Source organism: Macaca fascicularis, chromosome 2, assembly GCF_037993035.2.
Source record: "Macaca fascicularis isolate 582-1 chromosome 2, T2T-MFA8v1.1".
NCBI lineage: Eukaryota > Metazoa > Chordata > Mammalia > Primates > Cercopithecidae > Macaca > Macaca fascicularis.
Window position 1 is genome coordinate 167,868 of NC_088376.1, and position 144,179 is coordinate 312,046.

General features: G+C 48.7%; 2 long non-coding RNA genes across 4 annotated transcripts; one reads left to right on the forward strand and one right to left on the reverse strand.

Moving 5' to 3' along the window:
- Positions 1-2,718: 2,718 nt before the first annotated feature.
- On the reverse strand, positions 2,719-109,007 carry LOC135969575 (uncharacterized). 2 transcript variants are annotated; one of them, XR_012431779.1, is made up of 3 exons: positions 108,763-109,007; positions 83,259-83,376; positions 2,719-3,161 (listed from the first exon to the last, which is right to left on the reverse strand). It is a non-coding gene; the product is annotated as an uncharacterized lncRNA (long non-coding RNA). The 2 variants fall into 2 exon arrangements; XR_010584817.1 differs by having other exon boundaries at positions 108,557-109,007.
- LOC135969574 (uncharacterized) lies at positions 7,691-15,278 on the forward strand. Of its 2 annotated transcripts, XR_010584816.2 has the most exons (3): positions 7,692-9,330; positions 10,724-10,895; positions 12,163-15,278. It is a non-coding gene; the product is annotated as an uncharacterized lncRNA (long non-coding RNA). The 2 variants fall into 2 exon arrangements; XR_010584815.1 differs by lacking the exon at positions 12,163-15,278 and having other exon boundaries at positions 7,691-9,330; positions 10,724-10,953.
- Positions 109,008-144,179: the final 35,172 nt, after the last annotated feature.

The following is a 144,179-nucleotide window of genomic DNA, read 5'->3' on the forward strand; positions in this document are numbered from 1 at the left end:
ATCACGATAGAGCATCCTAAAGAAGGAAAGTAGACACCTTTGTTCTTAAAGGGTCTTCAGCCATCCCACCCTGGAGAAGGTTGCTGATTGCCTCTTCTCCTCGGGCAGTCTTGTTACTATGCATCACTTTTTTTTTTTTTTTTTTTTTTCCTGAGATGAAGTCTCTGTCACTCAGGCTGGAGTGCAGTGCCATGATCTTGTCTCACTGCAACCTCCATCTCCTGGGTTCAAGTGATTCTCCTGCCTCAGCCTTCTGAGTAGCTGGACTACAGGTATGTGCCACCACACCCAGCTAATTTTTGTATTTTTGGTAGAGACAGGGTTTCACAATATTGGTCAGACTGGTCTTGAACTCTTGACTTCGTGATCCATCCACGTTGGCTTCCCAAAGTGCTAGGATTACAGGCATGAGTCACCGCACCCGGCCTGCATCACTTTTTAATGCCTCGTCTTCATCCTTACAGCTTCTCCTTCCTAGGGGCCTCAACTCCCAACCCTGGAGTAAGGGTCACAACTGTCCATCTTCATGCAACACAGCTTAATTCCCCTTCTTCTCCTCCCCACCATGCCCTATGGGCTGCTTTTCTACAACCAGAATGGAGACCCAGGGAGATCTGCTAAACTAAGACAGTTCTCACCCCTGGGAGAAAAATCTACTTCCCAGTTCTCAGTCCTGCTAAACTATTGTTAAGATAAAGAAGGACCATGATAAATCCTATTGGCTAAGAGAAGAAGATTCTCCAGGTTGCCATAGGACAAGAGAGGAAGTGACAGAATCTGCAGCCATTTGGTCGAATATGTGATATGTGAGTCATTCTGAGGAATACGTTAAAATTCTGTAGTCAGACCTTGGAAAATGATATTGCCAGTAGAGGGAAGAATGTAACAAAAAACCCAGGCAGAAAACAAACAAGTGTGTGTGGAGAAGAACAATAATGTGATGTGAATGAAGGGTTCGGTGTCATGAGTGAGAAATGGCTGACCGAAAGTAGGGAGATGCAGAGAGGAAGATACCACGGGAAGACTGAACATCACATTAAGTGATTTAGGTGATTCTGCCTGCAGTGCAAATATTTTGGGCTCTGAAGTGAAGTCATCAAAAGGTTTACGTCTGTAATGGAGGATTGGTCTAGATAGCCTCTCAGATCCCACTCGGCTTTGAGATCCTTGATTCCGGGTCACACCTGCGGGTCTGGAGGGCAGTTCTTCAGGGTCATGAAGGAAGGATTCCAGGAGGCTGGAACATGAAGGACATTCAGGTGACCACATCAAGAGATCAAGTGGGGTAACAAGAGCCTGAACTAAAAGGAATGCAGTGTAAATATGAAGAAGAGGAAATGGGAAACTGACTAGAAACGATAAGTAGAGAAAAAGGGAAACGTGTGATTCCAAGGTTTAGAACAGTATTTGTAAGTTACAGTCCCACAACTTCTTGCATAAACAGTATCTGAGAGTCATTTTAAAAAGAATAGCAAACTTCCAAGTTCCACTGAAAGACATCAGCATCTCTGTGGAGTGAATTGGGGAAAGAGAATGAAGAAGTCTGTTCAACTTTTAGATATACAAAATGTGAATTGAATTGCATGAGTGACACCAACAATGTGAAGATATTTAACAGGAGCTCTTTTTTCTCTTTTTGGCCTGTAGTATTTAATCCTTCTATCATCAATATCGTCCTTTCTCTAATTTAATGTCTTTGAACCTTTATTCAAAAATCCACTATGTATAGGTAACATGTTTGTGAGATTATTACTAGACCCTCTAGGAGGTTTCATTAACCCAGTTTTGATAGTTCAGGTAAGTCCTCCACCATTTTTTTTCCAAGTTGTCTTAGCTCTTTTGGGTTCTTTAAATTTCCAGACACATTTTGGAATCTGCTAGTTCATTTCTACTGAAAAAAAATAAAATAAAATCATGCTGGGATTTTGATTGGAATTGCATTAAACCTCTGATCCACAAGGGCAGAACTGACATCTTAACAATATTGAGCCTGCTGACCCATGAACACAGTATATCACTTCATTTATTTAGTTCTTTAATTTATCTCAGCATCACTGCCTGCTTTACAGTGCATAGATCTTACACATCTTTTGTCAGATTTAGTCTTAATATTACTTTGTAAATTTCCATTTCCAATTATTTCTTTGCCAGTGTATAAAGAGATAAATACTGCTTATGGAAAGTTTGCAAGATACAAGCTAAACACAAACTCACTTATTAGTAAGTAATTTATTATTATTAGTTTTAGTGGCTTTTTGTGATTTCAGGAGATTTTCCACACGGGTGATCACGTCACCTGCAGATACAGATAGTTTTAAATCTTATTTTCTAATAAGGGTGCATTTTATATGTTTTAACTTGCCTTATTGCACTGACTAGACTCCAAAAAAATGCTGAAAAGCAGTGAGAAAAAAGTCATCAGGTGGGATGGTAAATACAGCCCTTGTTCTTCCATTTTGACCTGAAGCACCCAGTGTGATCCTTTTCTCATTTGATTTTTGTGAGGACTTTTTGTTTCCTTTTTTTCCTTTATTTTTTTAAAAATACACTTTATCTTTTAGGCAGTTTCACATTCACAGAAAAATTGAGGGAAAGGTGCAGAGAGACCTTCTATATGCCTTCCCTTCCCCCACGTGCACAGCCTCCCCAACTAACAACACTCCTGCCCAGAAGGAGCATTTGTAATAATTGAAGAACCTACATTGACATATTGTCACCCAGAGTCCACAGTTTACATGAGGGCTCCGTCTTGGTGCTTGTTCTATGGGTTTGAACAAATATGTCATGACATGTATCCACCATGATAGCATCGTACAGAGCAGTTGCACTAAAATCCTAAAAATCTCCGTGTTTCACCTCCTCATCTCTCCCTCTTCCCAACACCTGGGAAGCACGGACATTTTCACTCCATAGTCTGGCCTTTTTCGGGATGTCCTTTAGTTGGAAGCTTACAGTATTTAGTCTTTTCCGAGGGGCCTCTTTTGTGTAGCCGTGCATGTTTAAAGTTCCTACGTGTCTTTTCATGGCTTGACAGCTCACTTCCCTTCAGTGCTAAAGAATATTCCATTGTTTGGATATATCACAGGTTATTTATCCACTCACCTAGTGAAGAACATTTTGGTTTCTTCGTTGCCTCCAAGTTTGAGCAATTATGAATAAAGCTGGAATAAAATTAGCAATTATGATTAAAGCTTCTATAAATGTCCATGTGCAGGTTTTTCTGTGAACACAAGTTTTCAACTCCTTTGGATAAATACCTAAGAGTGCAATTGCTGGAGCACATGTTAAGAGGATATCTCGAGCCCATCAATGATACACTGGATACACAAAATGTGGCACGTATATACCACGGAATACTATGCAACCATAAAAAAGAATGGGTTCCTGTCCTTTACAGGGACATGGATGAAGCTGGAAGCCATCATTCTCAGCAAACTAAAAGAGGAACAGAAAACCAAACACCACATGCTCTCACTCATAAGTGGCAGTTGAACAATGAGATCACATGGACACGGGGAGGGGAACGACACACACGGGGGCCTGTTGGGGGGTGGGGGCAAGAGGAGGGAGAGCATTAGGACAAATACTTCATGCATGCAGGGCTTAAAACCTAGATGATGGGTTGACAGGTGCAGCAAACCCCCATGGCACATGTATACCTATGTAACACACCTGCATATGTATCTAAGAACTTAAAGTAAAATGTAAAAATAAAAAATAGGGAGTATAGTTTGGTAAGATAATGTGATAATTTTACAAACACAAAACATGTCATACCCACTTCCCCACCTCCCTCAAGTGCTTTCAACAGCATCCTGTTGCTGTTATTAAGAGAATAAAGCATCTACCATCATCTCCCAGCCCCTGCCTGCCTGCCTTCATTCTTGTGCCACTTTCTCCCGTGTTTACTTCCTTGCACGTGCCTGTTTCCTGCTGCAAGAGGCATTCTGCACGCACCCCCATCTCTGTTTAGACCGTGGTGTCCCTACACTCCACCCCCCTCAACAAGCAACCTCTACTTCTCTCCAGACTGCAAGGGGATCATACCTTCCAGAATGCATCGGTTTTCTACCTCTCATCCCAAGATACGCCAGATTCTTTTACAGCATAAATTTAGAGAACCCCGCTTCCCTTTCTTTGGTGCGCTTTCCTCAATTCTTCATCAGAAACCCATTAGACTGATTGTGATATTAGTGCCCATTCTCCCCATCAGGCCGCAAGTTCGTGTGAGCAGGGGCCACAGTCATGTTGGTGAACCACGGTATTCTCAGTGACTATCCATGTGCTTAGAAAGTATTTGCTGAATGAGTCACAATGGGTCTGCAGTTCCAACCAAAGCTAGAAGCTTGACTTTGGAAGAATGAAAGTAGATAACATCTCCAAAGCAGACCCCATAGCATGAAAAAAGAAAGGAAGAACGGAGGCAGAGCTGAAGGATGAATATTGGCACAGGAGTAGGTGAGAGTTTGATGTAGTTTGAACTACATCAAAATCTTAAGAGTAGCCATTTCAGGATGACAAGAGAACAATATGTTGTTTTTGTTCATTCTTTTCAACATTTGCAAAGTTTTTTGCCTTGAGTGTAGTCACTTTTGCAATCAGGTTACAGTGCTTGATGGAATGAGGCCATGAAGCACACACACCACCGAGTTTCTAACACAGAGCAATCTGTGAGGAAGGATGGAGACACAGGAAAGTGTTTTTTTCATAAAGGCAAAAGACATTTTTTGAAGTGTTTGCATCATACACAAGTCTGCTAAATTTGGTCAAAAAACAGAGAAAACAGTAACAGAGGAACACTTTAGCCCACAAGGAGACCAGCACACCCAGCTCGAGACCACTCCAGATGAGGAGTGGAGAGTGGTTTCCTCACAGCTGACCCACAGGATCGGGTAACACAAGCAGAAGGGAAACATGGGGACCACAGAGACATCAGACTGTGGACTTCATAGCAAGAGACAGCAACACAAACTAGCGGAGTAATTAAAAACTATGGTAAAAAGAGGTCCACATTCTATTTTAACCTGAAATCAGTGGCACGGGGACCACCACACCACCCTGCAGTTGCCTCCTCCCTCCCCCACACACAGCAGCCTCCTGGGACAACATCCTACTTCCAACTTGCAGTTGCCTCCCGTCCCACCCCCCCACAGTGGCCCCCTACGACAACATCGTACTTCCACCCTGCAGCTGCCTCCTGGGACAACCTCCTACTTGCCGGCCACAGCCTGGAGCCCCCAAAGCATGGAGGGGCTTAGCGAGCCACACAGCATTCCCCCTTCACACCTGGGAAGTCAGCCCCTCACTGAAGTGGGTCCTGTGCCCACCAGCTGTGCACGATCAGAGGTGTGAGGTTATGGACCTGGTCACCCACTGTGCAGAGAGGCGTGAGGTCATGGACCTAGTCGCCCGTTGTGCACGATCAGAGGTGTGCAAGGTTCCAGACCTGGTCACCCACTGTGCACAATCAGAGGTGTGAGGTGATGGACCCGGTCACCCGCTGGGTATGAATAGAGGTGTGGGTGGTTAGTGACCTGGTCACCAGCTCTGCACAATCAGAGCCATGCGAAGTTGCAGACCTGGTCACCAGCTGCACCCAATCAGAAGATTTTGAGGTTAGGGACCTGGTCACCTGCTGTGCACAGAAGTGTGAGGTTATGGACCTCGTCACCCGCTGTGCATGATCAGAGGTGGGCCAGGTTAGGGACCATGTGCGTGGTGATGGACCTGATCAGCAGCCAAGACACCTGACGTTTCCAGTGTCATCCCGGCTTCTTTCAAAACTGGAAAAGTCTTCAGATATTTCCCAAAAGCTTGTCCATCTTTGAAAACGATATGCGTGTGCACAGGTGATACCGATGACTGAAGATTGAAGGTTAGAGCATTCCAGCCCCATGCCCATGTCCCATCCCATCTGCGAAAACTTGAGCACAAACATCTCCCTCTCTGAAGCTCCCTGAACCCTGTGGCAGGCCTGAGACTCAGGTCCAGTGTCCTGTCAGTTACACTGAACAAAATGTAATTCAACACTGGCCATGGGCCCTGTGCTTTAAAAACCACATATAAATCTCCCAAAGAACTACAATCTATGAAAGCTTTCATGGCTAGTATTTTAGGAAGACTGATCAGTCTTGACCTAAATCAAAGCCGACACTGCCCAAATTCACTCTAACCCCAGCTTCGTGCACAGGCAGCCATCGCCTGGCCGTCAGGGTGACCAGCAGCCTGGGCACAGACAGGACCAGCGCCGGTCCCTCCCTGCACCTTAAGGGGGCTTCTGAGCTGCTGTCCATGATCAGTGATGGTGACGCCCAGAGCAGCTTTCCGGGAAAGCAGTAAACCTTTCAGGTCCTCACCTCACGAGGATGGCCATGTATAAATCAACCGCCTTTGTTACTGCCCTGCCATTCTCAAAGAGGAGATGGGTTAAACTTCTTTATCCACATGCCCAACACAAGGCACACCTGCCCCAGCACGAGGCTCATCTACTTAATCCCGGGAAACTCACACAACCCACAATCAGAGGCCGCACACAATCAGAGGCCGCGCACAATCCGAGACTGAGCACAATCAGAGACCACACACAATCAGAGGCTGCACAGAGACCACACACAATCAGAGACCACACACAGAGACCCACACAATCAGAGACCACAAAGAGGCCAGAGGCCACAATCAGAGACTATACACAATCACAGGATGTGCACAATCAGAGGCCATGCACAGTCTCTGCAACCTCATCAGAAACTGTTTCTCACCATTCACCTGAGGCCACCAAGTTTAAATGAGAGGCCCAGGTTTTAAAAGACAGCAGGAGTTCTCTGAAGGCAAACTCCGTGCATTCCACCATCAGCACCATTTGTGTCTGTCACGGTCAGGAAGAACCACAACCACGTCTCGGTGCCCTTGCAGTGCAGGGCGCTGCGTTTCTCCCCCTTTCCAAACCCGCGGCGGCTCCTGGCGACCCAGCGCCTCTGCTCAGCCACATGCCCCCAAGGCCTTCCTCCCTCACCCCACAGGGGAGCTCCCGCAGCCGGGCTATCTGGCTCATCACTCCGATTCAGTCACTTACACCCTCATTCCAGGCTGAAAATCTCTTCTGAAAATATCCAAATCTTACCCACGTCAGGCTCCATCTTTTCCCCAGAGCTCCTCATCCCCTCCAGAGCAGCAGCCCTGGTGCCCGTGCAGCCGGGGCCTGTGGGCAGATCCGTGGGCTCAGAATGCCCAGCCCCTCAGCCCCTCTGTGTGTCCCCTTACTCCCTGCTCCCTGGCGTTAATGCCCTCCGTCTTCGATTTCCTGATAGGCAAAAGGGGGTTAATTCTAAGAGTGCTAACCGAACTGGATCACTTAACACCATGTCGGGCCCAGAATACCCCTTGATCAATGACAGGTATTGCTGCGCTGTTATCATTGCGCTGGGTCCAGGTTTCCTGTGAGCCCTTTAGGCTCTTTGCCGTAAAGGCCACTCAATGGTCCTGTCCAAGCCTGTCTGTGGCAGATGGACAGGTGAGTGGCCGATGCACACGTGTGATGCTGAATGGGATCGTGCAAAGCTGGCCCCGCGTATTGTGGTCAACGTAAGAAAAAAGTCGCCCATGCTTGCTTGCTGCTGCCCTGCGGTGTCCAGAAGGAGCCGCTTAAAGGCAACTGCGCCGCACCCACCTTCTTGGAAGGAGACGGCAAGACCAGATTGGCTGGAGCTGGGAAGTTGTGCGCTACAGATCAGGGCTGCGTAACCCAGGGAAGGCATCACTCGAAACACGTGCTGGAGGGCGGCCAATCCGACCCGACCGTCCACCTCCAGGGTCAGCCATGGGGCTCCACTTGATGTGCCATCCTGATCACCCCTCACAGAGCAAATGAGCCTTTGACTTCAGCCTGTCCTAGGTACAACACCGACTCCCACCTCCCACGTCCTGAACCAGCCTGTTCCGGGGATTGCTGTGGAGGTAGAGGAGCAGGCCCAAGACATCTAGTGGCATTTCCTGGCAAGGACACTCACCCATGCTCGACCATAAAACTCGGGTCAACTGGTTTTTCAGAGGGACTGTAATTTACCTGTGGCACGCATGGATACTGATTGACCCAGGGAGGGGCACGGAGGAGGCTGAAGGAAAACCCATGGTGACTGCGCCAGGCATTCCCGCACACACCGACATCTTCAGACTGGGGCGGCGTCCTAGTCTTACAATCAAACCGAAAGCCCAGAGAAACTAGGGACCTTGTCCAAGACCAGCAACAGGTATGTGGGCAGCTGGGATTCAACTAAGTCCTTTCCTGGATCCATCCGCGCTGCTCCCTGCCCCCACTCCCACCACCCCGCCATGGCCCCCGATAGACACAGCAGGTCTGAACATCAGGCACCCCGCACGCAGAGTACGGAGCAGAGCCGGCTTCCGCAGTGGGATCTCACACACATCCCACTCCCCTTCTTGCCGAATGCCTCGGGACTCTGTGCGGTCAAGTCTGCAGATGTGGCCTCACTCTGCGCTAGGAGATCTGGGTGGCCGGCAGCGTTTTGCAGAGTGCTCCTCCAGACGGGGCTCGTCGGCTGATCCATGAGACACAGGACACCTGAGAGAAGGGCCGACAAACCCCACAAAGTCGCTCCCAACATGGAGAGGACAGGACCACAGCGGGGCTCTCGCAGTCCACGCTTTGGACAGGTCTTGCTGCAAACTGTGGTGCTCGTCAGGCGCGAGGAAGTTTCCCAGGGCAGGAGCTCTAAGTGACACAGCAAAAGCGACACAGGCGATGCAGCAGGATGTACTTCAGCTCAGGGCTCAGGAACCACGGGGTGCAGCGTGGCCTGCAGCAAACCAGACACATCAGAAGCCAATGTCCCACCTTTTACATTCAGTGACATTGAACGGAGGGAGTTATATGTAGCAATCATCTTCCTGGGGGACCCGTACAGCACGCATGACCACCGACACTGACCACGAGTCCTTCCTAGGTCCTGGGGGCTACCCCACTTTACACGCACGGTTCCATGCACAAATCTACGCGTGGCAGTTGTTAGCCCCAGCTTAGAGATGAGGAAAACGCTGCTGGAAAAGCTAAGTGAGAAAATCAGACTTCAGCACACCTGCCATCTCCAAGACCACTACTACTCTATGTGCTAGGGTCTCAAGGGTTGGGTGTGTGGCATTTTAAGTGACTAATTGTAGGTGGTTTTCTTCTCTCCTACACCTGTTTAGCCTGAACGTGCACGTACATGCTCTGCTGCAGGTGCACTGCCGTATGTAGACCAGCAATGCTCTTTCCTGCCTCGGGTTCTCGTCACTGCCTTCCGGAAAATCTCACCTGCTTTACAGCCAAGCCAGGTAGGCCTGGTCAGCCGCACAGTGAAACTCCTGCAGTGTCAGAGCTAAGTGCTGGCTGAGACTTTAACGGCGAAGACAGTGGAGTAATGGGGATAAACAGCAAAACTGTATTGTAACGCAGATGAACGTCTAGAAGCAAAAGAAACTGACACCCCTGAGAGCAGGCGACTGTCTCTTACTATGATGTTAATAGCAGCTTGCTGTTTCCAGTGTCTCCGTGTGCCAGGGTTTCCAGTCAGCGTTTGTGTTTATCTGCTCTTGGGCTACCTGATCAAACCTCCGCAGAGATCAGGGATATCTAAATTGACCCAGTATCTGCAGGCTGGCTGCTCAGAGGCCGTGGTGTGGAACGGCCAGGACATCGCTTAGTCATACGGGGCACAAGCACGTCACTTGCCACTCCTGTCTTTCTGTTTCATCAAACCCTCTTTTCTCCTGAATATTGACCATAGCAAAGTCATTAGCCTTTGAGATGCATTTGAAACATCAACTTGCTTTGTTCAAGAGGTTTAAGACACACGTAAGTCTTTCTTGCCATGCTCAACACACACAGCCGGCCGTTTCTGAAGTCAGTGTTTCTGGAACAAAAGCCTCGGCCTGCCCCAGTGAACATTCACACTGAGCACACTGTCGCGAGGCTGCTTGGCCAACCAGCAGGGGGCAGGAGAGAGCTGCAGGGGCCACGTGGGGTCCCTGCAAAGGCGCCTCACTCCCTCAAATCAAGAGCGGTGCCTCCTGCCAATCCAGCGGCTTCCTCCAAGGGGAAGAGGCCTCTTCAGCTGCTACTGCACTGATTTCAGACGGCTCAGCCAATGGGGCAACAGATTCAACAGAGTTCCATGTTGTTTAAGGAAAACTTCTGTTACCAGGCAACCTTAGTACCATATTCAACGTAAAATAACCAACAACATTGTTTCCAAAACAACATGCTACTAGTGCCTTATCCTTCAATGCTGCTTAAACACGGAAAAGTATGAGGAAAAAAGAGCATGGCACTTACTTCTTAAAAAATAACACCTCTTCCAGGTTCATTTTACCCCTATCATAAAGACTTAGAACTGTGGATTCCCTACAGGAATGTGGAGTGGGGTTGGATCCCCACACTGACCCAGACTCACCCCAGGTCAGTCATCCCCCCACCACGGGGTTCACACCTCTCCAGGCCCTGTCACCTCATCAAGGAAAGGTGGCGTCTCTGAGCTCTCTTCGCAGGAAGCACCCGAACGGGAGCTAGAGACACAGACACACCCACAACTACTTTGAAATCCTAAACATATTTAAGGACTTCATTATTAGTTTTTTAAAACTGTAAGAACAAAGTGACCCTGGTTTTAACCTCTCTGCCACAATAACACCGTGGACATCTGTCTTTTGCTATTTGTTCCTTCTCCAGCAGCTGCTGCCTGGCTGGCCGACTGCAGAAGAACAGCCTCTGGTACTCCCGGGAAGCCCTCGGTAAAAGCGTGAACACCACGATCACGTCTCAGGACGCCGCACATGTTAGGGTCGCCCACAGACCGCCATTCCCAGTGCCTAGAAGGCACTGAACGGGCCTCCTGCTCTTTGTAAATGTCAACTTTCCTAAGCTAAGTTTTCTTGAAAATTTTTAACTGCAGTCCACACGTACTTCTTTGTGTCTTGTTTTTATCCTAGAGGAATACTTTTGTGGAAAATTAAGCTTGCAAGGTTGAAGGATTTTCTGAAAGTCGACTCCTAATCCTGGAAGAAAAAAAAAAATGGGCCAAATGTGGTGCTCACGCCTGTAATCCCAGCAGTTTCGGAGGTTGAGGCCAGGAGATTGCTTGAGCCCAGGAGCTCGAGACCAGCCTGGAAAACATGGCAAAACCCTGTCTCTACTAAAAATACCAATAATAATAATAATAAAGCTGGGCATGGTGACGTGTGTCTAGTCACAGCAACTCAGGAAGCTGAGGTGGGAAGATCACCTGAGCCCAGGAGGTGAAGGCTGCAGTCAGCCCAGATTTGCATCACTGCACTCCAGCTTGGGCGACAGAGTGAGACACCGTCTCGAAAAAACAAAAAGCAAAAACAACTGTATAAATCATTATAGAAGGGAGCTGGCCAGGCGCAGTGGCTCACGCCTGTAATCCCAGCAATTTGGGAGGTCGAGGTGGGCAGATCACCTGAGGTCAGAAGTTTGAGACCAGCCTGGACACTATGGCAAAACCCCATCTCTAATAAAAATACAAAAATTAGCGGGGCATGGTGGTGGGTACCTGTAATCCCAACTACTGGGGAGGCTGAGGCAGGAGAATCACTTCAACCCTGGAGGCGGAAGTTGCAGTGGGCCGCGACTGCGTCACTGCACTCCAGCCTGGGCAACAAGAGTGAGAGTCCACTTCAAAAAATAAAAATAAAAATCAAGGGAGCTAATGTTTTTCATTTAAAGGAAGGGAGAAGAACATTCAGTATTTATACCTCTCAAGCACACATCTCCAGTGGTGTCCTAAAGTATTCAAGATACACATTCCTACAAATATAGCTCAAAACTACTCACCAAGTTACATGCTAAAAGCACATGCATTGTAAGAATGCTACATTATATTTTTTGAGCATCTGTATCCAATATTTTAGCATACTGGCAGTTTTCCCTTCAGGTGCTGTATGCCTAAATTATTACATGTTTAGTCATTCATTTTAGAATTTATGACTATTATGCTTTAGGCAATAAACATAAGCTACTAAATTAATGACTTAGGGGAAAAGTTACTAAGTTAACTTGGAAGTTAAACTTTGCAAACTGAATTTGTTGGACCTCATTCAAGCTAGATGATCAGTTTTTTAAATTGTTTCCTGTGTGTTTCCCTCCAGGATGGAAATAGCTTCACTCTCATCCACTGTGCACACTGCAGCCCACGCCTCTCGTCCACCGCGCCACACTGCAGCCTGCAATTCACCCTGTACCAGGCTTTCCACACCGTACCTGAAAGTCACTAAGTATAACCAAGAAGGAAATGAAAAGCAGATAAATGACCTCCACCCCTACATCCAGCATGCAAATGTTAAACATTCATCAAAGTAAAACCAAAATCCCACGTTAGCTCACGATTGTAACTGGTAGAGTTATGTGCATGGCAATTTAAAAAGTCTAGCTAAGTAAAAACCTAATTGAGACTCTCAAGAAAGACATCTGCAAAGATTGACAGTGAGGAGAGGACTTCACTCTGCATCCAGCCTGTTCTGGAAGCCACGGCCAAATGCCAGGTTGTATAGATCCGAAAAGCAGGAAAAAACAAGTGTTGAAAGGTGTACAGTCTCAGCAATGTACAAATTCGATGTAGGATGCTCAGAAACCTTGAATTTCCAATCAGGAAACAGCAACATGAGCAAGTTTCCCAGCAGTGCCCACTTTCTACCTACGGCACGTGTAACAGTTACGCTGGCCACCTCCGGGGGGACAGAGGCTTCCTGGTCACATTCGCTCTGGCAGCCACACAGCTGGCCCCGCCAAACACCTGTCTAATACTGAGGAACCACTCTCTCCCTGGGCTTTGCTCACTCTAGCCAGGAGAGCTATTTACAGAGTACTTTACTGAGTCCTCGTTCAATGCGTCAAGCTTGTTGAAGGCAGGGCAACCCCATTCCTGGCCCAATTAAGTGAACTGAGCAGAGCAAATGCCTCCAGTTGGACGGCACTCAGTCACAACAGCAGTGGCCACTGTTCACAGGGCGCTGGCTTCGTGCCGAGAACAGTTACAAGCGTCTTCTCTCTGTCCGAGGAATGTGCACTGCAACCCTGTGGGGCCGTTTGCAACGTCCACCAGAGTTCTGAGGCAGCCAAGTCCAGACTGTCCGTGGGCCTTGCCACGTGGCCGTCCACGTCCCCTGCAGATCAGACCTCACTGCAGGGACCACGGGTTCCAGGGCTGCCTTGAGGCACATGCTCCCTTCACCACCTCCTCCTGGCCCCTGACATCAACCCTCACCACTGCTGCCAACACTTGATTTTCTCATGGCTCCTGAGGGGCCTGTTCTGCCCTTCCCTGCTCCCTGCGTCCGGCTTGGAGGGTACCCACATCAACGCCAACGCTCACGTAATCACCAACCTTTCCACGGGGCTTGATGCCTAGGAGTCTCAATATCAGAAAGTCAGATTCCTGTGCTTGTTGGAGAATTTCTTCCCATTGTACAAGTGAAGGAGATAAAATTCTAGGTGCCTGCAATAACCTCATTTCCACAACGAAGCAACTTCAGTAGTAGCACAAAACAAACAAAAAAAGCAAGCTTTTTTTTTTAAAAACTTCTTTTATACAAGCTAAATACAAGTTAATTTTTACATCCACGTTCTCATCAGCTCCCACCTGGTGAGCAGGCAAATAGTAATTTTCAAAGAAACAAATTGTTGCATAATTTTAACACTTAGCATTATCACTATTAAGCAAGAAATATCCCAAAAATACATGATGATCTTGTTCTCACGTTCAAAAATTGATTGTCACACAGTGAAATAACACTTAATGCAAAGGAAATTTTCTTTTCAGGTATCTGTTCTGGAAAAGAAAAAAAAAAGATTTCTGGCAAAGAGATAAACATTAATTATGTAACAATCCAAAATGCCTCTGGGAAAAATGATGTCATCCAATTAGTTCTTTGAAGTGTTACAAATGCAGCTGAGTTTTAATAGTAATTTCTCCATAATTATCAAAAGAGTCTTTAAAAATCTTAGTGCTGAAATAACTATAAATGGATATAATACGCAAAGCAGAAGAGTTAACATTTGGGGTAGATTTTGGCCCATATTTTTAACATATGCATAGTTATTCACCTAGTTGAAGCTTATCCCTCTCCTCCTAGGCTCTTCAAGACTGATTTTCAAACATAGACTGGCTTTTGGTACATGAAGGCAGCTTTAAAAGATGTCAGGATCAGGCCGGGCACAGTGGCTCAAGCCTGTAATCCCAGTATTTTAGGAGGGCAAGGTGGGCCGATCATTTGAGGCAAGGAGTTCGAGACCAGCCTGACCAATATGGCAAAACCCAGCCTATATTAAATATTTTTGTAATTAGCCAAGCGTGGTGGCACACACCTATAATCCCAGCTACTTGGGAGGCTGAGGCAGGGAGAACTGCTTGAAACCAGGAGGCAGAGGTTGCAGTGAGCCAAGATCGCACCACTGCACTCCAGCTTGGGCGACAAAGAGAGACGGTCTCAAAGTAGAACTTAGCCCACAGGAAAAGCATTGAGCACCCCCCACCCAAACCAACCCAAGGAATCACATGGCAATGGTTATCATCTGATTTCGACAAATAAAGTTCTGTTCTCCCCTCTGAACACAATGGTAAACACCTGCCATCAGCCCACAGAAACTCCCAGGACCCAGTAACACTGGACTAGCAAGATCAATGGGCCACGTATGCAGGGTTCAGCAGCAGAAAGTCATGGCACCGAGAATGGTGTGTGCTCAAACCAGATTCCTTGCTTTCGGGGTGAAGGGGCTTCCCGGGAAAATCTAGTCCAGTGGGATGGTTTCCACTTTCACCATGAGGAGGAAATGGGGGGTTTCCTGAGGGCACTGACAGGACCTGGGTCTCTGCCCCTTTGTCCTCTGTCCTGTTATGGGATGAGGGTGGGCTGAAGGCAGGTTTCCCCTACATCTTCCGGGCAGGAGAGATGGAGCTGACAAGTGGACGACGCTTTTTCCAAAACATTCCCATGTTTATAACCTGTTATCAACCTGTTTTCCCTGGAGATCAGTGAAGCAGCATCATTGATTCTCTTCCATTAGGGACAACCCGGTGTTACGGGAGGCAGGAGACGACATGCGAGCTGGTCTGAGTCAGTCACTTGTGTCTGGTCCCCAGCGTGCTCGTCTATCAAATGGGCGGCCCCACAGACCAGTGACTTTGAACCAGAGTTCCATGGAGGTTGCCCAAGGACAGGGAGGGGGAAGAGGGGGAAGAGGAGGAAGAGGAGGGAGGAGGAAAGGGAGGAAGGAAGGAAGAAGGGGAGGAAGGAAGGAAGAAGGGGAGAGGAAGGAAGGAAGAAGGGAAGGGGAAGGAAGAAGGGGAGGGGGCGGAAGAGGAGTGTGGAGGGAGGAGTGTGGAGGGAGGAGTGTGGAGGGAGCACTGTGGAGGGAGCACTGTGGAGGGAGCAGTGTGGAAGGAGGAGCAGAAGGGGGGTTCTCTGAGGAGGAGGGCCAAGTTTTTGAGGTGTCTTGGAGTCAGAGGTGGCAGTGGCTTGGGCTCTAGGCCCTCTGTTGCATAGTTTTAGGCTTTAACTATTTATATTTGTGGACTCTTTAAAAGATTTAATTTGAAGGAAACCGGAGTTGGGGATACCTTGCTTCTAAAACACAATTTCTCAAGCCTGAGACTAAGTGCTAGGCATTGCTCATTCTGTTACAATCATTTCCTCCTATTTAAAATCAGCCACACACCCCCAATCTCTCTTCAGGGCAAACATCTTTTCCGAGGATCTCAAACAGCAGAGCGAGCGGCCCATGACCCCAGCCGTGGGCACGAGGAGCGAAGAGGAGACGTGTTGTGGAGAGGGCTACTGATGACATGAGAGGTAGAGGCCCGGCACCTCCCTCCAGGGGCTGTGCTCCTCCAGGCCTAAAGGACATCCTCGCCTCTGGGGTGAACAAGCAGCACAAACTATCAACACTTATTCCAAAAGAACAGGAAGAAAATTCAAACGAAGTTAATACAGTTACCCCAACACAACACTGGAGCAGCCCAGAAACAGGAGGGCCACTGAGCCTGAGGTGGGCGGTTCCAATAGCAGGACAGCGACGTTGGCATTAGAGCTTTTCGGCAAAGAAAAAAAAAAAAAAAAAAAGACACAAAAGGTAACATGGGCCACCCATTATTTCCTGCCAGTGGAAAGACACCCACAGGCCCCCAGATGCCAACGGCCCCTTGGGAACGAGCTCACGCAGCACTTCAGGTCTTCGCACGAGCAGGCACGTGGTGTCCTCAGTACCCCCGCCTGTGACACACACACCACACTTGACTCCCATACCTGAGGGTCCAGGGGAATGGCGGGAAGTTCTCGGGGGACCGGGCATCCTGTGAGGGCACTGCATGACTATGTACCTCAGAGGGGTCCCCGGGCAGGTGCTCTCTCTCCAAAGGATGAACTGGATCCTGACCACACCCAGATTGCACTGGCCTCCAAGCCGAGCGCCAACATCTCACATCCAAAGGGATGTACAGATGCCTGCTGCACGTGGAGCCCAAGCCCCTCGCAGTGCTCAGGACGAACCCAGTGTCCAGGCCTGGGGCCGTCACCAGCCAGGAGAGGTGTCCGGGGCACTTCCCAGCGATGGCCACAAGAAGAAACAACTCAGGACAAAGCCAGTGTCCAGCCCCAGGGCCGTCACCAGCCTGGAGAGGCGTCTGGGGCATTTCCCAGCGATGGCCATGGGAAGTAACAACTCAGGCCCATCAGGGGCTTCCTCACTATACGGGTGTTAGAAGTAGAGACAGAGGTTCAGGTCTAGTGGCACAAACAGCGACGGATCCCATGGAAATGTGGGCGTGGCCCCTCCATCCCAAAAGCCTGCATGGCTACTCCATTCTGCTCCCATCACACACATCCCCACACAGCCAAGCCCCTTCTCCTTTCCCCCACTGGATTCATCAAATCAAACCTCGCTGTCCTTGGAAAATGTACCATTAATTTACTTACTGCCCAGTAAAAAAAGCACACTTCCAGTTAACATGACACCCCCGCTACGATAGAACAGCCTTAATTCACACATGACGCAGAGGAACAGAGGGAGGAGGGGTCGAGGGCCGTCCTGGAATCGGCAGCTGTTTTCTGGGGAAAGTCTCCCTCCCACCCGAGCCCGACACTCGAGCCACACTATCCCCATGGTGTCTGAAAACTCCATGACGACAGGGTCACTCTGACCCCTTCACACCCACAACGCCAAAGAGGAGCAAGTGTTCAGGAAAAGTCTCCTGCTAGTGCTGAAGACAGGAATAATCCCTCGTGGTGCCCAGAATGTCAGGAGAAAACAAGGCACCATGTGGACGCCTTCCAGGTGAATTCTGGAATGACTCTGCCGAATGCCAGTCATCCTTTTACAGAACAAAACCAATACCGGAAAACATGTGTCGCCAGCAGAGAGATGGTCCTTTTGATGGCTTACAAACACACCTACGTTACGCTGAATTTATCTCAAGCCACCCTCTCTGTGCTAATGTAAAAAGTCTCCTTTATTAACCAGTAGCCTTTTTCATCTGGTGCTTTATTAACAAGCAAGACGGTCCTGTAACACTCAGGCATTGTTGAAAACGTCAAATGGAAGCCTAGAATCCTCTTCCGTGCAGCTTCACTGCAAAGTATTTTGACGTGAGCCAAATCATGCTATTCCTACATCTCCACAGGAAACTCAAGGCTTCATCAAGGAAATGCAGCATCATTTCTGCTAGGCACAGAAATTGGTGGGGTGGGCATGGGGTTGAGGGAACATTACATAGAAAGCACAACGCGATAATCACCTGTATGAGAGCCACACTGGCCGGCAAGCCCCGGTCGGCTCGGTCTCTACACAGTCACAGACGTGAGGCCTGGAGGGCAGACACCTGGCACTGCTGACTACCCCAAGGTCGTGGCCTCTGCCCCTTCTCTGCTGCTCATCAGCTCCAAGCTTCTGGCAACACCGCCTGCTGCCCCCACTGCCTCATCCACTCTTCGTGAAAAGCAAATGTTGCCAGGATAGCTTATGAGTACATTTGCCAGGAAAGCAGCTCCGATTGACGCTGAAACCCCCTTCTCACACCCCTGGCAGCTCCCTTGCCCCCGATGTGCACATGCTTGCAGCTCTGACCTTGCTCAGTGTCCACACAGGCTCTGTCCCCTGGAGAGCCAAAGGCAGACTCAATGTTGAGTCAGAAATACACAAAGAGGGTGACGGTTACAAACTGCCTGCCTGCCCCTCAAAACACAGGTTGAAATCCTCAGCCTCAATGTGATGCTGTCAGGTGGTCTTTGGGAGGTAATGAGTTCCCGAGGCTGGAGACCCTTGAATGGGATGTGTGCCTCAGAAAGGGGCCCAGCAAATCCCTCACCCTCCCATTGTGTCAGGGCCAGAGAGAAGGTGTGTGCCAACCAGGAAAGAGCCCACACCAGAATTCACCCGTGTGGCACCCTGATCCTGCCTTCCAGCCGCTAGAACTGTGAGAAACAAATTCCTGTTGTTCATAAGCCGCTCAGTCAATGGTGTTTCGTTACAGCAGCCTGAGCTGCCTGAGATGACGATGCTCACCTCCCTACAGGAACGGCTACTCCCCTCTCCCAGAAAGAGGGGTTTAATTAAAATCCCTGTCTCTCCTCGCAGCCACCACAGATCTCACTCCCCCACCCTGTAAGCCAGCAATTGTTAGGATTAAAGGAAAATGAGGATCGTTTTAGACCAGCCCCTCCATATCGGTCTGAAGCCTGTAACTTTGCCCAATTCCACGGTGGCCGTGTCACTGCATTGCCCAGGTCAGCTCTGTGTCTGCACTGGGTCCCAGGCTCTGCACAGACTCCTCTAGCTGCCCATCAGCACAGCCATTTCCCCTTCTGCTTTGCAGGTTATCCTTCAATATCCAACCCCCACCCCTCTGCAACCCAAGGCCTTCCGATCCAGGCATTCGGGGTGGGCTCAGCCATGTACTGCAGTCCTTGACTCAAGTAAACCAGGCCCAAGGCGTTGGCACCAATGATCTACTGGCTGTGGGGTCTACACAGCTACTAGCTGCCCCAGCCACACCAGGGCCCGGGAGGGGAGGCAGAGGAACCTGTGAAGTTGCCAACAGCCATATGGGAACAGGGGCCCCTGGGATGAGGAGGATGCCATGGAAGGAAATTCAGAGAAAGAAAGAGCCCCAAGGCTGGACGGGTCATGCCCAAAGCCTACACTGCTGAATTTTCCAGGTTTCTGAACTCAATCGCTGACCCACACAGCACATGTTTCCTGAGTGCTGACCCCGCGTGGCATTGGATACGGCAATAAAGTAGGACCCCCACCTCCCCCTTCCCCGACACATACACAGGGCCTCCGTCCTGGCGGGAATTCAGGCCTGGGGGCCCAGTTGGCACCACGAGCCAGGGAAGGGGGCCATTTCAGACAGATAGTGGGTGCAGCCTTGCCAAAGCCCAGCAGTCACCTGCACTGCCACAGCTAGGCTGAGTCCAGATCAGCCGCACAGAAACCTGACCCTCTCAAGGGCACGCCTGAGCTCATTAGGGACAGACACCGTCTCCTGCTTATCTCCAACACTTTCTCTGCATGTCTAGTTACATACGGACGACGCAGTCTCGGAAGCACAGCTGTGACTCTGGAGACAGATCCCAGGCCTCCCCCTGCTCCTCTCCGTGGTGCCATTGATGGGGAGGGGCCGGTATGGCCGCGAGGTCCCATACCCACAGCCACCCTGCCACGGAGACGCAGGCCTTCGACGATTATTTCTGCCAAAGAACCCTGCTGCGTCTTGGAGCACACCATGGTGGGCGGGAAGCTCCACCCGGAGAAACAGCGATGCTTCTCCCCAGAGCCAACGGAGGACACCCCCCACCCTGCATTCAGCAGATTACTTACATTCTGGAAAACATCTGGGTTAATGGGGAACAGTAAAATGAAAAGGACACACTAGAAAGGTTAGAAGGCTGTGTGAAGTCTCAGGAGGTCCAAAGGTTTCTTAACCAAGACTGCTGCGGTCAACGAGCTTACAGGGAAAGTTTCCACACGGGCCTTCAACAAGCAACGCTCAGCAGGGAGGAGCCACGTTCTGGGCAGAACCTCAGAACAAGAACATCGGACACCACAAAGTCACATCAGAGCCAACAGCAACTGAAATACAGCGCTCTCCTAAGATGTGTGCGTCACCTGCAGAAAGTCACCACACATTAAGATGGGGGAAGAAAAGGATAAGGTTAGAAACAAATTTGAAGTAATTTCTGCATACGTAAAATTTCTACATCCACTGGCTTTCTTTCTGGGAGTAACAACTTTTACATGAGATGCACATCCCCGTTGGAAGGAGTTTGGGTTTTCCGTGGGCAGAGTCAAGGGCTCTCCAAGAAATGTGAACCTTTTCTCACTCACTGAGCCGCGTGCCCTGAGGCCGTCCTGGCCTGTCTGAGCACCTCCCTGGCTCTACCTCCAGCCAGCTCCTTCCAGCACTCACCCCGCTGCTCCCAGAGACTGCACTGGCCCAGGATCTCCTCTTCTGCTGCTGTCAATCTTCCACTTTAGGGTAAATAAGTTGGAAACTAGAAAGTTATAAGACCCCTTAGCTTTTTAAAAATTTGTCTTCTCAGAAAACAAAGAATACTAATTCTACTTCCATGGTTTAATATGTTGCCCCCATCTGCATGTTCATGGATATGTGTTTTTATATATTTTTTAATCAGTACTTATAAAAGCATGCACTGTTGCTACATTCAGTTCAATTACATTTGATGTAAGAAGTTTTAATTTCAGTGAATTCAGGCACTCAAAATTTAAGCCCTCTGACATCTATTAATCAAATGGGAAAATGACAGGTAGATATTACAAAAATCAAGAGAAGAGTTTAATGTAAATCTTGCACTTTCAAATATTTCCACAAATGTAATGTATACATTAGTACATAACCTTGAGCATTTTCACAACTCTTTGCACTCAAATTCCATTCTTAACTTTTATAGATAAATCGACATCCATATGTGATTTTAAGCAGCTCCAACATCAGCTCTTAAAAACAGTCAGAAATGTTGCGGGCAAATCCCACCGAGCAGCAAATAACGGAACTGTACCCAACAACCCAGGTACCTCCCCTGAGGCATCTGGAACTTGAGCATTACAAGCAGCCTTTGGTTTCTGAGGCACCCGAGAGTGGGGACTCCCAACTCCCCAAGTCTAAGAAGGCCTCAGCGATAAGGAAAACTGGTCAAAAAGTCATCCCTGCCGGCTCCCTGTACCACGGGCTCCTCCCTGCCCGCCCTCAGCCACGTGCTTACAAGATCTCACTTCCTCTCTGTCCCGCAAAGCCTGACTCCTGATTCCAGCCCTGCCGCTTACTGGGATGTGGCCATGGACGTCAACTGCACCTGTAAGGGGAGAAGCTGGTCAGGATACAGGATCCTGGCCATCCTGGCAGTGCTCAAGCTGATACTGTAACTTTGTAGTGAGTTACTTAATGCAAAGGTTTAACTTTGAAAAATTTAGATACGTGTATTCTAAAAGGGAAATTCTGAACATAGAACACAGGCCACACCCTCACACTGATGTTGTCTGGCCAGCACTTTTTTGTTTGCCTTTTCAATAGACATTTTTAAAAGCAGTTTTCGGTTCATAGCAAAATCAAGAGGAAAGTAGAGAGAGTCCTCACATATCCTTTCCCAGCACAGGCACAGCCTCCATCATTCTCCTGCCCTCACCAGACCAGCATGTCTCTACGACCGACAGACCCGCATCAACACGGCACCACCACCCACAGTTCACAGCTCACACGAGGACTCGGCCTGCTGCTGCTCACTCTGTGGGTTTCACAGACGTGGAACGGCATGGATCCCCCATGAAAGCCCCACCAGGAGTTGCTGCCCCACACTACACACCCCCTATGCTCCTCCCATTCATCTCTCCCCTCCCCAACCCCCTGACAGCCGCTGATTGTTTTAGTTTCCACAGCTTTGCCTTTTCCAGACTGTGCTGTGGTTGGACTCAGACAGCAGGCAGCCTTTCCAGATTGGAGTCTCACTTAGCAACATGCGTTTATGATCCTTCTGTGTCTTTTCATGGCTTAGGGGTCCAGTTCTTTTTAGTGCTGAATAATATCCCAGTATCTGACATACCACAGTTTATCCATTCACCTGCTGAAGGGCATCTTGGTTGCTTTCTAGTTTTGGCAATTATAAAGCTGCTGTCAACGTCTGTGTGCACATTTCCGCATGGAAGTAAACTTTCAGCTCCTCCGAGTAAACGTCCAGGACTGTGATTGCTCCTGTGGTCGGAGAGCTTAGTTCCACAGAAAACCGCCACGCTGCCTCCCACAGGAGCTGCCCCACTTCCCCCAGTGATGAGTGAGGGTCCTGATGCCCACACACCCACCAGCACGCGGCAGTGTCGGAGTTCGGGTTTTGGCCAGGCCGATGGGTGCACAGTGACGCCTCACCCTATGACATAAGACGCGGGTCATGTTTCCACGTGTAGATTTGCCATCTGTGTATCTTCTTTGTTGGGGTATCTGTCCAGGTCTTTGGTCCATTTTTAATCAGGTTGTTCATTTCTTGTTGAGTTTTGAGAGTTCCTTGCACGGTTTGGATAACAGCCTTTCTCAGATGAGTCTTTTACAGATGCGTTCTCCCCGTCTGTGGCCTGCCCTCTCATGCTCCTGAGACACTATGTTTTATACTTTGAAAAACACTTTAGACAGAAGATGGACCTCCCAGCCCACCACGGTTCTCAGTTTGGCTGTGGTCACCACCCTCCCAGCCCTGGTTCCCACCTTTCCACGATCTGCTGGTCCTATGGGTGTCAACCCATACTAAGTCCCTAACATATCTCCAATGATGGCAACGTCAAAGCAGGCAGTTTGCAGGTAGAAAGGAGCTGATGGAGGCCGGAGCAGAGTGTGAAGGCCAGCGGATTCGTCCCTCGGGGACTGGCAGGCCTCTCAGATATCCCCCTGGGTCACCTCCCAAATGAAGTACCTGCTTTGGCCGTGGGCAGGAAGCAGGACCTGGCCCAGATCTCAGCATATTTGACCTGGCACGGCATTTACAGGTGAGCCTCCATAAGCGGAAACTCGACTCTCTGGGGAGAATGCATTTTCATTATCAAGGCTTTTAGACTTTTAATTAAGAAACCAAAGAGCAGTGACTGGAGTGAGGATGCAGGGACTCTGGGTGACCCACACGCTCGTTTCCACCTGGCACGAAGGACCCTGGAGTGAGGGTGCAGTGCCTGCTCTGAGTCACCAGCACACTCATCATTTCTACATAAACAACCCTGTGAGCCTCTCCCAGGACTTTTTAGCCTAGACCTAAAAATTCACAACTCAGGAAACCTTCATCATTTTAGGAACCTGAGGGGTGGGCCAGGGGGATCTCACAGAGTGTGGTGCTGTCTATGGGGTCAGCAAAGTACAGCTGGGGCTTCCCGCAAGCACTTCAGGGAGGCCGTGCACTGGCCCGAGGCTGGTTCCGCCTCCTATCCTCGGTTCTCATGCCCAACCGTGAGGGGAGCCCCCCGCTTCAGGAGCGGTCCCTGGCTCCAGGCCCTAACGTCCATGTCCAGGCCCCTGGTAGGGCAGCTTCTACCCCAGGGAGGCTGGGACTGGAGACAGCCTGGAGCTCTAGGCAATCCTGGCAACCACATGTTTCCCGAAGTGGCTGCAGACAAACTCCTGCTTCCAAAACCTGGCACGGGCTGTGTGAGGCCTGGAACGCGGGAGGCGCGTTTCGCAGGGTCCCTGCTCACATACAAAAGCAAGGCTAAGAGCAGATAAATTATTTAATTACCCTCTCATGGTTATCAAGTCAAGTCATAGTCTCTTAGACCTATGTGTGACTAGAAGTATACACATTATGTAAGTGTATATAAATGTGAATACAGACACGCTTATTTTCCTTTTATATACCTTACATATATGTGTATACGTGCATATGTATAAAACATGGAAGAAAAAACCATACTTAAGATTTCAAATCTCAGTCACAAAGATCTCAGAAGCAAATTATTATTCTTTAACAAAGATGTAACATTTTACATTCTTACAAACAAAACGTTCTCTATTAGCATTTTATTTTAAAAACTAAGAATGCATTGCACTCTCTGTTTCAATTTTTAACTCAGCTCACAATGGTCCCTGTACAAAGACCTCCGTGCCACGGCAAGGATGGCGGTGGTCACACCTGTGTCCATTTATCCTCTCTACATCTAGCTCCTCTCCCTGAGGCAACAGCACCTCCGAAGTCACAGCCTGGCCTCCCATCTCTCCCCCGTCCCGGGCTTTTTGGCATGTTGCTCTGCTGCACACACTTCAGCAAATACTGCTGATTAGACAGAATCGCCCAGAAATCTCTTAACCTTGATTCTGGCTGCTTTTGTAATTTGTAATATCTGTACTTCTGGTGTGATTTGAGAAACAACAAATTTTAAAATTAGACAAGATGTGGTTTTTATTCTCTCCTTTCTACTTGCAACCTTGAAAATTCAAGTAGCAGCAAGGGTTTGTTGAAAGTAACTTCCACCAAATAGAACCTATTACAAAGGTACTACAGAGTGTCAAATAACCACATAGATGTAAAATAGAGATGCAGACACAGATATAAAATCCAATGGTTAAACCAAATTGAGAAATGCTTGCCAGTTTGATAGGACTTCTAAAACTTGACATAAATGTTGGCTGAGGGATACAAGATGTTATGAGATGAGTGAGATGCTTGGCCTAGAACCACAGGCTCTCTCCTCTTTACAGCAGAATATCCATAAGGAAGTCAAATCTGAAAGAACCAGGTACCGTTGAACGGCATACTCAGCCATCCTTCCCCATTCCTGGGCCAGCTGCGGTGAGTGCAGCCAGTCGTTCACCAACATCCATCATCCATCCTCCAGGCCATGGCTACACTTTACTCCCAGGCTCCCTGTCATTATGTAGATTAGGTAAATCAGGGCCACTCTCACCTTAAGCCTCCCCCGCCAGCATGGCAATCGCCCAGTCCCAACCACAGCAAGGACAGCCATGTCCCTGGGAATGCAGAGCAGGGGTCGGGAAGAAACCTGGATCTCTGAATACCTCATGGAGAAGTCACCAGCCTGGAACATCCTCCCTGACGGCTTTGCAAGAGAGAAGAACTCCTTGGTTCCTCAAGCTACAATACTGCAGAGTCTCAGGTCACAGCATCCTTATCTACCCTCGTCAGGAACCGTTCATGCTCATCAAGACATGAGAACAAAACTGCAGTGGCACAGTCACACTCGACACAGACCACCTGCTGCTCACATTCATCGTATTAACACCAAAAGGCCACCTTGGTGGATATCCTGGATGTGGACACTGGGCGGCTTTTTGCTGGAGACGCGCTTTGTGCATTTATCGCACGACCATCTTGACCTCAGGAGGAGCTGTGCAGATGGCAGCTGTGCACGTCACAGGGAGTCTCACTTGCTGGACTCTCAGCCAGCTCCCACTATCAGTGCCCGCAGAGTCCTCTCCTCCGGGAGCACGTGCTTGGATGCCACAGTGGCCTGTGGATCCACACAACAGCACTGTGTGCCCCAGGAGCTTAGAAAGTACCACTGCATCAATGCCTCCACAGGTGAGGCCGGGGGCAGAAGCCAACCTCAAGCAGTTACGGTCCTCCGTGGGGCTGGCGTCCAGGCAGGAAGGCGGCTCAGCGGCTCTCCTCTCACTGTGAAACTTCCTAGGTCCCCAGATGAACAGAACCCTAAATAACACGCAACAAACAACAGGAACGAGAACACGACCAGCAGCTTCTGTGATGAGCAAGCTGGGCTGATCATGAGACACCTGACGGGGACGGTGCCAGAGCCCCTCCCGGTAACCTGTGAGGACAGCGCTGCCAGCATCTCCCTAAAACCAGCCCAAGTCAAGTTAGACTTGAGGCTTTCCAGGAGTGGGTAGATCCATTCAATCCCACAGTCTGAATCTTCCAGGCCGTGTCTCATGGCCCTCATCTCACATATGGGAACGCGGACGCTGCACCATAAACGCAGCCCCAAGCCCTCGTTCCTTCTTCAACACCACACACCAGTACAGTGAACACTTAGGATCTGGGCATTCACGTAAAATATTGCTTAACTAAAACTTCTGATTTAGAATATGTTTAATTCCTACTCACAGAGCTGAAAGTGTTTTGTCATAGAAGGCGGTAGCTGTAACTAAGCATGAGAGAAGAAGGGTTCAGAGTGGTGCCAGGTATTAAATATTCCTCTAAATCTATTCACCAGGTTGCCATGCTATTGTCACCTGCTTCATTTTCTGTCCTTAAAAGACACAATAGTTACTTTTCAAAATAGACAACCTGTTTTACTGATGCTTAGCTATAAAGTAGCGAGCTATGTATCCAAAAGGGAGATATGGGAAAACAGAAAATGTCCACAAGCGATCGGGTGGGGAGGGGCGCAGTTTCAGCAGCACCTGGCTCTGTTGCATTGTGAGCCAGCCACGTGGGATGGACAGCTCACTTAGCCACTGAAATTATATCATCTAAGATTTTGTTGCAGTTACTTTGACAAATTCTCCCTCCTGCTATGAAGAGTAAGGTTTGAGGGGTTTTTTTGTGTTTTTTTTTTTTTGACTTGGAGTCTCGCTATGTCACCCAGGCCGGAGTGCAGTATTACAATCATGGCTCATCGCGGCCTTGACCTTCTGCCTCAAGCAATCCTCCCGCCTCAGCCTTCCAAGCAGCTGGGACCCAAAGGCGAGTTTGATTTCTTTGCTAACGAATTCCTAATTCACCTCGCAGTGGGCCTGTCAAGGCCATATGCCCAGACATCCACCTTGCCGACCGTCCATGTGGTCTCTAAGGTGGATGCACTCCGGTTGCCTGGGCTCTGCACGCGATACTGAGTCTCCAAGTCTGCCGCTGTATAAGGGACTGACAGCCCCAAGCGTCTCGACGCGCCACCTTGAGCCGGGCTTTATTCCACAGGGCGACTCTGCTTCCCGTGATGAGATGCAGCACGTGAGCACAGATCAAAGGGTATCAGCAACTAACCCATTCCCCTGGTACTAAGCAGAGGACCAAGAGTTTAGTTCCTTACTTATTTACTACGGGCTTGATTCAAAGCAGCTTTCTGGGATCCTGGGGACAAACATCTCCAACTGGTGAGAATTCTGGCTTTAGTAACAGAAGAATCACCTAATGCCCATTTTGTAACTGCTGTTCTCATCAGAACTTGAGGCCAAAGCGAAAAATAAAAGGGGGAGGCTAAGATCGTGACACCCCAGTTTGCACAAGGCCAACCAGCCTGCTTGAGGGGGTGAAAGGAGTAGGATTTTTGAACTGCTGAGTTTTAAAAACATGGCTGTAGGCTGGGCGCACTGGCTCACGTCTATAAGCCCAGCACTTTGGGAGGCCGAGGTGGGAGGATTGCTTGAGGCCAGGAGTTCAAGACTGGCTTGAGTAACACAGCAATACCCTATATCTCTTGAAAAAGAAAAAAAAAAAAGGTATTAAAATAGTAATAAAAAGTTTAATGCAATAAATTACTATATCAACATGGCACCCCCAGCTGTCAGAGGAGGTACAATCTCTGTGGCTATGATGAGATCTGGAGAGAAATGTAACTGGCATCATAGGGAAGGTCAACCCCAAAGCGCCACGGCACTACTCCTGTACAGTGTGTTAACCAGCATGAAGTCTCCTCCACAATCAGAAGCCTGGTTTAGAGGAACGCTGTCCACGGGACCTGGGTGGACTCCAGAGGCTGGCTGACCAGACAACCCCCCCCCGGGACCCTGCCGGCAGCCCCAACTGGACAGAATGACCTCGTGAATGTCCTTTCCCGCCACAAGCTGCAGACCCTGAGCCAGTCCTGGCTGTGACCGAGGCTGCGCATAAACGTCTGCGCCCAACAGCTCACCTTTGTACATGACACGCCCAGTCCACCTCATTTCAAATGTTACGCTCCCCCCAAGGCGAACATGGATGTTACAGGTTAACTCACTGCATGTGTGCTAGACTTTCCCTGTAAGTGTTCAGACATTGCACGAACCGGATGAACAAACCCCACTTTCCCTGTAAACGTTCAGACATTCCTTGAGCCCGATGAACACACACAGCCAACAAACCCCGGAACGTGTAACGCCGCGGCCTCCTCTCCTCCTGAGGGGCGTGTGCTTACAGCTCCCCCAAGACCACATTTCCCAAAGCACAGAGTGTTACTCTGAAAATAAAACCTCCTTTTTCCTTCCTCTGTACATCTCGTGGTCGTGTTAACAACTATTGCTACAAATGCAGAGAAATGGGGTATCATCCGTGCTGGTCACCGAATTCCTAGCACCAAAGCTTCAGGGCCCCCCAGTCTGAAGGAAGCTTCTATCGCTCTAAAGCCAACTCTGGAGACGAAGGCCAAGCTGGGGAAAGGCTGTGTCACCGCAAATCCACACCACGGGGCCCTCTGCAGTTGTGTGTAACGAACTCTTGGCCTGTCCTGGGGTTTGGGGAAATCAGGATGCAAGCAGATACCGTACGCTCTGCCATGGGACCGTGAAGTCTGCGGGACCTCAGAGGAACACGGAGACAAACGGTGGCACGATTCTCACAGGCCGAGCCTCGATGGGCGCCCGTGTCAAGAACACAGACACGCTGGGAGGGACAGCCGATGCAGTCAACGCCTGCAGCCCCAGCACACGGCAGCGTCTAAGTGTGGGGGTCTCTGGCCAGGCTCCACCACAATTGCCATATTCTGTGGCAAAACTTTAAAAATAGGTTTTAACTAGTTATAACTCTAACTTGTTTTACACATAAACAGAACACAGGGTACCAACAGGCTCCAAAATACTTCACCTAGAACCAAGTCTAGAATGCAGATGGATGCTGCTCCGAGTGTGACGAGTCCCCTTGTAGTGTCATAAATCCTAGATCTAGGTGACTAAGTGCTCGTCCTAAACCAGACAGCACCCTGAGGCTCTGAGGGCACCCTCTGTCCCCAGGCCAGTCCATCAGCCCCGGCAGAAGCTTCTAGAGTAAGAGCCTGTGGATTTGTATTGGACGGATGCAAACCAGGCAAAGTCACAGGGGCTCGTTCTGGAAGCCCATCCGTTTACCCACTCATGCCATGGAGAGCCATTCCCCCAACTCCACACCCGCATGTGGTTCATGCTGAACCACAGCAACTGGCTTTTAGGCCTTCAAGCCACTCCTTCTCACCGCTGGACAGACCCTTCTCACACCGTGAGGCCCAGAGTAGCCTTAACAGGTGGTCCCAGCAGAACTGGCCACTGCATGAATTGATACTTTGTGTGTGGGGGGGTGGTTGTTCTTCTGTCACTCAGGCACAGTGCACCATAAGTACAGTGGTGCTATCATGGTTCACCGCAGCCTCAACCTGCCAGGCTTGGGTGAACCTCCAGCCTCAGCTTCCGAGTAGCTGGGCCCACAGGTATACATCACCACTCCTATTTAATTTTTTGTAGAGTCAGGGTCTTGCTATGTTCCCCAGGCTGGTCTCGAATTCCTAGGCTCAAAAGTGAACTGCCCACCTCAGCCTCCCAAGGTGCTGGGATGACAGGTGTGAGTCACTATGCCCAGCCTAGAATTGGTTTTTCTTAAACCTGAGTTTGACACATGAACCCCACTTACATAGATATCAGCGCACACTCACAGCTCGAGAGTTTTTCTGAATCTCGATTCTGTCCGTTCAAGGTCAATATCTAAGAAAGGGTCAGAACTGACCCTCCCTCCGTGAAGCCTAAGGGCAAATGCAGCAGTACCTCAGTGTATGAGGAGACAAAGTAAGAAGGTGGAAAATACGCACTGAAATTCTAGTGCTAGAATCATAATCACCAACACTTTAAGAGGCAATCTGCTTTCCAAAACATGTAGCTGCTGGATTAACTTCAAAGTCACCAGATTCCACAGGCAGTAGCTCACAGGGGCACAGCTTTCTAAGGCCGCACAGCCCGGGGCAGCGTAACAGCCTCGGGGCAAAGCAAACTAAACAAAGGCTTGGTTCTCTCAAGGAGGAATGTGCTCAAGTCCTTCCAAATAGATTCTTCTTCTAAGTAAGTTAGATACCTCCTACAATACTGTTTCGAGTGCCAGTGTGTTCAGAAACATGAAGTTGAAACTACATCTCAGGACCCCAAAATCACTACGCTAAAGCGACGTCAAGGTGAGGAAGAGCTTAGAGCAAACCTGCCTCCCATGCTCTTCCGAACAGAGACAGCTACTGGGGGGAGGGGAAAAAAAAGCCACGTACCTCCCTCACAACGGATGCACAAGGAAATTCCTCATGGACAGAGGAGAGAATTCAAAGTCCCCATCTGCACACGGAGATAAATGTGGATCTGGCTGCTTCCTCTGGAAAGGTACACCAGAAACGCATTTGTCTGATCTACCTGTGACCTGGAAACCCCTCCCCGCTTGGAGCCGAGCCTCCCTTCCTGGACCGAACCAACGTACATCTCATATATATTGATGTCTCACGTCTCCCTAAAATGTGTAAGACCGAGTTGTGTCCCAAACACCTTGGACACATGTCCAGGACGTCCTGAGGCTGTTGCAGTGTGTCCTCAACCCCGCCTGAGGCTGTGTCTTTAACCTTGGGAAAATGAACTCTCTATGGGCCGAGAACCGTCTCAGAGATCCTTCTGGTTTACAGGAAGCATTCTCTCCTGCGAGTATATCAATGAAATCATGTGGAATTACAAAATGCCACTTTAGTAAAGGCCAAAGGAATTAGGATTCGATGTGCTTAAAAAACAACACAAAAATAACGTTCTATTTGTCAATGGACCATGAAGCCCACACCCCCTTTTGCAGTGAAGATGTCAAACGGGACGAGAGGCCCCTCCTGAGGATGCTACCCTCTGACCCCACTTCCCAGAGTCCAGTTTCCTGCTGCTCAGGGAACAGCAACCCCAGCTTCACGGGGCTCAGGCCTCCAAACCCAACTCCCACCCATGCTGGAGAATCACCCCAGGGACTAGCAAACTGGCAGGTGCAACTCTCACCTCATCCCCTTAAAGGGGAAAAGGCACCTTCCCGCTCCTCTTCCTGCTGGTGGGAACAGGGGCAGGAGCTGGAGGGTCAGGAGTTGGGCGGCAGAACGGAAGCAGCCTGGGTCCCTGCTAGTCAGAGTTGGCAAATGCCAACCATCCCCGACATTCACTTTGCAAATAAATCCTTCTCTTTTGTCAGGTCCCTGGTTATAAGTTTGCACCCATAACTTAAAAAGAAAAAAAAAAAAAAACCTCAGGTAAAAAATCGGTGTTTGGCTGACGGTATTTCAATTATCTTGGGGCCTTGGGTCAAATGACGGCAAAACAGGAAACTGAACGCTGTTATTCAGAAAACTACCTTCCAGCGCCGTCTACCCTCCCAGGCTGTCACCTTATGGTTGTTTGTCTGCTAGATGATTAACAATAACTGCTCTGAAAACCTAGGTGTACAGAACAGACAAGAAGTCAGCTCGGGTTGAGGGGAAGCAGGATAAGACCCCCTTCCCCGCAGGATGGTGGAAGAGGAGGAACCTTCAGCACCTGGGTTTTCAGGATGCTGGATCTCTGAGAGCATCTCTCACAGCTCAAGTACAGCCAGACCCTCCTCTGACACAGCCTGCTCAGACGAAGGTGGCACCTGCCCTAGAGACCCACAGCCCTGTGCGGGGCTCAGCTGGAGCTGAACTTTCCTCCCTTGGTAAGAGTCAGGGCCAGGGGTGGGGAGAGGAGAGAAGCAGCAGGCCTGAGGGCCACTGTGGAAACTCCATGCCGCGCTAACTCTCATCTGATGTGCTCCGGCCAAAGCCACGCTTCTCGGAGGGAGTTTCCCTTCACACATCCGGAAATCATCAACATCTAGTCTCCCCACAGAACAGATCCTTCCCCAGGAGGCAGATGCTTGGCTGTAACACGGGGTAATGAGGGGCGCGCCTTCGTGCCCATTCTGTAGTGTTTCCTGTTACCTATTTTACCTTAAGCTACAAATGATTCCCGTTTACACGGGACACAGTGACACAGACAGCAAAACACATGAGATTCAGTGTGATCCCACACCCGTCACTGCTGACCTCAAGTGCTTTGTTCGTTTTGCTTCTAGAGTTTGTACTCTCTCCCGGGGTTCCAGGCCTGTGGATTCAACCAACCATAGATCAAGACTTTTTTTTAATGTGTTTGTACTAAGCATTCAGACTTTATTATTCATTAAACAACTACTCGCATGGCATGTGCATGGTATAGCTGTTACGAGCAACCCTGACATGACTGTCTGCAGGAGGATGTGCATATGTCATATGCAAACACGATGCCATTTTATTGCAGGGACCTGAGTGCCCACAGACCTTGGATTCCATAGGCAGTCCTGCAGCCCACCCCCATGGGCACTGTGGAATGGCTATAATAGAAAATATAGAGGTTTTAACCAGTTATATACTAAATCTAATTGTTTGTTAAGAAATTACCGTGTAGCACTTGTATTATTTGGAAGTCCTTCCTGGCCCAGAGACTTGACATGTTCTTATCTTTTTGTCCACGGATCTAGCCATTCCAGTAAGCTTATTGAACACAAATCAATTTTACAATTAAATTCTTACAGGAATCACACTCAATCTGTAAGCTGCTTTGGTTTTTAAAGTGAAATAACCAATAGTTTTGCAAACCAGCTATATCATAGAATAGGATAAAGCAGCCCCATGACATACAAAAACATGGGGTTTCAAAGCTAACCAGTATAAAACACGTTACAAACCCCTAAATATGAAAACGTTTTACACCACCACAGATATTCCAGAAAAAAACAGGATGTTCAAAAAAGCCCTTTGCAGAAAAGCACTTTCCCCTTCATTTTTCACACGGTTTCCAGAAGCTTGTGTTTGGCGATGACCATGAACCAGAAGTAGCGTCCGCTGCAACTACTGCCACCACAACACAGAATATTAAGGCATTAAAAAAAAGGACACAGCATATTTCCTATTGTTGAGAACAGGTAGAGTGTTATAAAAATGAGAGTGTTCTAAAGTCAACAATGTTCAAATTCTTGGTCTCCCGCAGACACTAGACGGTAACCGCCAAAGCTTATGTACTTGGCAACGTTCAAGGAGATCAAGTTCAGAGCTGTCACAATGCAGCACCATCCTCACGCGATTATCTCAGGCGGGTTTGAGGGCAAGTGCCCCCGTCACAGTGGGAAAGCTGCCCAGCCCAGCACTTCCTGAGATCACAGACCTTCACCTTCCCACGTCTTCAATAGTTCCTTTACACCGGGAACCAGACAGCAAAACCTAAAACACTTCCTCAAATCTCAAGAGAGTCTTTAGAGCTCGTTTCCTTGCCCCTTCTCTTACTGAAAAAGCCTATTTTGTAAGCAACCTGTAGTGCTTCCCAGAGCTGGGGCGGGAGGAGAGCTGGTGTTGGGTAGACCGAGTTTCAAGCGTGGGGAGACCAGGAAGTTCTGGAGATGGATGGCGGTGATCGTGGCACCACAGTGTGAACACACTTAATGCCTCCAAACCATACACTTAAAAATAGAGTGCTATGTAATTTTACCGCAATCAACACACTGAGAAAACTCATCTCTAATTACTGTCATTTCCAATATCTTGCACCCTGTAAGTTGCATTTGCTTTTGGAAATCCTCAGAGCAATCTTGAAAGACTAATACCCTAATCATCTCTGAAACGCAGGCAAAGTCGTTCAAGGGTTTGGTTATAGGAAAGTAGCTGGAAAGCAAAGCGCCCGTTAGACATGGCAGCCGTGGTAGCACAAACACATGGTAGGAAGATGGTGGTCATGCTACACACAGATGGGAAGCGTGTGGGGAGCCACAGCACCGGATACTCGGGAGGCACCTGGGCAGGAGCTGAGAATGTACCAAACGCGTTCGAGCATGCAACATTCACGGACCGTGAGTCCAGCCACCGCCACTGACATCCACTGTGGCCGGGGTGTCCTCTGCCACAGAGATACACACCCTGCCAAGGATAGTGTACAGATGAAACGTCAAAGCACAGACATGCTCAGGTCCCGCTGTTCACATAGAAGCAAACACAACACATTTCCCAGACCCCAGCAGCATGACTCTCCACTTGACTGCAACCCGGTCCCATTTATTCTCGAACCCATCTCTCCCGGACCCCACAGCATGACTCTCCACCTGACTGCACCCCATCCTGTGCATCCTTGCATCTGTGTCTCGGCCCTCACTCACTCCCTCACTTCCTCGTTGGGTCAGGAACCAAAAGTCCACTGTGTCCCTGGTGCACTGAGCTTTGTCAGGGGCCTCTGGGCCGCATGCTGGGACACGCAACTAGGAACTCCCAGTGCACACGTTGGTCTCCTGCAAGACGCTTGGCTCTTATGTGCGGGAGCCGGGAGCCGGCACCCACCCCTACAATTGACTGCACTCTTAGAAAAGTCACAGAAGGCCCCTCACCAACCCAGCAGCACCCTGAGGCCACATCCCTCTTGCCTGCTGGCTCCTGAGCCTCCCACCCTGTGATGACTCGCTCCTTCAGTTCCCCGCCTTGAATCCACTGGTTCCTCTCCTCATGGGCCTCTTTCCTGTCGTCTTCCTGTCATTTTCCTGTCAGCAAGCACATTTCCTGTCATTTCCCTGAAATGACATATTTCCTGTCATTTTCCTGTCAGCAAGCACATGTATCCAGCCTGACCTTGCTGATGTGCTCCAGCTGGCCCTGGACGTGAACCGCGCTGCTGCGGCTTTCCATCAGTGTGACATCTGCGAGTTACCTCCTGGGAAATGCCAGGTGATGGTAACATCAACCAAGAGGCACCGCTGAGAAGCAGAACGCATGGTGCGGTGCCCAGAACGTCACGTCCTTGAACAGACGCTCCGTGTCTTCTCCTCTTCTGCCAGAGCTTCACTGTAGGAAGGCGGCCATTCTTCCAGTGCTGCTACTTCCAACACCGGGGAAAGCAAGCTTCAGAAATGAACGGTGTCAAAGAGGCAGGACCCACCAGCGGCCGGACGACCGCAGCCCCAGCATTCCCCAGCCACCATGGCTGACAGCCCAGGCTCCAGAAATGCACAGCTTCAACCTTAGGAGAAAAAACCCTCCCAAGCCAACTATTATTTTCAACAATGGGATTGGGGAGTGGGGCGTTCTAACCCTGCCTCTCTCAACAGCACAGATCATCAGATCCCAGTTCTTATAGGATTGGGGAGTGTGGGGGGATGGTTCTAATCCTGCCCCCCTTCATAAAAAAGAACTGGGATCTGATGATCTGTGCTAGGTCAGTACTTTGCTTCCGCCACATGCAGTCATCCTCAGCACCAGGAAAAGTCAGAAGCATTGAGTGATGATACCAATACCAACACGTGCGGTTCTGACAGCTCCGGTAACTCGCTGCACAGATACAACACAACAGCAGTGAGATCCACGGACATCAGCAGTCTTCCCAACGACTGTGTTCCTGAATCTTCTGCGTTTGGAATATCGGTCTTCTTTGCCAGGGCTGAGCCATGCTTCCCTGTTGCCTGTCCTCTGCCTTCACCAGCTTCGTGCACGTTTCCGGGCAAGTGTTTGTGCAGGTGCTATCACTTATTTCCACAGCGAGAATATACACAGACACCATACAGAAATGGGCAACCCCATTAGGAGCTGTGCAGAGAGATCTAACTCATCAGATGTGCCAAATTTCTGTTGCCATAGAAATTTAACTAAACTAACGTTGCTATGACCTCATCTCTTACTGTGCCACTAAAGATCATCCGGGTAAGAGGAGTGTGCCTCTGCATAGCATTCAGCTCACGTTTACATGTCGGTTTTCCCTGAATATGGTTATGAGAGATAGAAATCAGTAAGATGGGGTGTAACATCTAGTGTAGGATCGTTGTGTCTCCTAGGCTCACACACTTCCTTTAAGATCCTCAGAATATGAAGTTTAACTCTGTCGACGTGAGTTACATAGTAACTTGTTTTGGATACTGTCTCTTTCACCATCTAAATATCAACACCAAAGAAGTTCTTGAGTTCCTTTTTAAATTGAAAGGAATTTACAAACCATAAAAGCCCCAATATTAAAGGATACAATTCAGTCTTTTTAGCACATTCTCAAAGCTGCACATCAACCACTAGTATGTAATTCTGGGACTTTTTCACCATGGGCCAAAGAAACCTTGAACCCATTAAGAGTCAGCACCTGCTCCTTCCTTCCGCCAGCACCTGGCAATCGCCAGCCGACTTCTGTTTCTCTGGATTTGCCCATTCTGGACATCTGTTGTGAGAAGAATCGTACGGTGCATGACCTTTGGCGTGACCTTCGGTGCTGACATCTTTCACGTCCAAGGTGAGTGGAATCTCACAGTGAGTGACCTGTTGACAGACACCTGGACTGTTTCTACTACTACAAATAATGCTGCTATGAAGATTCTTGCATAAGATTTTTTTTTTTGTTTGTAAAAATGTTTTCAATTTTCTTGGGCATATGCCTAGGAGTGAAATTCCTGGGTCGTATGGTGATTTCATGCATAACTTTTCTGAGGAACTGCCAGACTTTTCCAAATCAACTGTACCATTTTACTTCCCTTCCCACTAGCAATATATCAAGATTTCAGTTTTCCCAAATTCACCACCAAGTCACTGTCCAATACTGGGATTTTACCCATCCAGTGGTTGTGAAGTGGTATCCCAGTGGTTTTGATTTCCATTTCTAAGATGACGAATTCTGCTAAACATTTTTTTTTTTTTTTTTTTTTTTTTTTTTTTTTTTCCTGAGACGGAGTCTCGCGCTGTCGCCCAGCCTGGAGTGCAGTGGCCGGATCTCGGCTCACTGCAAGCTCCGCCTCCCGGGTTTACGCCATTCTCCTGCCTCAGCCTCCCGAGTAGCTGGGACTACAGACGCTCGCCACCTCGCCCGGCTATTTTTTTGTATTTTTTTACTAGAGACGGGGTTTCACTGGGTTAGCCAGGATGGTCTCGATCTCCTGACCTCGTGATCCGCCCGTCTCGGCCTCCCAAAGTGCTGGGATTACAGGCTTGAGCCACCGCGCCCGGCCCTCATGTGCTTTTTAAGGCATTTATATGTCTTTCTCTGGAGAATGTCTATTCAAATCCTTTTTCCATTTTTAAATTGGATTTTTATTAAGAGCTTTAAAATATATTCTTGATATCAGGTCCTTATCGTGATAATGTATCCTGTTCTGTGGGTTGTCTTTTTACTTTAATAGTATCCTCTGAAATGAACATTTTTAATTTTGATACCGTCTTTTTCCCTTCAGTTGCTTGTTATAGCTTTAGACGTCTCAGCCAAGGAAACATTGCCTAATCCAACCTAACAGTTTCTCGAGGATTCTCCCCTGAAGGTGTTATGGGCTGAACTGTCCCATTCCCCCCTCCCCCACCAAGATTCCCATGTTAAAGTCACAACCCCAGAAACTTAAAATGTCACTGTATTTAGATACAGGGCCTTAGCGTGGTAATTTAGGTCCCATAAGATCTTAAGAGTAGGCCCTGATCCAGAATGACTGGTGTTCTTTTAAGATAATTTAGACACAGTCCTTAGTGCTCCATGCACATAAGAGAAACCTGTGAAGACACAGAGAAGACGCCATCTACACAGCATGGGGTGAGGCCCCAGAGAATCCAACCCTGCCCGCACCTTGATCCCAGGCTTCCAGTCTCCAGGAAAAAGGAAACAAGATGCTATTGTCTAAGTCGAACGGTCTGTGGTGTCCGTTATAGTACCCAGCAGACTGACAGAATGGGTCTCAGTCAGCTCCTTACGTTGGATTCATGTTGAGCTTTGCTTGTACGGTGAGGAAGGGTCCAGTCCATCCTTTTCCATGTGGATACCCAAGTTGTCCCGGCACCACTGAGTTGTGAAAGGCAAAAAGTAAAGCAACCCTTACCGTCCTTTCTCCATCAACAGATTAGAAGATACACTGAAGAATCGTGGACAATTTTGTCAGTTTAAGCCAGTGGTTTTCAAACTTTTGGGTCTCAGGAACCCTTTGCACTTTATTAAAGAGCACAAAGAAGCTTTCTCATCAAGCCGGGAGTGGTGGCTGCTCATGCCTGTAATCCCAGCATTTTGGGAGGCAGAGGCAGGTGGATCACTTGAGGTCAGGAGTTCGAGACCGGCCTGGCCAACATGGTGAAACCCCGTCTCTACTAAAATACAAAAATTAGCCTGGCATGGTGCCGAACACCTGTAGTACCAGCTACTAGGGAGGCTGAGGCAGGAGAATCGCTTGAACTCAGGAGGCAGAGGTTGAAGTGAGCTGAGGTCACACCACCGCACTCCGGCCTGCGTGGCAGAGCAAGACTCCGTCTCAAAAAAAAAAAAAAAAAAAAAAAGTAACAATTTAGTTTATTTTACAAGGATAAAGTCATTACATCTTAACACAGTCTTAAAGAAGAAACCATTTTCCAAAATAAGCAGCAGCGTGGCAACAGTTTGTGCTGCTGTGAAAACACCTAACATCTCTGCACCTCAGACAGCAGGATTCTCATGCCTGCATCTGCGTTCACTGGGCTGCAGAACCGTGACTGAAGTTTATGAAGAAAGTCCAACCCCATACTGATATACAATTAGGAAGCGGTATTTTCACTGTGTTTTCAGATCACTTTAGTTATTCTATGCTGCCAAATGTAACAAGTGGCACTTCCGTACAGGCTGTCTGCAACACAGAGTCTGTGCTCTGGTCGACGGGCCTTTCTGCCCCAATTCCTTCAAAGTCGACTGGTCCGTCTTGCACTTGAATGGCTTTTACCAGCACACGATTTTGTAATCACACATTGGTTAGATAACACTGATTCAGAGTTATGAGCAGCTTCCACATTTCGTTATATGTAAAAAACAAAACAAAACAAAACAAAACAAAACCGCATCAATATCATTAATCACATGAGAAAGTGGTGGACACAAGATTTTTATATTTTAATATTCGCTGGAAAGCTCAAATGTCTATCATTGGGAATAATGTAAGGTACTTTCCTGGAGATGAAAGTCATTCTGTTCATTTTTCAGGCCACACCTGCAAATACCTCCATCTGAAGTGGCATCTTTTGTAAGTCATTCTTTATATAAAGGCGGCCGTTAGTGGAACAAGTGGTTCTGCAGGTTCATAGTTCAGAGGCACCAGTGCTCTCCCAAGATAACCATAAAATCCGCAGAAGACGCACCTGTGCACACTTCCTGTTTCTCACTCAGAACATTCCAGAAGGAACCCTGAATCCCAATGCCACAGCGGGACTGAAGTTTGCTCTCACCCACACAATAAACCCAGGGAGCTCCCCCAACCCGCACCCCGAGGCCCCAGCCTTGGTCCTCTGTCTGGTCTAGGAGGGCTCCTGCAGCTCCAGCCTAACAGGGAACAGAAGGCACCCACATGTCAGAAAGCCCTCCCAAGGCCTGGCGAGCACTTCTGCTTATGTGCCAGTCAAGTGCGTTTGACAATTCTACAGCCAGCTGTATGGCAGGCAGCGAGGTACCCAGCAAGTACTCAAGGCTCACGTTATGGAGGAGAAAGCCAGGCAGATAGTGAGGTACCCAGCAGGGTTCACGTTACCGAATAGGAAAGGAGGGTGGAGACAAGCGGGCTGGAACAGTCTGTCATAACCTTTAGCATTTACAAGGCTCGCTGAAGATTATCCGATTTGATCTTAACAGCTCACAAGATAGGCAGAGGCATGACTGTTTTCACTTCATAAAAAGAGATCCCGAGAACTGATGATGACCACGTGCTCTTCCCATAGGCTCCCAGAAATCATCCTCAGATCATCTCTCAGTTGTATACATGTGGTAATATCTCAGTCACGTCCCCTCTCTGCAGGGGAATTTTACTGCCGCCCTGCTGTTCCTTCGCACCCCTGCCCTCTCCTGCATTTCAGCCATGCCCACCATCCGTGGGGAGTCTGCACCACCTCACCCCCGCTGCTGCTGATGGCTTGGGTCACCCTTATCTTTCATCTCCACCTACAGGGACCTGTTCTTCCTTCAAATGCAGCTCAAACTCACTCGTTGTGTGAAGCCTTTTCCAGCCATCACAACCGTCATGTGTAAAATCAGTGTGTGGAATGCTTCCTTTAGGAGGTGCTTATGTTGCCTCACTGGCTGTGAGCAGGGCCCAATTCTGAGCAAACCCGGTGGTCCCCTCTCCCCATCTCTGCTCCAGTGCACTTAAAACAAGGATTCCTGGAAGCACCTTTTTTGTCCAATTCACGCATGAGTCTGCCCCACACCCTGCAGAAAAGCCCTGGTGGTCGGCGGTCAGGGCTCGGGACCCCGAGGTGGGTAAGGAGAGCTTAGTGCCCTCTCTGGACTTGTCGCTCAGAGACCCGCGGCTGGAAGGGAAGAAACTTGCATCCTGTGAAACATCCAGGCCCTGAGACCCACTCCGGAGTGGAAAACGGGGAAGGAGCCTTGAACAGACCCACGGGAGGGTAGACAGCAGGAGTCACAGAGGCTACCAGGGAGAGAGGGAGGCAGGCAGTGAGGCCAGAGGTGACGTGGCCGGGAGGGAGTTGATGTGACCAGAGGTGAGGTGGTGGGGGGATGACACGGCGTGGTTGGGGGAGGAGATGTGGCCAGGGGCAACGTGGCCAGGGAAGGAGACACGGCTGGAAGTGACAAGAGGGGTCTCCAGGCCTCAGACTGTGCCTCAATTATGGATGACATTTTAATTAAGATGTTGTATCTAACTTTAACGAAAAGTAGCAATTTAGAACCATTGTGTACATTTAAAGCACGGTACAAATAGAGCCCGTTTTCCAAACCAAAGAACAGTGCATTGAAGGAAAAAGTAATAGCTCACCAAAAACAAAACAAAACAAAACAAACAAACAAAAAAACTAATTAAAGAAAAAATTCATTTAAGATCAGAAATAAAGAGATCCTACAGCTCTTCTAGTCCAATCCCCACCCTAACGTGAATGGGGGGAAAAAGGAAGTAGATTATAGTCAGTCAGAATTAAAGGCAAAACCGATCCACTTTACTTTCTACTTGACAGAAAACAAGAAGCTCATCAAGGAATCCCTACAAAAAATAGCTTTAGTAGTTCCCAAAATGCAAAATTCACCTACAAATTAAACCAACTGCTAAGTGTGTATAGAGTAATTTTTTTCATTATTGCCTTCCTCATCCCCAGGGGCTTTTTTAGACCTTGTTTCCCCCTAATTGCCTCCAACACCCAGGAAATTTAAACCCCACAAGTAAACCGTGTCTCGATTCATTCACAGCGTCCTTTGGAGCAGACAGTCCCTTGCTCTAAGACGTTCTTGTCACCTAAGCACCAAGCACAGCCTGAGAACGCACAACACGCACTCACACAAACTCAGACAGACAACAGGGGAGATATGGCACGTGAGGAGGAAGACAAGATAAATGAGCTTCACCGTCGACCCAGATCCGGCAAGAAGTGACACACGCAGCCTGTTCGGGTACAGGTGATTCCTAGAAAACAGCCAAGGGCAGAATTTGGAGAAGCAGCACCGCAGGCCAGGAAGGTGTGGGGGCTTTAGAAGGGAGGGGCGCCCCGACCAGGTGCTGGGGGATTCAGAAGGGAGGGGTGCCCCGACCAGGTGCTGGGGCTTCAGAGGGGATTGGTGCCCCGATCACTTCCGGGGGGCTTCAGAGGCAAGGGGTACCCTGACCACGTGCTGGGACTTCAGATGAGAAGGCGCCCCGACCGGTTCCTGGGGATGGCAGGACAAGCCCAGGGTTCCGTCGTCACTTTTCACTCCCTACTCCCGAATCTCGCCCTGAAGTTGCAGCCAGTCCAGGTATTCATTTACCCATAAAATTAAGTATCTGTGAGTAACACAAGTCACTAATCCACACAGATCTGAGTCCACAAATACGTTGCATTGAATCCTGGGTGATCGTGGCTTGGTCTGCAATCTAAACCTAGTTGCTGGGGAGACACACTCTGTTGTAATTGACAGAGGCTGTTGGTGGCAGCTCTACCAAGACCGAGAATGGCAACTAATCTGAGATTTACTATCCATACTTTCTATTTGATGTTTAAAAGGAAAGCATCGTGAAGTTCCAGTAGCAAGGAATTTTCTATAATCTATCACACATCAAGATATAGCAGAAATGTAACTAAAATGTTCATAGGATCTATGCAGAGGAAGAGACGGGTGTATTTCAGGAAAAGTGCTTGCTGGCTTTTAAGAAACATAGTGAAATCCCTGCCAAGTAAAAGATTGTTTATACTTTTGCTTTGGAAACGGAGGGAAAGTTCTTTCTTATTATTTGAATACATTAACTGTATTTAAGTGTTCTGGTAGATTAAGTATTAAACATTCAAAAGGAAGTAATTCTGTTCAGTCTATTTCATTCTTTAAATGTAGCTTTCAAAAACCGACAAATACCTGGCCGGGTGTGGTGGCTCATGCCTGTAATCCCAGCACTTTGGCAGGCCGAGGCGGGTGGATCACAAGGTCAGGAGATTGAGACCATCCTGGCTAAAACGGTGAAGCCTCGTCTCTACTAAAAACGCAAAAACCTAGCCTGGTGTGGTGGCAGACACCTGTGGTCCCAGCTACTCGAGAGGGTGAGGCAGGAGAATGGCGTGACCTGGGAGGCGGAGCTTGCACTGAGCCGAGATCACACCACTGTACTCCAGCCTGGGCAACAGAGCAAGACTCCGTCTCGAAAAAGAAAACAAAAAGTGGCAAACACCCCATTGTCTGCCCTGGCTGCGGCCATCTCCACGGAGTGGACAGAGCTTGGGAAAAGCTCACTGTGGAGGCCCAGAAGTTCGGGCCTGGCCTTTGCTCAGCAGATGAGCAAGAGGGTCAGCCACCCTAGGGAAGAAGCCCATATTTGCTATGTTACTGATGATATCCACATAAATTTCTATTTTGCCTCCCACACAGACCTGGGATCTATGTTTGAGCAAGCAGCTCATGCCAACAGTCCCTCCATGCCATCATTTCCCTGACCTCCCCCAGAAGAGCCAGGCCAGGCAGCGTCCCCACACGGGGACTGGGTCCCAGGAAGATCCTGGTCCTGCCCCTCTTCTTTCTCATCCCTGCAGCACCCTGGCTTGCTGTGGAAGCCCAGCAGTGCTGGCTAAACCCACGTTCACCTGGGGCATTCAGGAGAAGCCTCTGTGCAGAAATCACTTGGGAAGTAGGATTGTGTGTGCTGGCAGGTCACTCCAATGGATTTGCAGAACTCAGTTTTCAACACAGGTGCCGCCACCAAGTCCCTGAAGACCTTTGTGAGCCTAGAGCCACAGAGCCATTTGAGGCACTCTCACAATCTCTAACAACCCTGCACAGAGGCCCTGTTTTTCCAAAGGACCATAAAATTTTCCATGTAAACAAAGTTTGACATAATGAATTAAAAGTGAAGTCACCACTTCTATTTTCCATTAATCCATTCATTCAAACAAGTATCTCTTGAGCGTGTTCATCAAATACTGTGGAATTAGGATTTAGTCCATGCCTTCAAGAAATATACAGCACAGAAGAAAAGGTATAGCTTGTAACTAACAGTGGTGAATAGGCAAGATACACACATCGCAGAAGGAAAAGTATAGTTATAACTGTAACAGTGGTGAACAGGCAAGAAATAAACATCATAGAAGGAAAGGTAGAGCTTATAACTAACATCATAGAAGGAAAGGTAGAGCTTGTAACTAACATCATAGAAGGAAAGGTGTAGCTTATAACTAACAGTGGCGAACAGGACAGAATCTCATAGGCTCGTCAGGAGCCACCGAGGAGGAAGCCATGATTCGCATCCACCTGCAGTAGATAAATGTTTCCCGGATAAAGTAACTTTTCTACAGTGATATCTGCTCCTTATTGTTTAATCCTCCTCGATAGGGTATTAAATTACCACTTTATGTGCTGCTTATATACAATACATCATTGTCAGGGGAGGTTATAAAATAATACTTCACACAAGCTTGGGCTGTGAATGGTGCGAGGCAATGGGACGATGTGTTCCCGTGTTCTCGAGACGCAGAACGGGCAAGACCCTGCTTCCCTTCTCCTCCCCACCGCCCTGTTCCCAGATGAGGGGCGGAGGCAAGGCCGCCGGGCAGTCCTAGAGCTGGCTCCAGGGCCACGACACCACGCCCAGACTCTCTGCACCCCATGCAAGAAACACAGACTGTGGGGCAATCACCAATTTACCTAGCAGTGGGGAGAGTCCTTCATCAAAAGCCTGTGCTTCCAGGAGCCAGGACAAAGCAGGAGGCCCTAGGAAAACTGTTCCGGGTGCTCCTGAAACCTGGGCAGAGTCACAGTCTTGCAGGAAGCACCAGTGAAGCAGGTGTGCCCAAGACTGGGAGGATGGCCAGATGCCTGGAGACCAGACCGGCCTGTAGGAGATGACCACCTCTCTCTGGTTCATTAGAGACAGACAGTCTGGGCTTCACTTTTGTATGTGGAGTCTCACAGTACAGAAGTGTCACAAAGAGATTAGACTTCGTATACCCCATTTTTTTAAATTTAAAAAACACAATTATTTCAACTAATTCTAAATCCAGCAAAGAAAAATAAGTATATAAATGCATGCCTCCAAAATGTAAACCACAATCTCTTTACCCATAGGAGACCCAAAATTTAGTGTACTTTTTCTTCAGTATGATCTCATTTTTTTTTAAGCCATTACTGAGGTGTCTCCTCACTGCCCCATGAGGAGGTTCATGGGCTCTTCAGGGCTCTTTGCTGTTTCATCATTTTTTAGATTTAAGGGCAGGATCATTTTCCCACACTTGCTTGCTTCCCTGATCACCAATTTTTCACAAGGACATCATTGTGCCTCAGAAAACCTAGTAACTGAACTTCATTAAAAGTGAAAACGATAGGGACATGTTGGCTGCTATGACAGCATCCTCAGTCACCGAATCTCCCTGGGGGACCCGACACACCCCCAATCTCCTTGGAACCCCAGCATGAAGGTATCGCTGCGGCTGACAGGACTGACACACCCTGGGGGAGGCATAAAAGCAAAGGGAAGAGAAGGCAGGTGACTCATTTAGGAAACTCAGGTGATCCTCTCGAGTCACGTTTCTCAGGGTGTCAGGGTACCAGCTACATGTAGGGAACCTCCTTGGCCTGGCAGGTGGCAGACTCCTGGGACCCTCCTCAGACATGTTAATCAGAGAATCTAAAGACGGGCAAACTCTGAAAAGAATCTGTAAAGGAAGGACTTAGCTCTGCTGTGAGCCCACTACACGTGGGGTCACGCAGGATGCCGCTCCCAGCGTCCAGTCTCCATTTCACCCTCCTGGGAGGAACACCCGTCAAGTCACAGAGCACGGTCTTCAGCGAACACCTTCCTGCGCGACCTCCACTGTCGTCCAGCCCTGCAGGAGTAGTCGCCGAGTAGGGGAGACAAGTCTTTGCTCCTGACCCGGCCACCTTGACGCTGGGCATAAGACCAACACTGCTACGTCTCTGGGGAAAGGAGCGGCCCTGGGCAGGAATGCACTTGGCAGCCCCAGGGAGGGACCAGGTGTGGAGGACCAGGCCTCTGCCCGCAGACACGTCAGCACAGCATCCTGGAGCAGAACCTCCAGCCCAGCTGAGCCTACAGATGGCTGCAGCCCTGGACAGCATCTTCACGGTGACCCGGGAGACTGGGCCAGAGCCGCTCAGCAAGGCTGCCCTGAATTTGCAACCTGAAGAAGCTGTACAGTCGTACGTGTACTTTGCCTTAAGCCCCTAGTTTTGTGGTCACTTGTCACACAGCGACAGACAGTGGATGTGCACGGACTCCCAGGCCACGATGGCCTCTGCCGGCCTCACCCGGGCTGTCTCATCTGTTCCCGTGACATCACGTTTCTCAGAGCCAAAGGCTGCCAGGATCCCCTCTTTTCTTCACGACGTCGTTACAAGGTCACGATACAAACTGAAAAAAAACAATCTGTAAAACACAACGTATGACGCAATACAAGGGGAATGCCCAGGCACACACACACGCGAAACAGGCACAAGTGTGAAACAGGCACATGCACAAACAGGTGTACATGCGTGAAACAGGTGCACGCGTGAAGGTGTACACTCGTCAAACAGGTGTACATACACACATGAAAGCACCCGACATGAAGGGCTGTCTTTGGGAGCCTAGTTTTTAGACATCTCCCTCACCCTTTTATATCTGCACGATCACAAACACAGCACACCACACTACTGAGGGGAAGCCCCAGCTTCTCATGGGGGCACATGAGGCTTTTTATTTATGCCACAGGTTGCATCACTACATTCTAGAACTGCAAGGCCCCCCACTGCCAGGACTGGGTCAGGTCCACCCTGTGCTCCAAGGACCCGGCCGCCTGCCAGCCCACACGGACCTGCCCCTCGGATGGTGCGGCTGCTTCTAAAACAGAGGCTCAGGCCCACCCAGAGACCTGCAGTACCTGTTATTAAATCAAGACTTGGCTGTGGGTAAACGTGAAGATTTTTATTAAACATGACTCTGCAACATTCAAAGGACCATAACTGAATGCTCCTTTCGCAGCCACGGCGTGTCCAGACACTCATAGAGAAGGCCAGGGCGTGGGAACCCACAGAGCCCCGACAAGGCAGACTTGGAGCTGTGTGGCGCAGTTAGCACCCTTTTTATGCTGATACTTGCCTTTCATATTCAGATTAAAATAAAAAATACGCAAAAGTAGTTCACATTCTATTTCAATTCTCTATTTTTGTAGTAACTGGGCCCCTTTCCCTCTGCTTTCCCAGCCCAGTGATAAATAGGCCCAGCTGGGATTTGTCAAAGTCTGGACCTCTGTTGTAGAGTAAGTGAGGGGGGTAGGGAGGGGAGCAGGAGTGGAAAGGAGGAGTGGGGGATAGGGAGGGACAGAGGGAAGGAGAGAGAGAAACCGCCGAAGGCTGGAGGTAGGAGGGTTGCTCCCTGGCAGCCTCAGGCTCCCCGTTCCAAGGTAACTGAGCTGGCATCACGCATGCGGTGCCATCATATGACTTGGCTGACACACGCCAGAATTACAACAAAATGCTTCAGAAGACTAAGCACCAGCACCTTCAGATTAGGGTAGAGTCCCGGTTTCACGCTTGCCTTGTGTGACATTCTATAAATTGTAAAGATAACGCATTTTCTTACCAGCCATGCTGTTCCCCAAATACTAACTATAATAAAGACCAGACAGCATCTGAGTACTGAGCGTGTGTCAAGCCCCGTGAGGAAGGCACCATTTACTTTGCTAGAGAAAGAAACAGGCTCTGAGAGAAACTTCCTGAGGCCAGGCAGCTGTCTCCAAACCCACCCCGCGCCTCCTGACCCTGAACGTGGAGGACCCAAGTCATTTACGTGAATAATTTACCTACATGCATGTCAGATTGAGATTCAGCCCCCAGATCTAATCATCTCTATGCAGGAATGTGTCAGGAAGGTATACAATTCTATGAGTTCGAGCTGGGGGAACAAAGGCAGGCACCCTCGACACACATGTGGTGCGGAGGTACGCGCCCAGCACAGGGGCGGACAGGAGCAGGTCCAGCCCTGCCCAGTCACACGCCCACCCTGCCATGCCAGTGCAGGGGCCGCCACCGCGTCTCGGGGAAAAGCAGCTTCTCCTGCACAGGAATCTACCCTTCAAAGTGTGTTGCTGAGAAGGTTTGGACCAACATCTCAGAAATCAGACACCGTGTAACACGCTTATCTATACAGGCTGCCTATGTCAGGGAATCACCAATAATTCCCATCTCGCCATCAATTATTTCTGGTAAATACTGATTATTCTAAGTTAACTGAGGCAACACAAGAACAATATAATGGAAATGTCAGAGTCAATCAGCTCCATCTGATGAAGAGCTGGGACTAATGATGAAACCTAAGGAATCCTGGAGAACGCAGCAGGACCCCAGACGCTGCGGACCACCCCAGCCTCCTTCCACAGGAGAGTTAGTCGTGGGGCAAAGGAACAGCTTTCAAGGAATCTCAGAGGTTCTCAAGGTCTTGAAAGTTGAACGGGAATTAAATATTTGCATCTGAGTCACACGAGCACATTAAAAGTAAAATTTCCTCTTTCCACTAGAATTATGAGCTTGCGGCGGCGACACTGGCTGTATCTCATGCTCGTGAGATGTTTGGGGGCAGCCGTGCGTCTCTGGTGAATCATTTATAATCATGAAAGAAGTGCTTGGGCCCTCGATCCAGGACCACAGACCCCACCAACAAGGGTCTAAACAGGACAAGCCTCGGCCTGGAAAGGCTGGTGTCCGTGGGGGCTGGGAGGAGCACCAGGAAAACTCAGGGGCAAGCCCCACGCAAGCTCGGCATGTCCTACCCCATGCAGTCGGCATCAGCCACAGGGATCTTTTGTTCTTTTTTGTTCAGGAAGGAACATATTAAAAAGCCCGGGGCTCAGGGCCTGGACTCCTCAAAGCTCTCCACAGAGCCGGGTTAATTGGCACCTTCCCTCATGTTCAAGTCAACTATATATGGCTGCTGAGGGCATCTCAGAGCAGGTGCAACACTGAGCTTTCTTGCTGTCTGGGGAAAGCAGGAATTCCAGGCCTCTGCCTTAATACCTCCCCAGAGGCTCTGGCCCAGGTGAGCTCAATTTCTCCCAGGTAAGGAGCACAGACCAGCTTCCCCCATGCCCCTCAGGTCACACAGGAGTGGTGCAGACCCTTGCAACTTGGCACGAGCCCTCGCAACCCACCCTAGAGGCAGCAGCCCAGCCCTGTGGCCCCGGCCTGGCAGGAGGCAGCTGCTGGGGCCCCTGCTCAGGGTTCAGCACAGTGAGGTCCAGCCACAGCAGGGGAGACATCCACCACCCGGCCATTCATCTTTAACCTAAAACAGACACAGGAATGCGGCAAAGGGTTCCTTCCCCTGACAAACCCATCCTTCCTATTCTCATCTCTCCCTCCTTCCCCAGTACTGCACCCAAGGCCACCCAGCACTGTGCCCAAGGCCTGACTCCCAGTTCACAGGGAATCCAAGACAATTATGATTTTGAGAACCTGGGAGCTACATAGAAAATGAGTCGGTAAAGCCATTGTCCACTGATCCTCCACTCCACACAGCGGAGAACCGTCCTCAGGATAAAACCCACGGGGCGGGGAAGACGCGATCAAGGCGGACAGGACCGCGGAGCCAAAAACCTGGTGGTTCAGGGAACAACGCCACGTGAACACAAACCTAAAGTGCTCCACAGCTGGAAGACAAAACACAGGAGACAGAAACGCTGACCGTTTAAAAGAAAAAGAAAAAGAAAAAAGCCTCACTCTTAAGAGTCCATCAAGATTTAAGTTCTCAAGTCACAATGTATCAGCACAGACTTCTCATAATGCCTGAAACTTGGCGCAGTAAACACGTGAATCAGTTCTCCCAAGTCCATCGTTTTCTTTGATGAGCCTCTTGAGTCTCAGGCTGGTTTCAAAGTAAGCCCTTCTCTGTTTGTTGATGATTTAATAATTAACATACATGAAAACACATTGACTTCCAGCTTAATCTGCTAACAAAATATTAATTACCACACTGGCTGTCATCCACAGAAAAAAACACAATCACCTTCTGGTTGTAAAAACATTAGAATTCGAAGCCACTTTGGCCATCTGAACAGCCCCGGCTTTTGACAAGGGCATTCCAAAGCTAATCTGAAAAACTAGTCCAGGCCATGATCACTGGGGGGTCGGACTTGCCTCATCACCCTACCTCCCTTCTGGAATTAGACAGAACTTAGACGTTTAGTCTGATGGGAAACATTTACAATCTATTCTCTCCGAAGCTACCTGGAGGATTTCCTCCACATGACAAAGCCTTGGTCTCCACAACCCCTTATCTGACAACTCTCTTAACCAACTGTCAATCAGGAAATTTTCAAATCTACCTATGACCTGGACACCCCTGCTTCCAGTTGTCCCACCTTTCCAGACCAAACCCATGTACATCTTACATTTATTTGATCGATTGTCTCATGTCTCCCTAAAAGCTATAAAACCAGGCTGGGCTCTGACCACCTCGGGAATACGTTCGTAGGATCTCCTGAGGGTAATATCAAGGGCCATGGTAACTCATTTGGCTCAGAATAAATCTCCAAATGCTTCACAGAGTTTGACTCTTTACTGACATGGTACCTTTCATGGGTATTCATCTGGGGGACTCACAATCAACCAGAGGCAGCAGTTGCCCACTGTGCAAAAGTCTCTGCAGGACTGAGCCTCTGGCACGGGGACTCCAACCCCTGAAGCAGCAGCTCTCCCACGTCCCACGGCCTGATAGACCTGCACCTCCCGGGCTTCTCATTTCAGAGTCTCAGCAACAAATCTACCAAACGTGATCAACATCACAGAATATTCCTCGAGGCTTTTGGCTGTTGTTTCTCCCCAAGTTTACTCTAGAACCAGAATGGCAACACTCGGAACAGGATGGTTCTCAGTCACTGACCCTCCTGGTAAATACACTGTCTCCAAGGCCCTTTCCCGCCAGTCACAGCTTCCTTCATGTCAGGCTCGAAGGCCACCTCCCCAAGAAGGAAACCTCTTCAATCCAGCAACCACAGCTCCTGTTCCCATCTAGAGCTTGTCTGCCAGGAAGGGAAGACTCCTCATTCCAGAGACAGCAGGTGCCACAAACTCAGGGTTGTAGCCACTGCGAAGGCAAACACTCATGAAATTAATAGACTTTTTCCTCCTTGGATACTGACGTTTCCTCTTCTGGAGGTCAGCCAAGGCCATCTGCACGAGTCACGAGCGTGATGGCTCCAGCCCCTCCTTTGGTGTCAGCAGTGTGGCTCCGCTCTGAGACCCCCTGCACCAGCCGGGCCATGCACCTGTTCCCACGACTGCTGTCAGCAGACTACAGTGATTCTAAAATAATCAGCAAACTGAGGTTCCGAAGGATGCATTTTAAAGAAAAATGTGTAAGTTTTACTGCATGAAATCAGCTACATCTTTTGCTACTCCAGAGGCTTTTTGTTTTGCTTTCCTCAAGGTTCTCTACAATGATCCTGACAGTCAAGGTTCCCAGTTACAGGCAGAGGGTTGGGCAGGCCGCGTCTGCTGTGTAACACATACAGAGGATCCACATCATAGGATTTTCCCTGTTCACCAACATCATCAGGACAAACTTTAAGCAATAATAAACTCCCTGTCTGGAAAACTGAGCTCACTTGAGAACTAATGCAACAAATGTGTTTGACAAAGTTGCAGGTGGACATTTTAGTGAATGAATCACTATTTCAAGGAGGATAAAGGCTCACTATTCAAAGGCATGTTTTTGTCAAGTTTTGTAATTTCAGCTTCATGCATTTAAATCATGAAGTGAGGCTTGTACCTGATACATTACAGAATCTCGACAAAATAGACAAAATTCCAATTCTGTACATTCTCTCTCATTCTTTTCCATATGCATACGGATGGTGGTAATTTAAGTTGGCATTCCAACAGGATTTCTAAATTAAACTGTCTTCTACTTTAAACACTACGTGTTAAACATTACACATTCCATTGTTCAACATTTATAGCAGGGTCTGTATGGCCCGTTTTAAAGATTTCTTCCTCACTAAAAGCAAGCGTTTAAACAATAAATGATCTACTCTAAAATATTCTAGAGACAGAGATACATTTGGAGAGTGGACACACTTAACACAGAAATCCGCAACATCAAACAGGCACAACCGGCAGTGAGGGTGGAAGGGGCGCTATGTGGGTGCCCCTAAAGACACACACAAGCCTGGCTGCTTAAAAGGAATGAATATAGCTCAACACTCCCATGTGAACATTGATGTGTCTACTGCCTTACAGAATCCTCCTAGCTGAGCTGCAGGAATCTTCTTTGGAACCTTTTCTCACCTACACTGCCTACAGGTGCCCACTGGGCTCCCTGGGCAGTATCGTGTCTTTGTTTAGAATATCACAGTATTAGGAGATCTGTTAAATCCCAAGTCAGAGCCTTATCATAACTCAGACACCATCCCTCAGGGCTTGTGGGCCAACTTCGGCTAATGCAGGCTGCTCCACAGTGCCCTGCAGATGGGCTTGGTGCATCCACACGATTTTAAGATTTGGGGCTGCCGTTTTCTGCAGTCACAGATGCGGACTTACATATTCATCATGACTGAAGGCAGCACGTATTTTTATGTTCCTTCTGTAACGGTAATAATCATGGCAACATTTCCCCGATCCTTAAAAAAGCCTCCTAACAGTAGATGCATTCCACCCCCTTCCTTAAAATTAATAGAATTTACCAAACTAGGTGAAATCAGTCTTCATGAGAAAGTGAGAAATCAGTGTTCACACAATGGCATAGTAGCTGGGCCTAGAGTATACGTCAACATCCCAAACTAAGCACCCATCACAGTTATTCCCAACTCGCAGGAAAGCTAGAAAAATTAGAAGGCTTAAAACATAATTATAAATGAAAATAACAAGAAACCAAAGTTTCTGAGGAGCATTTGTTAGCCAAACAAGGAACATTGCATTTGATTACAGCAGCCAAACACGTGTCCAGAGGAAGAGACTTTTAAACATTAGTCTTTCAGTAAGAATGGTTGCTTAACAAGTTCAGACTACTGGGCTACACCAATCATCAATTAAAAAGCGAGGCAAACGAGTGAGAGTCATTTTCCTTAATCCTTAACGTGTCAAAAACTACCACATTGGTCAAGCTGGTCTCCAACTCCTGACCTCAGGTGATCCACCCACCCCGGCCTCCCAAAGGGCTGGGATTACAGGCATGAGCCACCATGCCTGGCTGAGAACTGTTTGACAGAGGCTGAGGGGAGGCTCCTGTCCCTTCCTGGGACATCCACATCCCACCTAGTTTCCCATACCGACTGTGACACTCGAAGCATCACAGCAAGGGCAGCTGCATCCCCACAGTTCTCTGCACTAACACCACAGCTGCGCGCGCAGCCATAGCCCTGGAGCTGCCACTCAGCCTTATCGTGCTGGCACAAGCACAGCAGAAACTACCAAGCCCCCAAGAGGGAGGAGTGGGGACCCAGGGGAGTGAACCAGGAGGGAGGAAAGTGGCCCAGGGGAGTAGGGAGGAGTGGGGGCCCTGGGGAGTGAACTATGAGGGAGGAGTGGGGGCTCAGGGGAGTGAAGAAGGAGGGAGGCATGGGGGCCCAGGACAGTGAACCAACAGGGAGGCGTGGGGGCCCAGGGCAGTGAACCAGGAGAGAGGCGTGGGGACACAGGAGAGTGAACCAGGAGGGAGGAGGGTGGAGTTCGGCCCAGCGAGTGAAACAGGAGGCAGGAGTTCGGCCCAGGGAGTGAACCAGGAGGGAGGAGTGTGATCCAGGGAGTGAACCAGGAGGGAGGAGTGTGGTCCAAGGAGTGAACCAGGAGGGACGTGTGTGTTCCAGGGGAGTGAGCCAGGGAGGAGGAGGGAGGAATGTGGTCCGGGGAATGAACCAGGAGGGAGGAGTGCAGTCCATGGGAGTAGGGAAGAGTCTGGTCCAGGGGAGTCAACAAGGAGCCTTTGGGGGTAGCAAGTTCACACACCACAAATACCTCCAAATCCATCCGCGTGCAGGGAGGGGCCGGAAACCACGCAGGAGCTACAGCGCTTTCTCCTCACAGAAGAGGAGTAAGGATATCGAATCATGCATGAAATCAGAGCTAAAGTTCTACCACGGTGGGGAGACGCTTCACAGACCCAAATGTGTGCAAAACAAAACCAATCATACAAGATCAGTGGATGGAACGGGATCAGAAATTTAAGCCTGTAACAAGCTTTCAGAAAAAACTTCACTTGATCTGCAAGATGACTGCAGCTCTGCTTGATCATTTCTGCAAATGTCTAACTCGCGATGAGCCATCTCAGAGCCCTTCAAGAGGAGTAACAAAATCAAAACGCCACGGCATCCTCCGTATTTTAGATAGCCTGCAACAGTATGAAAATGAGCAGCGGTGCCAGAGCTTTCAAGTTTGTTTGAAGTAAATTCCAGCATGAGGGCAGCATCTTTCTGGCTGAAGCAATGAGGTAGGCTCCTGCTCACAGCATGGGAGACCAGCTTTCAGCTAAGCTGCTGTCAAGGGTCTGCAAACCACGATCCCCCACCGAGCCTTAGCCAGGGAACCAGAAGTGATTTTTACACTTTGACGTTTTCACAAAAGAAATATATGCAGAGACTTCTGTGGCCCTCAAAGCATAACACGTTGCCTACTCTGTCCTTTACAGGAGCTTCCAGCTTTGCTGTCAGTTACAAAGTGTTTCTATAAAATAATGTCACTGATTCTCAAGTATGCCAGCAAAAGTCACACTTCTCAACAACCTGCAATGGAGATGCACCATCCTGTGTTTCACACAGATTTTAGATTTTTAAAAGCCAAAATAAGGGAGGTAATTCAGCTAAGTATTATAGTAACACAATTTGAGATACTTAATGATGTGTGACAACAGAATACTTGGCATTCCTGTGAGGCAATAAACTAGCTCAAACACAAAATAACAAATCAAAGCAGGTTTTGGCCTCTCTAAGTGATCAGTGAAATTGGAAATAACATTCAGTTAAATGACACTTAAAAAAAAAAAAAAGCACAAACAAAACAAATACTACTACACCATCACTCCTTAAATTTATTTAACTACTGCTGCCAAATAAAATGGAGAGACTTCTTACTGCAGGGTAATAATCGGCCATTGTCATCATGAAATAGACCGCTGTGCAGGCTCAGGCCCTCCAGCCCACAAAGGCAGGGGGAGGGAGGAGAAACGATGGCCAGAAACAAAGGGACAGGGCAACCATGACCTAGTCAGCAATTGTACCCTCCCACCTTTCTTCTGGACTTACAATTTTGGAGCCATCTGGGTTTACCTTCCTATGTCCATAAGTCAGCAAGTTCTCGAAGCCAGAAATCTACAATGCTTCTGGCAGCCAAGTCCTCTCGGCCTTCCCCCCATGTTTTAGGGCCTCATCAGCTCACCCCTGGATAGTATCAATGGCCTCGGAGCTCCAGTCAACCTTGCACTCCACAAACTCAAGTATGCCAAGAGCCACTCCAGGCTGCCACTGCCATGACCAAAGGCTTTCAGAGACAGTCGCCAGCACTGCACAAATCCATGTGGCTTCACCAGGCGCAAAGCGGCTCCAGCATTCCATCCAGTCTGTCGCTACTACCATAGCTGTGAGTCTAGGATGTGTCAGGAAGGGAAGGAAGACACCATGTACCTCATCTCATTTAAGCTTCAGTGTCACAAGGTGGATTTTGTCGTGCCCGTTTTATGGATCAGGAAAGTTTTAAGGAGGGCAAGCACAGGGCCCTGCTGACACAAGAGCAAGACCCGCAGAGGCCTGGGCATGACCCCCATCCCACGCTCCCTGGGTCCTGATATCCACTCCTCCCCCGTGGGAGCCTGATCCTGGGTCTGCCTGAATTGCTACCATTCCTAAGACACGACTCACGTCTGCCCACCTCCTCCTTTATCTGTTTCCCGCAGCCCAGAGGCGTGTGTGCTCTTCCATCCAGACAGACATCACACTTCAGCACCTGCATCTGACATCACTTCAGCCAAAAGCTTCTCTCAAACCTCCCCCACACCTGCCGGTCACACAGGTCTGCACCCATCACCTTTCTCACACGAATTCTCACATATTCCTGTGTAGCACCATCCAACTGATGATAGTCTGAGAGGAGGAAGCTTTGTAGATAAGTCCACGTTCTACTTTGCTCCCAGCCCTCCGTCTTGCGTCTTGCATGAGGCAACCGATTAACAGCAAATTCATTTCAGCACAACATTTCCATTTGAAGAAACGCAGAGCATAGGGCTCTGGTCATAATTAAAAGCTTGTTTCATTTGTCATTTGAAATTCCATGTACTGCTGCAACAGCAGCACCCCCTCCTCGCCAGGCTCTGCCCTAAGGACATCTTTCTTCCAGCGCTCGATTCCCATCAGAACTCTGGCAGTGAGAGCCCCGCAGGTTTCCCAGCGCCTCGGGCTGCGGCTTCCACGCTGGGCCGGCACTGACAGGACCGGAATGGTGCCCCCAACAACTACAGGATTGGAAGCTGGTCGACTGCTCTGTAGAATGGAGACATGTTAGTAATCCCCGACATTTCCACTGACAGGCTGCTCAGGTAAACTGGGAAAAATCCACAAACTAGAAAGAATCCATGGGGAGGAGCACTTCTGTCTCCAACCTGGCAGCAAACGGTGGCTGTGCAGACGATCTCTTCAGGAAAACTATCGACTGTATCTCAGGTCAACAACAGCCCCGCTGAGGGCCACAAAATCAGCTCCCCCTGGCCCTCACTTCCTAAGGGTCAACCCTCCCAGGCCACCTCTCCTGGAAGATCAGCTCTGACGCACCCACGACGGTCAGGAACCGGCTCTGGGACACATTTCCCAGGCTCCTGCCCACCGCCCTCTCTCTTCTTCCTCCTCCATCTCCCTCTTCACTCCCATCCGCCCTCCCCCTTTCGCTTCCCTTCTCTCCTTTCCTCTCCCTCCCTCATTTCCTTTCAGCCCTCACCTTCCTCACTGCACTTCCCTATGCAACTCAGCGGACGCATTCTCAGGTCAGTAGAGTTTTCTTTCACTCTGTTTTTATTGCAATGATCATTCTTAATGAACAGAAACCTGTTTCGGACCATGTGGATGCCACCTCCTGACCAACTGCTGCCCCGCGGCTCCGTGTCCACTCAGTGACCTCACGGCGCAGGTGCCCAGCAGTATGGCTGTGACCAGGGGTAGCAACATGGGACATGAGAGAGGTATCCCAGCCAAGAGGCCCTGCAAAGCCTCCCCAGCAAACCGGAGCAAGGCCCAGGGCGGTAGGGAGAGCGCCGTGCTCACGATGTAGGCAGTTCAGCTTCCGCAAACTGTCCATCGACTGCAACTTACTTTGTTTCCATGGTTACAGAAGAACCATAAGCATTCTGAAATATGTTCTCGGTTTCATGTTTGCGAAATCTAAGCAACATTATAAGAAAAATCACTGAATTCTGCCTGAGGCTCTAGGGGTGTTTTCCTCTCTGAAAGGAGCCCCCTTCCAGGACTTGGGATTGAGTGACAGCCTTCAAAATCACGGTTATCCTGGTGGTAACAGGGAACTCCTCAGCCCGCCGGGAGCTGGGGCCCTCGACAGCCCCCACGGTTCCAGACGCCAGTGTTCTAAGGATCACACATGTGCAGATAGCAAAGCTTGCTGCACACACGCCAGGTGCTAACAAGCCCCAAACGTCTCACTCATACTTGCTAACCACATCGCTTCTCTCAGCCTCCACAGCGTTTCACACTCTGCCTTTATATAGAGATGAACCATGCGTCCTGAGCGCTACAAAGATTCAACTCCTTCCGGGCAGAGGGGTGCATCTTTCCATCACGGGGTCCTCACTCCAGCTGGCACAGGATTTGCAGAGTGGGCGAGTCTAATGTTGATGACACTTTCTCAATATTCCCTTCACACCCCTCCAAAAACAAGAGTGCTGCCAGCTTCTTACCGACGTTGTAATGAGCAAAATATTTTTCTCTTATTTGTCACTTTTTAACGTAATACTAGTGAAGAATGTGACTCTGCATGTACACTGTAAGCACCCACACCGTGAACATTCTGCTCTCCTGTGACTGTATTCACAGGTCACAAGGACAAAACTTCTCCATAGTAGCCTATATATATTTATATATATATATATATTTTTAACATGACTTCCACTCATCTGAAAGTCACAGATGTAGCTTTTCCTTCATAAAAAGATCCAAATGATACACAAACCAGGTTTAATAAACACATTGGTCCAGGTGGGAAAATGACCCCTCAGTCTCCCTCCCCTCAAAGACCAGGGCAGCCAGGAAACTGCGCTCTCCAGTAAATGACAGCCGGCAGGATTCCCTAAATAAGCAGCCGGAAGATTCCCATCTCGCAGAGCACACCTTTCAAGACTCAAGATGCCCCCGCTCCCTGAATATCCGACGAAGAACAGGGCTACCCAACGGAGGACTGAGGCAGTAAACAAACATGTATTTGGCCGGGGGCGGCGGCTTATGCTTGTAATCCCAGAACTTTGGGAGAAGGAGGCAGGCAGATCACAAGGTCAGGCGATCAAGACCATCCTGGCTAACACGATGAAACCCCCGTCTCTACCAAAAATACAAAAAATTAGCCAGGCGTGCTGGCGGGCACCTGTAGTCCCACGTACTCGGGAGGCTGAGGCAGGAGAATGGCGTGAAGCCAGGAGGCGGAGTTTGCAGAGAGCTAAGATCACACCACTGCACTCCAGCCTCGGCGACAGAGCAAGACTCCGTCTGAAAAAAATAAAATAAAATAAATAAAATTTTAAAAGTTTTCAGCAAATAGCATCATCGACCCACAAATGAGAGGTACCGTTTTCATTCTAGGAGGGAAACACTACAAAGCACGTATACTTTAGCCCTGTAAGTGAATTCTTCGGGCATTCCTGTGTCCGCTATCAAATGCAGCACATCACCTCAAAAGGCAAAGTTCTATAAGTCACATCCAAGGAAGGGAAAAATCATTCTAAGTTTTAGCCATCCAGTAAGAACCTGATCCAGAGAAGCCTGCTTGTTCCAGACTCTAAGCGGCAATATATTGCTACAATGTAATGAAAACAAAGGGATAATTAAGAAAATTTCAATGCTAATAAAAGGCAAAAACATAATTAGATTTATTCTACTCTAGACAGAGCAGCCGGGCAGTTCACCCATACGTTATGAACGTTGCTGTTTTTCAGACAGGGTCCCAACTCTGTCAAGGCTTGACAGCAGGGGCGTGATCTCCACTCACTGCAAGGTCCGCCTCCCAGGCTCAAGCGATTCTCTTCAGCCTCTGGAGTAGCCGGGACTACAGGTGTGCAGCCATCATGCCCAGCTAATTTGTGTGTTTTCCGTAGAGATGGGATTTCACCAGGTTGCCCAGGCTGGTTCCCTGGGTCTCGAGTTCCGAGGCTCAAGCAATCCGCCCGCCTCGGCCTCCCAAAGCGCTGGGATTACAGGCGTGAGCCATCACGCCTGGCCCTTTTTTTTTTTCTTTCCTTTTTAAGCGATTAATGTGCTTCAGAGTCTTGTAGGCATTTAAAAAAAAAAAAAAAAAAGAACAAGCAAATTCTGTAAGGGAAAGAAATTATTAACATGTTTTACACACCTCAAAACTCAAAACAGAAATACTAAGAATAAAATGTATTTTATTCACAGAGGCATTCTTAAAGTTCTGTAAAAGTGACACCATGGACACCACCACATCACAGACGAGTGTGGCAGGACTGCTCAGATTCAGAACACATTCTAAACAGTCCTCCTGCCACTTTCCTCAGTGGGAACACTTTATTCTGTCTTTTATTCAAATTAAGTATCTTGCAAGGGAGTTGAAGAAAACTGCAGAGCAGATTTTAAAACTTCAATGCTTTTCTCAATTTTCGTCACATTCTGATGCATTTTTACCTACTACACGGCCAATAAGTTTAAAGCTTTTTGCATCGATAAAGACAATGCTCCTTGTAGCAATAGGCTTTTTCTTTTCTATACAAAGATCTATAACTTAAGCTAGTAAACTGGGCATTTCACAAAGATTTTGCACAATTCCTAGCACAGATTTTAGCAAAATAAAACCATTATCTTTCTGCAATTAAATAACCAAACATAGGAAACTGCACAGTTAAAATAACCATTCCATTATTTTATATAAACACAAATCATAAAGGAGAGTATGCTTTGGAAAACAGTGTTTCCATAAGCTAATGATGAAGCAGAAGACAGTTCCTCAGCCTCATATGACATTTGACAACCGAAGTACTCTGGCCCAAGCCCAGCCCGGTTAAATGGAGGGGAAGTAAACATGTGACCGACCGTGGTGGGGCACTGTGATAGCCACAGTCCAGGAAAGAACAGCTGACATGTTTCTTCTTCATGGGAAAACTGAAACATACTCGAGACACCTTAATTCTTTAAAACACAGTCTGCCCCAGTACTAACCTTAAGCTCCCATTGATAAAGATTGCGATAACCAGAGGTGTTTATCCAGGCCCTCGAAAATCACGGACATGGTACATACACAACATTTTCAAACACTCAATGCTGCCAGTATGTTAAATGCGCTGTGATACCGGAGGTCTTGTGCAGGACCAGAAGCATCGCAGCCTGGTTACCTTCCTGGTGTTCAATGCTTTGTATGTGCAAAGTCTGCTGTTACAATTTACTGGGCTTAATGTCATTCAGTTTGTCACAGAAGAGAGCTATGACATTTACTTAATTCCACACACAGATTCTCAAGTTCATCTTCCACCAATGACTGCCCTGTCCACAAGACAGCGGAGGGAAGACCCAGGAAAGGCCTGGGAGATGCCAGGTGCTCACAAACTGGTATCAGTCTGCTGGTTCTGGCTTAAAGGAAAACAGACATAGAAGAAACTAAAAGGACTCACTACATCTAATATCACAATGTTCTCAACTTTACCTTAGCCAAAAATAAAAGCGGAATAGCAAAACTACTCCAGGGCATGATTCCAGGGCTAATCTGAAACATGAAATATTTAGAAGACAAAGCTTATTGTGAATGCAATTAATATACACATAAAACACTGGTTTCACAAAACCCAGTCTTTGCGATTGCTTTTATAAAAAGTAAAATTCTCATGAGGATCACATACACTAACTGATTTTCAAATGAAGGGACTGGTAAACTTCAGGGCATATGATTTCTGCCACACACGAGGGGAGCAGTGAGAGAGAAGAGCTAGGATCAAGTGTGCTGAAGCTGTCCTAGGACTGAAATTCAGTTTCTGCCAAAACAAAAACACAGGAGGCTGTCAACTTCGATAGCAAGCTCTGCTTGAGAGCGTCAAGATGTTAAAATTGCAAAGGGGCTTCTCCCTGCTATAGGCACGCGTGATCCTTGCAAAAACGTAGCTCAGCATCATCAAAAATCAGGAAAGAACACAAGCCTTCCAGACATGAAATCCAAGAGCAGAAGGGAGCAGAGTCCAAGCTTGCTCGGCAGAACTGTTCCCGGACAACAGCACAGAGGACGTCACAGGGAGGGCAGGGCAAGCAACAGCAGCTTCCGTGATGCCGCAAGCAGGGCCTGAGCCAGGAGAGCAGTCTCCTCCAACCTGACAAGGAGGCGCGAGGAGCCACAGAGAAGTCAATTCAGGGTCTTTTTCAGAAAGGGGCAACAATGAGAAAATCTGGTCTTACCCAACCACCCCCCATCCACGGTAACAGCTAAACTCGCACGTGCGTCTGTCACCTTCCCCACCCCCTCTTGCAGATGCTCTTCCTGCACCCGGGTGCCTGTCTCCGTGCTGCTCCTGAGGCCACACCTGTTGCCATCCAGTAGTGACCACGAATTCACCTTTGTCCGGGCGAAGCAAACGCAGAGTTCACACACTCTTGTACAGGTTTGCTGGCCGAGAATCTAACCGAGCTGTCCAATTCCAGATGTGCTGGTACCAAGGAGAACGCTCGATGTCCGGCATTTATAAACGGTATCAGTGGGTTCTCCTGGGACTCCCAGGCAGCCGAACGAGGGAGGGAGCTGTTGCCCTGTTGCCCCGAGCCAAAGCAGCGCTGCGAGGCAAACACCACAGGCCACATCACACTCGAGCACCGACTCTTGACAGTTGCTCGTTTGTGTGTTCAGGCTACAGGCGACAGACAGGCCTGATCTCAGCCATGGGACAGCAGTGATTGCCCACAAGTCCCGTATCTAAGCCCCGACTTGCCCATCGGCCTTCCTTCAGGAACAATGCCCACCTCACAGTGCTGCCATGAACGCTAAGTCAGCACGTATATACACAACCAGATTCATTGCAATTGTGCTTTCTACCCCAAGTTAATACAACCGGGTGCTATCATCGAGACTGAATAACCAATATTAGAACAGAAGGTCAGGCCAGCGATGGTGGCTCAGACCTGTAATCCCAGCACTTTGGGAAGCTGAGGTGGGTGGATCACTTGAGGTCAGGAGTTGCAGACCAGCTTAGCCAACATGGCAAAACCCCATCTCTACTAAAAATAATTTATCCAGACATGGTGGCACACACCCTGTAACCCCAGCTACTAGGGAGGCTGAGGCATAAGAATCGCTTGAACCTGTGACGTAGAGGTTGCAGTGAATGGAGATTGTACTCCTGGGCTCCACCCTTCCAGCCTGGGTGACAGAGCAAGATTCTAATAAAACAATAAAAGGTCAAGATGAGAACTGATTGCCAAGGTCCACAGTCCATATACTTAAAACACAAAATTCATTAGCTAGTACTTGATCAAGTTGCTGCTTTCTTCATTACAATCTTGTATATCCTTCTAACACGGCTCAAAATGTTTACATTTGAACACACCTCGAGTATAACAAAAAATAAAGTGCCTGTATTTCACAAACGAGCAATTTCCAGTAAGGCTGCATCCTGCTCTAGTTAATCCTTTGACAATGTAAAACTGAGCCATCCTGACATAGCACTGACACATGGTGCAAGAAGAATGACCTCCAATTAAATCGCTAGATTTAGAGAACACGTAAATATAGTTTATCACTAATTCACTAGCCATTAGCAAGATTTTAAAGGAAGAAAAATTATCAGGACTGTAACTAGGAATAAAGGCAAAAATAAACATGAAGAAATTAGTCACGTTTAAATCAATACCCTTTCTGTGAGGCCGTAACAAAGTATACACAGCAGGGGCACAAACTGTCATGCTAAACTGTCACCAAGCTCTCTATGAAGGTAGTAAGAGCGTCCCAAGTCGCAGAGCCTCGTCTTCCTATTTAAACCCTAAACCGCCAACACCACTCAGCATACAGTGAGAGCTCTGAAAGCTCAGAGGAATGCATGATGGGATGAAGGGCCCTAGCCCTGCCATCACCCTGCTGCTTATTAAAAATATAAAACAAACCCCTGCCTTCAAGGTGCCCAGATCTAACTAGTACAAGGTTTTGCTTTTAACAAGTTAACTACGAATGATGAAGACTCTCAACAGCTGTGAGAAATGTAAGGCAAACTCATAAGAGGAACTTGGCTGAGACTAAACCCAGAGATGGTTTTTTAACCACAGAAGAGGAAAGAACTGAAGAACCTTACAGAAAGTTGACAGCAATTTCTATTTCTCTATGGTAGAACCTGGAATTTACCTTTGAGACAGACTGCCCTTCTGTTCTGAAAAATCAGATTATTCTTGCAATCCTCCATCAGGACTGAAATTCCCAAAGGCATGGAAAACCAAGTACTAACTTTAACCCCCCCCCCCCCAAAAAAAAAAAACTACCTATGATCTTAGATGTGAGATTTAGTATTCTCAAATTCCAAATTTGGAAATATTTTGCACAAAGTCCTTATTTTCCCTGTTTACTTGAAAGCCCTCTATTCTTTTGTCCTAAACATCTTCCTTCTCATCCTTCCAAACAATATCTGAAGATGAACTTACATATCGTTTTCAATGTTACAAAGAAGATACTACATTTGTCATGAACTGTTTATATTCACAACTCTAGGAGGGATTTTGCTACATCGTGAGGAATAACACGAGGCAGTAAATACGCCACGAATAAAGAACAGTAGAAAGTGGACACATTTCCTGATGAGTGCCGATTTCTCATTGAGCTGCTGACAAAGTTATAATACAGAAAGCTAGACAGCTGCTCTGTTAGTTCTACCTCACTTAAGTGACCGAGTCATTGTTGTTTCGGTTCCCTCTCTCGTCTGGGGATGAGACACACCTCACAGAGCTGTTTATGATTTCAGGAACACACACATCAATGAAGTGACTGTTCCTAAATCGTTGCAAAGGGTAGAGTAACCTGCCAAATTTCAACTAGGTTGTAACAAACAACTGTTTTCATCCTACACGCTCCGGTGCCAGCGAGATGGTGCGTTCTTGGATCCCTGCGGGAGCCCTATTCCTGGTGCCATAGAGCGCACACACACATTTACATCCACATAATGTACGTATATGGCACACTGTAACACGTGTACCTGCATAGAGCGTACACACATCCGAATACGTGGAGTGTACATAAGTGCACTACGTGCGTACAGAGTGCACACACATCCAGATCCATGTAGGGTACATGCATAGAGTGTACACACATCCAAATATATATAGTGTACAAACAAGTTCACTACGTGTGTACAAGCATAGAGCATACACACATCCATATAGCAAATGTACATAGGTATGCTAACATGTATGTACATGCAGAGCATGTACACACGTCTATATGCATACAGTGTACACAGGTATACTATAACCTGTATGTACATGCATATGGCATACACATGCACATCCGTATGTACACAGGTATGCTATTTGCTATATGTATACACATGCATATAACATACATTCTTATCCAATGTACGTAGGTGCACTACAGCATGCATACACATGTGCAGGGTACACATATGCACATGTATACAATGTACATCAGTACACTAACGTATAAAACGTATACACATATGCAATAGTGTATGTACATATGCAGCATGTATACGTATTATTGTGTACATATCCAGAAGTTTATTCAGTGTGCATAGTGTACATGCATGCTTGTGTGCACATATGTATATATACATCTGCAGAAATAATGTGCACATACCCACATGGTGCACGTACACAGGTATGTATATGGCATTAAATACATGCATGTATGTACACATGTAGAACAGATAGGTGTCCAACTAGTGTGCATATAATCATCCCCGTAGATACACACATATACACATGTACATGCATGCCTACAGCATGCACGTGTGTAGGACACAAATGTAGTGTACATACCTATACACTGTAAATACATGCAGTGGAAATACACGTAGTATGTGTACACCACATACACACATGTACATTTATACAGTACACATACACCGAGACCCAGAACGGGTCATGAGTATTAACACGGCGCAAACGCTTCCAGTTCTACCTAAGTGAATTTTTTTCAAACTATAATAGAACTCATATAAAAAGGGTTTTAAGGAAATCAATACAGCTAGTGACAAAAACAGTGGGAAGGGCACAACCACTTTCCCTCAGAGTTCTGGGCCTGACCGTGGAAGTTCAGAGGTTTCCTAATGCAGTACACATCAGAACTGACTCACAATGAAGCACTCCTTAAAAATTAAAAATGTGTCCTCATGTTTTGGCCTTTGAGACAAAGCCTCTTAGTTAATCGAGTTCTGACTGAATTTGACTCACAGTACTCTGGCAGATTCTTCATTTTCTGGTGAGACAGACGAATGTCCCAGGGTGAGGGCAATGCCAGCCGTTTCAGGGTCAGCTTTTCGAGGAGCGATGTCTGGCAGAACACAATCCAACACCATAGTAGGATCCCCCACCCAGCCACTTAGACGCTTTCTGGTACTTACTCTGTCTGCTTGTTTCCCTTTCTTGAATTCAGCTGGGGGGAGAAAAAAAACCAAAAAAATCAAAACCAAAAACAAACAGCCCATGTGTTTGTGTGTCTGAAAAGTTAATACATCCACATCCAACTTTCTAAATGATACACGGCAGGTGTTGATGGTCACCAACCAGTGGCCACTATTGACAAAATACAAAGTCATCTGCAAACATGAACGAGTTTCTAGGAATACAAAAGTCAAGGGAATTTACTTCACATATTAAAGCTCTCAAGGGTGCTCATCAAAAATATATTTAGAGGTTTTCCTTTCAAGTTATTTTTGAAGATTTTTAAGTTGCAATACTTAAAAGCCTCTGGGAAAAGAAAGGATACAGCTATCTGGAAGATTTATACTAAATGATTTTCATGTCTTTTTGATAAAGTTAAATAAGGTCAGCCTTGAAGTAATGGGTTCCACTACTCTGAGGCTGTGGATGGAATCCACTCCACCACCAGACAATTGAATAAACAGCAAGGCTGCACACACAGGACACAGGCAGTGAGCCAGCCTGACTAGTTGTCAGCTTCTGGGTCAGTTCTACCCAGTTCTGGCCAGGCCCCACTGGAGATGAAAACCTGCCCTTTAGAAGCCTTCAAACCCCACCTTTCAAAATCTAATCCTCTTCAACTGAGGCCCAAGTCCAAAAATCTACTGACATCTTAGCCCGCGTTAGGCCAGCTGTCCCCCAGCCTTTTTGGCACCAGGGATGGGTTTCATGGAAGACAATTTTTCTGGGGGGTGGTTTTGAATTGCAACTGTTCCACCTCAGGTCAGGCAGCGGATCCTCATAAGGAGCACCTTCGAGATCTCTCACAAGCAGTTTATGATAGGGTCCCAGCGCCTAGCAGAACACACAGCTAATGATAGGGTCACAACACCTAGGAGAACATGCGGCTTATGATAGGGCTCCAGCACCTAGGAGAACAGGCGGCTTAGGAGAGGGTCCCAGCACCTAGGAGAACAGGTATTAAATGAGTTGGCAAAGCCAAAATCCACCGGATCTACCACTCCAAAGCAAACATACACCACTGCCCAATATTGATGTGAGCCAAAAACAGGGAAGCCCTGAGGGCCCACACTGACCACAGCCAGACACCACTTCTGCAAGAAGCAAGCACGCACCTAGAGATCACCAGTGATGACCCAGGAGAGCAGCTTTGAGCAGAGACAAAGGTGAAGGAGAGGCACATGGGCCAGGGTGCTGGGTGTGCCCGTCTTTGTGACCTCACTGAGATTGCTGACCTCTGGCCCTTGGTGTCCTTCCTGTGGAGGTAGCAGCCCCCAAATCCCTGCCTCCCTTCAGCACTGACTGAGGCGGCCCTGAAGTCTCCCCAGGGCTGAGACTGTTTCTAAATCCTGTTAACTGCACACCCACATGAAAAACAAAAAACAAAATATCAAGTATGCAGACAGGAAAATAAAAATACGTGAATCCTCCCTTATTCAACAGGCATTTAAAAAGTAACAGGAAAATTGTGATAGTCTTTAAACAACCACCAGCTATCACGTCCTCTTGAAATGTTTTAGCTAATCAGGAACATCTTTACCAAGCACTTGTGTGTTCAGGAAATCAGTTGACAGGTCCCAAATAACCTCGGAGCCTGCGACCTGACCCCCACTCACGCACATCACCTCTCCAGAGGAACGTGTCCTGGACACCTTTCAAATGGTGAGGAACAGGAACAAGGGTAGCTTTCCCTCAACACCACAAAACAAGCTCGACCCCGAGGAGCCCGGAGAACAGCGACGTTTGTTTAGATGCTTTCCCACTGTCCTTGTCAGAGCAAACATTCCCATCCCACACCGCCCAGTGTTTAACTCTCCCTGGGATACCAGCAGCCGTCAACCCTCAACAAGCTGGAAACAGAGGCCAAGCTGACAGGAGGCCTCTCTCCATTCCTTACTGAATTCGCTCAGGACACGGATGTTCCCAAACACATATGGCCCCGAGTATTCCACACCTGGGGAACATTCAAACAGCAGACTCTGCAAAGACGTTCCCCTCAAGAGAAACTCAGTTTCTAACTTCCCTTAGGGAAAAACAGGAGACCCAGAACTTTCCAGAAAATCAAGTGTGAGAGGAAGCCACTCACCTCTGGCACTTCCTAAACCTGCCTTCCCGCGGGTGCTCAGGGATGTCCCCGCGACAGCCCCGTCCACCCAGGACGGCAGCAGGTCTCAGGCAGCCAGCACCTGGGCAGCTGGCGAAGCAACCCCAGGGTGAAAACGCCATCCCAGGCACCACTTCCCGGAGCCCCTCAGCAAGAAAAACAGAGGTGGGACAGAACCGAGGGCTGACTCGAGGCTGGGGAGCCACAGACCCGCACAGCTCAATCATCGGACATGCTCTTCTGTGGACAGAGCCCAGGGAGAGGCCAGCACAGAGACCCTCGTGCCGGCTCCACAGGCCAGCGTCCTCCAGGGCTGCAAGTTTGTGATCACAGCTTCAGAATTTGGTTCCAGAATCTTCCGGAATCAAAGACGCACCAAACTGTAAAGCTGCCAGGACAGCAGGGCCCAGGAGCAGGCTCAGGGGAGGACCACTTGGAAACCCCACACACAGCATACACGTGTGCATGCTTACTCCACACATGCCACCGCTTCACCCAATAGTATACACGCAAACACATGTATGTACTCCATACACACCCTCAAATACACTCACCAAATATGATGCGTGTACACACTCCACACACACCCTCAAATACATACGACACACATGAACATGCTCACTCCACCCACACCTGCTAAATACACTCAACCACACATGCACAAACGTGACACACGTGCACACTCATTCCGGACGTCACACCCCTCACCAAGTACACAGGTGCACACACCTCCAAGTTCAGAACCTGTAGACTCCACAAGCTTTGGTTTCCCCCACTGTTTCTCTCATCACATGAGATCCACACACAGGTGTCATTTACTGACATCTAACACCCGGGGAGGCCCTTAGACAGAACTGCAGTCACAAGTCGGCTTCATTCAGGCATTCATCACCAGCCTCCTGAAGCCACCTCCTGTCCCCAGGGGGAGCGGGGGCCAAGACCGGAGACGTCACTGGGCTTACAGATCCCCAGGCTGGCAACCCAGCGAAATGAGGAGGGCTGGGCCACGGCCCTGGAGGGAGACGGGTACTGGCTCAAGTATGCGGAACATGAGTCCTCATTTCCAGACAGTGTCATCTACGACAGCGTCAGGTGAAAGCCAGTGGTTTGGCATTCCTGGGATAGACAGTTCTGGAAATACAAGGGAAGCTTTTTACTCCTCCCCTCTGAACACATGAGGTCCATGGTCCCCTCACATCTAACACTGGGAATCCGAATCGGTGACTCCTTGTCCACCTGAGGACCACCCAAGAGGATCCACACACCTGCTACAACAGCAGCACCGCACCTGGTCTGCAGGGGAGCAAAGCAAATCCCACCTTTATGACTAAAACTGGATTACCCTGACACTGGCAGCCTGCAGTGTGTGTATCGTCAAGCCCCCACGTCTGTGCCACCTGCAAGAGGAACACAAGCCCTTAGTCCCAGGTTCTCAGGACGGCCTGTGAGGTGGATGCTGGCACCTTCCCATCTCCCAGTGGAGAGGAGAGAAGGCCGCGGTCAGGGCTTGCATATCAGGAGGGTCGGGATTCAAACCCCATCTGCCTCACAAAGCAGCCCTTACCATTCAAGTGACTTCTATCATCAGCCTTAAAATGTACCACAGTTACCAGCAATTCTGAGTGCTGTTCCTTGGGACATCATAAGCAAACATTTTGTTAGAAAGGTTTTGCCAAATCTGCTTTCAAAATCCTATGGTATGAAATGACTAATGAAAATTTGAGCTATGAAATAAAGCACATAGTTAAATGAATTCCAAAATGACTATCGCGAAGGAAGTTTTAACTTGAAGTGAAAAATATCCTCCAAATGACATCAGCCAGAATTATCTTCAATCATTACTGATCCCATATGCTTCAGGAATTATACAGCATCATCTCAGATATGAACTTAAAACCATTAGCTGAATGCACATTTCAGCACAACCAAAGTTCTGCTATAATAAGCAGCACAGGCGTCTCTGGAGAGGATTTTAATTGGGACTACAAACGATGTGCACGATCGTGGTAAGAGGTTTCATGCTGGCTGTTCTCCAAGGTGCGACACAGAGAAACACCACTAACCTCAAAGACACCTGCTGCTTTGTAATGAGATGAGAGACGATGTGGACGGACTACTGTAAATATTCGAAAAGGAGAAACAATGCAAGGAAAGAATCGTATCAGTTACCCTTTACATTCTTAGAAAAAAACGATTTTTCTTTTGGGATGATTTTAAAAGAAAATGACATTTCTGGATTTTTTTTAACTTTTCTTTCTGAGACAGGGTCTTGGCTCTGTCGCCAAGATTGGAGTAGAGTGGAGCAATAGCAGCTCACTGTAGCCTTAAGTGATCTTCCCACCTCAGCCTCCAGAGTACCAGGGACCACAGGCACGCACCACCACACTCAGCTAACTTCTGTTATACAGATGGGGTCTTGCTATGATGTCCAGGCTGGTCTTCAACCCCTTGGCCTCAAGTGATCCTCCTGTCTTGACCTCACAAAGATTTAGCCTAAGCGACCATGTCTTATCGGAAAACAGACATTAGAGCAAATGCATTTCTGTAAGATTTTCTACCTCTTTTCACTGGAGAAAAAGGTAACTTGCCTCCAAGTGTCGGAGACAAAGACGTTACTGCAGACAAGAGCGCTGTGCATCCCGGGAACCGCTACACCACGAGGCACGGCCGTGCACACTGGACGCAGGAGTAACAAACGAGGCTAGCACAGGCCGATGCTGGCCCTCTCCAGAAGCAGGCCTATCCTTCCTCCTCTCCTCAACCCCCTCTCCCTTCAGGCCTCAGTGGCTGCTGACAGCGGAGAGGCCACAACTAGAGGAGGCTCTCAACTCCACCAGGGACAGGAGTCCCGGACGCTGGGGACTCAACTGCTGTCCTCCGCATCCACCTCCTTCTGGTCCAGCCTTCTCAGGAGCCAGGCGTGGCCACTTTGACCCTCTTTTCCCTTCTGTGGCTCCTACAAAAAACCAGGTCAGAGAGCCCAGGCTGCCTTGCACTCCAGGGATACCTGGCACAGGCCCCCTCCATGTCCTTATCCAAGCTCCTGGGGCCAGAAGGGTCTTGCAATATTTCACTTTCCAGTTGAGCATCCCCAGCCTGAAATCCAAAGTGCTCTAAAGAGCATTTCCTTCGAGTGTCATGAGGAAGCTCAGAATGTTTCAGGTTTTGGAGCATTTTGGAGTAGGGACTCTCAGCCTTAATTTGAACCTCTTCAAGGAAGCCACACACTGAAGCCCCCGATGTCCACCCTACACAATCCCAGCACACCATCTGAAGTCCTCAGCAACAGATTTTCTTTCTTCAAAAATAACCACAAGTCACAAACTCACACGCAATCACAGAAGGGGGTTGTGGACACCCACACAGATGATGAAATTTAACTGTCACATTTTTACCCAGGTAATTTAAAGTCATTCCTCAAAACACACCTGTTTTACTGAGTTGCATTTTAAGGTGAACACACACAAATCATTTCAGGGAAACAAACGCCACTTTGGGCTGCGTGTGGTTTCTTGACTCCCGTGAATAACTCAGCGTTCACCCTCACTTCTGGATAAGGGAGATGATGCAAAGAAAACTGTTAAAACAAAGACATGAAAACAAGTTTAAGAAGGGTTTGAAAGGTTCCTCCTGTCCTCCTGGAGGGGAGACGAGGATGCCTGGAAAGCTCACGGGGGACAGGAGCACAGCCTCCTCGGTGTGCCATGGACGCTGCCTCACCAAGGGGAGAGGATGATGCCTGGAAGGCTCACAGGGGTGGGAGCACAGCCTCCTCAGTGCTTTCTACACTCAGCAGCTTCAGAAATTCCTGCAGAAGCAGAACACATCATGAGAACTGAGACTGGAACACCCCAAAGAAAGGGATGAGGGGTCAAAAAAAGCATTCGATCATTACCAAGGAGCGCGGGCATGAAGCCGCTTCAAAGGCCGTGTGAGAAGTCACTCATAGGCGTTTCAGAAAATAAGGGTAGTGCGAGATTGCTCGATCAGCTCAAACAGGCTGCCGTCCCTCAGGCCATGAAGTCCCTGAGATGAGCCTGTCACTGAGCAGAAGTCACTCGTATCTCTGCCAGAGAAAGTACTACAAGCTGACACATAACCTCATGAAACCTAGGCTTCAGCCGGTCAACAGTGAGTCTGACATGGTACATCCCTCCAGATAGTTAAAGACCCCAGGGGTTCATCAGACAACCTCGAAGGGCTGTGTCTGTCCAGCTCCTTTTCCAAGTTCTGGATGATTTTTCCTAATGCACTATAAGCAGCATGTTCCAATAGAGATGTAATTAACTGGATGGGTGTCCTCTTAATTTTGAAATTAGAAACACACTTGGCCAGGCACGGTGGCTCATGCCTGTGATCTCAGTACTTTGGGTGGCTGAGACAGCTGGACTGCTTAAGTCCAGGAGTTCAAGTCCAGCCTGGGCAACATTGCAAAACTCCATCTCTACAAAAAAATACAAAACTAAGTCAGGCATGGGGACACGTGGAACATGTGCCTGTGGGTCCTGGCTACTCAGGAGACTGAGGCAGGAAGATCACTTGAGCCTGGGAGGTTGAGGCTGTAGTAAGCTGTGCTCACACCACTGCCTGGGCAACAAAAAGGTTTTTTTGCCTGTCTCAAAAAAACCAAAGAGAAAAAGAATTATATACCTGACTAGGCCAAAATAAAAGAGGCCTTCGCTGCCTACATAAAGGGCTTTCAGAATTCACTTCCATCCTTAGGAAAGGGGGCCAACACCAGGCTGTGTCCCTTAAGATGCCCTGTCTCATATGGGAAAAAAAATCAAGAGAAATCAAATAAAGGCCATAAAATACATCAGTTTCAACACTAAAATTTGATAGTATGCTTTAAATTGAAGATGAGTTAAGTCACATTTCCAAACCTCTGAAAGCACGGTTACTGGGAGGGAATGGTTTGCAACACACAAACGCAGCTCTGTAAAAGTGCCCAGGCTGGATGAAGGCTCAAACGTCAGTGCAAGGAGAAAGTCTGAACAAACTCTCTCCTGCCCTGCTGCTGTCCTCTTCCAAAACACACTGTTTATCTGTCAGTTTAGAACAAGGCCTAGGGAGGTGGGAGGCAGGCCTGGGAGGGTCACCTAGCATCCAAGCTCCTCACCCACACAACTGCACGAGGCTGAGCTGAGCAGTACACACAAACACAACTAATTCTCCCCAAAAAGAAGACGGAAGGCAGCACACGGCCATGCCAGGCACCCTGCAGATGAGAAGATTGAGGGGAGCCAGAGGTACCTTTAATCTTGCTTGCATGGTGGAGGGAGAGGAATAATGCCACTCACTTGAGTGTTGCACAATTCTTTCTAGCACTGAGTGGCAGAAAACAAAAATTATAGATGCTTCATCAGATAAACGTTTCTGAAGAACTGAACATAAATTACGTTCAGGAAATAGCATTATGAATGCCTCAAGTGCTTCTGTTTTCAATAATCCCAGAGTAATTTATAAACCCGGGAATCAGTCTCACCCAACTCCAGGATCACGACCCAGGTGACGTGGGCACACACATATCCTGAAGCTCCAATGCTCAACTAAAGTGGGGCGAGTGAAAATGATCCTGGGTATAATTTACACGGACACAGGAAGGTGGCTGAGCCCCAAACCCCTAAACCAGGAAGACCAGTGTCCTTCAGGGGCCTCACCTCTGTCCTTTCGCAGCCTCTGGGAACCACCACACTGCTCTCTACTGACACAAACGCCCCTCCCAAGGTACAACACCAGGAAGATCATCATTCAAAACTGAGGAACGTGGCAGAACAAAGCTGTCAGGAGATTTTAATCACCAACACCACTTGTTACATGACCCAAAGATGATTAAAATCCCAGGCCCTTCAAGACTGAATGCTATCTATACTTAAATGCATTTCATCACCATATTGGGGGGTTATTCCTTTGTTTTGCTGCAAATGTATCCAACTGCTGTAAAAGGAAAAGGCAATTTGTTAACGAAGCTTCTTGGAGTGTCTCAACAGGCCTCGAGGTAGGATAAAAGGCAGGACTTCCTGGCAGAAACGCTCAGCTCTGAGGTCAGGTGGAGTTCTTGAGCACCAACCAAGGCAAAATAAGGTCGAAGACCACACCACACTTTCCTCAATCACATCTTCATTCCACCTTTCCTTCTATTTCTCACGACTTCACTGGGAGAAATTGTGCTAAAAGAAAATGGAAACACAGACATACATAGGAGACCCTACAGATGCTGAGAATGGGTGCAGCCATCACAGTCCGAATGTCCTTTCAGGGCCATCTGACCTGGCTGGGATCCAAGTATCCGAGGGCAGGATTGTATGTCAGACCCGTGAAGCCAAGATTACAGCCACTGAACGGCAGTTTTCCATCCCACGGAAACCGGCCTTGGTAGGGGCTTCCTCGGGGACCACCGACCTCAAGCCACCACCCGTCAACTACTTCAACTAACCTACATCATGGCAGAGGCCTCCCTAGGCAGACCAGCCCTGCCCAAGTCCTGCTTCATGGCAAACCCTCCAGACAAACGTCCTTGGCCTCTTCCGGGAGGCTGTGCTCGGAAGGTGCCCTCATTTACTTCTGTGGCTCTGAGACATTTAACTAGAGCCCAACACATTTCTTCCTGTTCACATAGTATTGAGTTAAAAGATTTTTATGAGTAAACTTTCACTGGGAAAAATACCATTTCAGGAGCCCCAGTGACCACAATGAAAATGTTTTTACCTTCCCTTACGTGACATCGGCAACGCCAGGTCCAGGAAACGTTCTGGATCTCAGATAATGGCAAATCCACTCATAGTAAGTCTTGGTCTTGTTTCACAAGCTATCAAATGCTGCCCAGAAGCAGGAAAAACCCCACAACGTGGCAGGGAGGGGCGACCAGCGTGTGTTCTAAGGCCAGACCACCCGGGTCTGCTGACAGCGTGGTGAGGGGCAAACAGTGCAGGGTCTAAGGCCAGACCGCCCGAGTCCCGCTGACAGTGTGGCTTCAGGAGTTTCCTAAACCCTCTGCTCTCCAAGTTTCATGTCAGAAAAATGCAGTGATAACCGTGTCCACCTCGTTTAAATATGTATATATATACACACACATATATATATACTCCAAACCTACAGCCCTATAAAGGTCATTAATCCTAGTTATCCTCAAGGCATTGAGCGATCAATAATGAGCCATCCCCCTGGCTGCTGACCTGCCTCAGCCCCACCCTCCGGAAACCCCGCATCCACACCAGCCACACAGGATGAGGGCAGGGAAGGAGCAGGACTGTGTCTTGGGAACTTAAACTCTGGAAGCTGAGTTAAATCAGTGCCGCTCAAATCTTGTCACCAACTATCTTGTTAAATTGGGAGATTCCATCTCTGGGGATCTTGAAGGAACCTGAGGTTCTACATTGAGTGAGATGAGCACTCGTGCTGCAATGAGACGGCAGGGAAAGCAACCGAATCTGGGGTCGCAGCTGCCTGAGGCTTGGGTCCCACCGGGAAAGTGGCACCAGGGCCCTCAGGACAGTGGCGGAGGTCCCAGGAGGCAAGTCCCGGTGCAGAGACTCATGGACCCAAAGATTGCTCCAGGGCCAGGAGGGGCTGCTGCGCTGACAGCCACGAGGCAGGCAGCCTTCGAGCTCCTCCAGCTGCCATCCTGCAGGCAGGGAGGACAGTGCCCAGACCACCCTGGGGCTCCCCCCAGCCTGCCAGGCTGGTACTCTTACTCCAGCCACTGACAAGAGTCCCCATGTTGCAAGCTAGGTTGAAACAGTGCCTCAGGCCTCGGGGCACATGCACCCCCCTGCAGGGCTGGGATGGCTATTCCCACACATCCCCAACTCACAGCAAAACTTAAAAATGAAAGTTGGAAGATACAGCCAGGAAACCAATGCTCAAGAAGCAACTCCAGGGTGACTCTTCCTAGAGCTATTGCTATTGAACATCTTTAAAAACATTTCCAGGGTGACTTCCTGGAGCAATTGCTGTTGAAAATCTTTAAAATTCTTCATTTCAAAATTAGCTTTTATTACACTGTCTTCCCTATTCTACCAAGACTCTAGAAAACAAAACCATTACAATTTCCAATTCTATCTTATAGCAAGTTAGAAATACACGTTTCCTCAAAGGATTCTACATGTTTCCTTGGCAATATCCTTTCCACGCCCCGTACTACTGCCCACAACAGAGAAGGCTTTTCCAACTCAACTCAACCCAACCCAACCAAACCCAACCCAACCCAACCCAACCCAAGGGCCCTGAGATAGGCCCCTAACGAATCGTCTACAAACTCTTGAGACAGGCTTGCCCTGACAAATCATCTGCAAACTCCATCTTCCATTAAAAACAGTACCGAAAATGAGCATATTACCACTTTTTAAAAATTACTGTAAAGTGGACAGTGTTCAGTTCTGTGAAATTTCGGCACAAATATTCCCATAATCATCATCACACAAGCAGAACAGTCCAACAGCCCCAAACCCACTCACGGGGCCTCATAAGCATACCCTCCCATTCTCAGCAACCACCCTCTCCGTGTCCTCCCATGACTCGGGTCTATCTTTTGCGAGCGTTGTGGCAAAACACTCGCAAAATCACAATTTCCTGGGCATCGTGCTTGGAGGTGCACCCAGGGTGTCCTGTGATCAACAGCCAGGCCTCGGGGCTGCTGGGTATTTATTATTCCACATATGGCTGTGGCACATTGTAACCTGTTTTGGACAACTATAGACAGCGCTATTAACATCTGGGCACAGTTTTTCTTAAACATCAGATGCTGTTTCTCTAGGGTAAATACCCAGGATTGGGGTCACTGGGACCCACGTTTGTGTGAGTTCAGTTTTGTAAGAAACCGCCAAGCTGTCTGCACCGTGCTGAACCCCAGCATCGCACAGGAGTCCCGACTGCCAGTCCTCACCAGCACCTGGGGCTGTCGGAAGACCTTAGTCAGGCGCTCCAGCAGGGGTGTGAACAAATTCACTGCGGCTTCGGTGCACATCTCGGTGCAACCAGTCATGCTGAAGGTCATTTCAGATGCTTTCGGGCCATCCTCCCGTCCTTCTCAGCGAAGTATCTGTTCAGGTCTCTTCCGCTTTTAAGTCAGGTGGTTTGTTCTCTGTCATGAGCCGTGGGAGTCCTGTGCATTCTGGATACGAGTCCTTTGCCAGCTGCATGGTTCGTAGACATCTTCTCCCCATCTATCGAAAATGTGTCTCTTCAATTCCCTAGGGGTGTCTTTTATATTAGAAGTTTAATTTTGATGAGTCTTACCTACTTGTTTTCTTCCTTGATTATGGATCATGGTATGGCTAAGAGCTCTCACCCTAGGTCTCCACAATTTCCCTTTCTTCTGCAGGTTTTGTAGTTTGGTATTTTACATTCAGGGCTATGATCCACCTTAATTTTCATACAGGAATTTCTCCCTGTTTTCACTCTTTTGCATACGACTGTCCCATAATTCCAGCACCATTTGTTGAAAAGACTCAAATTCCACTGAACTGCTTTTGCATCTTTGGATCTGTTCTGGACTCCACTCTGTCAGCTGACCCGTGTGTGTGCATCCTGAGCATAATTTATGACTTTAGTGGCTGTCTCTGTGAAAAAAAGTAACTCTGTCTGGAAGCAAAAACTACATTAGAAGTGCTCTAAATAAGATTCTTCCTGTTGTCAGGAGAGCAAAGCCACTGCCCTAAGCAGAGGTGAGGCCTCAACAGCTCCCAGGCACAACCTTAACACACAATGGAGAAGGGAATTCATTTCAAGGGCCACAACGTGAGACCAGCATAGCCATGAAAACTGCAATAATTTCACAACAGAATGAAATTCATAAAGAATTGCTCAGAAGCGTGTGATAAGTTACATAAATCACTGTTCCTTAAATTCTGACGGTTGACTAGAACAGAAATAGCTTCACGGTACAGTTCAAACAGGAGAAAGGTAGGTAGGGGTGGTTTCCACACCACACAGGGCCTGCAGGAAAGGGACACTCTTCCTCTAAACGGGAGATCCCGGGAGTGATGTGATAAGCCATGGTGAGAGTCACAGAACTGTGCAAGCCGGAGTCGCGGCCTTTGCCCCACCACGGAACCTGTGTCCATGAACGACGAGGCTCAAATGTCAGGCCGGGGCAACCGAGGCAGTTATCAGGGGACAAGAAAACGAGCGCAGGGTGGAGGCAAAGGTCTGAAATCGCGCGGCAACTTCGAGTCAAGTGGGACAAACTGACTCAAAATACAGGTTCCAAAAACCACCACAGAGAGCTGCTCCTCGGCTCTGGAAAGGCTAAGTGACTAATGCCCACACTGAGCATCTGCTCCCAGAGACGACCCTGGTGACCTAAGGCCCAGCTGCTCCGAACCCGCGCCGAACCTCAGTGAGGAACTTTGTTGGTATCTTACAGCACATTGACATGTTCCCTTAAAATCTGGTATTTCATCCACAATGCAGGCGCCAGCTTTGACTCATACACATTTCGATTAAACAAGATAATTTACACCCTGACCATGCCAGGTAAGAGGTTTACTACAATCTTTAAACAGAGCCAGAGGCTACAGTCTGCTCCTCCACAACACCATGTCTCTACAAGTTCCATGGGTTTTTACTTTCCATGTCTTCACTTGCCTAGTGCTAGAAAGCAGATAAAAACAGAAGGAACCCAGAAACACTATTGAATGAGACTCAAATATCTTGCAGTCATCATCGAGATGAGATGTTTATTAAACAGAAATGTTCTCCCCTGTAGAAAGCAGCACACACCAACACGCACCGATAACTGTCGCCAGCATTCCAGATCATCTTCCCTTCCATGGCCACAGTGCAGGGCAATGGACCACGCACACCTGCAGACCCACGGAAAGCGGGGTGACACGGCCGATTCTTGTAGCGAGCAGGCCAGGGTGCACTCAAAGAGCATCTCTTTCCAGAGGTCTGCCATGGAAAGTTACACATTTATTCCATGAGTTAATGGCACTGCACCGAACATTTCTGTAAGAGTCTCTAAGCAAGTATTTCCTTCGCCTACAATGGCCCGACACAAACTGAAAAAGCTCTTGGAGCTGCCAAAGACTTCAATATCCCCTTAACTATTGTCATGCACATCCATGTGAAGAGACCACCAAACAGGGTTTGTGAGCGCAACATGGCTGTTTATTTCACCTGGGTGCAGGCGGGCTGAGTCCAAAGAGTCAGCGAAGGGAGCTAAGTGTGGGGCCGTTTTATAGCATTTGGATAGGTAAAGGAATATTACAGTCAAATGGGGGTTGTTCTCTGGCGGGCAGGAGTGGGGGTCACAAGGTGCTCAGTGGGGGAGCTTTTTGAGCCAGGATGAGCCTGGAAAAGGAATTTCACACACACACACAAAAATCATCGCTTAAGGCAAGGACTGGCCATTTTCACTTATTTCTGGTAGAATGTTATCAGTTAAGTCCCGGCAGGGCATTTGCACTTTTGTGATTCTTCAGTTACTTCAGGCCATCTGGGCGTATATACGTGCAAGTCACAGGGGACGCGATGGCTTGGCTTGGGCTCAGACGCCTGACAACTACAGTCTTTACTTTTAAGGTGTGGGGTAAGATCATATAATCCCCAACTAAGCTCCTGATGCTGTGTGTGGCATCCAGCAACAGCACGTTCCATTCCTGGATTACATTTGACTCAAGAGTCCACAGTGAGAACGATTTCTGGTGAATGAAACACCAGGCAGGAGGGTGATTCCGCTGGGCAGCTCTTCACACACAGCCCAGGAGCTGAGGGGAGAGGAAGAGGCCCACGGGCGTCCACCGTGCTCACGCCCCCTTGGAATGCACCCCACTCCTAGAGACCCGGACCCAAGGGAAATCTGACCTGAAAATGGGCAAACCCTCACTTTGCAGAGGGACAGGGACTCGGGGCCACAACTTGACCTCAGAGCAACACAAGTGCAGACAGCACTCCAGGACACCCTCTCCACCCAAATTCAAGGAGGAAAACCAACGCCCCGCCCCCTTGCGGAAACCCCCGGCTGCTGGAGAAGACGCCTGCCGGCGTGTGCAGCCTCTCCCGTCCCACGTTCTGGGCTCAGCACCTGTCCTTCAGCCCTGGCACTGCTCGCCACACCCACAGGTGTGCCAGGAGGGGCAGGTCCTAAGGTCTCCACTGCACCAAAGCCTGCAAGGCAAAGGGGCAGCTCCCTCCAGCAGGAGTCCAGAAGCACACACTGCACCAGCGTCAAGGCATGAGAATTCTCCCCTCGGTCTCCGAGTCTCCAGTCTGTTGCCCGCCACGGTCTTCTGCCAACGGCGAGGCCCAAGCTGGACGGCACATTTGGTTCTCACCATTTCCCTTGTCAAATCAATACTGCAAACATATCCAATTCATCCTGTCACTAAAAATGAAATAATCCGCCATCTCCATCACAGATGATGCAATCAGGTTTTCATTACCGGGTTTTTGTTTTGTTTAGTTTTTTGGTTTTTTTCTATTTTGAGATGGAGTTTCTGCTCTGTCGCCCAGGGTGGAGTGCAGTGGTGCGATCTTGGCTCCCTGCAACCTCTGCCTCCCGGGTACAAGTGATTCTCCTGCCTCAGCCTCCCAAGTAGCTGGGATTACAGGTGCCTGCCACCATGCCCGGCTAATTTTCATCTTTTCAGTACAGACGGGGTTTCACCATGTTCACCAGTCTGGTCTCGAACTCCTAACCTCAGGGGATCCACCTGCCTCCTTCTCTCAAAGTGCTGGAATTACAGGCATAAGCCACCACTCCCGACCATTACTGGTGTAATTTCTAAGCCACTCTCTCACACCCACTCCCTTTTTTTTTTTTTTTTTTTAAGAACCAGCTTTATGCCTATATTTTTTCCAAGAGAACCAGTTACCCCATTTCAAGTACAAATAAGACACGTTGTTTAAAAACCAAAAATGCCCATTTGCACAGAAGTCTCCAAATACCCAGTCGATTTAAGCCTTGAGAATAAGATCAAGCTGTTGGCTGAATACAACTTCCCTTTCCATCTGTCTGCCTGTGAGTTAGACACAAGGATGAAGCCACGAGCTAGGGACATAAAGGCAGGAACCAAGGTAGCGGAGACTCCAAATAAAAGCTGGAAGACCAACACAAATGCACCACACCCTGCACACCCTCCTCTCCTTCCTTTTCAGAATTTCCAGAGGATGAAACAGGGACCTTCTCAGACGTCCCACGATGCAGGCGGCCAGAGGGGAAGGCGGCGGCAGCCTGAATGGGGCGACCGGGAAATCACATTCCACAAACAGAAATTCTCCATGTGCTTTACATCCTCTGTCTCTGAAGAACTATGCCAGGCTAACAGTCGCTAGAAAACCGCATTCAAGTGTCATTTCCCATTTCAAGCAAAGAAAACAGTGGTGGGGCATGAGGGAAAAACATAGCCATGTGTTCTGGGCTATTAAATAAGGTTTTTTCTGTTATAAACGTATAATTTTACATTCTCAGATTTCTGTATAATTGATATGCTTCCTAATTAGCAGACATAGTAATAAAAAGTGAATTCCAAGTGTAAGATCAGAGGAACCGTTCACATGGCTTCAGGTTCTGCTACTGTGTTTCAACTTAAGAAAATGGTTCTGTGTGTTGGTAACAAGGCCTGAGAGTCTGTGTGAGAGTCAGTGTGGCTGTAATCAGGGTTCGTGTTGGTTCCCTAGCAGAGGATGTTACACTGTTACATTATCTTCTACAAAAAATCCTGAAAAAAATGAAGGCTGAATAGACATACACACCCTCCCAAAATAATCCAAATGTCCACCGATATGAAAAACAGATGAATTACGGCTTCCATCGTGGAATATTCTTCAGCAGTGAAAACAAACTATAGCCACAGGTGCCAACTAGGATAAAGAAAACCTTTTAAACACGCTTACAGTGAACTGACTAGGCAGAATTCCTTGATTAGAGGCATCTGCTCCAAAAGGGTACTGTTATTAATCCTGTGATGTAGAATGATAGTTAGCAACCCTGTTTCGGGGCACATCTAGAAAAAAGCAAAATAATGACTACACAATTTTAAATTCTTTGTAAATTATAACTATTACTATGAAAATTCTAAAAATGTGAAAATCTTCCCAACTGTTATTGGACACGCTTCAAAATAAATACCCTGGCATTGCTTGCCACACCCACAGTTGTGCCAAAATAAATGAAAATATAGCCCAAGGTAGTAGAACTGAAACCTGAAGATGTACGAGCCGTCCCTGTCTCGCTATCTATACATCGGGTAGAAATTTAAGAGCAGGTAGTGACACTGCAATGCAAGGCTCAAACCAACTGGGTATTTGGAAACTTCTATGCAAAGTGGCATTTTCGGTTTTTAAACACGGTGTTATTTGTACTTCAAACAGGTAACTGTTTGGTTCCCTTGGAAAAAATATAGCCATAAACCTGGTTTTTTTTAAAAAAATACGGGAGTGGGTATGAGAGAGAGTAGCTTAGAAATTTTAAAAGTATCAGCAGGGAGCAGTGGCTCATGCCTGTCATCCCAGCACTTTGAGAGGTAGGCCCAAGGGGCCTTTGAGGATACCGGTCTCCTCTGCTGCCTGCCTGCTGGACTGACCCCCCAGGACATTCACTGGGTTTCCACCCCGTCTCATTCAACATCCCAAGGGTGGTCTTCATCCTCGTCTGGGGCTCAGCTCTGCCCCAATTTCCTAAATCTCTGCCTTCAGAGCCTGAAAACACCCACGCCCAGGGTCACCCTAAGTCCACGTTTACCCCCAGAGAGTCCCCATTTTATGTTTTCCAGGCATCGCCTTAGTGATAATTTATCCTGTAAATTCCAACTGCCTTCACACCTCACCCCTGCTGTCTCCCAGCAGAACCCACTCAGATGCACATGCCCCAGACCCACACCCAGGTCTGTACATGCTGCCCTGCTCTACCCATGTGGGGATCACCTCTCTTTCTTGAGGAATCAGCTGGCGATCATCTCCTTGTGGAGGGCTGCCCTGACTTCCAACTCTCTCCAGCAAAGGCAGAAGCCATCCTCGGTACTTCCCCAAAACTCAGGCCAAGTATGAAGATGGCGCAGATGCTAGCTGTGCCTGGGATGCCATGGGCAGGGTCCCCAGATGCTCTGCACATGGCCCGGGGCACCGCCTGAACACAGCAAGTGCTGAAGAAACAAAACTGACGTGCACTGACCTCTGATAGGGCCTCCTTCACCATCCACATCTGTCTCCCCTCTGGACAGTAAAATCCACAAGACACAGAGGGCTTGTCTCACTCATCTTCAAACTCCCAGGCTCAACCTGGTAGGTAAAGGGGACTCAAATGTCTTCTGAAGGAAGCGACTGGTTAGCTGCCAAGTTAAAGGGCCTCTGAAATTCAGAGCTCTGCATAGCAGTCCAGCACACTTTATTATGAATGACTCCAACCACAGCAGAAGTGGCCGTGGAACCAGTGCTAACCAATTCAGGGTTTGTTCACTGTTTCTCAGTTCATTATCACAACGCATTCTCACAGAGCAGCTGCGCACAGATCCTCAGACATCTACACAGAGTGGGACGATGGCGCCAAGTCACGTCAACGTCCTGTTGCAGACTGGGAGACAGCAGTCAGACACGGACCCAGGTAGAGCACAGACCTCGCGTTAAATCGGCTCCGTGTAAACAGCACTCCCTGCCAGGCCCTTTCCTATCTGCACAGCTTCTACAAATTCAACTCTCGCACCTGACACCTAAGAATACTGCACACCCCCATGTGAATCCCCTACTCACCTCCCAAAATGACCCGCCATGGCCGAGTACAAAAACTTTCAACATAAGGGAACTGGAGGGCATGTGGGGCTTTCTCGAGTCCCTGCTGCCTCCTGATGGGAGGGCCCAATGCTTCACACCCCTAGTGAAGGGCGGGTCTCTTCGGCCCCCAGGCTTTGACCTGGAGCTTAAATCAGCATTAACTAATTTCACTTTCCAGGACCAACTTCAAAGGCCTGCAAAGCCAGAGAAGGGAGAGGAGATGGAACACGCCCTCACCTCAGATCTGCTGCAAGCACACACTTCTCAGATGCGTCCCAAGGTGCACAGCGTGTCCGATGCCTGTTTCACATCCACCGACCTGCAGGTCTTCTATGTGGCATCAGCCTCCTGGGCACTGGGAACAAGAGGTATAATGGTAAGTCCCTTCTGCAGCAAAGCTGAGGCAAAGGGACCCAACACATTGGAACTGACCTTTTTCTGACAGTATCAAAACAGAAGGAAAATACTGTACAGTCAACTCCCCCTCACGCAGGTTTATTTACCTGTGACTCAGAGGCCATGACAGAGAACTTCAGGTTCTTACCGATTCCTATTTTCCCCATCCAGGAAGCCTTTGTTTTTAATATCGTACGAACTTGCCATTTTGTAGGCCAAAAACAGCAAATATTGGCAGTTTCCTACAGTTCAACTGAATAAAATATGATCATGGCCTTTTGTGAAACCATGAAGAAAAGGTGGATATCTCAATATGTGTTTCCAGACTGGCTTTGTTCCTGAAGCGGTAACTCTGTTCACTCAGGATATTAGACACTGAAGAATAAACATCAATATCCCACCAAGAAAACCAAAGGAATGAAATAATTTTGCATCCACCTTGGAACCTTTTTAGGACAAGGCAGGACACAAACTTCTAAAAAGCTGCAATTGTCCCTCTGTATACACAGGGACATGGATTCCAGAACACGCCCCGAGTTTACCCAAAACTACGTATCCACAGGACCCCACGGCCACCCTATGGAACCACATGTAGGAAACGTCGGCCCTCCACAAAGCCAGGTTTTTTCAGTAAGGGTTTGGTTGGAAAAAAAATTAACATAAGTGATCCTTCGAAGCTCAAAACCCATGTTGTTCAGGGTCCGCTGCATGTATTACTTGTGTCATATCTGAGGCCTGAAAGCCATCATTCTCGATACCTTAATGTGACGGTTAACAAACTAACTGTTCCGATTAGAAAGAGGAAAAAGCTTATTTTTAAGCTGACAATGAGAGTGGATGCGGCTACGGTGAACGGAGAACAGACCTAAGCAAGCACCAAGGCTGGGGTGACTGCCTGTGCTCAGACCCACCAGGGCCTGTTCTTCCATCTCCCTCTGCTGAAAGGGATAACCTCCTTCTCCCCCACGACTAAAGGGTCTTTTTAAAATATTCACACGAGAAGTGCTATGAAAAGCTGAAAGGTCACAGATAACTCTGTTCTGTTCCATTGGTCTATATCTCTGTTTTGGTACCAGTACCATGCTGTTTTGGTTACTGTAGCCTTGTAGTATAGTTTGAAGTCAGGTAGCATGATGCCTCCAGCTTTGTTCTTTTGACTTAGGATTGTCTTGGAGATGCGGGCTCTTTTTTGGTTCCATATGAACTTTAAAGCAGTTTTTTCATATGAAAATTAATTCAAGATGGATTAGAGACTTAAATGTTAGACCTAGTACCATAAAAATCCTAGAGGAAAACCTAGGTAGTACCATTCAGGACATAGGCATGGGCAAAGATTTCATGTCTAAAACACCAAAAGCAACGGCAGCAAAAGCCAAAATTGACAAATGGGATCTCATTAAACTAAAGAGCTTCTGCACAGCAAAAGAAACTACCATCAGAGTGAACAGGCAACCTACAGAATGGGAGAACATTTTTGCAATCTACTCATCTGACAAAGGGCTAATATCCAGAACCTACAAAGAACTCAAACAAATTTACAAGAAAAAAACAAACAACCCCATCAAAAAGTGGGCAAAGGATATGAACAGACATTTCTCAAAAGAAGACATTCATACAGCCAACAGACACATGAAAAAATGCTCATCATCACTGGCCATCAGAGAAATGCAAATCAAAACCACAATGAGATACCATCTCACACCAGTTAGAATGGCGATCATTAAAAAGTCAGGAAACAACAGGTGCTGGAGAGGATGTGGAGAAATAGGAACACTTTTATACTGTTGGTGGGATTGTAAACCAGTTCAACCATTATGGTAAACAGTATGGCGATTCCTCAAGGATCTAGAACTAGATGTACCATATGACCCAGCCATCCCATTACTAGGTATATACCCAAAGGATTATAAATTATGCTGCTATAAAGACACATGCACACGTATGTTTATTGCGGCACTATTCACAATAGCAAAGACTTGGAATCAACCCAAATGTCCATCAGTGACAGACTGGATTAAGAAAATGTGGCACATATACACCATGGAATACTATGCAGCCATCAAAAAGGATGAGTTTGTGTCCTTTGTAGGGACATGGATGCAGCTGGAAACCATCCTTCTTAGCAAACTATCACAAGAAGAGAAAACCAAACACCGCATGTTCTCACTCATAGGTGGGAACTGAACAATGAGATCACTTGGACTCGGGAAGGGGAACATCACACACCGGGGCCTATCATGGGGAGGGGGGAGGGGGGAGGGATTGCATTGGGAGTTATACCCGATGTAAATGACGAGTTGATGGGTGCTGACGAGTTGATGGGTGCAGCACACCAACAAGGCACAAGTATACATATGTAACAAACCTGCACGTTATGCACATGTACCCTAGAACTTAAAGTATAATAATAATAAATTAAAAAAAAAAAACGTAAGCATTTAACAAGCCCATTACGATTTAAAGGAAAAAAAAAACGGTATTAAGTTCCTGGGTGCAGGGGCTCATGGCCGTAATCCCAGCACTTTGGGTGGCCGAGGTGGGCGCATCACCTGAGGTCAAGAGTTTAAGACCAGCCTGGCCAACATGGTGAAACCCCTTCTCTAACGAAAATACGAAAATTAGCCAGGCATGGTGGCGGAAGCCTGTAGCCCCAGTTACTTGGGAGGCTGAGGGAGGAGAATCACTTGAACCCGGGAGGGAGAGTTTGCAATGAGCCAAGATCGTGCCATTGCACGTCAGCCTGGGCGTTGAGTGTGAAACTCCATCCCAAAAAGAAAAAAAAATATAAAGTTTTCCTTCCAATGAACCTATCATTCAGCCACCGAGGTATCCTATAGCTACTTATTCAGCCATGAGATACACCACAGGCGATATAGGCGAACAGGACACAGTTCTTCCCTGAAAGAAGGCTGCACCCTCAACAGAAGGGAGGCACATACTCCGAATGGAATCGGCATAGGGAACAGATGCTGCTGCAGGTGAAACTGGCTGCACAGAGCACCCACTCAAGTGTCTGAGAAACAAGGAGCCGTTGGTGCCATCACCTTCCATACTTGAGCTGGGGCAGTGGGGAGCCTGTCATCACCAAGGACAAAAAGCCCCAGAACCACACAACGAGCTTACAAACTCACCGAGGCGATGACTGAGCAATGTGTGTGGAGTGATGCGAACACACAGATGTCAGGGCCACGCGCGGCGTTGGTCTTGTGCATCAACCTGAGCGTGCCCGGGGTGCCCAGATGGCTTGTTCTGCATTATTTCTGTGTGAGATGCATGTTTGCCTCTGGACTGAGTGGAGACCCATCCTCGCCGGTGTGGAGGGCACCACCCTATCCACCCAGGGCCCGAGTAAAACAGCAAGGCGGGGAAAACTGGGTTCACTCCACCTGTCTGGCTGATGGGCCAGTGACATCTGTCTTCTGCAGCCCGTGCTTCTGGGTCTCATCTCCTCAGACCACGGTGGGATCCGCACCCTCCGCTTCTCAAGTCTTCAAGTCACACCCTCCCAGGACTCTAGCTTGCAGCCTGTGGGTCCTGGGGCTTCTTGGACTCTGTAGCCCCTGCAGCAAGCCTCGCCCTGGAGACACACGCACACCCGGCTGGCTGTCTCTCTGGAAGCCCTGACTAAAAGCCGCCCCTAAAAGTGGTCTTCAGAATTTCTTTCTAGCCCTAAGATCCCAGCGCCCCTCCTACAATTCTAGGCGGAAAGGTGAACGGAGACCAATAGACAGAGGTGTGTGCGAGGACACGCCAGGCAGCAGCACTGGGCAGGAGGGCACTAACGCTCACTAAGCAAAGAATCAATGTTGCTTGCCACAAAAATGAGAGCAGTAAAGATTTCTTCAAACAGAAATGAGTTTGTATCATGATTTGCTCTTAATACATAAGAAAGCATAAAAGTAGGCCTATTAACAATTACATAAGTCTTTAGAGGCCCTTGAACTACTTCTGCCCCGAGTCCTTCCCTTGCTATTGATGGAAATATGGGAGAAACCAGGAGGTCTGAGCGTGGACCTGGCCGTGCTCCCAGGGGCCGAGGAAAGCACCCATCTGTCCAGTCTTCCCTCCACCCCGCGGGGTTCCCTCTTACCCAGACTCTTGGGCTGACGCGGCTCATGCACTCAACAGCGCCATCATTAAACGTTTAGCTTCGCATCACGAGGGCCTCCTCTGGCCTCTTCTGACCACTCCTGAACCTCCAGCCAGCATTAGTCTGCAGGACACGCGTGGACAAAGTTGATGGATCCCGGCCTCCACCGAGGAAGGTGCCAGGCAAGGAGTCGGAGAGCCGGGGATGGAGCAGCCCTCATCCAGGGAGGCGAAGGCCAACAGTGGCCACCACCGAGGACCTCCCTTCCCACCCTGAGGGCAGCTCACCCAGGGAAGCGAAGGCTGACGCCGGCCACCACTGAGGGCCTCGAGGGCTCTCCCCACCCCGAAGGCGGCTGCGATCACATTTTCCCATCGCACCAAGAGACCCCTGTATTGAGCACAAACCTTTCCAACCTTCGAATCAATAAGGAATCACAACACAGACATTCCCTCAATCCAAATGGCCAGCCCACAAAACAGACATGCAATCATACACATTGCCTGTGGGAAAATCAGTCAGTCTCTGGGGCCTCGCGCCAGGGGTGGGGGAGCATCATGGGGAGACGCCCCAGCCCCAGCCTGGCTCCTCTCTCTATAGCTCCTTTGCCCTCCTCTTCCCCCCGCTCCTTCCCAACCCCTCCTAGCCTCAGAGGCTCCTTCCTCAAATTCTTTTCCCTTGATGAAGTCATTCATGCCCAAAATACAAGGCAAAGTCATGGGGGCTCAAGAGAAAATCCATACCGTGGCTCGCGTTTTAGATTCTCATAAGTTTGAGAATAACCAAGCAAGAATCTTTGGCATCTGAATGGTCTGAAGGATTCTGAGCTCAATGTCCTGCACTGGCCCGGAGTGGGTCATGGGTGTCTCGGACATCTTCACAACTCTACACCAGTTATTTTGAAACACACCAGCAGAATAGAACCATGTGAATAGCTGCTTCTCAGTTAAAAGTAGGAAAACACTCCAAAAGCTGCCCTCAGGGAACATCCTTCCCACCAGGAGTTTTCTGCATCGGGCCCTTCAGGCACAGGCAAGGCCCCCGGGCCCAACTCCCTCATCCCTGCGTCATAAAGCAGCAAAGACGATGGGGAATAAAGCAAGTGAAGGAGTCAGTCCCGCACAAAACGGGCTCCAGAAGCCACAGCCACTCTCCCAGTGTGGGAGCCAAGTTCAGAGACCTGGAAACACCAGCGTTCCCAGGGAGGAGGGCAGAACAATGCCATTTCCCCCTAGTTTAGGGAGACACCACCCCACATCCTCTGGCCTAAAAAGAGGAGAGACTTCACATAAATGATTTCAATGACTCCACCACACACAGAAAGTGGGCTGAGGGCTAACACACCCATTTAAATGTCTGGCAAAAACACATTAAATGAACACACAGATAAGCAAGGTTCTCCTGTTATCCACCAAATATTCAGAAACAAATCCAGTAAGCAATCTCTTTGCAATCAAAAGACCAATTCAGAGGTGCAGATTAAAAATAAACATACAACTGAACCCTTAATACACCAAGAACCAAATTCCACGGAAGTGTTATCACATCACCACCTCCCAGCTGAAGGAAGCAGCACTGGCCACTGACCAGCTGTTCACTCGTGGATCAGTGAACGAAAGGCAGTGCTGTCCAGGACAACGATGAGATGTTAACCTGAAAAGGGCAAAATTGCAGAGGCTGGAGGGACCTTCCAGGTAACCCGGCCCCCTCGGTGGACAGAGGACCCCCGTGGGGCCACAGAGCCCAGAGCTCCAGTGTGTTCGGGGCAAGCACTCAACTGCAACCCTGATGATGTCCGAACGCCTTCTGCCCTTCTGTGTCTCTGCCCCACTAACAGGGAATCCGTGAATGCTAAGGAAATGTAACGCATTTTACAATACATGTAGATTTTTAGCAAATTAAAGATAAACAGTGACAAACTTTGAGAATTAACCAAAATATAGTTCAGTGAATGCCCAAACTCAAAGCTAGTCTCCAAGAGGTGATAAGCTGTGTGTGGTGGTTAACGCCTGTAAATCCCAGCAGTTGGGGAGGCTGAGGCAGGAGAATCACTTGAGCCTAGAACGTTGGGGTTGCAGTGAGCTGTCATTGTACTACTGCACCCAGCCTGAGAAACAGAGTGAGACTGTCAAAAACAAACAAACAAAAACAAATTAAAGGAGTTCAAATGAATTCGCCCATACCCTTTAAATTTTCAGTTGGGTACATGGGGTGATCTAGTTCCTTTTTCCCTTGCAATACATGAATAATCTAATAATTAAATATAATCTAACAATTACATGGGAAAATTTAATTATTTTCCCATTTCATTATTCCCTATCTCAAGGAAAAAGTTAAAAGTATTCCCTATTTCAGGGAAAAAGCTAAAAATCATTTTAAACCTTCCTTCCACAAAACAGTATACTCAGTCATCTCTATCTGCTTGATCATGTGGAATTCAGCTTCACATGTCTACAATACGGTTTTTGTTAAACAGCGTTTATGTAGACAGGCAAGAGAAAGAAACACTTGGTCTATGTAGAAGCAGCAGAAGACACGTTTTAACAGAAAAGGGAGAAGATACCACCGTTTGAATCTGGAAATTCTGTTCTCATCTTGTCCACACACACACAGAAAACACCCAAGCACGTGCCTAGTGTCCAAAAGAAGCATAGAAAGGACAGGGATCCCTCCAGTTGTTTAATGACCAGCCCCACTTGTCACCGCCACATAACAAAATCCGCACGGCAACTTCAGCACGTTTCATTCACGATTCCACGGAAATCAGGCTGAAGAACATACAGATGTTTTGCCCACATTTAAAAATCCAAGTGTGGGACTCATAGAAATAAAACACATTATGGGTTCACTTAACTTTTCCAAATTTTTACTTGGAGAAACCTATAAAGTTCTTGTCAGTTACATCCTTAAGTTTTTCCATCATTTTTCAATGCAAAGGTTGGGCAAGACTTGTAAAGAGGTACACACATACGGCCCGGCGCGGTGGCTCACACCTATAATCTCAGCACTTTGGGAGGCCGAGGTGGGCAGATCACGAGGTCAGGAAACCGAGACCATCCTGGCTAACACGGTGAAACCCCGTCTCTACTAAAAATACAAACAATTAGTCAGGCGTGGTGGCGGGTGCCTGTAGTCCCAGCTACTCGGGAGGCTGAGGCTGGAGAATGGCATGAACCCGGGAGGCGGAGCTTGCAGTGAGATCGCACCATGCACTCCAGCCTGGGTGACAGAGGGAAACTGTCTCAAAAACAACAAAGGAGGTACACACATACATGGCACATTCTTCTCTCAAAGAGACGGGCCCTTTTTTAAGATTCCAGAAGTAAATGTGGTTGTCACCTTGCTTTTGAGAGGATGGGCTGTGTTTTAAGCATGAACACACTTTCCTCCATGCACCAAGGATGCACCATGGGGGCAGTGCTGCCGCCGCCTCCCCAGTCTCTGCTCAGGGTGGGACTACACACCGTTAACAGGCCAGGTGCTCAGAAGGAGGCTTCCAGGACTTGCTGTAGGCATTCATTAGCAGGGCAGGCAGTGCCTCGTGCTGGTGGGCATCCAGCAGTAAGGGGGTCTTGCACTTCACTCCCTGGGCCCAGCCCCAGACAGAGGGGAAAGAGACACCTGTATCGTAACTCATGTGTATTTATAGACACACAGAGACTCTGCAGTGCAAGGTGCAGAACTAGAAGGAATCGTGGAAATAAGAGGGAAGACATTGGGTTACGACTGGCAGAGCCACCTCAAGCCTCAGCACTTCCTGCCAGAGCCCTCACTGACCAGACTCCTCCAGGGTCACTGCCACTGCCTTGCCCTGCTCATGACAGGGCAGACAGTGACAGAACCTCAGAACAACCTCCCACTCCTTCCTCACCAGCCCAGGGGACGAGCTGTTCATGAGTGTCCCAAAGCCTGAATGCGGGAACACAGAGGTGACTGAGCAGAAAGGGGGACAACCACAATGGCTGAGGGTGTGCAGATATTGCGGGGCACCCCAGCAGCCCTTTCCATCTTTTTTTTTTTTTTTTTTTTTGAGACGGAGTCTCGCGCTGTCACCCAGGCTGGAGTGCAGTGGCCGGATCTCAGCTCACTGCAAGCTCCGCCTCCCAGGTTCACGCCATTCTCCTGCCTCAGCCTCCCGAGTAGCTGGGACTACAGGCGTCCGCCACCTCGCCCGGCTAGTTTTTTGTTTTTTGTTTTTGTTTTTTTTTTTTTTAGTAGAGACGGGGTTTCACCATGTTAACCAGGATGGTCTCGATCTCCTGACCTCGTGATCCGCCCGTCTCGGCCTCCCAAAGTGCTGGGATTACAGGCTTGAGCCACCGCGCCCGGCCAGCCCTTTCCATCTTAAAGAGGACGGCCACGAGTGTGCGGATGCTCCCTCATGACCCAGCCGTCCTTTCCACCTTATAGGGGAATGGCCACGGGTGTGCGGATATTCCCGGGTGCCCCAGAGCCCTTTTCACCTTAAGGAGATTTTCACAGTCTCATATCAGTCTCCAAACTATTCAGTGAGGTTGGAGGAGTATCACTGTGGACCAACACTGATTGGCACCAAGTAAGGGCAATTTTATAACCATGTCTCAACCATGAAACAATCAGGTCTTTGGCCATCTGGTCTAAGCTTTTTCTGTAACAAAGTTGGATAATTAAGTTGAACTTTGGTTTTCCAAAGCTTGTTACAGAAACCACATCTTCCTAGGTGTGGCTCTGTGGTGTCACGTGCACACATCAGTAGCCAGGCTTGCCAAGACTCACGGCTCGATACATGTTCACCTGAGAAGGCTGCTCAATCACTGAGGGCTCCGGCGTGCTCTGAAATGAATTTGCCACTTCAGCCTACACTCTACTGCCTTGTTTGGTTAAAGAAACCCAAAAAGCAGAATTTATTTTGGCCAATCGCCTGCTGGCCCAACTGCAGAGGTTTTAATTAGAGTGCTTTCTATGATGCAATGAAAGTAAAGTCGTATAGATCAACTCATTATTACCACTCCAAAGGTTTAGTAAATCTCCAGATACTCAGGCAAACATTTTAAGAAGCTACATTAAGGTTTACAATACTCAAAATTTAAAACTACATCCATGCTTCAAAAAACCATTCCCATTTTAGATGGCCAAATGCATATGAGAAAGAAAGAAACGTGCTGAGCGCATTTGTTGGGTAATCTTATGGAGAAACTGCCACTTTAAAAATGGCTCTAGTTCCTGGCTCCAAATGGGTGTGGTGGGTTGCCTCACTCAATTTCAACTCCACCCGAAGCTGGGACACTAGAAATCCATTCCCACACTCCAGGGCACCAGAATTCCCACTTCTGGAAACAGCCTGGAATGCAGACCTGTAGCAGAGAATTCTTTCCTGCCCACCCTAACCGTCCTCTGTGGAAGGCAACAGTCAAAGACAAGTCCACCCCCCTAGGCACAACTGCACCACGAAGAACCACTTCAAGGTGGGAGGTGATTGATTAGTGGGAACAGGCAGTTTAGCTAATCACTTATAAGGCAGATAAGGGGGGTTTGAAGGCCTGTGTCTGGCCTTGTCCTCGGTAAATGGTCATCCCCAGGCAGCCTAAGCCACATGGGAAGGGGCTTCTTGCAGTAAAAGTGGGGGCGCCGTTGTGGGGAGGGGGAATGTCTTAACCACCACTGTTTTACAGGATCACAGGGCTCAGGCAATGTTCAGTATTATCACACACCAAGGTTTTTACAGTCTGAAGAAAACTACAGTCCTAAGGTATCAGTTCTCAAAGCCTTAAGTTCCCCCTGCTAAGATTCCTAGAGGGTCTCGACTTCTTGCACTGAACCCCAACTTGCACAGGCACCTGCGTCTTCCTCCTGCAGCAAATGCAGATGAGAAGGCTGTGGCTCTGCTGCAGTAATGACGCCATGCAGCCCTAACACCACAGCAGAGCAATGGCTTTGGCCTGAATGTCTCCAAAACCTCATGCTGAAACCATCTCCGATGGGATACATTAAGAGGTGGGGCCTTTGGGAGGTCCTGCTCTCAGGACTGGGGTTGGTGTCCTTGTTGGGAGGCCTGGAGGAGCCCTCCTGTTCCTCCACCATGTGAGTCCCGAGACGCCTGCTGCCACGCAAGACCCGGTGAGATGCTGCCGTCTGTAAGCCACAGGCCCTGGGACACCAGATGTGCAGGTGCCTTGACCTTGGACTGCCTTGACCTTGGACTTTCCAGCTTCCAGAGCTGTGAGCAATAAATGTCTCTTTACAAATCACCCAATCGACAGCAGCCCGACAGAGAGACAGTAATGTTACAACTTGAGTCACTTTCTCAGTGGGCCAGAGGCCTCCCCACATGGGCCACCACCGTAAAGCAAGTACTCCCTGGAGGATGCAAAGGGGTTCACAAGGAATTCTACCCAGCACCAGGGTGTCTCTCCTTTCTTGCAGGAAGATAGCTGAGCCATGGCAGGAAACTACAGGGTGGGTGGGGCTGGACAGTAATGTGTCACCTGCTCATCTAAGCCTCAGTCTCCTGCCTCTCATCACGACAGTGGGGGTAACAACCCCCTCACCTGAGCTGTTGGGGGAGGTAAGAGTGCTGGGTGATTAACAATTGTTAGTTCCACAGAAATTAGGCAAAGAATCCATCCCATGTCTTATAAAACCAAACCAGCCCAGGAATTCCACATCACTACTAATTTGCATGGGAAAATGCTGGATTCTCATAAGTTTTGGCATGTCATTTGTATTAATAAAGTTTGCAGAGCTTTCACATACTAAGTATATAAAACAGGAAAATAAATCATGCAATTTGGAGGCTGAAGCAGGAGACTCACTTGAGCACAGGCAGTGGAGGTTGTAGTAAGCCTAGGCCGCGCCACTGTACTCCAGTCTGGGAGACAGAACGAGACTCCATTTCAAAAAAAAAAGACTTTGCTGTTTCATACTAGTAAAGTGGGCAGATTCTACACGCCAACTCTTATTCAAAGGTCTCCTAACACTGACTCAGGAAATCTGGCCCTAATGTGCTTTGAGTTTTAATCCTAACAGTGTTAAAGACCACTCCCCCAGGAGCTCTGAACAAGTACTCCAGGTACACGCTGAACAAGACCACACACTCTTTGACCGAAATCTAACTTCATAGACCCAAACTACAGAACCACAGAAGACACTGCTTCTGTCCAACTTTGTGTTCTGTCATCGTTTGTGTCCATTATTTCCTACAAACCATCTCATTAGAATTTAGGGCACACAAAAGGCCAATACAACAGGGTTACTTTTCAAAGGTTTGGAGGTGAAGAACAGATACAATGCATTAACTTCCTATTGCTGCTGCAACAAATTACCACAAATGCAAACCTCCTCTCAGCCCTGGAAGTCAGGAGTCCCAGGGCTGAAGTCAAGGGGTCAGTAGCTTGTATTCCTGCCTGGAGTCTCCCAATTCATAGAGGCCACCATGGAGCTTGGCTCACAGCCCCACACCCCTCCTACCACTGCCCCGGCCTCAGCCCTGCACCCCTCAGGCCGCTGCCCCACCCTTGGCCCCCTGCCTCTCCGGCCCCATGCTCCACCCTCGCCCTCAGCCCCACAGCCCTCTGGCCTCTATTTCATCCTCAGGTCTCCTCCTCTGAGATGGACGACTGGACCCTAGACGGAGGGATGAACATTCTGAACAGAATCAACGTAACTCAACATTTGAGTCGGAGAGGCCAAGCAATAAGACTTTCAAAAAAGCAACCAGAAAGTATGTACTGTGCCGGTAGTTCACAGCTGAGCGTGGCGTCATGAGTACGAGCGTGCGGCCATGCACACCAGGCCCAAGTTTAAGATAAAATATAAGGAGCTTTCCACTGTAGTATTTAACTAGATCTTATTACAAAATAGCCTCCTGATTGCAGTTTTTATCCAAAAAGTTCTTTGTAATTAAAGAAATTATTTTTCCCCTAAAAGACACTTCTCTATCTATCGTCCCATATAAACTAAAGGGGCATATTAAAGAAAAAAGACAAATGTTTGACTTCGGGGTTTTGCCTACGACTTGGATAAGCATGATTTTCTTCTAGCCAAGCAGGGAGCAGCTGGACCAGACTGGAGGGAAGGAAAAACAAATTTCCACTCTGACCTCAGTTGGGCACCAGAGTCTTCCCTGTCAGAATGTGGCTGTGGTGCTTCCCACACACCAGCCTCTGACGAAACTCAGCCCAAGGGTATGGGAAAAAGCTGTCTACTTCTGAAAAATCTATAAAGTGCAGACACATCAAAAGCTTCAGAAGACTGTAAAGCGCCAAGGAGACCACTACACCCTTGGAGTTTACAGAAAATGGTCAGCATCACACGTGCCTGAGGTCCAGGGTCAGCTCCCGGCTGCCGCGACACCGTGAACGCAGCCCTGGCTTCCCCTCTGATGCAGAGAGCTGGTCACTCTGCCGGCAGCACTCAGAGCTCAGAACATTCTAGATGAAAGCAACGTGTTCCTTTTAAAATGTGGAACTGGGGCAGCGCAACTGAACTCTACGACTATGTCCACTGCTGGGTTTCAGGGTAGCATTAGGAAATTGTGAGAATCCAAATCTCAATTTCATACAGATTCCAGATTCACTGCAGGTTCCAGAATTTCCTGAAACATTCTTCCAATTTATCACTCAGGATTCCCTTGCCAAAGCTAATAAAGTTCGCCTGCCCTTTGCACCAAACCTATATACTGTTACTCACACAAGACTGTACTGGAGGCAGCTCTTAGCTGAAGCCGAATCCGTGAGACTTCATTATCCCCATTTTGGATCAAGTGTGAAGACTGTCAGCAAACCAGGGCCCCAGTGTGAAGCAGAGAACAGATCCTCTGATGCCTGCCTGAACATTTCATTCCCACCTCTGACTTGCATATTGAACACACTCAGAGCTACTGAGTCACCCACATTTGCAGGTCATTTATCCAGCCACCAGGATAACATAATTATGCGATAAAAATGCCTTCTCAGGGCTTTGTCATACTCAACAAGGAAGCTCAGAAGGCTAGGTAAGCCCAAGAAAGGGGGAAGCGTCCTGCAAACAGACAAAAACCAAGGAAAACCATGCAGAAACTCTTTCAAGAGAGAGCAGAAACAGAGCCCGCTGTAGCCTTTCAGGCCCTGCTGGCCGCAGCCCTGCTTTAGGTGGCACCATTTCAACGGATGCATCCTGCTGGGCCCATTTGAAAGGTCCCGCTTGCGAGACACTCACCCCCCACTTCCAGCTCCTGCAAGACCTGCTGCAGCCCCACTCCACCCTGGGGGCCGACTGTGCAAGTCTTCCTGGCGAGACCCCTCAGAGCCTGCACATCATCTGAGACTGGGAAGCACCAAGGATCCCGAAACGCACAAATTCGTTCTCCTCGTGCTGCTTTCTGGGTTCCAAGTTGTCTTAAGAACCAGTCCTGCATAAACCCCGGGCTGGGGAGCCAGCCACAGCCCAGCAGCACCCAGCTCATGTGCTCCACCCACCCCACAGAGGACCACGGAGGCCCCAGCACGCTCTGTCCGCGGGGCAAGACACCAGAAACAGCCACAGTTCAGGGTTCTGCCACCCGCCCCTCTGCCGTAATTACCTGCTGTGATCCGAATTCTCATTGGTTGGAAAGGTGATCCCACAGCTCCGCTGCCCTAATTACCTGCTGTGATCTGAAATTGCATTGGTTGGGAAGGGGATCTCACTGCTCAAGCACTCCCTGCTGCCTCCTTGCAAACAACATAAAAAATCCAAAACCCCTCGTAAAGAACGTTTACTATAACCTCAAAACAAGACCCATCACGAGACCAGGGAAGATACACACGCACATCTGACAGCTGGTGGGCGTCAGTGACCGATGCCACGGCTTCCGTGTGGCATGTGAAGCGGGAGGCCTGTCACGGTGACTCAGGCTGGGGTCTGAATAGGGGTCTTCCAAGCAACTAGGCAACCAGGACGCACACCCCAAAACCCAAGTCCCCGCACTCATGTACCTGGCAGAAATGCTGCGTGGCCATCGACACCAGTTGTGAACCAAGACCGATCTGTGTCCTGTGGCCCTCACAACGTCCGTACATGCCTGGGCCCAGCACAGGCACTCAGGGCACCCTGCTCGCCTCCAGTGGGGTTCTCTCCTGCCAAGGGGGATGGCCCTGAAGTCCGTTGAGATTTCCAAAGCTCTACAAAGTCGCCCTTCCTCTTGCTTGTTCAGAGGACCTAAAGCCCTGAAGACACCAGTGAGAATTGACCTAGCCTCTTAAGGCAGCTCAAACACCTAAACACAGGAACATTGGACCTCTCTGCCCTCAGGAGCAGCCAATAACCCACTGGGCTAAGCAGAAGGCACAGATGTCACATCCAGAAGCCAGTGGCGCTCACGTTTGCATTCCAGGAGCTGCCCTTGTGAGTCCCTCCAAGGCTTCCAAATCCCACTTGATTGTTTTCACCGTATCTCTACAACATCAGAGACATTATATCTCATGGTATCTATGAGATCCTCTTTACTTTTATGAGCATATATGCTCCCTGACTTACCATGGGATGAAACTGTTCCAATAAACCCAGCGTAAGCTGAAAATATCCTAAATAGAAAGTGCATTTGACATCATAGTTTCAACTTACAATGGGTTCATCCAGAGGCAGCCCATTCTCGGGCCGAACAATGCACTGAGTGTGACTAGTTCACACCATCACAAGGTTGAAAAAAAAAAATCACAAATGTAACCATTGGGAGCCAGGGACCATCTGTATTGCGGCTCCTGTCTTCAGAGACAACAGAAACCTCTTCTTAGACAAGAATCACAATTTATAATCCTCAAAATGTTAAACTTAGTTTAACAATCTAGAGGTTCAAACAAAGCCAAAGTAGGCCCACAAGGCCGTTTGTGTCATTCGCTAAGACACACAACTCTGTAATAACCCTCACCACAGCCCCTCAGGGTGGGTCCCAGAGGCGGCTGAGGCTTGTGGCTATGGACACTAACGAAACCAAAATCAGAGTACGCAGGTGCAGTCAAGTCATATGACTTCTCCACTAGCATATGCACAAATGTTCATCAGCAAATCTCATCTTTGCTTTACCTCCCTCCCATGACCTAAAAAGGAGTCCACCACACACACACCTCACTTCAAAAACATAATTAGTACTTGCATTCAATTCTGAGCATTCGGAATAGACCTAATGGGTGATTAAATCTCTCCTCCAACCCATTGCTTAGTCTTCTTAGAGGATGAAGGATTTTGCATAACACAAGTCAACATATAAAAGATCTGCTATAGAAACAGACTTTCAACTGGTCCTCATTATAGTGATTCAACTAATATACAAAGGACCCAACACACAACACAGTGTATATTAGAAGAATGATTAATTTGTTCCCCTAAAAATCCTAATATCTACACAGAAAAAAATACCCTATACACATTTTATCATTCTTTACCAGTATAGTCATACAAAGGAGTATCACAAAAGCAAAAGAACACATTTGGTTTGACTCGCAGTTCTAAGTTTAATATAAAATTGCTAAAACCACCAAGACAAACATGACTATGAAATATTTAACGATCTTCACCTAAATTCAAGTCACCATTCAACCACCAATACCTCTGCTCTCCTTACGGGAACTTTCCAAAAGTAAATTCTGGAATTAACAGGACAAAATTTTCTGGTGATAGAAATTAGGAAGAAATTGGTTGAAGGCCGTTCCTTGGCTGTCAAACTTTTTCTCAATATTTTGTAAAATAAAAGCGTCAAACAGATCTTTACATTAACTTACAATCTATCAAGCAATACTGGAGCAAGCTTTAAATATTAGCCACATTCTGTCAGGGCTGACTAACATTAAATCAGTATCAGTCTCATGTCTTGCAGCATCCACAGCTCATCTTCTTAAAACCACTTAAGATTTCATAATTAACTCAACTAAACAATGTAAGTCATCTCCTTGATCTTTGACATGAAGGGGTAATTTTCCCCCAAAATAGTACCTCTTTCCTTGACATGATTTAATCTGTGGTTAGAGTATTTAACAGGATTTCTTTCCTTCTTAGAAAATAAAATATACACCTTTCCAATATAGAAAAACTCTAACTGATAATGCTATAGCTTAACCAGGTCAAAAGCATTTTTTTTAAGTTAAAAAAAGAACCTAACTGCATCTTTGGACCTTATGTGAGGTAGTGTCCAGGGTCACTGGGACCCCTGCTTGGCCAGTGTAGCTGGGTACCAATTAAAGACAGAAACCCAAGCATTCACTCAAAGCCCCTTCCCAGCTGTTCATCCTAGTGGAAGAAGCCGTGGGTACAAACGAATGCGGCATTTTACGGAGGGCTTTGGGGATAGGCTGCTTGAGAACATCAAAGTGGCTCATGTCCCCTGAGTATAAAGCCAGTGACTGCTCTCAGCTTCAGTGCAGCACCATCCACAGCAGCCAAGTCCGGGATCACCTGAGTGCCCGTCAACAGGGGATGAAGGGAACGTGGCCTGAACATACACAGGAGCAATACTCCACCACACAGCGGAGAGCCCTGTCATCCGCGACAGTATGGATGGAGCTGGAGGACTTTACGTCAAACAAACCAGCCAAGCAAAGAAACGGACCATGTTCTCACTCTTAAGCAGGAGCTGAGAGCAGATCTCATGGAGACCAAGAGTAGGTGGTCAACAGGGCCCAGCAGAGCCCACTCATAAGCAGGATGGGCAGAGGCTAGTAACAGGCACAAATACACAGCCTAATGGGAGCACAAGAACTACTATTGATATATCAGCAGGGGGATGGCAGTGGGTCATCTACTGTGTATTTCAAAACAGCTAGGAGAGAATAACTTGAACATTACCAGCATAAGGAAAAGAAAATATTTAAAGTGAAAGACATCCCAAGTACACAGATTTCATCAATATAGGGATGAATCTAGATATCACATGCACTCTGAAAATATGTACATATATTATGTATCAACAGAAACAAAAACCAATGACAGAACCATTTGCAAAGCATGTGCAGAAGAATGGGAAGCACGACATGGTGTGGCTCTGTGTCCCCACCCAAATCTCATGCTGAACTGTAACCCTGTGTTGGAGGTGGGCCCTGGTGGGAGGTGATTGACTCATGGGGGTGGTTTCTAATGGTTTAGCACAATCCCCCAAGTGCTGTCCTCATGATCGTTCTCCTGAGATCTGGTTGCTTGGAGGTACATGGCACCTTCCCCTTCACTCTGTCTCCCCTTCCAGCCATATGAAGACATACCTGCCTCCCCTTCACCTTCCACCCTGATTGTAAGTTTCCCCAGATGTAGAAGCCTGTACAACCCACAGAACTGTATGCCGATTAAACCTTTTTTTCCTTATTACCCAGCCTCAGGTAGTTCTTTATATCAGTGGAAGAACAGTATAGTCCTCAGGACCAGCAATGTTTTCCTGCTACCCAGTGGCTAACAAGGTCCCACACCGTAGCTGGTTTTCCAAAGCCTTTGCCAGAATGCCGAGGTTGTTTTGGGGATACTAACTTTCCCCATCTCTGGCAAACCAGATGGGGCATCCTATTTGCCTCTTACCACCTTTCTCAGAGAAACTCCACCTCTCAAACAGCCTCGGCCAGGGGCCTCCTTCAGCAGCAGCAAAGCTGAGTATTCCTTGCACTTCCCTTCTTCTGAACAAGTAAACATCTTAAGCTTGTTTTTCCATCTTCCCAGCTCATTGAAAAAAATATCTTATGCTTTCTATTTTCCTAACACACACACACACACACACACACACGAAGAGAAGTGCCGTGAGGGCAGGGGCTCTTGTTTTCCCGGATCTGAGCCTGGCCCTCAAACACTAGCCGAATTCATACTAACACGATATCCAGAGGCAGAAATGCAAATATCCCCACGATTTCAAGTACCCTAAGGATCTAACAGGCCAAGTGGCCCATGTAACTATGGTTTGTGCTGGGCCATTCAACTGGTGTCCAAATCCCTGTCCAAGTGAGCTGTTTAATTTCGGGACTTTTCAGACAGTTTTTTTGTTGTTGTTGTTCTATATCTTTTTTATTAAAGCAATCTATTACAGTTACAATCAAGAATATCCCAGGCCGAGTGTGGTGGCTCATGCCTCTAATCCCAGCACTTTGAGAGACCAAGGGGAGCGAATCACCTGAGGTCAGGAGTTCTGGCCAACATGTTGAAACCCCGTCTCTACTAATACAAAAATGAACCAGCCATGGTGGCAGGCACTTATAATCCCAGCTACTCAGGAGGCTGAGGCAGGGGAATGGCGTGAACCAAGAGGTGAGGCTGCAGTGAGCCAAGATCACACTACTGCATTCAAGCCTGGGCAACACAGCAAGACTGTCTCAAAAAATTAAAAATAAACCAATACTCCCAGTTAGTTCTTCACCAATGTCAGATATATCAGTTTAAAGAAAAATATGAAAGCATGTTTTTAAATTTCAGTGTTGAATTTAACCATATCTTTTAAGAAGATATGAAGATAGAAGTTCCCCAAGGATCGGGGAAGAAAAAAGCAGTTAAGAAAATCTTAAAACCTCTGGAGAAAAACAAGTATGGGTTAAGACCTCAAGGCAAAACTTTTTCTTTGCACTTTGATTTCAAAAGAACAGAGAAGCCTAAAATATGAACCCTCCCATCTGCATTTTATATTCCTCTGTGTCCTTTGAAAGGCTGGAGATGGGATCCCAGGTTCCAAAGTGCCTGGCCATGGCTCACATCAGGCGGCATCTTTCACAGCCATTTACTCCTCTGACTGTGCCTAGAGAGCTCTGTGGCCCAATTTACAAAAAAAGGTCCTAATTTACTCACGTTCATCACTTTGAGCAGAGTCTCAAGAAATGAGACAAATATTGACACTCCACAGAAGCAAGTACTCTCTTCCTAAAAGTCAAGTGTCAGGTTCCCATGAGCCAGGCAGCTTGCGTACAGAAAGCACTGGCTGACTTGCTGGTTTAATGTTAAATGCATTTAAAATGTTAAGTGATCAAACCCCCCTCCCAGTGGGTGTGCGCGTTGAGCTGGCTGCAGTAGTGAGGCAGACGACGTTCTTTCCTTTGGTTTTGCTTCAAGCAGAGCACCCCACACCCAGGAAGAGGCCAAAGGACGGCATCGAGGTCTAGGACAGATCTAAGGAGAGCTGCAGGCTGACTGCCTCATCTGCAAATAGTCTCTCATTTCAGAGAAAATCACTGAACAGAGTTCATGACACGTGAATTTTTAAAATTCGTATATCTAATTTCATCCCATTAGAACTTTTGAACCTCCGCCTCCCACCTAGAGAACGTCAGCTCAAGCCGATGACAGCGCAGTGCGATTTTCTATAAATAATGTGCACGCCTGCATCTGAGCTGAGATGTGAATGTCTGGAATGTGCCTGCCAGGCCCAGGAGGAACTGCAGCAAGTGTGGGGACACAAGCCGCTAAGGAATCTGATTTGGAGGGAACTGGAGGCAACTAAAACTAGGTCCACTGGTTTTTCTTGGTAAGGTTTGACCAGGCAAACTGTTATCACTGTTGCTAATTTATGGTAATTGGCATGGGGACTTAACAGTAAGTAATTAGAGCAACTACGGAATTTGCTACTCAATTACAATGGCACAGATTCCTGAGAATGGAAGAACTGCTGCCCAGGAATAGAGTTCAAGTGGTCCTCCCCATGCTCCGAGGAACATGGCGTTTCCACGCACCCCTGCTTTGGTCCCTGGCCACCACCATCCTGATCTCGGCCATCTGATGGCATCAGTCCCCAAAGCTGGAAACACCTGACACCTCTTGTCACCCTCCCATCTGCCCTGCCTTCCTCCAGTCCAGGATATTCAGAGATGCCCACATACAGGACCAGGAAATCAAGGTTATCACAAACCAGTGCGTGCATTCAAAGTCCTCCACGGCAGCACAATCACCAATGGCCAATACTCTCAGAACCTTTCACCTCAAAACGGGAGCACATCTGGATTCAAGCTGACAATGCTGCATTCTCTTTGCCATGTACACATGGAGGCATGTCAGGTTCCACCTAAAGGTATCAGGTTCCACGCTGGTCAGGAGCCCAAACCTAGTCACTCTGCATGATCTCAATTCACCATCCAGAGAAGCCTGCAGTTTTCCTCTGGTGCACGGTGTGGATGGTGGATGCATTTCCCCTGAAGACTCAGAGACAGGAGCCTGGCCAAGGAGGCCAGTCACCCCAGCCCCTGCAAGGCCCGGACGTGACCCTCTGCTGTCTGCACACAGTACCCAAGTCTAGCAGTGCTGGCTCTGTGGTGGGATCCATCTGGGCCTGCAGAGGACCCGAGGCACAGGAACCGTGCAGCCTGGCTGCAGCCAGAGGCCTAAGGGATCCCCACGAGGCTCTCCAGCCTAGGTGCCCTCACCACAGGCAGAGCCATGCAAGAGAGTTGCCTGCTGAACTGGAAACGCCCCAATCTGCTCAGCCAACACAGAAAGATAACAGCCACCTACAGCTGCTGAGCCCTGAAACGTGGCCACTGGGCCTGAAGGGTGGAATCTGGAATTTAATCTATGAAGTTCTTTTCAAATGTGTTTAGCTATGTAATCAAATCTTTATTCTAATTAAACTTAAAGGAGCCTCTGGGCTATGGGCTCCCTTGTCGGGCATCACAGCTCCAGGGAGTAAGAATGGGAGAGAGAGGCCCAGAGCCTCTCTGCATTCTCCACGCTAATTCAACAAGTCATCATAAGGAAAGGCACTCCAGCAGGAGAGGTGTACACGGGAAGAACTGGGTTGGCCCTGACAAGCATGACCCCCATGGCATCACAGCTGCCTCAGGCAACAGGCAAAAGACAATGATGCCCACCTGGACAGGCCACCGGATGTGATGATGCACCCCCAAGCCCTAGTCCCACAGCAGCCAGAGACCACCTGCTGCTCATCCCGGGTGAAACAGGCAGAGCTACCGGAGCCCTCAAAAGCAGGAAGAATTAAGGAGGCAATTCCCACGACACACGTGACACTCCTTGGAGACAGACACAGGCTTCGCTGTGAAAGTGCAGAGGACGGTGGAGTCCCTAGGCGGGCTGCTTCTTCCAATGATCGGGAAGAAACCAGATCCATTTCCTTGTAGGAGAATCATTTGTACCGTGATTAGACAGAAGACAGAAGGTGGCTGATATTATCAAATCATCAAGCACCTCACGGCTGCTTCTCCAAGGAAGGCCTGGAAACTTGCAGCCACCCGCGTAGGGGCCGCAGTGTTTACAATGGAGATACGGGTGACCGAGGTCTGGCTTCCTCAGGGAAGCTACATTTGAACTTTCACCACTGAGGAATCGGTCATTTACAGTCACTCACTCTCAATGCAGAAGAGGGATCAAGACACTGCACCAGACTTCAACACTCAGGGTTAGGGTCAGGGTCAAATTCACAAGTTTTACAAAATGTATTTCCTTGGGATGCCAGAAGAGATGCAGCTTCACACCCCCCACCTCCATGGTTTGCTTATCCCCTTCACCAGTGGATCTCACCTACAGATGACACATCCACGCCTCATCCATGGCAGCACAGAAAACCACTTGGAAGACAGCCACTCCCACCAAGCTTCCTGACTTTGGTGTTTAAAATCTGCATCTCATACGTGAGATTACACTCCTCCGGACAACGACATTGCGAATGTCATTTCACCCAAAAGGGCTTTAGGAAATGACACACGGTCCAGATGCCAGAGGTCGCCGGCCGCCTTACTCTAGCCTAATTCCTTTGTGCCTGTATGGAGGCTTCACAGCTACAGCCCATTAATGACCGGATGAGAAGCTCAGGGCATAGACGACTCAGTGCTGAATTTTTTCCATTTATCACCCTTTTGTTTCGTCCAGAAGACAGCTGAGAAATGCGGGGGCAGATCATCTCCTCCAGTGTAATGACTCTAGCCACTTCTCTTCACCCCAGGTCACCACTCAGTCAACACGCTCTTGAGAAACCAAAGCAATTCTGTTCCCTTCACTCCGAGTTCCAAGCACTAAATTCCTCCATTTTATCAATTAGATTATCAAGCAGCCGTTTGTAATCTGGACTGCAATCTGATACGAAATTTAAAGCTAATTTAAATTGCGGTAATAGCTCCTATTCACATTATAGATAAGGCATGAAAGAAAACTTTAATCTGTTCATAGGACCAACTTTGTAAACAAACCAATTATTCAAGCAATGATTGTCTTCAGTTAGATGCAAATTACTTTGCTCATAAAAGATTTTCCAGTAGGAATTTTTAAATCCATGGTCTGTCTTTTCTGAGCCTGTCTCTGCACCTTCCCCTGAGTGCACAGCAGGACTTCTCAGGGCATCCCATCAGCAGACCCACTGAAGAGAATAAGCCCGCAGCCCCCAGCCCCCAGCCCGGGAATCAAGTCCGAGCCCCAGCAGCCCCTCGTCCAGCCGGGGCTTCCTCACCAGCACAGCACCCAGGGGTCTTCCAGGTTTAATGCCACGTGTGCGTGGAAAGTAGAGTGCTAGAAGGAACACAATAGACATTCAACAATGCAAATTACCCCCTGGAACAGCCCAGCAACCCTCTGTACCTTCCCCAAATTACCCATGCTAGGCAGGCGTAGAGTCTAATGGGGGTGCCTAGGAATCAGCATTTAACACTATTCTGATGAATAAGAGAGTTTGAGAGGTCGGTCAGAGAGAGGCTGCTGTGGCCTCCACTCATTTGCAGGCCCTGAAGAGACACAGATTCAGGTAACAGGACAGACAGGACAGGACAAGGATGAGGAGGTGGAGGGCAAATTCCATGGACCACCAACCACCCTGCCATCCCCACTGAGACTCCGTGATTTAAAGAGAGGCAAAGCCAGGGAGAAAATGTGCCCGAACCACACGAGGGACTGAGATTTCACCTAAAGCACGCAGCATGTGGCTGAGGGCCAAGGTTGGGCAAGCCAGGAGCACAGAACGGGGTTCACAGGCCCAGAGTTGTCTCCCACACCCACACCCCGTGCAGACCTCCCAAGCACTGCCTGTGTCTCCTGCCTGGTTTAGTTCCTCCCCGCCTTCTACTGTGTTGGTTTCTCAGCCGCCACCCACCACCACACAACCGTCTTTACAAGCTTGGTGGACTGAAAAGAGCGGGGGCGGGTAAGATCTGGGCTCTGGGGCCAACGTCCTGCCTGAGACATTAGTTCCAACCCACCTAGCTGTGATGTGAGCCCCCGAGATTTCTCAAATGTGAGATGGGAAGGTAACTGAACCCACTCACCAGGACGGCTGTGCAGACTGAGATTACATATAACCACACCTCGGCATCCACCACACGTGGGACCCCAGTCGTGTTGCCCCTGATGGGAATCCCTCTATCTATGCCCCTTCTGCTACCAGAGCCAGCTCCCAGCAGTAGCTGTGGAGGGTGCATCCTCTATTCCCACTCCACTCACCTCCCATCGCTCCACGCAGTGACCTGCCACGCAGGGGCCACCAGCAAATCCGGCCCCACTGGATAACCGACCACCAGCCCCCCCTCACTTTGGGGCGTCTTCCACTTGCAGTTCCGAAGCAGGCCGAGAAACCGCCCTCAAGGGCAGTCACCTGTTCCTTATTGCATGTAATGACCTGCCACGCAGGACCACCAGCAAACCCAGCTCCACCATCCAGGCTCCTGTGGATAACCGAACCCCCACCCCCCACCTTGGAGCGTCTTCCACTTGCGGTTCTGAAGGGGGCCGAGAAACCGCTCTCAAGGGCACTCACCTGTTTCTTATTGCACGTAATGAGCTGCCAAGCAGGGCCACCAGCAAACCCAGCTCCACCGTCTAGGTTCTGGTGGGTAACTGCCCCTGTCCCCTGCTTCCTCCTGGGGTGTCTGGGAGGCTCAGAAACTGCCCTCCAAGGGCACTCATCTGTTCCTTATTGCACTAATACCTCATTTACAGAAATCCACTTTGACTTTCCAGCACTGCAGTTGTGACAATTTAGCAATCCTGCTTGCAAGCTACAAGAGCTTGAGGTCACGTCCACCTCACCAGTATCCCAGAGACCCAGCACTATCCCACTGTGTTTAAAATTCCAAAATACTCCTGCAAAATGCTACTGGCATTTGCTTTGCACATAAAATGCTAAAAACCTTCAAGTGAAACAAATATCTTCAACAGTTTGATACAATGACATGTGAGTTACACATCTGCCAAGTTGTAAAGCCTCATGCATTTATAACATTTTAGGTACGGTCAAATGGTTCAATTAATATAAACTATGAGAATCTCTAAGAAACAGGTTTCTTCTGGCATTAGATGACCAAAGGAAAACTGGGTTCTGGCTGGCTTGCGGGCCTGTAGAGGCAGACATATCTGCTGACACAACCAAGCTCCTTCCCACTGATGTGGCCTCATCCCAGGCCCCTCACCCGGATGCCTGCAGGCCCCTGGAGGAGCAAGCTGACCTGTCCACATTTCTCAAATGCACAGCTGTTGCTCACACTGCAGATAGAGTTCAAGGCACGAGCAGGCCACCATGCTAAAAATACCACGCAGCGTCCACGCCAGGTGACGGTGGTTTTCACTCCATCCCAAAGCCCCAGGTATGAGTTTACAGCCATGATTACCACATGGATTTTTAGACCCTCAAGACATACTTTGTTTCCTTTTATGCAACAAAGTTAAAAGACTATCACTCAGATATAGGCTCTGAAACTGTGGAATAATTATTTGGGAACAGAGCCTCTGCCAGATCAGGATTAGCACTTGGGACAACACCCCGTGACCTCGGTCCACACAAACCCATCCAGACCAGAAGCCTCCCGCACTGTAATTTCTGTGGATTTCTGTAAACGAGGTATTACTGCAATAAGGAATAGATGAGTGCCCTTGGAGGGCAGTTTCTGAGCCTCCCAACCACACAGCCATTTTCAGGCTGAAGCCGCACCACCTCCAGAAACATTGTCCTTCGCCGAGGTGTGCCTGGCTTCTCCCTTTTTCCAAAACTTAACAAAACCTGAAAAGGACAGGTCTGTGTAGAAAAACACAAACTACTTGCGATTCCTCTTCCCAGTTCAGGCTGTAGGAAGCTCGTCTCGGCCCTCACCGTGTTCTGACTGTGGCTTGGTTCCCATAAGAAATAAAGTCAGAATTCTAGTCCCTGTCTCCTGGGCAGTGTGGCAGGCATACATACCTTCAGTTATATGAGGAAAGGCGTGGCGAGCCCCCTTCCTTCAGTAAAACTGCACAGTTCCCAGAACCCTGATGCCATCTCCCTCACACCACTGTGAACACCTGGACAGAGCACATTTCAATGCGAGCACATTTGTGGGCTAGTTTTCTATTTCTCCACTAAATCACCCCAAATTTAGCGCCCTAAACTCTGACTTATTTTCTCACATTTCTGGAAGCTGGAGTCCAAAACAGGTCCCACCATCTAACGTCGAAGTGGCGGCAGGGCTGGCTCTGGGGAAGCGACCGTCTCCTTGCCTCCCGCAGCCTCTAGAGGCTTCTGCATCCCCTGGTCCATATGGCACCCACTGTCTTCAGGACCCACAGCGGCTCTGACGGCCCCTCAACTGGAAGACGCAGAAATGTCAGGAGCCCGGGAATCTAGTGCTAAGGCCAAGCCTCCCCACCCTCCCAGCTCCTCACACACTCCCGTGTGAGCTAATATAGATTCCACTTTAACTAGTGTCACCTGTGTAAGGGGTAAGTGCCCAGCTGTGAACTGGTTAACCTCGCCCACACAAACCCCGAGAATAAGCTCACAGGCCATGGACCACTCCACAAGCAATAAGTGACCACCTGCTCAGGGACCTCCATGCCCCAGCAGAGCCCTCCGGTACCTCCTTGTGAGCTCTGACTGGCAGCAGGGTTCTGCAGCGCCAGAGGGCCCTGGATAAAAAAGACAGCTCCCATATCGGGAGGCACCGCCCGCGGTTGGGTTCCCAGTACTTTAATAGCCCAGGTGGACAAGCCGGGGCGCATGCAACCCCATCACCAGAATAACGGCTGCACGTGGCGAGTGCACGGGTGGCCACCACTCAGCCCAGCTGGCCGCGCTAAGCACATCACCACCGTGACGCCCAATCAGATTGAACTGCTGGAACAGTCCCAGCATCGGCCCCCAAGAACATTCTGGATCACAATTCAGAGTAGTGATTGCGATCAGGGCCACATGTGGCTGAATGTTTTTACAGGAGGACACCACAGCTGGACTGACGCCACAGCTGGATCTGGCTGGACTGAGAGCATTTCCCACTGTACATTCTTACAACACCATTTTATTTGCGCTTTATTAAACTTCTATGGCTTTTTTCTGCTTATCTACTTTATGGGAGTGTTTCTTGTTCTTATGACTGCGGTGATACTTCAAGCTACAACTATCAATGTGTAAATTAGTTTGGAAGTCGCCTTGTCATTAAACATTTCACAAGCAAGCAGTCAGAGGCACCTAACCCGGAGGCCTCTTTTCTTCTCTGAGCCAAACCTACCTTGGACTCAAAGAAAATGGCACATGGAGAGGGGCTGGATCTCCAGCGCCCATTCCTAGGGAGCCTCCTGGGGAGCAGATATGGATGGAGAAGCCCTGGGTTATGGCACTGTCGTACTAAAGAAAAGTCTATTTGGGTAATGTAAGCACCAGACTTAAGAGATTAAGCAAACCATGAAAAGAAACTACTAACCACAGCTTCTCCAAAACAGAACTAAACTCCCTTTAGTTTGAATTGGAAAAGCAGAAGTGATGATCAGGATACAAAAAAAAAAAAAAAAAGAAATGACACAGTATCTGAACACAGGAGAATAATCAAGGGCCACTGTCTCTTCCTGTGTCAGTGGGAGCCTCGCATCTAAGCTGGATTTAGAAGGTTGCTACTTTGGACTGAAAGGTATCCCCAACTCTAGTTTGTAAGCAAGTGGAGCAGAATGCTTCAATTATTTCAAGGTTTAGCGGTAAAGCTCTGCAACTCTCACAACCATTTTAATTGGTGTGAATTTTAAAGTGACTCAATCTGTTGGCTGGAGTATCTAACGGCTTAACCACGGGGTCACGTTGGAAAATTTTTCCAATTGCTTTTGTTTTTCCTACTGAAGATGCATTTGAACGTTCTTGTAGTTTGCAGTTGGCTGGTTCTGATGTTTGGTCCTGAGGAAGCCCAAGTATCCGTAGAGGAAGAATCTGAAACCTCAAGCCACTCGAATGCTGTCTGGGCAGATGGAGACCCCAACCCGAGGGCCACTGACGGGCTCAGCATGGGCGCAGGGCCGCCCGATGCAACAGGCCACGTATTTGCCGGTTACAAAACATCATAAGCACACACCCCCAGGTGTGCACACACGCTCTGTACACATCTGTCCCTATCAACACCAGCACACACCCCCAGGTGTGCACACACGCTCTGTACACGCTCACGTCTGTCCATGCCAACGACAGCATACACCCCGAGGTGTGCACACACGCTCTGTACACATCTGTTCCTGCCAATGCCAGCACACATCCCCAAGGTGTGCACACACATTCCATACGCGCTCACATCTGTCCCTGCCAACGCCGGCATACACCGCCAAGGTGTGCACACACGCTCTGTACACACTCACATCCCTCCCTGCCAATATGAGCACACATTCCCAGGGATGCACACAGGCTCTGCACATACTCATGTCTGTCCCTGCAGCCTGAGTCAAACAGTCACAGAGAGGCAGAGGAGGAGGAAGAAGGATGCGATGGGCACTAAGGTCCTGGGCCAGTTCCCCTCCCTACCTCGGGAGAGACCCCTCATGTGATCCTGCCATCACTCACCCTTCCGCCTCCATCCTCCATCCTCCCACAGGGATCAGGAGGATGCCCACTGCACAGAGCTGTGATGAGCATGAACAGAAGATGGCAGGAGCTCACGCCAAGGTGCTGAGCACGGGGCCTACGGAGTGCTTCTTTCTGCTGTGGCTGACATCATCAAACAGACTGACACAGCTTCTGCAGAGAATGCCACTTGCTGAGAAACTGAAACGTGTGACCTAGGAGCCTGTGAAGGTCTAAGAACAAACCAACAAACCAAACGGTTTTGTTTGTTTTTCAAACACTATAGCCTGTTTTTTCTTTTTTTTCATGCTCTACCTTGGGTATCATTTAGTTTAATTTCAAAGTAAGTCCAATAATTACACAAAATCACAGGACTGAGCATGGAGCATTGTTTCACTTCCTGTCCTCCAGCCTTTAGGACACATTAAGGAAAGACATGATTCCAGGATTCCCATTAGAAAGGCTGCCCTGAGGCACCTGCTGGGGCAGCCAAATTGCAGCTGTTGATGCTGCCCCCAAGCTGCTTGGATGAAGCAGAAGATTCCGGAGGTCTCCTTTCTTCTGCCCCTTGTCCAGGAGAGAAGGTGGGGGGAGAAAGGTGAGAGAAGATAGGAAGAAGGAGGGGGGAAGGAGGGAGAGAGGAGGGGAGAGGGAGGGAGAGAGGAGGGGGGAGGGAGGGAGAGGGAGAGGGAGGGAGGAGGGGCATGTTCCATCCACCAAGGCAGCTACACTGCAGAGAGAATGGAGGGTGTGTTGCCTCTCAGGACAGCAAGTTCAAGCTGTTTATAATTGTTAGCATAAACAGTGACCAGCTGAGGACAGGGCTGTCATTGGAGTTGACGTTTTATTTTCATAGTTGATATTGGGGACCTGGACCTAAAGCAGCGTGCCTTGCCCTTTTGCCAGATGGGCCTATGCTTCTCTATACTTGAGTCTATTTGACTAAATACCCGATATTGACTAGGAATTATGACGTGTAGGATACCCCTTACCACAGTAACATCAAACTCATATTCTAAATGCAATTTATTCAGGGACTGGCTTCTAACTCTGGGTGGGAATGTTAAGCTCAGTCCAGTTCAATTCAGTAAGCATTTATCAAGAAACTCCTAGACCAAGAGCTCTGTTAGACACTGGGTATGGGGTGATGGGGATACGAAGATGTGGAATTAGAACTCGAGAAGCTCAAATGTTTCCATTTAATTCCCTAATGCAATTACTAAGCTTCAACCTGATGGCTGTAATGTCTAAATTCACTTTTTCTTTATTCCAGTTCTACATAACAAAGCACAAATAATCACAGAGGAATGATTCTGTGTTGGACTATTCAGTGGACAGAGAAGAGCATTCTGACCGGCGTGAGACACTGTCTTCCTTCCCAGGGAGCCCGTGAGGTGGCTGCACAGAGCACACGCGTGAAGATTCAGGAACACGAGCATCAGGTGATGGGAGGGGCACGGAGGCAGCACCAGAAAGATGCCTGCCGAGGGGCCGCTGCAGCCAGGCCGGCCGGGAAGGTCACGGGAGTGGGCGCAGGCATCTCCCTCCAGCCGCACTTGGTTTTCATGAGGACGCGTGCACGGAAGGGGATGACACTGAAATGCTGTGGCGCTGAGGGGAGGAAGGGAGGGACACAGGGCCGACGGCTGGCCCCCACCCCTTCCGTCCCTGCCCCTATGAACGCTGCCAAAATCAGCCCCAACGGGGAGAAATGAGGTGGGTGAAAGAGGTGGACAGACTTGGCTTCCATGGAATTCACAGATTCCAGTCATTAAAAATCCCTTCTGAGTTTTCACCTGGAAAACTTTGCCAATGTACTTAGGGACAAGAGGCGGAAGATGAAGCCAACACAATTGGGCTCAAACTGCCACCCTTCTCCTTCTCTCTTCATCCACCACCCTCCCTGGGCCCCTGAGTGTGAGAACCAGGAGCTGCACAGCCCAAGGGTGCAGCCCCTGACCAGAGGAGGGAGCCGCACGGCGGGGCCCCCAGCACGTGGATGGCAGGATCTGTGCTATGTCAGTCCCAGGGCCCCAAGCAGAGAAGGCCTGGGGCTCCCAGCTGAAGTTTTGCTGTCTACTCTCTCACCAAAGTCAAGAAGGACTGAGTGGGACCAACGCTGCACCTGGCGGCTCCTCAGTGGCTGCCGATGTTGTCCTCACGCTGCAGGTGAGACCCTCTAGGGAAGTCCAGAGAGTGGCGAGAATCACAGCCAGGAGTGCTCCAGTTGCCCCAAAACTCCAGCATAGCCTGAGGAAGGCAGCGCCCCCTCAGATCCCCGTGCAGGCTTGTGTGGCACACTGGTGAGGCACACAGCACCAGAACATGGCACTTTAAGTGGCTTTGTGGGGTATAGGAACACAAAGTGTGGTCTGGAGTGGCTCAGAAGTCACTCCCACCAGCCTGTGGGACCCGGACGGCCCCTTTGGACGTGGCTGGAGTCTCTCCAAGGCGGGCTCCAAAGTCCCAAGGATGAGGTGAGCGTCGGTCTTGCTCTGAGGAAGGCCCCTGACAAGTATCCTGAACATGCAGGTACACAGCTGGCTGACTCATCTGAAGGGACCTGCTGAGCTACGAGCTAGGGACAGCTAGAGAAAACTGCGTGAACCTTTGTGACTACTCACAGGTAGGTAGCTACTGCCTGAGACACAAAGGTAAAGAATTAACCTGAAACTGCATATTATAAAACTTATTTTTAAATGATGGCGCTTAATTGAAAAGACTCCCAAAGAATACTGCATTAGAAAGTGACAGAGTGAAACCGTGAGGCTGACCACAGGAGTCCCTGGAAATTTCACCAAATGTTGTGTCAAAACTGGGAAACAGAAGAACTGCACCTGATGAAACATTCCATTAATCACTCGAGTCCTCCCCACATACGAAGCTATGTAAAAAGTGTTCCCAGAAGGTAAAGTGAGCAGGAGGGCTGTGAACACACAAAGAGAGAGCCACTTCGTCCACGGACCACAACAAAAGAAACGCTAATGAGTGCCGACGACACGCTGGAGTCCAGGGCTCTGGGCGCAGCTGGGACGGGCACACTCAGGGTCCCACTGTCCAGATGGGAAACCAGGGTGGAAACACCAGGGAGCCTGTCCCAGGGTGCAGAGCTAGTGAACAGTGGTTCATACTGCGACAATCCCAGCTGCCAGGCTCTGGGGCTCCTCGGGACAGAATCCTGTTGACTTCACTCTGGGGTGCGAGAGGCGGCAGCATCCCCCAAAGGCACCTGGAGAAGTGGTGTTACCCTCCATCCCCTGTCCCCGGCGTTACCCTCCATGCCCCTGTCCCCGGCCTTACCCTCCGTCCCCCTGTCCCTGGTGTTACCCTACTTCCTCTGTCCCCAGTGTTGCTCACCATCCTCCTCACCTCCAGGACCCTCTCCCTGTCCTCCCTCGTTTTCCTGTTCAGCCAGAGCACATCACATGTCTCTTCCCTTTTCAAGAGGCTCAGCTGCACCCAGAAGCATTCCAGCCTATTCGGGATGGGGCACACACCCTGGGGAAATGCCAGCACAGGGCCAGAAGGGCCTGAGACCCTCTCACTGTCACCCAGGAAGGATGGAACAGCCCACGGTCATGCTCATTGTCAGGCAGGATGAAAACTTCTGTGTCCGAAATGTTCTTTTCACTGGAACTGTTCGGACCATTCATGAACGAATCAGTTAAATACCAGCAAGTGCCACTCCCACTTATTCTCTGGCTAGTTTTCCACCCACCAGCAACCACACTCCTAGGAATTCTCCCTAACGCAGAATCAGCGCCTTGTGCCTTTAGGAAAACCTCTTTCTCTCCAGCTTTGTCCTCCTTCCACAAAAGGTGCCTCTGACTGCCTCACTCGCTGTACCAGGATTTCACTCGGCTATGGAGGAAAATCTGCGTGGGGCTCAGAGGTGGGTGGTCCCTGCATGGGCAGCAGGTCTGTGACATCCTCCGAGGAGCCTGGCCCAGGCCTGCCTCACACGCCAGGACTCTGCCTTCTGGCCCTCGGGCCCCCGAAGCTGCTTTCCCTCCAGGTGTCATGCCCCGGGCAAGAAGGCCGGACAAGGGCCCAGGGCTGCTGTGGGTCAGGAAAGCCTCCTGACACCTCCCACTACAGGACCCCCCATCAACATCCCAGCATCTGGACCTGTGTCACCAGCCGCTCCGCCGTACAAGAGAATTGGATTTTCAGCTGGGTGTGCTGCTTCCCTAAACAAAGTAGGGTGTTGTTACTCAGGAAAAAGGAAAAAATTGGCATCTTCTTGGCAACCCCGCGACATCCAGCCACCGGTTCTCACCATCCCAGAGATGTCCATCCAGGGCAGATAGTGTCTTCAACCAAGCGCCACTGACCCAGAAGTGCAGTAATTAGTACACTTTCACCAGAATCACCCACTCCTTCACCTTTACACCCAAGAAAAACATGTTTGCCAGGCAAATTAGATGTCCAGGAGGTGTAAGGAAACCCCAAGCCTGCTTTAAGCCTCAGACTTTTGAGACCGTTGAGGGCTGTGCGCACAAGAGCAAGGCTGCACCCGAAAGCTCTGCTCCTGCCAGACGTCATGGACAGACCACACGGCTCAGCCACATGGACCCTTCCAGGACTTCACGAGAGGGACTTCCGTGGTACATGCAATGATGTGCACTTCGTTCAGCCTCGAACAGACCACGCCCTCGTTACAGGGTCGGTGGTCCACCTCCTGCCATCAGCCCCCCACCTCACCGAGGGTCTGTGTCTGCATCTGAAAGAACTTTGCTGTTTTACCTGGGTACCAAAATGCGGCATCGCGATGTTTAAAGGTCTTTAAATATCAACACTCCGGGTGCAGTCCTTGTCACTTTAATGTGGTCACTCGATGCAGGCCTCACTCACAACTCTGAGGTAGCTCATATCTTCCCTACCTAACCAAGGAAGAAACGAAGGCATGGAAGGTGCAGCTCCTAAGGAGCAGATTAGGATTCAAACCAGTGAACTTCGTCACATGCTGACCTACCTCTCAGGCTGAGATAACGTTGAAAATTAACCAGGTAGAACAGCGTTCCATAAATCAGCTGGAAATGGTCCTTGTGGATGGGCCTGTGGTTACTCCCTGAAGAACAAGACCATTAGCCCAAAAATCCACCTGTGTCACACTCAAATGTTTACATATACAACTATTTTTAAAATAACCCAATCAAGCATGTTCACAGCCATTTAGAGCCATATAGATTGTCTGCTTCGCTGACAATCAACCCAAGACCTCTGTCGGCAAAGGCCACGGTGCCGGGTCCAGAGAAGGCGGGACAGAGACACAAGCAGACACAAGCAGGAACCTTTCCATCCCTGGGAGCCTCGCTCTGATCGGTCCGTGAGGACACGGTACAGACCGTGGGGCACAGGCAGACGGCAGGCCAGGAGAAGGGGCTGCATTGCCGGGAGGCAGTGCTTTGAGCTCTAATGGATGGAACACTGCTAACCAGTGAAGGTGGAGAGAGGGCACACGTCTGAGAGCATGTAGAGGCAGCAAAGCACAGCCAGCCTCGGGGAACCAGAAGCCACAGGGACATCAGGTTGGGTGCTGCTGTCTGCCGGCCACTGGCTGGGGGACTGTACTGGGCCTGGAGGGACATCCCTGACACTCCCCACCAGATGCCAGGGGCACCCCCAGCCCCAGGTGAGAACCACGGATCCCATGGTGAATGAGGCCAGCCTGTGGGAAGTGGGCTGGGACAGCTCTGTACAGCTTAATAGGAAAGTTGGGTTCTATTTTGTGGGGTTTTGGTCACGCCGATGGCTAGTCATGGCTGTCCGTCAGGAAGTGATTTGAGGATAGACTAGAGAAGGGGCTGCCAAGACCAGCGGAGCATTCGCTGTCTGGGTCTAAGGAAAAGGAAATAAAGGCTGGCGATGTGACAGTGGGGGGGAGCACAGAGCAAAGGAACTGGTGGAGACACAGGGCTGGCCCCGCACAGGGCTTTGAGCAGCTACCCGGGGGTCGTCCTATTAATTCTCCTCATGGCCCCAAGAGGCGGCTGTGAGGATCCATCTCCTGAGGACAGAACTGCTCCAGAGCCACACAGCGAGGATCCACAGAACCAAGATCCGGGCCAGCTCCAAAGCGGGTGAACTTGACCCCTCAGCCATGGTCCTAAGACAGGGATCGGAGCCCCCTGGACACACAGACACAGGAACTGCAGGAAGGGGAAACGGATGCCCCGGACCAGTGGCGGGACCCAGGGTTTCAGCCCTCCAGGGCCACTGGGACCAGCCACTGCACAAGTGGACACACGGTGCTTTAACTCGCGCTGGGGGAAGGAGCCCTCACTCTCAGGGTGGAGACCGCAGCTCGATCGGGCCGGCCTCCCTGCTGGGCACAGCCTGAGCCACACAGGATGCTGAGGTGCCCCAACGTTGGGGTGCTCAGAGCCACTCAGCTGAGATCGTGGTGCTTTCTGTAACCACCCTCGTTTCTTCACGGTATAGATCTGGACTCCATCCTTTGCAATGTGTGAGGTTCTAGGAAGAGGCTGGCCAGCCGGGGAAGTGTCCTGGGCTCTGTCCCAGTGATGACGAACTTGGCTCCCCACAAGGGCGGCCTGTTCACCACAGTGACCCCCGGGGACCACGCCTGCACCCACCTTGCTGAAGATAATTCACTTCTCATCCGTGAAAGAATAAAGCTAGACTAACTCAATTTCACACTCACTTCCAACTTTAACAACTTGTGTTAGGAAATCAAAGACAAGGACTCTGACCACGTCACAAAGCCAGGAAGCAAAATCCGAGACTAACGGAATGATGCCACCTTCGCAGTTCCGAGCTTTACTAGTTGTTTATCTTTTCTGGTCTGTTTTTCTCTTTCGGTTTAAATAATTAAAGACCCTCGTTGACAAGAAAAAAAATTCTCTATGAAACTAAAAAAAGTGGTTCTAATTAAACATTTAAACATTCTTCCATATGCTTTATAAACAGTTGAAATTACAGCTCTACTTAGTGTTAAGTACTTTAACCAAATGAAAGGTTAATTATACAGACTGGCAATTATAAAAAATAAGGCTACATATTCGTGGCATCATGAATAATTAATAAGAACCGTTTGATTTCATTCAGACCAGGGATTCTGTGCTAATAGGCTCTTAGCTGTCTTGAAATAATGGTGAAATTTTAAAATTACTTTTGTACTTAAACACGTCCCCAAAGTGAAGCACAGCGGTTAACATCCATCATGGTGCCCAGCAGAGCGACCCGCCCTACTATGGCCGACACCCTGATTCCCGAGGGCTGCATCCCGGGGCTGTACTCGTGCAGAGAACGTTCAGGAAACAGACCAGGTGGCAGGAGGGGGTCTTGTCCTCAAGGAACCTCATGAGTCTTGCTAGGGGGACAAACAGCGAGAGAATGAAACCGGCAGCCACGGAATCCGGACAGCGATGCCCAGGCCCCGCCATGCATAACCCCTGGCTGGCACCTCCCTGAGACCCGTCTGGCACAGGCAGCGGCAGGGTCCGGCCCTTGGAGCGCGGGGATGGCAGAGCAGGGCCATCAAAGCGGGTGGCATGCCGACAGCGGCTTCTCCGCAAGAGCTCCTGGCTCTCAGGGAGCTGAGGGCTCCTCAATGGGAAATTCTGGCTGAGCTCCAGGGGAAAGCGGGTGGGAGGCCTGTCTCCTCTGCCCCCATCTCCTCTGCCCCAACCCTGGAAGAGGGTCAGATATCAATGCTAACTCTTGTGCTGACTCAATTAAATCAAACAATTCAGAAAACAAACTTGCTTTAAGTATTAATTTCCTAAAAAGAACTAACATGAATTCAAATAATTCACATAATTAAAATGATTTTAATTGTTAATTTAATTAAAACATCTCCGTTTTCACAGCATCATGTACCTTGGTACTTTGTCCTTATTGCATTTCCCATCTTCCAGGGCAGGTTTCCTTCCACCCAGGGCAGCAGCGACTCTGGTGTCTCGGGTATTCCCAGGCTTCCGTCAGCCCCTGGGGGGCTTACAGTTCTGCAGCGGTCTCCATCCTCATTAATCTGCATAAGAACATCCGTCCGCAGGGATGTCCTGTGGCCCCGTGGCCACATCTGACGCGCAGCTAAAGGCTGGGCGTGTCGCCTGGTGACAGCAGATGACACAACTGTGGGCAAGGTAGCACCTCTGGGCGCCGACACTCTTGATGAGTTTTTTACAAGACCATTCTTAAATGGGTGAACCCTGACAGGAAACACTAAACATTGTTTTTAACTATTTTTATATCGAGACAAATCTTTGTCAAACGTTCACTCAATGCTAAATGTCACTTCTCCAGTCAACCCCTTTAAGAATACCTAAAACTTAAGACTGGAATGACGCTTTCAAACACATACTCTACTCATGCATTCCCGGGAGCAGAGAGCAGCTTAATGTTTTCACGCTACACAGGCATGAAGTTTGGCGAAGGCATTTTAATATTTTTACCTGAATATTTTAATAAAATCAAAAGATCATTTTCACTCTAATACTCTACTTAGAATCTAATTTTCCATTAAATAAACAGTCAATGTTCAGTAACCCACAAGCTGATAAACTTTTGAAAACTTTAGAAAGTATTAAGTATAATCAAAGATTACTTTTAATTTTCGAGCTGGTAAGAGCCTGTGTCAGGGAACAGAGTTGAGATTGAAGAGATAAAAGCACGATGATTTTCTTAAAGAAAAGCGAAATTCGTAAAAGAGAACAGGTGATTATATAAAGAAACACAGAATCCGTTTTCAGAAATGGCAAACACTGACCACAGAACACCAGTGTTGCCCGTGATGAGAGAAACAGTTAAAAGGAAGAATTCACGGTGGCCCAGCATAGATCAGGTGTGGGAGGACAGAGACGTGATGAAATGATCCTCCTTCTAACTTCCCAGAAAGGCACAAATGGCCAGCACTGTAACTGAAGACCACGCAGGCACCAGTGTGAACTCAGACTCCATGGCCAGCACCGTAACTGGAGACCACATGGGCAATGGTGTGAACTCAGACCCCACGGCCCGCACCGTAACTGGAGACCACACGGGCACCAGTGTGAACTTAGACCCGACGGCACGTGCCTGGGCTGCTCCAGCCACCACCAGAACCTGTTCTGCAGCTGAACTGGAAGCTGATTCTGGAAGGAACTGAGGAGCATGAGGACGAGATCCTTCTACCTCAACAGGGATCAATTTTTTAATGATTTCTTTCTTTTAGAAAACTGTTAATAAAATACTTTGTTCTAAAATGACCAGGATTTCAGCAGCCTCTACATTCCTTCATGTCAATCAAAGCTTAGGCACGTGGGTTACTTCACTGTTCGTGACACCCTTTTGAAATAAAACCCGGGGCCGCCTGTGTACCCAAAAGCCTGGGCACTGAACATTCAGACAAAACGTCCAGGGCGAGAATGTTCACGTCCCAGCGGTGCGGTAGAGTGGATGGGGGGAGTTCGAGCCACAGGTGGCCACGCCTCCCCTGCCTCCGGCCAGTGCCCGCTGCTCACGCACTCCTTCCTCGGCCCATCCTGAGCCACGGGGCCCTCGCGTAACCAAGGCCACTGCGGCACCTCCAGGAACAAACTGGTTACAGGTGGACTGCTCTCTACGCAACGTACAAAGATTGTTTTTAAAACTGCTCGTCTCTGGAACTTATCCCAGTAACAGGCTAGATTAAGAAAACTGACTAAAAACAGTAGGAAGAAAAACTCACTCTACCCGTTGAGGCAAGAGAAATGCACACAGCCTCTGAAATAACTGCAGAGGAGTTTTCCTGGGTTAGGTACGCGGTGGGGTGACCCTACCCCATAGCGGGGCGATGGCACATGGTGGGAACCAAGGAACATCTCCGAGTAAATGTAGGAAAATGCACTCAACTCCCAAACAGAGAGAGAAACTGCTTTTTTCCTTAAAAGCTTCTCTCTTTTATTCTCAGAAAGACTCTCTTTGGTGTCTTGACTGCTGAAGGGACAAGCCTGTCATCCCCAGAAAGGAGCCCTGGACAGTCTCCAGATCCTATGGCCCTCAGGCCCACCTTGCCTACTGATGATCCCACATTACGAAACCTAATAATCAGAAAAAGCCTCCCAGTCCGGAGCTCACAAGTGACATTTTATTCAGGGAAATGCTAATAAAAACCTGGGGCTCTGTGTAAACGCTGTCCCCTAGGTACTGAGGCTCCACACAGATGGCACACAGGGAGACAGGCCTCACCCCTTCCTGGTGCCCCATGTCTCTCCTCACATTTTATTAGCTGAGTTTTGTGGCGGTTTGTTACTTTTAACCTGACTGTCCAAGGCAGCTGCACTAAACTAATTGTCCAGGGCAGATCCACTCATAATGACCATCAGCTCAGAGTTGGAAGTAGCACTGGAGAATGAGGTGGTATCAGTGCACTATGCTTCCCTGCCCTCTTTTCCAGGGATGCCAAGTAAGTTTCTGCCATGGCTGATGATGTCAGCACTACACTAACATTAGTTCAACGGCAGGCCACCAATTAATACTTAATGAACAATGCCCTTAAGAGCAAAACCCCATCTCTGCCAAAAATACAAAAAATTAGCTGGACGTGGTGGTGAGCGCCTATAATCTCAGCTACTGGGGGACTGAGGCAGGAGAATTGTTTGAACCCAGGAGGCAGAGTTTGCAGTGAGCCGAGATTGCACCATTGCACTCCAGCCTGGGCAAAAAGAGTGAGACTCCATCTCAAAAAAAAAAAAAGAAAAAGAAAAGAAAGAAAGAAAGAAAGAAACGATTCTCATGACCCTGTCAACATCTTCAGTTTTTCCCAAGGATAGTGTAAAATTATCACACACAACGTAAACCCAATTAGATCAACGTTCTCTCCTCACCAATCCATACCTAAATCCATATTTCAAAATGGTCCCCAATTTTTCACAATTTAAGAAGACTGAGAGGAATAACCATGAACAAGCAAGGTTTACACAGACGTCAGTCTTCCCAACTCTCGCTCAGGAGCTCACCCCAAACTCCTCCTGTGGAATCAGCCCGGATAACAGTTCCTGGTGGCCGCACAAGAACAGAGGGTCCCACGAACCCACGACAGACCCCACCATTCAGCCCCAGGCAGAGGAGGGAGGTGGACGGTCACAAAAGACAGAAAAGCAGGGAACTGTGATTCTTCTGAGTTAATGCAGGTGATTGGGCCAAAAAACAAGGCACATCCACCTGTGAATGGGGTGAGCTCCCAGCTGGCTGTGCAGAGGCTGTAGATATGAAGGAACTCACTTCCCTGCACACTGAAGTGCATGAGCATCTCCACATCGACCGCACCTGGGCTCTGCTCGCCCCTCACAAACTAAGATGACAGTGGCTGCTTCTGGACAGAATGTCAAGGACAGATGGACAGACATCCTGACAGACACTGTACAGAGACCAGGGGCTGGGAAGGGGGAAGCGGCACAGCCTTGGGGCCAGCAGGGGCAAGGCCAGGAAGCCTCGGTGAAGGCCTGCATCTCCTCATCCAACAGAAGCAGGAGGGGCCACCCAGTGAGGGCTGCAGCTGCGGTGAAGTGGCCAGTGGGACATAGCAGGAGGCCGTGGCCAGCCTTACCCCCAGCCCAGGAGGAGGGGCCCAGCTGCGGGCACTGCCCCGGGAGCCAGAATCCTGAGCCCCCAGGGAAGGTGGGAAATTGCCCCTGGGCACTGGGTGCTCAGGCTGGAGGTGGTGAGACCTCGAGGCCCTGCAGTCGGGGAGGTGAGGGCAGAGATGGCCAAACTGCAGCTCAGTGAAGGGCTTTGTCAGGAAAGGCCCTCAGAGGCTGCCTCACCAGCCAGGGGGAGGTTACTTCCAGCCCAGAGGCTCAACAGGGCCCTCGGTGGTGATGCTTAACCTTGTCCTCTGACAGAGGACCATCGAGACAGAGTCACTCAAACCTCTGCCAAGCTCTGCACCCAAATGAAGCTGTTACCACAGACGCTGAGGCAGGTAGTGCTCATCTCAACTCTGTACAAGTGGTTTATTTAGCCAGTTCTCCAAATTCTTAATGACAAACCACACTAAATGTGTGTTTTCAGTATCACCTATGCTCATAGCTATGTGTAAAATAACTATCACAAGGAAAACTAGGTGGTGAACCCAGGAGGAGGAAATCCCCACGACGAGTCGAGATTACACCAACGGACCGTTGGCTCTTCCCGGCTGAACCCAAGAGCTCTTGGCTGGGCTCACTTCCGTTCTAATTTCCAGATTTATTTTTACTTTCCCACATTTTCATTATGAAAATGTTCAAACATATTTAAAAAGTGGAAGAACAGTACAACGAGTGGTCAAGTTTTCTCCACGTGGAGCTCCAACAACTGCTAACATTTCGTTAGATTTGCTTTCTCACTCTCTCTGTAGATCAGACAGAGAGACAGATTTGTTTCTTCTCTGGAGCCACTTGAAGGTGAGAGGCTCCTGCTGCCTCACCGAGTCCTCAGGCACACGTTCCCTAGGAATAAAGGCCCCTCTGCAGCCGCAGTACCATCATCGGCAGACAAGAATGATTTCAGAGCATCGTTGTCCAGGTTATGTTCAGGTAGCACAATCGTTCCGAAAACGTCTTTTCTATCCGGGCCACACACTGTGCTGAGTGACTCTCCTTCCCCGTCTTAGTCAGGGACAGCCTCGCACCCCTTTTATCTGTGATCTTCACTTTTCGAGAAGATCATTGCATTGTCCTGCAGAATATCCCCTACCCCAGAGGCATCTGTTTCTAGGGCCATCATGAAATTCTCTACTATGCACCTCCATTCCCTGTAAACAGGAAGTTTCAGTCTCGAGGCGTGATCACCTTCTGTCAAATGCTTCTCGGCAGCTTCCGGGTGAGGCTGCTGCTTCACGAGGGGCGCGAGCTCCTACTCCTGGTCACTGACGGCACGGCCGCGACCAGCACCACACCCCGAATCAGAAACGTCTGGAGGGGCCGCGGGCAGCCGAGACACCTGGAGGTGTGAACGGCACAGGCGTGGGGCAAGAACAAGGTCAAATCATAACGGAACGTCAGATTCCAGACACTTCCACCTGGGTAAGATGGTGACATCTCCCTAGCAAGTATCTGAAGCCAGAAAGCATGACAGAAAATTCACGACCTGCCTTCGTTCACCCAGGCTGCTCTAACAACACACCACAGGCTGGGCAGGGGCTGGCAAATGACACAAGTTCATTTCTCACAGCTCTCAGTCTCAGTCTCAGGCTGGGAAGTCCATAGTCAAGGCCTGACAGGTTTGCCTGGTGAGGGCTTCCTGGTTCATAGACGGCGCTTCTCACTGGGTCCGCACACCATGGAAGGAGCGAGGGAGCTCTCTGTAGTCCCTTTTTTGAGGGCACAAATCCCATTTATGAGACCCTCACGACCTCCTCACCGCCCAAAGCTCCCCCTCCTAGCACTATCTCCTCGCGGGTGAGGATTCCAACTTGTGAATCTTGGGGAGACACAAACATTACAAAAGCCCATCATTTAATTTCTTTAAAGGCATTTTTGCTTCTGTAAAGTCTCAAGATAAAATCAAAAGAAAGAGGTCTGAGTCAATCCACACAGTTCTCCCAAAAAGGGAAGTGATCAATTGCCACCACTTTTTATCCGAGACCTGCTGGGTGCCCCGGTCTGCAGAACTGATTCTAAAACGCCATCCTCTCCTCTGTCATTCAGAGGTCAGAGTCAGTCCAGAGCTTAACACCAAGGCAGCGCTGACTGAATGACACCAGCTAATCCAGTAAGACAAGCCAAGACTCCTGCCCAAGGCCTAATCCTTCCCCCAGGGAAACATGGAAGGGCCAGACACCTGGCAGCCCTTCCTTCCTGCTCTAAAGCCCCAGAGACACAGCGCCGGCCAGGTGTGTGCCTGGGGCAATGCACAGTAACGTCAGCTGGGCACCGAGTCTGAGAACATGTTATCAAGTAAAAATGAAAACAAGACTGCTGAGAAAAGTTCATGCTTAATCACCTCTGGGCTAAATTCTAAATACAATGTTATTTCAGAGCTAGGTGGAAGTAATTCCTTAAAAATATATATGAACAGTGACTAGCAACCAGGGTGATAAGTACTCAATATGTGTTTGATGAATAGATGAATTTTTAAAATTTATGAAAAGAGCACGCTCTATTTAGGAGAATTCTATTTAATTGGATGTCCTAACTATACAGTGGTTCCTTCGTGCTGACAGCAGAGTTTGTTTCAGTTAACTCAAAAAATGGTAAGTCACTCTAACAGAAAACCAAAAGGCTTTACAGAGAGTCAAATTATGGTGCCAATTTAACCGTGCATGGCAATTTCACCTTAATATTTAAATTCTCGAAGCACCATACTCAGAAAACAAGACATAACATACATAAATGCATCGACTAAAGCACCATCATCTAGAATTTGACAAAGTTTGACTGTGAGTTTCAAGAAAAGGGCTGATGAGGCCAAGAAGTTCCTTTCCCTCTCCCCTTACCTCCCATTTTGGTGACCAACTTAATGCAGAGAAATTCCTGTTTCAGGTTTGCAGACATTGGAACAATCCTGGTATCTATTCCCCCAAGACACCAACAGGCTGAAGTCTGCAGGGTGCACATATTGAAAAATCACAGGAGCACTAGAGTGGTGGAAAGAGGTGCCCATGAAGACGTCATCCTTTCTAAGACAGGGTCTGATTCCGCCTCCGGGCCCTTTTGCAAAAAGCCATTGGTACAAATTCACAGCCACCAGGAGGAAACACGCAAAAGACCCCACTGCCCTCCTGGCTTCCCAGAAGGCCTCAGAAGGACGAGACACGGAGCCTGCCTGCAATCCTGGACCCTCCTCCCGGCATTCAGTTTCACAAGTGTCACTTGTTTGACTGACGGAGGTCCCACAATGGGCACAAGGAGACCCGTCAGGTCAAGAGGGTGCTACTCGGCTCATGGTCCACACATGCGGACCTGTCAGGTCAGGATGCCCGGCTCATGGCCCACACATCGGGATGCGTCAGGTCAGGAGGGTGCTGCGCAGCTCTCAGTATCAGCCACATATGCACATTCTCCACTGAAGCCACTGCATGAAACCACTGCATGAAGCCACGCTGGAAGCACTTTCTGGCAGGTTTAGGAGGCTCGTGTCCAAGGTCATTAAACACATGGCAAGCTCGCCTTGGAGGCATTTTACTTTGCTTATGACAATGAAGCATTCTCATTGCACTGATTAGAGCACGCTTTCTTGTTCAGTGCCTCGTTGAAATAGGCATTTTGTACCTGTCTTACAGATTACATCAAGGCCCTAATACATATAGACCCTTGTCTCAGGTACACACAAAGCAGCGGCATCTCTAGAACGTGTTTTGGACCACGGGAGGAAAACAAATCGCAGCATTATCGATTGATGTTGCTTAAAGTGTATTTCCAAATGTTTCTCCCGAGCCCGGCCTGTGTTCACGGCTTCCGCTGACCACACGCCATCTGCTGGGCACTCTGTGCACTTTCTCCCACACCCGCCACGCCTGTGGTCCTGTGCTTATCCCTCCACACGTCCCCACGTGGCTAAATCTCCCACACTCACCACGCCTGTGGGCCTGTGCCTGTCCCTCCAGGCGTCCGCACCTACCACGCGGCTAACGCACACTTCCTACAGGCGGCAAGTGCCTGAACATTCCCACGGCTGGAGGGGCTTTGGGTAGGTTCTACAGAACCCACAGACAGGCATGGCCACCCCGCCCACGGCCACCAGAGGCTTTGCTTTGTCTCTAGAGGTGCCCTTCGATGAGGCGACATGGCAGATGACCCAGTGTGAGGTAATTAAGACTCAGGAAATCATGGCCGTCTTACCTTTAGAACTCACCTCTCTCCCCAGCACTATATCGCGAAGGGTGGGTCGCCAGAGTTGGGGAAGAGATGCCCAAGGCTCCCTCCTGCCCTGACAAGCTGGGACACTGCTCCCCTCTGTTGGTTTCTCACCGCACCTCAATAAACTGAGCTCACAGCAAGAGGCAGGCATGGGCTGAGTAGAAACACACAGCAGACCCCGGGTGGGCAGGACGGAGGACGAGGGTGCTCGCGGAGACGAGGGTGTACCCCAGGAAGAAGGTGCACGCGGGGTAGAGGGTGCGCGCGGGGAAGAGGGTGCACAGGCCCCGAGAACCTGGTGGCAGCAAGGCTGGTCAAGGCTGAACTCCAACAGAGGCAGCAGCAAAGGTGTTGGGAAGTCAAGAGAAAGCACCACCCAGAGGGGCTGCATGAACCAGCAGCGACCCCAACCCAACGTGCTCATCGGACTGGGCACACGCACACGCTGTGGACACGTGTGAATATGTTCCACTTAACGTGATGTTACATAATAATCAACAATGTTAACCCCACGACTTCATTACATGGCATCTGGCACATTGAGACTTTTTATTCTGTCTCTCTTCCTATACACAGAAGTGGAAAATAGATCCAAGATCATTCACAACAAATTATTGCTAATTGAAAAAAAAAAAAATTCCTACCCTCACCTTGGAGGATCTCAAGGCAACACCTCGTTCTTTGAGGTCATGGTTGGGACTCTCTCCGGACCCCTAGATGGGTCTGAAACTGCAAGGAATCCCCAAATGGGCAGTTTTGGGGCCAGCACAGATGCCAGCCACACATCCAGGCAGGTCTTGGCAGGTTGCTCCGTGACTTCGGCTGGGTCACTAACCTTTTCTTGCACTCAGAACCTGCCAGGAACGAGGGCACTGGCCCGCACGTCTCTGCTCCCAAGGCTACATCCCCTATGTTCCGCTGCACTCTGGGTTCCATGCCTTAGATCCCAGGCACCTTAAAGTTGACGTTTCCCCACCACTCCTCATGAAGTTGATACTCAGATAACGTCCTTCCTCTCCCACCTGGTCAGTACCCGGGGAGAAAGGAACCCGGGTCTCAGTTTGATTTTCTGCCAGTCCATCGAAAAAACAGCTGGCCAGCAGCGCTGGTGCACAGCACTGCCAGGTTACCCGTGACGAAAACAAAGCAAAACGAGATATACTCAAGTCAGCTGCGGCAAGTGCTTCTACATCCCTGCTCCAACAAGGAAAGACAGGAGGCAAGGAGTGTGGCTCACGCCTCTTGTCCTTCCTTGTTGGGTCAGGGGTACAGAAGCATTTTGGGAGACTGAGGCAGGACAAATGCTTGAATTTGAGACCACCCTGGGCAACATAGCAAGACTCGTCTCTACAAAAAAAAAAAAAAAAAAAAAAATTAGCCAGGTATGGTATCGTGCCTGTAGTCCCAGATACTCAGGGGGCTGAGGTGAGACGATCACCTGAGTCCAGGAGGCGGAGGTTGCAGGGAGCCAAGATTGCACCACTGCACTCCAGCCTGGGCATCAGGGTGAGACCCTGTATCAAAAAAAAGAAAAAACAAAAAACAAAAAAAAGATAAGAAATACAGGAGACCACTAATAATTCCAAATAGTGCCTGCTAATTTGAAATCTTTTCCAGATATGGTGAAGGAAATCATTTTTCTTCCTACGCCCATTCTAAGGAAACGTTTCTATTTTTCTGCTATACAATTTGGTAACCTGCCATTTCAGATCCTGGCCTCTTTAAGCAGGACTTGCTGGAGTGCCAACAAAGCAGCGCTCTGAAACCTCAGCATCCTCAGCATCACCCTGGAGGGCAGGTGAAGGATGCTGGGCCTCCACCTCCAAAAGTCACACTGGGGTGGGGAAGATCTGGGGTGAGGCAGGGTTTGCATTTCTAGTCTAGGGCCACACCACCCTAAACACGCCCATCTCATCTAACGCATACCAGAGGGAGAAGCCACGTAGGGCAAGTCACAGAGCAAGCGTCCAGGCACCAGGTCACCAGTTGTCTATTTAAATGCAAACCCGTCAAACAGCTTAAGTCAAACAGGTTCACCCTCCTAACACATTGGCCAACACAGCTAGTGATAAATATCACTGCTGTTAGACCTTCTGCTCACTGATGACCAGAGCAATGGCCTGAAACATCAAAGCTGAAGGGTGTGTGCCACGGTCAGGGCTCTGAACACCCCCATCCCAGGCCATCTCACACGGGTGCCTTCACTGGCACCGGGGTCTCACAGACCAGCTCCACGCTCACACTTACTGGGACGCAACCACCCTTTCAGCCCTTCATGCATCTGTACCCTATAGCAGTGTTCAAGGGAGGCTAATTTAAGTAAGAAATGTAATACGGACATCTGTGAACTCTTCCTCCATATCCACTGAGTGGCCGTCCAGAAACAGAAATATTAAAAAGAAAAAGAAGATTTAAGAGTCAAACACAGGGCCGGGTGCAGTGGCCCATGCCTGTAATCTCAGCACTTTGGGAGGCCAAGGCGGGTAGATCACATGGGGCCAACAGTTTAAGACCAGCCGACCAACATGGCAAAATCCTATCTCTACTAAAAATACAAAAATCAGCCAGGCATGGTGGCACATGCCTGTAATCCCAGCTACTAGGGGGGCTGAGGCAAGAGAATTTCTCGAACTGAAAGGCAGAGGTTGCAGTGAGTGGAGGTTGCAGTGAGCCTAGATCATGACACTGCACTTCAATCTGGATGACAGAGCAAGACTCCGTCTCAAAAAAACAAAAACAGGCCAGGCACGGTGGCTCACGCCTGCAATCCCAGGACTTCAGGAGGCCAAGGCGGGTGGATCACAATGTCAGGAGATCGAGACCATCCTGGTTAACACTGTGAAACCTCGTCTCTACTAAAAATACAAAAAATTTAGCAGGGCGTGGTGTGGGCACCTGTAGTCCCAGCTACTCGGGAGGCTGAGGCAGGAGAATGGTGTGAACACGGGAGGTGGAGCTTTCAGTGAGCCTGGATCGCGCCACTGCACTCCAGCCTGAGTGACAGAGAGAGACTCCATCTCAAAAAAAATAACAACAACAACAACAACAAAAACACAGAAACGCAAGCCCTTGCCCCACTCCATGTCAGCTGTGCTATGCCACCCAGGAGCATGCCAAGCTCAAAGAGTCATCCACCTGCCTTGCGTAAACGATGTCAAAACTCGAATCACAGAGACTGAGATTCCCTAGCCCTCGCCATGTGCATGTCACTCACAAGCAGGCATGAGGACCCCCGCAATTCACAGGGAATCCCTCTGGCCATCTGATGACCATCCATTCATAAATAAAAAGCATTAATTCCTGCGGGGTTGCAGAGGTGTATACATCAATACTTGTTAGTGTTCACAAATGTTCCACTTGCGGATGGAGTGACGTTACAGAATTGGGAAGAACTTCACAGACATACGAGGGGTGCATTTAAGGAAAAAGTGTAAGGAAAAGGTGAGAAAATGGAATATGCTAACCTCTGTCTTTTCATCACCCTCTAAATCTTATGATTGCAGTTCTGTTCATTCTGCAGTGAAAAATAACAAGTGATTCACACTCAGACACAAGGTGGCTTAGGAAACTATGGCTGTTTTACAAAGATGAAACAATTTCGAAGATCAGGATTCCATGAACGTACTTACTTAAAGAGAGAAGAGACTGGGAGTTACACATCAACTTACCAAGGCTGTCCCGAAGTCCAGGAGCCCCTTAGGAGAACAGAGAATGTGCAGTCTCCACAGACCAATGCAGGTGGCTGGGCCCAAGAGTGGGGACGGGTAGGCTGCAGGAGGCTTGAAGAGGGAGCTGTACCACCAGCCTCTCGCAGAAATTCCTAATTAAACCCTGACAGCAACTCTGTTTAGTGAATTGTCTCCTGGTAACTAAGAAGAGTGAAGCTGTTGAAAGCCTACAGCCAACCCTCTGGATAACAGTTGAGATGTATTTTAGAGAAGGAAATGATCCTGTCACAATCCCAGTCCTGCCCACAGCTGCAAGCACGTCCTGGGAGTGCGGCTTCTTGCTCTGTCAGCACCAGAGCCCACTGTAGTGCCACACGGGTTCTGCCCGACGTTCCCACTTCAGGGAGTCTGGGCAGGTGCAGCTGAAACACCCAGGGGGCAACCCCCACACTCACTTCTCAAAAGTACATGCAGAGGCAGACAGAATGAAACACGGCCCCCAAACCTCAGACGTACGGTTCAGCAGCACGGCCCACCATAGAGCCACATGGGATTTGCCCGACGCCCCCAATTCACAGAATCTGGGCAGGTCCAGCTGAAACAGCACCTGGGGGGCAACCTCCAACCCCACTTCTCAAAAGTACATGCAGAGGCAGACAGAATAAAACATGGCCCTCGAGCCCCAGACATAAAGTTTGGCACGGGCATCTGTGAAACAAGAACAAAAGTCGCATGGGAAAGTGAGCACAAAAATGAAAAAAATAACAGAATTACAGTGAAGATGGATGAGATGGGGAGGATTGCGAGGAAGTTGAGAAAGGGACTGAGGACCTGAAGGGGGACATAAGGGCTGGACATTCCCGACAAGGTAACAAACACACCTCTGGATGAGGTTGGACATCATCTTCATTATGGAAATAAAGGGGAAAAGCCTGAAAACATGTTTCCTACCAAGAAGCAAAAATCAAACTGGCTTCAGATTTCTCCTCTACAACACTGGGTTCCAAAAGATGAGGATGTGGCATCCGTGGGGTCTTGAGGGAGAGCTGGCACAAACATCCCAGAGCTGCCGTCTCCAGAAGCAGCTGAAACAGCCTCAGATCCAGCAAACTCATGTCTTGAAAAATCTATCAGAGTACACCCCCTTATCAAAGGGACGCGTGGCTGCAGGGGTTGTGGTGTAAGGCAATTTAGAAATCTTACTCCGTGCAGACCCTAAACTTGGGAGGCTGCTGGTCACACCCTGGGAGGACCTCAGCCAGCGGGAAGCCCTGTGCCTCCTCTCTGCTCCATCTCTAATGCCAAGAAACATTTTATGCATAATATTACATTATTTCCAATTTGTTAAATTGTATCTATTAAGTCCATAAAGAGACCAAGAAAATGTATAAAAACATTGATGACTTCACGGTGGTATTATAATTAATTTTTAAACAAAACATGTTGTCTAAATTTTCCAGACTGAAAAAATACTCTTTTTAGCAAGAAAGGTGCTTTTGAAGTCACCATAAACAATTATATATCCATCCTACGAACGTGGTCTTAAAACAAAAAGTGAAGAGCAAAAACAGCAGAAGGAAGTGCATGAATATGTTGATAACGTTTATCTCTGAATGGGGGCGCTGTTTTGCCTTCCATTTCCCTATGCTTGAAGTGTCACCTCTGTAATGTAATAATAGAGCAAACACCATAGTTGAGGAAACACTGCTGCCCACTAGGACATAAACCAAGTCTCCTCCAAAATGCTGCGACCCCAACCTCTGATTTTATCTTTTAAATCAGCTAGGTTTTCTCCCCAAAAAAGAAGCATATTGTATCATTACTCTTTAAAGTTAGGTGACTTAACAGGCATACAGACTTAAACATCTTCTGGAAAGGTGATGTGTCAAGTTTAACTAAGATTTCTTTTGTTCTGAAAAGAGCAGGGGCACGTTCCCAGGTGAGGGGACTCCAGGAAACACTGGCTGTGTCCGATGGGCCCTCACCTGGAGAAACAAGCGCTCGACGCCTCCACCCTCCACCCGGACTCAGCAGGAAAGGGATGCAGAGCTGAAGACAGACTCATCTATAAAAACCCCAACGGCTGTTTCCAGGAGCTACTCACTGTCCCGTGCCGCTGCACCCTGCCCCCCTGTGCAGGTACCGGAGCTGCTGTCCAGGCTTCCCCAGGCTCTCCACGCCTCCTTCCACCCCACGCCAACCTGCACCACCCAACTCCCCACCGTCTCTTACTGACCACCGGCCTCAACTCCCGCATAGCCTGGAAACTGCAAAGCTGCCTGGCAGCAAGAGGGGACGGGCAGCGAACGCACCAGCCAGGTGGCACCTGCTTCCACCAGACTGCAGGGTCACAGCCCCTGCCTCATGGAGCCGTTGTTATGCACAACTACACTGGGAAATCAATGCAGCTTTAGCTTTACTTTGGTGCTAAATTAACTTTATAACACTTGGTTATAACATACATTAATTTTTACAGCAATTACTAAAATAACAATTCATAATGCATTCATTTACCATATTCAGAAAAGCAACTGAAAAACCAAACACACAGCAGAATTTTATAGGACTGTAGTAGTTTTTGTTAGGTTGTGAAATTATTTTAAGCTCAAAATTAAAGTAATTAAATCTGTGACTCTCAACTGGGGGAGGTGGGCACACACAGAGAGGGGAAGTTAAAATCCTTTTTTTCTTCCAAACCTCACACAGACCCACTCGGCTGGTCATTCCCATTGCTGGAATTATGTCCTGTTCCTTAGGTTAAAAACAACTGCCTTCATGCCTATTAAAAATAATGTTTCTTCCTTTCCTGAGTGATTGTGAAATGAGCCATGGTGGCAAGGTAGGCACGAACCGAGGGAAACTGAGTCCATGCCCACATTTGATGGTGGGCAAGAACAGAAGGAAATTGGGTCCATACCCACATTTGATGGTGGGTGAGAACAGAAGGTAACTAGGTCCACATCTATATTTGATGGTGGGCAAGAACAGAGGGAAACTGAATCGGTGTCCACATTTGATGGTGGGCAAGAACAGAGGGAAAGTGTGTCCAAGTCCACATTTGATGGTTAGCAAGAACAGGGGGAAGCTGGGTCCACGTCCACATTTGATGGTGGGAAAGAACGGGGGAAACTGGGTCCACGTCCACGTTTGATGATGGGCGAGAACACGGGGAAACTGGGTCAAAGTCCACATTTGATGATGCGCGAGACCAGGGGGAAACTGAGTCCACATCCACATTTGATGGTGGGAGAGAACAGGGGAAAACTCGGTCCACGTCCACATTTGATGGTGGCTTTTAATGCACTGCAGCCTGTGTCCCCTTGACCTTCACGAATCTTCAGGTAGTAAGAAAGCAATTTTTCTTACTGGAAAGGAGAAAACTAAGTGGCTGCAAAGTAATATAATTTCCTTAAAGCAAAACAACAGAGAACCAACTTTGACTTTTTCCACATTACCCAGTAATTCTAAGACTAAGGGTTTTGTCATGTTACAGCAAATGCCGTTCATTAGGGGGAAAATGGAAGTCAGAACAGTGTGTGCTATTCAAATTCTCAATGAATAATTAACTCAAATGGGTTCAGAGTGCTACAAAATGAAATTAATTTGTTTTTAGTTTAACCCCAAATCCCCAATCCCTTGCCAAATGATCCGCTATGTATCCTACATAAAGGACAGGGTCTTTCTGGCAGAAAACCATTAAAAGTTTTTATTTGCAGTAAGAGAAGCATGCCTTCTTATCAAACAGGTGCATGGCCCCCTTGCGGGGGGGTCATCCATCACCTGCATCCCCGTGTGTCACGGTGTTGCCGCACACCATTAACGCATCAAAATGGAAAAGGAAATGTAAGCAGTGTTTGCTGTCCAAAGTTCACGTCAACAACTCCTTATTATGAAGGCACTTCTGAGCCTTTCCTCCTGCATCTGGGAGCTGCCAGCAACCCAGTTCCAGGAGAGAAAATAGCTCGACACCTCCTGCAGCCCATGGAGTCCTCTTGTTGGGACAAGGTCCCCCCAGGAGAGAGGAGCCCCCAGCAGGGTCAACAGTGGAGGTCCTGGGGGTGGGTGGTGCTGGGGAGGCCATGCAGGGAGGGCTGTTCCCTGTTCCCTTCCCCTCAGGAGACAGCTGGCCCAAGGTGACACAGGACCGGATGGGATTTCAGGGTCAGGGACCACGGAGCCCGGGGCTGTGGACCACACCAGCCCAAAGCCACTGCATGCCCCAGACCGGGGCTGTGGACCACACCAGCCCACGGCCACTGTATGCCCCAGACCAACACGAGAAGAGTGCAGACCAACAACATCTTCGTCTACGGTAGGTGTCACGGTTATCGTTCCTAAGAGAGTCCACGGCCACTTCTACCAGGTGCCCTCCACTCTTCCCCTGCCCCAGCTGGTCCCCCTGTGACAGCCGTGTCTTTGAGAACGGGGTGTGGAGCCAGGGGGAAAACACAAAATAAACCACCTGCTACTAGAAACAGCCTCGCTGTCCTCAGGGAGCCGGTCCCGGGGCCAGCCTCGCTGTCCTCAAGGAGTCGATCCCGGGGCCAGCCTCGCTGGACTCAGGGAGTCGGTTCCAGGACCCCATGGACACCAAATCCAGGCACATTCAAGCCCCACAGGTGGACCTGCCGAACCTGCGTGTACAAAGAGTCGGCCCTCCGACACGCGTTTCACATGGCAGGAACACTGTATTTTCTGCGTGTACAAAGAATCAGCCCTCCGACATGCGTTTCACGTGGCAGAACACTGTATTTTCTCCCTGAGTTTGGTTGAAAAAATCCACCTATAAGTTGACCCGCAAAGCTCAAGCTTGTGTTGGACGAGAGTCAACTGTACGCAATTGACACTGATTCCTACCAACAATATCCAAATCTTACCATGACCAGCACGATAAAGAGAATGAGCAAAATTTAAAAACTAAAGCAGAGTGTTTTCCTGCTAGTTGGGGCACTGCGTATCCCCTGTGGGAAAGACCACACTGGCTGCTGACCAAACTCCATCGGCCTCTTCCTCCGTCCTGAGGGCATCTTCCTCCATCCTGACAGCAGCCTGGGCTTACCTCAGTCCCAGGGCGGGGGAGGAGGACGCACTGTGCACCCTCCCAGCTCTCCTCCGCCCCTTCCCTCAGGCTGGCCCAAGAGCAGCCTGGACAGTCAGGTGCTGGGGACACCGAGCTGCCCCTCCTCGGCCCACAACCTCAGGCCACCTGTCTCATTTGTGACTGAGAAACAGAGCTGCAGCTGCAGGCGGGAGGCGGGACACGCTGGGATCTACCCATGGCCAGGCCTAGCTGCTCTGATCACTCAAGCTTCACTTTCATCACTTGCTCTACCAAATAAACTAGAATAAAATATGCCACTTCCTCCTTTGCACACACTCCCAAGCCTTCCATCCCACTTCCCGGCGCTGACACCATAAGAACACTTTCTGTGCCTTTCCAGGTATTTTCTATCCTCCTCAAGCACAGAACCACATTTAGAGTGAATTTTTTTTTTTTTTTTTTTTTTTTTTTTTTACAGAAATGGCACCAGGGCAGATGATTTTTTTTGTACCATTTCTTTGGTTTCTTGGGCATTTTCCACACCAGGACAGATGGGCTCTGCTCTCCTTCCTCCCCACCGAAGGCTGCCTCACAGCAGCCACACACAGAGCCGTAAGCCCTCGCAAGACTGTGGGTGTCTCGGGGTGCCCCACGTCCCCAAAGACCAAGGGGTTACAGATCCACACTGTCAAACAACACTTCAGACATGGCCTCGAGCCTGGGAACCCTGCTGGCCAGCCCAGGCCAGCAACAGAATAGAGGTGTGAGAGGTAACATTTGCACTTCTTAAAAAAAAAAAAAAAAAGGCAGATATTCAGTGCCACATTTAAAATGATCATGGCGGCCAGGCACAGTGGCTCATGTGTGTAATGTAAGCACTTTGGGAGGCCAAGGTTGGCAGATCCCTTGAGGTCAGGAGTTCAAGACCAGCCTGGTCAACACGGTGAGACCCCTGTCTCTACTAAAAATACAAAAATTAGCTGGGCATGGTGGCAGGCACATGTAATCCCAGCTACTTGGGAGGCTGAGACACAAGATTCTCTTGAACCCTGGAAGCAGAGGTTACAGTGAGCTGAGATTATGCCACTGCAATCCAGCCTGGGTGACAGAGCAAGACTCTGTCTCAAAAATAAAAATAATAAATAATAACAAAAGAAAAAATATATATGCATTCCTAGTCCCTTGGAGCTGCAGCAACAAAGCTGGTGATATATTTTGGGTGTTTCTAATCAATGTTTTCCATGAGCTACACTGCAAGTCTCAACCTTGACCCTGCTACAGTAATCATCTATTACAAATTAAAACAAGAGCCATAACTCTGTCTCCTACTAAAATATTCTAACTGAGACATGTTAACAGAATACATTTCTTTGGGTGAGAAAGTATCCACCAGGGTGGGGAACAGACGGCCCACCGATTGCGCTGTGGCCCTAACCACCAAGGACTCATGAATCATCCACAGCAAGGCTGGTGACTCAAAAAGAACACTAAATTGCTCTTTGACATCAATTCTTAAACCTTGAGAAACCAAAGTTCTCTTTGTAACAGACTTGAAAAAGGATGAAGTCAGAAGTAGCTCAGCAGAGATGCACCAACTCTTACCTGGGAGAGACACTCCTTGCTAATCACGTCTGGATTAACGGATGTGCTAAAAGCATCTCTTCCAACAGAGACAGACTGCAAACAGGAATGCCATGAACACCTTCCCCAGATAACCCAGTCCTCACCCATCCACCCCTCAGGAGGTCCCCAGACAAGTCCAATAAGGAAATGACCCCACAGCAGATTCAGGTGCAGGCAGTGAGGGTAGTGACGTCAGGGAATTCCGCCGTAAACCTTGGCAGCACGCAGGGAGGTGTACCCAGCTGGACAGGTGAAGTCAGAAGTGCAGGATGATCTGGCCATTCCAAATAAGCAGGGCATAACAATTTTGTTAAAATGAAACCCAGCCTTTGAAAAGGCCTGGACTTCCCACAATGTGTGGTATTTATAGTGTGGACGGCACTGTAGAGAAGTTATCAGAGGGTTCACGACGGCAAGATCCACGGAGGCTCTGCCATGTGCCAGGCATGAGACAACAATTCACACAAAACACCTCATTTCACCCTACACAGAGTCCACAGACTGCTCCACAGTCTCCCAGGTAAGAGTTGGTGCATCTCTGCTGAGCTACTTCTGACTTCATCCTTTCTCAACTGCTTCATGTTTCACCCTACACAGAGTCCACAGACTGCTCCACATTTCACCCTACACAGAGTCCACAGACTGCCCCACATTTCACCCTACACAGAGTACAGAGACTGCTTCACAGAATACTACCAAAGGGGACCATCAAATGATCCCCAAGAAGTAATGAGCGCCTTAAAAGTAAGAAAGCCAACCTCCTCCCCCTCTATTAACTTCCTCTCCTCATTTCCGCAGAACCAAAGAAATATGAAGGGCCAGTGACGCCCCACTGAAGAACGCTCTCCTGGTGGTTACACTCTGTACATCGGGAGCACAACCCTGCTCCGTGCTGCCTGAGGCTACTATTCTATACTACACTAGTACGATCTGTTTGTTCTATTCTATACTATTCCATTCTCTATGATAGAATACTACAGCTTCACTCCATACTATAAAATGCTGTACTATCTGTTCTATTCTATTCTATTTTCTTCTATACAGAAAGGAGTTAGCCAGCTTGCTTTAGGCAGACAGTAAGGGAAGGGTCCCAGAGAGCCTCCAGCCCATGTTTTGTGCAGATAGGGGGACTTGCACGGGGGGGCCCTCCTAAACATGCTCACAGCAGACTAAAGGTCCCCATGCACACGAGGGAATGGGGTGGAACCACCAGATATTTGCTCCTTAGACAGCGAGACCAGCCCCATCAGCTTCTATATAAAAGCCCTTGTAGTCAACTGGGAAGGGGGCGACCAGCAATCTGCTCTCAGGACCCCTCTTTTCGCTGAGAGCTTAACTTTTAGCTTAACGAGTTCCACTGCACTCACTCTTCGATGTCCCCGTGCCTGTTTCTTCCTGGTCATGAGACAAGAACCTGGACCCAGCTGAGCTAAAGAGCAAAACTCCTACATCAGTGCTACAGAACACTATCCTCTCTGTTCTGTGCCATGCGACTCTACTATTCCACACCACACTACGTAATATTAATACTATGCTGTGTGTTCTAATCTAGATTGTATTATGCTATGCAATACTACGTCATTAGTTCAACTGAATACTCTACAATACTATCCCACTTGTTCTATTCTAGACCATGTAATACGATTTTTCCTATTGTATACTATACTACATAATGTTACACTGTTTCTTCTATTCTATGCTACCCTATATAACATTATGCTATTTGTTCTATTCTGCGCTACTCTATATAATTCTATTCTGTTTGTTCCATTCTATACAATACCTTGCATCATTTTACCATGTTCTATGATACAAGAGTAGAGTCAATTATACTTTCATAATCTTTTCCAAGCTCTTACCCAGTAAGAAATGTGATGTTTTACTATGCCTCACATAAATGCACATTTCATGATAATCAATGCCATTTCCTATGGTTGTAGAATTCTGTCTCTATGATTCTACTGATACGGCTTCTTTGGGCTTTTCTTTAAGTCCTTTGCAGTGTCTGGTTTCCTAGTGAAAAGATGACTAAGGTCCCAATAAGATCCTACAAAACCAGCATTCACACAGGCTCACCTGTGTGCACACTGCTGGACTCCATGTTGAAGGAGTGACAGGAAGACAGACGGCTGTCGGTGGATGGAAGGCAACAAGCACAGAGTAGATTCCAGAACTGAGACATGTACCAAGGCTCTGGCACAGCTGAGGGTCGATCCCAATTCTAGCCTCTCACAGAAAGGCAGAGGGGACTTAGCACAAAGAGCACGGAACTTTGCTTTAATAAAGCAAATGCTTACCATCCACTGTGAGGAGCTCAAGGAGAAATGGCAGTAGGCTCTACTAAAGATACTGCTTTAAAAAATGGAAGGGAGAGGGTACATTTTCACATGGGCCATGTGGAAAGTTGGCTGGACCTGCCGCTGGACCTGACACTGGACCTGCTGCTGGACCTGCCCCTGGACCTGTCGCTGGACCTGCCGCTGGACCTGTTCCTGGACCTGATGCTGGACCTGCCGCTGGACCTGATGCTGGACCTGACGCTGGACCTGCCCCTGGACCTGCCACTCGGTCTGCTACTGGACTGCTAACAAATGCTGCAGATTTTTATGTAGAAAAAAGTACAATGCGTCTGAGAGCAGCTGTCCCAGCTCTGGATGAAGCCGGCAGAAAAAGGAAGCAGCAGAGACGCTGGTATCATTCAGTGGGCAGAGTCAATGACCCTCCTCTAAGTCCAGCAAAGCTCAACCTGCATGTCTGCAACTAGAAATACCAATCATAAGCCAGACCTCCTGGCAAATACCATTGACCTGCTGTAATTCTGTGTGGTGTATTATGTCCCATGTACAGGAAATCATTCACAAAGCCTTTAACCAGGAAGTACTAACATGACTTTTAATGCAATATAACAGCTTTGCACCCATTTAACATATATTTAACCCCAGTGGTATATTTAAATATATATTTTATAGAACATCAGGCATGTTTACCTAATGGCTCGAACTTTCACAATGTCTCTCTCCCTGAGAGGACAGAGGAGGATCCCATGCACTGTCTCCAGGAACATGCCCCTCCCAGAGAGGATTCACAAATCAAATGTGCACATGCATGCACAGACACATATCACACACACACACACACACATGGACACGCACACCTATATGCAATACATACATTCACACATGCACACACGTTCACATAATCACATAATACCACCACATAACAGATGCGTACACATACACACAACACTCAAACACACGCACACAAACATACAACACTCAAACACACACGCACAAGCATACACACAACACTCAAACACACATGCATATACATACACATTCTGACACACATACATACGTAAGTGCGTAGACATAACATGCACAAATATACATGTATAACTATATACACATGAGCATCCATGCATGCCTACTTGCACATATGTGCAGTCGTGCCTAAACATGTAACACATGCACACACATACATGCAACACAAATACACATGCACACATATACACATGCATGCACATGTACATTACACACAAAGGCACACATACATGCACAACACATATACATGCAATACACACTTTCATACACATAAATGCAAACACACATACATATATACATCCCTCAAAGACCCCATTATTCAATTCTAAACAAAGTGGTTTATCCCCCAAATGTACCTTCCCATAATTAATAAACTCTACTGCACATTTCTTGTTTCAAATAATGAGGTCTCACACACAGCACACACACATTTATACTCCAATACGTGTGAACATATAAATAGAAATAGGCACACGTGCACGAAGACCCTCTTCTGTAAAGGTATTCTCAAACTTGAACTGAAAGAATTCTGCTAATTATAGTCAGAGTCAGCAAAGATATATATTTGACCTCGGAATGAATATACTCGTTCTTTTCGTTACCCCTGGCAACAGCAAGAATGTAAAACAGAGTTGTGCGATACCATGTCACTTATTCAATCCCACTTCCTGGCATCTGACCCACTTGGAATAGCGTTTCTGTCTGAGTGATTTCCTTCTGACTAAAATCATGAGACAATTCCTTCTCTTCCTGCTTTCTCTTTCCCAGGCCTTTTCACTGCCCTTTCATCATCTCAGAAATAAATCATACTTGTCAAAATGGAACGCAAAGAAACAGCCTTAGGAGAGAATCCCACAATGGAATGGACCCAAGAGAGGAAAAAATATTCTTTTTGAAAATGTACAAAAGGAAAAGTCAAGAGGCCTGGGTTCCCTCTCATGACAGAAACAGACGTCAGCATAGCAGGTCGCTCAGCACAGTTCAGCTCTGTGTATGAAACAGAGATTCTAGTCCTTGTCCCTGTTTCAAGCTCTGTGTATGAAATAGATTATAGCCCTTGTCCCTGTTTCATGATGTTGCAGTGAAGGTAACAAAACAGACAAAGGGCACAGGCTGCAGAAAAGGATTTTAAAAGGATGACTTTTAAAATGTGAGCCTGCTTTTCAAGGGCACAATGAGGACATTTTCAAGTATATTAAAGCTGATTTATAAGAGATAGGTATAAAGACTCTACAAGGTCGTTAGACTTTAGACTTACAAAGAAAACAAATCACATTCTCCTAGCATCACCAGTCAGGTGTTCCACAAATACTAAGAATAGCCACTGCAACGGGGTCCACTATGAGGGGTCAAAACATAACCCATGAAGCATGGCCGAGAGCTCCTATAACCTGATTTCTAGGAATCTAATTTTAAACATCCTCACAGCTAGCACATCACAAAAATACAGAGCTCCAAATGCTGTAACACAAGTGCTAACAACACCTAGCCAAAAATATACGAGGCATTTCAGGCAAAAATCCCAGAATCAGAAGAACGCAAGTTTTCTAAGTTCTTCAAAAGCTGGTGCTGGTTGAGGCTCTTCTGCAGACTTCAACAAAAGACACGCTAGAATTAGCCATTGACGGTAACCCTGAGTCAACACGCACAGTGTTCAGAAAAGCACAAGGCCTGCTCCGGCTTGAGACCCCTGGGAACTTTCTCTGGACCGCACCGAGTGGACGACTTTGAGAACTCAAAATAACTAACAACCAGTCCATGAACAGAGAAAGAAGACTGCAGCCTCCCTGGGGACCTGGCTCCATGCCTGCCACCTTTCTTCCGGATACCTTTGCCCTTCCTGGCTCCCTCCTCCACCTGGAGATGCTCTGGGTTCAGGCCCCTCTCCAGTTGTGTCTCGGTCCACAGCTGGCTACCTGTGTGAAGCACCAGGCCTTGAAGGACCATCTCCACCTGCTTCCTGCACTTCCCACCCACTTCCACCATGACACCCAGGCTCTGGCTGCTCTCAGGGATCAGGGCCGCCAGGCTCCCCCACAGGCTCCAACTGGAGTCCTGCCCCCTGGTTTTCAGCAACACTTGGGACTTTCTCCTGGAAACTCTCGGCTCTGGGCTTTAGTGAACTGCGCCATCCAGCTCTTCTCTGGACTCTAAGCAGGGCCTTCTCTGGGTCTTCCAACCCTTCCTCCATTTCCAAATGTGGGCTTTCCTTTGGCCTCCTCTCTCCAGACATGCACGCCTCACACTCTGGCTACTTGACATGCACTTCTACCTAAGAGGCTCCCAAATGCTCCCTGCTCCAGATTTTCCCCAAGCCTCCTCCTGTATTTCCAAACTTGCAGCTTGCAGTGGTGTCTCTAAGTATCTCTGAGTCAGGTCCACACTTGCTTCTCCTGATTTCCGGCAAAGCGCAACGGCGCCCTCGGGGTGCAGACTCGCAGCTTCATCCGCCTTCCTGTACTCCCTCTTCCCCTCCTGACCCAGGCACCGAATTGCTCAGCTCACTGGCTGCCTTCTCTCCTCCTCCGGCCACGGCGAGTGCCCTGCATGAGCCTGCCCTGTCACCCCCCGGCTCCATGGCATGCCGCACATCAGAGACACGATTCTCTCCGAAACCCTCAGTGGTTCCCTAGTATCCCACAGGTAAGGACTTCCACATTCTGGCCCCAATCTAACTTTCTGGCCTCAGATATGCACATGCATATTTTATCTATGCAAAGAGAGTACAGGCCTCACACCCGCTCTCATTCCTGGGCTCCTAGTTCCTCTTAAAGGTGCTGTATGAGGTACCTATGCACTAACAAACACTAACTGAATATGCGCTTGGAGAACACTTACTTGATAATTTTGTGGCATTGCCGGATAACGTGGACAAAGTGAGAACTACGCAGGTGTGTGGATGCTGCCTTGCCCAGAACTCACTTACCCAGACACTCCCAGATGCTCAAGTTGACCAGCCCTATTGGCGCACAGGCAGGCGCAGGCTGCACCCCCACAGCTGGGCCCCGCGAGCTGAACTATAATTACGAAGCAGTTGTTTGCTCCTAAATCTGTTTATGCTGGTGCATTTGTTACACATTACTGAAACCAATAAAGTATGACTCCAAAGAGAGAATAATTGTATGAAAACTAAGTTGGATGCCTTTCAAAGACTTAATATAGGGGAATTTTTTTTTTCATTTTAATCTTTTTAAAATTGCTATCAAATTAGATATGGGCAAAAAATATATACAATGTTTGAGGAAATAATTTTTAACGGTTTCATATCTAACATACCTTGCTTCTCTTGTGTTGCCTATTCTCTTCTAGAAGAATAAAAACTGTGGCAGGCCTGCGATGGCTGTGGTTGAGGAAAGAGGCCACAGCCACAGCCAGCAGAACCATGCTCAGCAGCAGCCTAGCCCGCGTGGAAGAGGCGTGAACACTCTCGGGAGAGATGGATGTGCACTAACGGCCCCCAGCTCTGACCTCTTTATCTGAATGCGGTGATTGGTTTTATCTGAATGTCAGACAAAAGGGTGTCTACGTCCAGGAAAGACTCTAAACACTCTGGACGCTGCTGCGGCAGATGGTGACCGTGACCCAGTGATACCACTC